This window comes from Homo sapiens, chromosome 7 (assembly GCF_000001405.40).
Source record: "Homo sapiens chromosome 7, GRCh38.p14 Primary Assembly".
NCBI lineage: Eukaryota > Metazoa > Chordata > Mammalia > Primates > Hominidae > Homo > Homo sapiens.
The window spans coordinates 112,588,773-112,732,951 of NC_000007.14; the positions used below are offsets into that span (position 1 = coordinate 112,588,773).

The 144,179-nt window shown below is 38.2% G+C and overlaps 2 long non-coding RNA genes across 3 annotated transcripts, besides 4 other annotated features; both read left to right on the forward strand.

The window, feature by feature from the left end:
* The first annotated feature begins 29,292 nt into the window (after window positions 1-29,292).
* LINC03076 (long intergenic non-protein coding RNA 3076) lies at window positions 29,293-31,877 on the forward strand. 2 transcript variants are annotated; one of them, NR_110159.1, is made up of 3 exons: window positions 29,293-29,506; window positions 30,048-30,265; window positions 31,636-31,877. It is a non-coding gene; the product is annotated as a long intergenic non-protein coding RNA 3076 (long non-coding RNA). The 2 variants fall into 2 exon arrangements; NR_110160.1 differs by lacking the exon at window positions 30,048-30,265.
* A 1,731-nt stretch (window positions 31,878-33,608) lies between these two features.
* On the forward strand, window positions 33,609-119,300 carry LOC101928012 (uncharacterized). The gene is made up of 8 exons (NR_110158.1): window positions 33,609-33,847; window positions 43,786-43,893; window positions 46,507-46,594; window positions 47,066-47,150; window positions 51,390-51,446; window positions 110,558-110,750; window positions 112,595-112,665; window positions 118,965-119,300. It is a non-coding gene; the product is annotated as an uncharacterized LOC101928012 (long non-coding RNA).
* Window positions 57,541-58,283: an enhancer, noted in NCBI's record as "NANOG-H3K27ac-H3K4me1 hESC enhancer chr7:112286368-112287110 (GRCh37/hg19 assembly coordinates)". NCBI's record gives its function as "activates a minimal SCP1, AML or CMV promoter by ChIP-STARR-seq in primed H9 embryonic stem cells {active_cell/tissue: H9 hESC(primed)}" and the evidence as "EXISTENCE:reporter gene assay evidence [ECO:0000049][PMID:30033119]".
* Window positions 58,284-59,024: an enhancer, noted in NCBI's record as "NANOG-H3K27ac-H3K4me1 hESC enhancer chr7:112287111-112287851 (GRCh37/hg19 assembly coordinates)". NCBI's record gives its function as "activates a minimal SCP1, AML or CMV promoter by ChIP-STARR-seq in primed H9 embryonic stem cells {active_cell/tissue: H9 hESC(primed)}" and the evidence as "EXISTENCE:reporter gene assay evidence [ECO:0000049][PMID:30033119]".
* Window positions 59,316-59,817: an enhancer, noted in NCBI's record as "H3K27ac hESC enhancer chr7:112288143-112288644 (GRCh37/hg19 assembly coordinates)". NCBI's record gives its function as "activates a minimal SCP1, AML or CMV promoter by ChIP-STARR-seq in primed H9 embryonic stem cells {active_cell/tissue: H9 hESC(primed)}" and the evidence as "EXISTENCE:reporter gene assay evidence [ECO:0000049][PMID:30033119]".
* Window positions 103,714-103,939: a silencer, noted in NCBI's record as "fragment chr7:112332541-112332766 (GRCh37/hg19 assembly coordinates)". NCBI's record gives its function as "represses an EF-1alpha promoter that drives an FKBP-Casp9 reporter gene in an ReSE screen in K562 erythroleukemia cells {active_cell/tissue: K562}" and the evidence as "EXISTENCE:reporter gene assay evidence [ECO:0000049][PMID:32094911]".
* Window positions 119,301-144,179: the final 24,879 nt, after the last annotated feature.

Below are 144,179 nucleotides of genomic sequence, written 5' to 3' on the forward strand. Positions count from 1 at the left end.
GCGGACCCCAGAAATCCACAGCAGTCCTATGAAAGAGTGGCCAGACTATTAAAAGAAAAACAAACAAACAGAAAACAGCATCATAAACTATATAAAACCCACAAAAAAACCAATCTGAAGGTCAGCAACATCAAAGATCAAAGATAGATAAGCCCACAAAGATGAGAAAGAATCAATACAAAAATGCTGAAAACTCAAAAAGCCAGAGTGCCCTTTTACCTCCAAATGACCACAACACCTCTCCAGCAAGGGCTCAGAACTGTGCCAAGGCTGAGATGGCTGAAATGACAGAAGTAAGCTTCAGAATGTGGATAATAACAAACATCACTGAGTTAACGAAGCATGTTGTAACCCAACACAAAGAAGCTAAGAATTGCAATAATACAGGAGCTGACAGGCAAAATAGCCAGCTTAGAAAGGAATGTAACTGACCCATTGGAGCTGAGAAACACACAAGAACATCACAGTGCAATCACAAGTATTCACAGCAGAATAGACCAAGCAGAGGAAAACCTCTCAGAGCTTGAAGACTGATTTTCAGAATTAAGACAGGCAGACAAAAATAGAGAAAAGAGAATGAAAAGGAATGAATAAAACCTCCGAGAAATAGGGGATTATGTAAAGAGACCAAATCTAAGACTGATTGGGGTACCTGAAAGAGACGGGGAGAATGGAACCAAGTTGGAAAACATACTTTAGGATATCATCCAGCAGAACTTTCCCAACCTAGTAAGACAGGCCAACATTCAAATTCAGGAAATGCCTAGAACCCTAGTAAGATACTCCGTGAGAAGATCATCCCCAAGACACATAATCATCACATTCTCCAAAGTCAAAATAAAAGAAAAAATCTTAAGGGCAGTCAGACAGAAAGGCCAGGTCACTTACAAAGGGAAGCCTATCAGATTAACAGTGTACCTCTCAGTGGAAACCCTACAAGCCAGAAGAGATTGGGGACCAATATTCAACATTCTTGAAGAAAGAATTTCTAACCCAGAATTTCATATCCAGCCAAACTAAGCTTCAAAAGTGGAGGAGAAATAAAATCATTTTCAGACAAGCAAATGCTGAGAGAATTCATCATCTCTAGGCCTACCTTGCAAGAGCTCCTGAAGGAAGCACTAAATATGGAAAGGAAAAACCTGTACCAGCCACTATAAAAACACACTGAAGTACACAGACCAGTGACACTCTGAAGCAACAACATAAACAAGTCTGCAAAATAACCAGCTAGCATTATGATGACAAGATTAAATTCACACAAAACAATATTAACCTTAAATGTAAATGGACTAAATGTCCCAATTAAAAGACACAGAGTGCCAAGCTGGATAGAGCCAAGATCCATAGGTGTGAGGTATTCAAGAGACCCATCTCACGTGCAAAGACACACATTGGCTCAAAATAAAGGGATGGAGGAAAATTTGCCAAGCAAATGGAAAACAGAAAAAAGCAGGAGTTACAATCCTAGTTTCTGACAAAACAGACTTGCAACCACAAAAAAGACAAAGAAGGGCATTACATAATGGTAAAGGGTTTAATTAAACAGGAATAACTAGGTATCCTAAATATATATGCACCCAATATGGGAGCACCCCGATTCATAAAGCAAGTTCTTAGAGACCTTCAAGAGACAGACTTCCACACAATAACAGTGGGAGACTTTAACACCCCCCACTGATAATATACAGATCATAGAGACAGAAAATTAACAAAGATATTCAGGACCTGAACTCAGCTCAGGATCAAGTGGACCTGATAGATATCTACAGAATGCTCCATCCCTAATCAACAGAATATACATTTTTCTCATCACCACATGGCACTTACTCTAAAGTTGATCACATAATTGGAAGTAAAACACTCCTCAGTAAATGCAAAAGAACTGAAATAATAACAAACAGTCTCTCAGACCACAGTGTAATCAAATTAGAACTCAAGATTAAGAAATTGACTCCAGGCCGGGCTCGGTGGCTCACACCTGTAATTCCTGCACTTTGGGAGGCCGAGGCAGGCAGATCACAAGTTCAAGAGATCGAGACCAGCCAGGCGCGGTGGCTCACGCCTGTAATCCCAGCACTTTGGGAGGCCAAGGAGGACAGATAACGAGGTCAGGAGATCAAGACCATCCTGGCTAACACGGTGAAACCCCATCTCTACTAAAAATACAAAAAAATTAGCCAGATGTGGTGACAGGCGCCTGTAGTCCCAGCTACTTGGGAGGCTGAGGCAGGAGAATGGCGTGAACCTGGGAGGTGGAGCTTGCAGTGAGTTGAGATCACGCCACTGCACTCCAGCCTGGGCGACAGAGTGAGACTCCACCTCAAAAAAAAAAAAAAAAAAAGAGATCGAGACCATCCTGGCCAACATGGTGAAACCCCGTCTCTACTAAAAATACAAAAATTAGCTGGGTGTGGTAATGCATGCCTGTAGTCCCAGCTACTCGGGAGGCTGAGGCTGGGGAATCGCTTGAGGCAGAGATTGCAGTGAGCCGAGATCATGCCACTGCACTCCAGCCTGGTGACAGAGCGAGACTCTGTCTCAAAAAAAAAAAAAAAAAAAAAAAAAAAAAAAATTTACTCCAAACCACACAACTACATGGAAATTCAAAAATCTGCTCCTGAATGACTTTTGGGTAAATAATGAAATTAAGGCAGAAATCAAGTTCTTTGAAACTAATGAGAACAAATATACCATATACCAGAATCTCTGGGAAGCAGCTAAAGCAGAGTTAAGAGCGAAATTTATAGAACTAAATGCCTACATCAAAAAGCTAGAGAGAGCTCAAGTTAACAACCTAACATCTCAACTAAAAGAACTAGAGAACCAAGAGCAAACAAACCTCGAAGCTAGCAGAAGACAAGAAATAACCAATAGCAGAACTGAACTGAAGCAGATAGAGCAACAAAAAACAAACAAACAAACAAAAACTTTCAAAAAATAAGTGAATCCACAAGCTGGTTTTTTGAAAAAATTAACAAAATGGATAAACTGCTAGACTAATAAAGAAGAAAAGAGAGAAGACTCAAATAAACACAATTAGAAATGATAAGAAGGGTATCACCACTGACCCCACAGAAATACAACCACCAGAGAATACTATAAACACCTCCATGCAAATGAAGTAGAAAATCTAGAAGAAATGGATAAATTCCTGGACACATACACCCTCCCGAGGCTGAACCAGGAAGAAATTGAATCCCTGAATAGACCAATAATGAGTTCTGAAATTGAGGCAGTAATAAATATCCTACCAACCAAAAAATGCCCAGGTCCAGATGGATGCACAGCTGAATTCTGCCAGAGGTTCAAAGAAGAGCTGGTACCATTCCTACTGAAACTATTCCAAACAATTGACGAGGGACTCCTCTCTAACTCATTCTAAGGGACCAGCATCATCCTGATACCAAAACCTGGCAGAGATACAATAAAAAAGAAAACTTCAGGCCAATATCCTTGATGAATATCAATGCAAAAACCCTCAACAAAATACTGGCAAGCTGAATCCAGCAGCATATCAAAACCCTATCCACCACAATCAAGTAGGCTTCATCCCAGGATGTAAGGTTGGTTCAACATGTGCAAATCAATAAATATGACTTATCACATAAACAGAACTAAAGACAAAAACCACATGATTATCTCAATAGAGGCAAAAAAGGCCTTTGATAAAATTCAACATCCCTTCATGTTAAAATCTCTCAATAAACTAGGTATTGAAAGAACATACCTCAAAATAATAAGAACCATATATGACAAACTACAGCCAATATCACCATACTGAATGGCCAAAAGCTAGAAGCATTTCCCTTCTAGAAGCACAAGACAAGGATGCCCTTTCTCACCACTCTTATTCAACATAGTGTTGAAAGTTCTGGCCAGGGCAATCGGCAAGAAAAAGAAATAAAGTGTATTCAAATAGGAAAAGAGGAAGTCAAACTATCTTTGTTTGCAGATGACAGGATTCTATATCTAGAAAATCCCGTTATCTCAATGGTTGAGCTTCTTAAACTCAGCCTAAAAGCTTCTTAAGCTGATAAGTGACTTCAGCAAAATCACAGGATACAAAATCAATGTGCAAAAATTCTCATGCTATTTTCATTCTATTCCTATTCTCATGCTATTCCTAGATTATTGAGTGTGGTGGTTAATATTTAGGGTCAACTTGTTTAGATTGAAGGATGCAAAGTATTGTTTCTGGGTGTGTCTGTGAGGGTGTTGCCAAAGGAGATTAACATTTGAGTCAGTGGACTGGGAGAGGCAGAGTCACCCTCAATCTGGGTGGGTACCATCTAATCAGCTGCCAGTGCGGCTAGGATAAAAGCAGACAGAGGATTGTGGAAGGACTAGACTGGGTGAGTCTTCTGGCATTCATCTTTCTCCTGTGCTGGATGCTTCCTGCCCTCAGACATCAGACTCCAAGTTCTTCAGCTTTTGGACTCTTGGACTTACACCAGTGGTTTGTCAGGGGCTCTCGGGCCTCCAGCCACAGATTGAAGACTGCACTGTTGGCTTCTCAACTTTTGAGGTTTTGGGGACTTGGCATGGCTTCCTGGCTCCTCACCTTGCAGACAGCCTATTGTGAGACTTCACTTTGTGATCGTGTAAGTCAATACCCCCTAATAAGCTCCCTTTCCTATATACATCTATCCTATTAGTCCTGTCCCTCCAGAGAACCTGGACTAATATACTGAGTTTATTTCAGGAGTAGTTTTGGAATTTTATCAACTCCCTTTTCAGCACCTATTATTGCATGAATCAAATAGATTTTCTGGTTTTGTTTATTTATATAAGAAATTAAATGAATACATTTCTTATTATTTAATCATTTAACCACCCTTTCATTCTTGTAAAAAGTTCTACTTGGTTATGATATATTATTGTAATATGTTGCTACTTTTGATTTGTAATCTTTTAAGAAGACTTTTCCTTTTATAATCTTATGTGAGATTTAGAAAAAGGTTATTTTGGATAGTCTTTGTTCAATTTGGTGTTGTGCTAGCTTTATAGAAAAAATAAGGAAATTTTATATCAATTCAATACCCTGAAACGAATTAGGTCAAACTTGAAAAAATATCTTTCCTTTAAAGGTTGTAGAACTCACTCACACAATGGTCTGGGACTGATGCCCTTTTTTGTACAGTAGGTTTTTAAAAACCATGTTTTCAAGTCTTTTCTGTGGCTATTTGGCTATTCAGTTGTACATTTTCTCTGATATTCCTTTAATAATCTATGCATCCCTAACAATTATTTCCTCTAAAATTTTAGATTTATTGATATAAGTATTAGATAGATTCTTTTGTGGTTTCATAAGTATTATTTGCATCCTTGGCTATGTTTGCATTCTTATTTCTGTTCTTCTCTCTCTCTCTGTTTCTTTCTCTGTCTGGAGAGAATTGCCAGAGGCTTCTGAGTTTTATTGGGCTTTTTAAAGAACTAACTTTATCTTAATTAATCCAGTCTGCCTTTGAGGGGTTATTTTGTATTTAATCTATTTCTGTTTTTATCTTTTAAAATTCATTTATAATTTTTTGTTTTGTTCTTTTTATTATCATCATGAGTTGAAAGCTTAACGCATTCATTTTCTGTCTGTCTTGTTTTCTAAAAAATGCACTTAAGGCTGTGCGTTTCTACTGAGTATTGCTTTGGTCCCATGCCATAGACAGGAAATGCAGTCTTCTCATTGATGCTCATTTTTATTAGTAATTTTAGATGTAACTTCTCCTTTAATGCAAGGATTACTTAGAAAAATGATTTTAAATGTCTCAAATGCCTTTACTGTCTCTTCACATCTGTTTTTCATTAGACGAATTCGACTGTGTTCTTTAAATACCACAATAGGTCCTAAGTACCATTCAGCATCTCATTGTTCCCTTAGCTGAGCAGCTCCCAGATGGTATTCATCTGCCTGCTGAACCATTCCTTTATTATAGACAGACACTATTAGAAACCTCTCTGATATCCTTGGTCTCAACTATCAGGGCTTGTTGAATTGAAGCAGCTGAATTCAATACAGTTTAAAGTTGTTTCTTTCAAGAGTTAACTCATTTTTCTGGGCTTCAGACATTGAACAAGTAATGGCCTGGCCTTATCCAAAACTTGTGTGTATATATATATATATATATATACACACACACACACACACACACACACACATATGTGTATGTGTATGTGTGTGTGTGTGTGTGTATATATGACCAATTTTAGATTTCAAGATACCTACTCTCCTGAATAATAACATAGTTGGGGAAGTGAGGATACACGGACTTCATCTTGTAATGGAAGATGTCTCCCAGTTTTGATGATGTTTTGTATATGACTACAGATAGTATGAACCATGTGTAGTGAGCTCCTGTCTACTTTCCCATTATTTGTCAACCCAGGTCTTATCATTCTTCTTTCCAAATGGATTGGGCTCTATGGTGATGTGACTGATGTCCCCCTGTGATATTCCTCTGTGGCCCTTTGTAATAAATGTGCATTCCTTCAGATCAGCTAAACACTATGCTCTTAGAGTTAAACAATAAAATTAAAATTAATACAAGCCATAAACAAAATAAAACCAAAAATGCCAGCTAAGGGTGTTATTCTTCCATCTTTTAGGAAAGGAAGATTTGGGTACCTGAATGACTCCTCTGAAGTTCCTCAGGGGACAGAAAGAATAGCAGTCCTTAGCCAGGGAACACAGATCTCTACAGGCCAATTTTTCCCTAGAAGCCTCAGCTACTGGTCTGCTCTTCCTCCTAGGACTTTCTCCTTGGGTCCCTGGGTGCTCCTTGGGCTCACCTCTTTCCTTCAGGACTGGCCAGAGCTCACACCTTCCAAGCCCAGGAGCCATTTGCCTGGACGGTGTTGTGGCTGTTGGACTGGAAGTGAGGGCCCAGCAAATATTGAGCACACAAAACTAATTCACAGCACTATCCTCCTCCCTTAGACATTTACATCTTTGCCAGTCTTATGAGCATAAAATGGCATTTCATTGTGTTAATCTGATTTTTTCTAATTACTGGAAAGATTGAGCATCTTTTAATATGCCATTCAAACTCTCTCTTTTGCAAGTTGCTAGTTCATATTGCTTCCCATTTTCATACTGGCAGTTTACCTTTTCCTTAATAATTTGTAGTTGTATATATTAACATACCTATACTCTGGACACTAGCCCTTTGTTAAATGTATTACAACTCCCAGTTGGTGGCTTGTCTTCATTTTGCATTGTCTTTTTTTTTTTTGTACAAAAGATTTTAATGTTAATCTAAGTAGTTTATTTTTTTCTTTTTAAAGAAGGGAATAAATTTGAGGATGTCCTGTCTTCTCCACTGCCTCCAATTCCCAAGAAAATGTTGAAAAGGGGAAAATTAATGATTCACTTCTCTAACTATGATAATAAATAATAAGTGATGTTAATAGGAAAAAACCCAGACGGTGTTAACATTTTTATACTAGAGCTTTAAAAAGCTGCTTAAATGTCAATTTGTGCTAAAATACAGGCTTTAAAAGAGGCCTGCAAAATTAACTGTCGAGGTTATAAATCCTAAGAAAAAAACCAAATCTTAGGTCACATGAATGTCTGCCAGGACTGGGTAATTTTCACTTTAACCACTTTTTAGTTGACAGGAGTAATCTGTAAATGTTGCAACCTTATTATGTACAGGACAGGGTGGCTGAGTCATCTTGATATTAAAAGGAAAGAGTTTAAGTGCATTGTGGATCATCTTTATGCTGTAATATTAGAGGGAAGACACATTTAAAAGGAACATAGTTGAAAACAATGGGTCTAAAACGTTGCTACTCACATTTCATCTACGTAGAAAGGGAGGTCTCTGGCCACCATGGTAACTGTTTTTACACATAAACTCACTGGTCACATAAGGACATCAAGTAGACTAAAAATAAAAATGCCAAATTTTACATTTCAAGACCAAAAGTGAATCCTCTCACACAAAAAATATTTTTGTAATTAAACATCTCATAGCTGTTCATTTTCACTCCAAACTATGTATTTAACTCTTGATGGAAACATGCATACATTTCTGACTTATTAATTCTGAAAACTTGCTTATGACATTTAAAATAATTTAAAGTAGTGGCTTTGAGTTATTATTAGCATTCATCATTTTTTATATCCCATTTTTTCCCCCAATGCGTGACGTTGGGAAAAAACGCAAAATAATAAACTTATAGATTAATAATTTAAGCAATTTATAACTCTGGTCTTTTAAAAGTGATCTTCTGCAGACTCCTTCCTTCTTTCCAATCCTTCAGGGCAAGCTAAGCCCTATATTGTGAGAGTGGTCCATCTCAGAGGGTGAGATGTTTATTGGCCCCATTGTTGAGGAAGCCAGCAAACTGCGTACATCTAGGGTTGGCCAGCCAACTCCTGTGTTGTTTCTGGATGCTGATCAAACAGAATTCAATTCTGTTTGACTTTGATCCCAGTTCCATCTTCTAACTTCTAGAAGAAACCCATACTTTCTTGGGTTCTGTGACATCCTTGACTTGTGACTCAGATCCTTGGCAGTGCTATGGGGCCTCAGTTGTTCTCTAGGTCGCTCTTGTTTCCTCAACCCTGTGATAACTCCCAAGTTGGTCCTTAAAACCTGTATTTAAAAAATTTTTTTTTGAGTATACCATTCGCCCTTTGTATTCTCGAGTTTCATATCTGCAGATTCAACCAACCACAGATAAAAAATATTGAAAAATAATAATAATAAATAGCAATACAACAATAAAAATAATTTAAAACCAACACAGCATAGCAACTATTTACATAGTATTTACGTGGTGTTATGTATTATAAGTAATCTAGGGATGATTTAAAGTATACAGGAGGATGCGCTTAGGTTATATTCAGATAATACACCATTTATATCAGGGACTTGAGCATCTGCAGATTTTGGTGTCCATGGAGGTCCTGGAACTAATCCCCCTTGGAAACCTATCCAAGAGACAATCTGGGGATACATGTAGATAGTATAATGGTTACTATAGTGAGGCAGATTAGCATATCTGTCATCTTACATAGTTGCTTTTTTGTGACAAGAACAGCTAAAATCTACTTATTTAACAAAAATCCCTAATGCAATACAATTTTATTAACTTTAGTCTTCATGTTGTATATTAGCTCTTTAGGCTTTTTCATTCTACATACCTGCTACTTTGTATCCTTTGTCCTGCATCTCCCTATTTCCTGCCACTCCCCCGACTCTTGGTAACCACTGTTTCACTGTCTGGCTCTATGTATTTGAACCTCTTTTTACAAATATATTCCACAGGCAGGTGAGATCATACCATACTTTTCTTTCTGTATCTGGCTTATTTCACTCAGCATTTTGTCCTTTAGGTCCATGCATGTTGTGGCAAATGGCAGAATCTCCTTCTTTTTAAGGTTGAATAATATTCCACTGTGTGTGTGTGTACACATGCCACATTTTCTTTATCTATTTGTTCATCAGTGGACATTTAGATTGTTTCTATATCTTGGCTATTGTGAATGATACTGGAATGAACATGGGAGTGCAGATATCTTTACAAGGTGGTGATGTCACCTCCTTTGGGTATATATCCAGATGAGGGGTTGCTGGGCCATATGATAGTTCTATTTTTAATTTCTTTAGGAACCTCCATATTGTTTTCCATAATGGCTGTACCTATCTATATTCCCACCAACAATGTATTAAGTGTCCCTTTTCTTGAGGCCCTTGCCAACATTTGTTATTTCTTGTCTTTTAGGTAATAGTCATCCTTACGAGTGTGAGGTAATATTTCATAGTGGTTTTAATGTGCATTTTCTGTATAATTAGTGATTATAATTATTTTCATAAACCTGTTGGCCATTTTTATGTCATCTTTGGAGAATTGTCTGTTAAGATCTTTTACCCATATTTTCATTGGGTTATTTGTTTTTCTGCTATTGAGTTATAAGCGTTCTTTATAAATTTTAGATATTAAACCATTATCAAATATGTGGTTTACAATTATTTTTTCCCAGTTCGTAGGTTGCCTTTTCATTTTGTTGATTGTTTCCTTTACTGTGCAGAAGTTTTTTAGCTTGATGTCGTCCCATTTACTTATTTTTGATTTTGTAGCTTAAGCTTTTGTGTGATAACCAAAAAATTACTGCCAAGGTCAATGTCAAGGAATTTTCCCCTATGTTTTCTTCTAGGAGTTTTATGGTTTCAGTCTTACATTTAGGTCTTTTATCCATTTCAAGTTGATTTTTAAGTATGGTATAAGATAAGAGTCCAGTTTAATTCAGTTTTCCCACCACAATTTATTGAAGAGAGCACCCTTTCCCCATTGTGTCTTCTTGGTACCCTTGTCAAAAATTAGTTGTCCACATATCTTAGTCCATTTAGTTTTGCTATAACAGAATACCTGAGACTTGTTAATTTACAAAGAAAAGAGGTTTATTTGGCTCACAATTCTGGTGACTAGAAAGAAAGTCCAAGAATATGGTGCCAGCATCTCCTTGACTTCTGTTGAGGGCCTTGTGCCACCTCATAACATGGCAGAGAAGTAGAAGGGGAAGCAGGCATGCCAAAAGAGGCCAAACACTAGAGACAACCTTGCTTTATAACAACCTACTCTCCGGGAGGCTGAGGCAGGAGAATCGCTTGAACCAGGGAGGTGGAGGTTTCAGTGAGCTGAGATCACGCCATTGCACTCCAGCCCTGGGTGACAGAGTGAGACTCCATCTCAAACAAACAAACAAACAAACAAACAAAAAACCTACTCTTGCAGGTACAAATCCATTTCTACAAGAACGAGAAATCACTCACTCCTGAAATATGGCATTAGTCTATTCATGAGGGATCTGCTCCCATTATCCAAATAAATACCTCCCAGTAGGCCTCACATCACAATTCTGCTACATTGAAGATGAGGCTTCTTACATAGAAACTTTTGGGGAACACACTCAAACCATAGCACCCTACATGTTTAAATTTATTTCTGTACTCTATATTATGTTCCATTGGTTTATGTTTTTGTTTTATAATTTAAAATCTTCCCTGTCCTAAAAGATGGAAGAATAACACCCTTAGCTGGCATTTTTTGTTTTGTTTTGTTTTGTTTTGTTTATGGCTTGTATTAATTTTATTTTTTTAACTCTAAGACAATAGTGTTTAGCTGATCTGAAGGAATGCACATTTATTACAAGGGGCCACAGAGGAATATCGCAGGGGGACACCAGTCACATCACCACAGAACCCAGTGCATTTGGAAAGAAAAATGATAAGACCTGGGTTGACAAACAGTGGGAAAGTAGACAGGAGCTCACTACACATGGTTCATACTATCTGTAGTCAGAACTGCACAACTATATGGAAACTGAACAACTTGCTCCTGAATGACTACTGGGTAAATAATAAAATTAAGGCAGAAATAATTAAGTTATTTGAAACCAATGAGAACAAAGACACAACGTACCAGAATCTCTGGGACACAGCTACAGCAGTGTTTAGAGGGAAATTCACAGCATTAATTGCACACAGGAGAAAGTGGGAAAGATCTAAAATTGACACCCTAACATCACAATTAAAAGAACTAGAGAAGCAAGAGTAAACAAATTCAAAAGATAGCAGAAGACAAGAAATAACTAAGATTAGAGCAGAACTGAAGGAGATAGGGACACAAAAAATCCTTCAAAAAATTAATGAATCCAGGAGCTAGTTTTTTGGAAAGATTAACAAAATAGATAGACTGCTAGACAGACTAATAAAGAAGAAAAGAGAGAAGAATCAAGTAGACACAATAAAGAATGATAAAGGGGATATCACCACTGATTCCACAGAAATACAAACTACCATCAGAGAATACTATAAACAACTCTATGCAAATAAACTAGAAAATCTACAAGAAATGGATAAATTCCTGGACACATACACCCTCCTAAGACTAAACCAGGAAGAACATAATCCATCACATAAACAGAATGACAAAAACCACATGATTATCTCAATAGATACAGAAAAGGCCTTCGATAAAATTCAACACCCCTTCGTGCTAAAAACTCTCAACAAACTAGGCATTGATGGAATGTATCTCAAAATAATAAGAGCTATTTTTTATGACAAACCCACAGCCAATATCTTACTGAATGGGCAAAAACTGGAAGTATTCCCTTGGAAAACCGGCATAAGACAAGGATGCCCTTTCTCACCACTCCTATTCAACATAGTATTGAAAGTTCTGGCCAGGGAAATCAGGCAAGAGAAAGAAATAAGGGGTATTCAAATAGGAAGAGAGGAAGTCTAATTGTCTCTGTTTGCAGATGACATGATTGTCTATTTAGAAAACACCATTGTCTCAGCCCCAAATCTCCTTCAGCTGATAAGCAACTTCAGCAAAGTCTCAGGATACAAAATCAATGTGCAAAAATCACAAGCATTCCTATACACCAATAACAGACAAACAGAGAGCCAAATCATGAGTGAACTCCCATTCACAATTGCTACATAAAGAATTGAATACCTAGGAATCCAACTTACAAAGGATGTGGAGGACCTCTTCAAGGAGAACTGCAAACCACTGCTCAAGGAAATAAGAGAGGACAAAAACAAATGGAAAAACATTGCATGCTCATGGATAGGAAGAATCAATTTCATGAAAATGGCCATACTGCCCAAAGTAATTTAAAGATTCAATGCTATTCCCATCAAGCTACCATTGACTTGCTTCACAGAATTAGAAAAAACTATTTTAAATTTCATATGGAACCAAAAAAGAACCCGTATAGCCAAGACAATCCTAAGCCAAAAGAACAAAGCTGGAGGCATCATGCTACCTGACTTCAAACTATACTACAAGGCTACAGTAACCAAAACAGCATAGTAGTGGTACCAAAACAGATATATAAACTAATGGAGCAGAACAGAGGCCTCAGAAATAATGCCACACATCTACAACCATCTGACCTTTGACAAACTTGACAAAAACAAGCAATGGGGAAAGGATTCCCTATTTAATAAATAATGTTCGGAAAACTGGCTAGCCATATGCAGAAAACTGAAACTAGACACCTTCCTTACATCTGATACAAAAATTAACTCAAGATGAATTAAAGACTTAAATGTAAGACCCAAAACCATAAAAACCCTAGAAGAAAGCCTAGGCAATATCATTCAGGACATAGGAATGGGCAAAGACTTCATGACTAAAACACCAAAAGCAATGGCAACAAAAGCCAGAATAGACAAATGGGATCTAATTAAAGAGCTTCTGCACAGCAAAAGAAACTATCATCAGGGTGAACAGGCAACCTACAGAATGGGGGAAAATTTTTGCAATCTATGGTGATTCCTCAAGGATCTAGAACCAGAAATACCATTTGACCCAGCAATCCCATTACTGGGTATATACCCAAAGGATTATAAATCATTCTACTATAAAGACACATGCACACGTATGTTTATTGTGGCACTGTTCACAGTAGCAAAGACTTGGAACCAACCCAAATGCCCATCAATAATAGACTGGATAAAGAAAATGTGGCACATATACACCCTGGAATACTATGCAGCCAGAGAAAAGGATGAGTTTATGTCCTTTGCTGGGTCATGGATGAAGCTGGAAACCATCATTCTCAGCAAACTAAGACAAGAACAGAAAACCAAACACCATGTGTTCTCACTCATAAGTGGGAGTTGAACAATGAGAACACATGGACACATGGAGGGGAACATCACACACTGGGGCCTGTTGGGGAGTGTGGGGCTAGGGGAGGGATAGCATTAGGAGAAATACCTAATGTACATGACGGGTTGAGGGGTGCAGCAAACCACCATGGCACATGTATACCTATGTAACAAACCTGCACGTTGTGCACATGTACCCTAGAACTTAAAGTATAATAATTTAAAAAGAATCATCAAGAAAGGATGCTAAAATTTGTCAAATGCTTTTTCTGCATCAATTGTGATGAACATGCGGTTTTAATCTTTTGTTCTGTTTATGTGATATATCACATTGATTGACTTGCATGTATTAAACCAGCCTTGCATACTGGAGATAAATTCCACTTGGTCATGATGAATAATCTTTCCAATATGTTGCTTAATTCAGTTTGCTAATGTTTTATTGAGGACTTTTGCATTGATGTTCATCAGAAATATTGGCCTGTAGTTTTCTTTTCTGGCAGTGTTTTTGTCTGGCTTAAGTATCAAGGTGATGCTGACCTTATAAAATGTGTTTGGAAGTGTTTAGCTCTGTTTTTGGAAAATTTTAAGAAGTGTTCATAATAATTCTTCTTTAAATGTTTGGTAGAATTCAGCTGTGAAGCTATCTGGTCATGGCCTTTTCTTTGTTGGAACATTTTTAAATCTGTTTTAGAGTGACATGGAGCAACTTTAAACTGTTATAAAGAAGTTCTTCCCTGATAATAGTGTATTCTTTTAAATTAAAAACATTGATGTGTGGGATTTGGGGAATCGGTGTATTCCAATGTTCTTTGTTTCCCTCAGATAGGTTGTTCTCCTCTTTTTTAATGCGAGGAGTTCTTTTCCCCAAGACAGTCCAGCTCTGGGATCCTCTGCTTTCAAATGAAAGGCTTCACATTCTCCCCCAGAGTGAGGGAAGCCCAGAATTCCCTAAAACTAAGCCCAAATTACTCTCTTAGGAGGGAAACAAAAATACAGGCCTGGGTAGATTGGGGATGGGGCACCCTTAGCCGTATCCCTAAATGATACATCATATAGTGAGGCTGTTGTTATTATTATTGCTATTATTATTATTTTTATCGTTGTTAGATTTTTTTTTAGTTCACCAGTAAACAACTCACCTTTTCTTTTCAGAGGGCACCTCAGCTTCCAGGTAACAACAGTTAGTATGTGTTAAGTTCTGTAATGGCTTTATATGCAATTCCCACATGCGTTGTCACAACCACCCCATGATACAAGGACTGTTAACATTACCATCCCCATTTTACAGATAAAGACACTGAAACCTAGAAAGTTTAAATAATTGCCAAGTCCCACAGGAGGTAATGCTGGATGCAGCTCAGAAGCCCCTCTCTGAAGAGTCCAGAGGCTACTTTTTTTTTTTCCTCCCGGGACTCTGCCTGACAGTTGCATGGTGCTGCAGGGTACATCCAAAACTGCTTTTCCCTTCCAGATAATTATGGCCCAATGCCAGACTCTTCCTTCTCCAAGAGGGATTCCCTTCCCCTCCCCTCCCCTCCCCTCCCCTCCCCTCCCCTCCCCTCCCCTCCCCTCCCCTCCCCTCCCTTCCCCTTCCCTTCCCTTCCCTTCCCTTCCCTCCCCTACCCTTCCCATCTCTCTCTGTTGCCCAGGCTGGAGTGCAGTGGCATGATCTCCGCTTACTGCAACCTCCATTTTCTGGGTTCAAGGGATTCTCCTGCCTCAGCCTCCTGAGTAGCAGAGATTACAGGCGCCTACCATCACGCCTAGCTAATTTTTCTGTATTTTTAGTAGTAACAGGGTTTCACCATCTTGGGCAGGCTGGTTTCAAACTCCTGACCTCAAGTGATCTGCCTGCCTCTACCTCCCAAAGTGCTAGGATTACAGGTGTGAGCAGCCACCATGCCCAGCCAGGGGGGAATTCTTTCTTAAGGACATACCTAGATTCTCTCAGTTCCCCTGCTTCTTATCCTGGTCCATCAGCTGAGTCTTTGAACTGTGTACATGTAAACATAACTTGTTATTCAAAATTTTTTTCCCCAAGAGAGTCTTTAATTCCCATATAAGTCAGAGGATGAGACTAAGTATGTACTTATCAAGCAATTCCAAGTTCTATCTATAGTCTAATCATGACCTATGCTAAGAGCTAGGAATTATGATTTATAAATGCAGTTGCCCCTTCTTTCCTTCCTCCTTTCCTTCCCAGAAGTTATATATTTCCTCCTATTCACTAGGTCTACAATTAAGGAAAATTACAACCAGGTGAACAGTAAGTAACACATGGATTGCATTTTTATGGTGTGAATATAGATTTGGTTTACTGGAAGTATGAGTAGCCACATTTACACTCAAATCTGTCTGTCTTTCTGTCTGTCTGTCTACCTGCCGCTTTTTTTTTCCCTGCAGAGCTGATACTCAGAAGGCATGCACCAGTATGACCATACTGGGTATTTGTAGCCAGTCTCTGTCCTAATTAGTTGATCCTAAGCTGGTTGTAAAATATTTTTAATATTACTACAGTGTATATGTATTCACAGAATCACATATCTATATTTAGATTTATATCTATCTCCATTAAAATAACAAATTGCTACATTCAGAATAGTATAATTTTAGATTTTAGATTTGTGCACCCTGAACCATCCAAAGAGAAACAAATGATCAATGGCAATATGTGGAAACTAGAGAGCTTCTGTGGCTTACCAGAGGACACTAACAGACAGAATGACGTCTGTAATCCACTGGAGATCAAAGTTTTAAAAAAGATAAATATCTGAGTACATTTAGGTAAACTGCCCTGTACCTTTTAACAGAGTGCATTTTTATTCTAAGCTTTGGTTCTCCTAACTGACGTTAGAATTTTACCTACAGCTACTAACAGTGAGTATAAATTCCTTGATGAAGGATTTCTGCCTCTTGATGACAGTTTCCTCATAATCCAGCTGCTTTCTCCAGCTTCCTCCTCCGACATTCCTAGACTTCCCATTCAGTGGAAGTTCTCTTGTTAGCTAAATGTTTTTCCACAGCTGCTTGGTCATCATTCTCTACTTGAATTCCCATGTCTATATTTTTTTCCCAAACAGAAGATACAAATACTTTCTTCTTTTTTACATTCTTTTCCATCCTTTCTCATTTGCTCCTTTCCATTATATATTTACTTCAAGCTAGCATATAATGGTTAAATCTACTTATTTAACATTTTCTTTGTCAATGTACTGTTCCTAAATTTTTGCAGCCTGTCTTTTACCATAGGTTGATTTTGAAAGACATTTGAGATACAAAATTGCAGTTTATCCTGGAAGTAACTTTTAAAAGTACATTTAAGAAAATATAACAAGAATTTGATAAAAAGTGTTTTTATATATACTTTCCAATCTGATAATTGAACTGATTTTCTACTTACAACAAATTTCAGAGCATCTAAGACCATTTAATTCTGAATTGAAAATTTTCATCTTGATAAATCTTATGATTTAATTCAATTTTTGTATGTCCCCATCCATCTTTTGTATTTTAAAATCACTATCAAAATGATTAAATCACTATCAAAATCACTATCAAAATGAACAAAGAAAGACATTTTTCTCCTTTCCATTTTAGGGAATAGAAAATGAACAATGCCAGATGTATAACAATGTGGGAAAGGGTATAGCTGATAGAGAAGCCTGTCAGGACCATACAAATCTTACTAAATTCTATATATTAGTAAGGGATTCTGCTATTGAAAAAGTTGAAGCATCCTCACCTCAGGAAGGTGAGATTCTCAGACATTTTGCTTCCAAAAATAAATAAGCTTAATAACCAGCTTAATAAATTTAATAACATTGTGCATACTTCAAAAACAATAGAGCTGTGGTTATAAGGTGTGTTAATTCATTTGCTTGGCATTGAAACTCTTATTATATGATATCTTTGTCAACTCTGGATCACACAAGAGAAGTAGACGGTGATACTTCCTTGTACTTAAGGATACTGTTTCTAATTTGATGGAAAGCCACACTGAGCTTATTTAAACCCCTAAAATAAAAATATAAATTCATACAAAACCATATCAACGATTTTTACAAAGTGCCTGCCAAGTGCAAGATATTACAGTGTGAATGTGGATCATAATTGTTGCTCTCTTCTTCCTTAATGATAATAGTAAATGTTTATTGAGTGCCAAGGGCTTTTCAGATACCATTTCTTATGGATTAAATTGTTTCTCCTCAAAAAGATGTACTGAAGTCCTAAGCACCAGTACCTTTCAAATGTAAATTCATTTGCAGACACGGTAGTTGCAGACATAATTAATTAGGTCACACTGGAGTAGTATAACCCAATATGACTGATGTCTTTATATGAAAAAGAGAGACACACACAGGGAGATGATGGTCCTGTGATGACAAAGGCAGAGATTGGAGAGATGCATTTACAAGCCAAAGAACATCAAAAATTGCCAACAAAGGCCAAAGGCTAGAAGAGGCAGGAAGGATTCTCTCCTACAGGTTTTAGAAGGGGCATAGCCCTACCAACATCTTAATTTTAGACTTCTAGCATCTAGTACTTTGAGACAATGAGTTTTTGTTGTTTTAGGCCAGCCAGTTTGTGGTACTTTCTTACAGCAGCTTAGGAAGCTAATACTCCGTCTCATTTAATCCTCTCAATAAACTTATGAGTTAGATAATATTATTACCTCCACTTTAGAGGTTAGAAAATGGAGTAACTTGTTCATAATACCACAGCCGGTAAAGGAATAAGCATAGAGCCTGGATTTGAAGTAAAGCTGTTTAAGTGGTTGTCCTTAATAACTTCAATGACTCCCATGGATGCAAGAGCTCACATTCCTAGTGCCAGTTTTTAAAGATAGGTATTTTATCTAGACATTTGCTAAATACAGCAATACAATTGATCAGGAATTGATATTTTTCATCACACATCTAATAATGTAGCTGATTATAGAAGGAAAAATGTAAAGTCTCTATTTCCAAAGTCGTCATTTGACTGTGGCCTTTTCCCTCCCCTCCAGCTCCATTTATGGAGCTAGAGTGTCCCTGTGGTGCCACACATATCAGAGGCAGAGCACTGCTTATGGAGCCACATCCAAGCTGCCTAGTTTAGCCTATGGGGCCTTTCATGATCTGGCCCTTGCCATCCGACCTGTCTTATCTCCTGCCAACCCCATTGACCTTACATTGTGATTATACCCTCAACACTACTATTGTTGCCAGAACACTCTATGTCACAAGAGGAAGAATATCCTCTGTCCCTGTGCTGTTTGATTTGCCTGGAATGCCATTCTTCCTCTTATACACCTAGAAAACTGTCTACTTTCAAAACACAACTTTGTGAAACTATCTCCAGAATGCCTTATCTAACCTCCCCCTAACTCTCTTTATTCCTACCCCCAGAGGGCCTATAAATTATATATTGGGACCCTATACTCAAATCCCCACTAAGCACTCTTCGTCCATGCAGTTGATATACATGGGGCCATTTTTTTCCTACCTTTCCTCTCATTGTTTGAGTTATGATCAAGGGGAGCTCTGTGGACAGTAAGATGGAAATGGAACCTAATATTGCCCTGTTTTGTTTCCCAGCTTAATGCATTGTTGGAAAATATTGAGCCTTTAAAGGTTTGGTTTTGTTCATGAGCAATTCAGATATGAGTCCAAGTACCTGGAGTGAAGAGGTGAAAGTGACATGGAAGCAATATGTTAAGTTCTGGGAGAGAAGACTGATGTTACTGGGATTTGTAGAGAAGCAATGACTAGCTGAGTTGAGCTGCTCTCAGGGGTGTCTAGAAGACTTTATTAGTTTATGGGGGCCCCTGATGGGAAAACGGCTCTACATGGGGGCCATGGTCTGAATGTTTATATCTCCCTAAAATTCAGATGTTAAAAGCCTAATCACCAATGTGATGCTATTTGGAGGTGGGAACTTTGAGAGGTGATCAGGTCATGAGAGTGCAGCCCTCATGATGGGATTAATAGTCTTATGAACAAGACCCTGGAGAGCTCCCTCACCTCTTCCACCCTGTGAAGACACAGTGAGAAGGACCATCTATTAAACAGGAAATGGGCCTTCACCCGACACCACATCAATCAGTGCTTTGATCTTGGATTCCCAGCCTCCAGAATAGTGAAACATAAATTCCTGTTGTTTATTAGCCACCTAGTTTATGATGTTTTGTTATAGCAGCCCTAATGGACTGAGACAGTGGGCAACAAAAGAAGCAAGTGTGCCCTGAATCCTCTCCTGCATGTTCCAATATTGGAACTCTCCCAGCGTAATTCCAACCATTAGATGTTTTTCAAGACTTCTAGTTCCTTCCTAGACATCGTAAGGCTTTCTTCCTTTGCTGGACCATTTCAAAGTCTTTTCTTAAAATATGTAAGAAGCAGGTTTCCTCTAATGTGTTGGGAAGAGACAATGCTTAGAAATGACTCATTAAGGAAAATTCTCCCAGAAAGGATAACGATATATTCTGGATTATACCTGAGGAGTTGGCCTTCACTGACCTTTGGGAAAATAAGTCACAAGCAATTAAAGCCAATCTTTACTTGTTTGGTGTGTAGCTAAAATATGTTTTTAACTTGATGACTTTGAGGGGCTCAAGACTTTGATGGAGGAAGTAACTCAGATTGAAAGAGTTGCAGTTTTGATGCGGAATTTTGATCTGAGTTGCATATCCTGGCAACAGATTTGGGGAAGATTGTCCTATGAACTGATTGCTGCATTCAATTTATGAATTTATTTAATTCATACATTTATGAATGTGTCTTAAGGGACAAATGTAAAATATCCTTAATTTTCTACTTAGAAGACGAAGGCCCCAAAAAGAGTAAGTACTTTTTGAAGTCACCAAGAAGTTTGCTTGGAATAAAACGTGATTCCTGTGTTAATCCCCATGAAAATCAGGGAAAATATGCCAGAGTGGTCAATGCTGAGCTGTTGAAATGTACTCATATACCAGTTAATATTGTTAGGTTGCATCTGTATGTGCTTTACATTTGACAAAGTAATTTCAGTTCTCAGAACAACTAGTTCTATGGAGGAAACTAAAGCACAAAGACTGATTAAGTAGAGCATGAGTTCACACTGAGATCTTCTGACTCCAATTTAGTAACTATCACCCAGCATGTCAACTCAAGCAGTGAAAAAAGAGATCATGACTCTTGAAAAAATGGTCATTATGGTATGTAAGCAGTCTGTTGATGAGACACATCCACTAATTTATTTCCCAAGTTATTTTGGTGATATACTTTTTTATAGAACCACTGCTTACAAATCATTTATTAGCATTTATGAATTATAGTTTAAGAACATTAAAGCAGCCCAAGTTTCAAGTTCAACTCAACTGGAAGTAATAGCAAAATTATTTTCTTTTGTTAATGCTAAAACGGAACAAACATAAAATGCGTGATTTCCTCATTCTAAAAAACAGATATAGTGCACGAGTACTTCATTTGCAGATTATTTTAAACTTAAATAGCAGTGCCTGGAGCAATATTTTTTATAGACCTTGAAGTCTTGTGAGATATTTAAATAAAAAGGCTGATATGGAAAATCTTGATGAAAAGTGATGTTACTTCCTACGTGAAAAATTCTTGGCCAGGCGTGGTGGCTCATGCCTGTAATCCCAATACTTGAGAGGCTAAGGTGGGTGGATAACCTGAGGTCGGGAGTTGCAGACCAGCCTGACCAACATGGAGAAACCCCATCTCTACTAAAAATACAAAAATTAGCTGGGCGTGGTGGCGCATGCCTGTAATCCCAGCTACTCAGGAGGCTGAGGCAGGAGAATCTCTTGAACCCAGGAGGCGGAGTTTGCAGTGTGTGGAGATTGCACCATTGCACTCTAGCCTGGGCAACAAGAATGAAACTCCGTCTCAAAAAAAGAAAATTCTTTTTATCTCTTAAATTATATAAATAATAAAGATATACCTTTTTAAATTTCTTTATTGTGCTTTGTGGATAATGCTTTTTTAAAGACAAATTGAAAGTTTGTGGCAACCCTGAGTATAAAGCACATCTATTTGTGCCATTTTTCCAACAGCGTGTGCTCACTTAAAGTCTCTGTGTCACATTTTTGTATTTTTTGCAATATTTCAAACATTATTATTATATCTATTATGATAATCTGTGATCAGTGATCTTTGATGTTACTGTTGTCATTGTTTAGGGGTGCCATGAACCATGCCCACATAAGATGGTGAACATATTCAGTAACTGTTGTGTGTGTTCTGACTGCTGTACCAACCAGCTATTCCCCAATCTCTTGCTGTCTCCTCAGGCCTCCCTGTTCCCTGAGTTACAACAATATTGAAATTAGGCCAATTAATAATCCTACAATGACCTCTGATTACTCAAGTAAAAGGAAAAGTTGCATATCACTCACTTTAAATCAAAAGCTAGCAATCGACTTAGTGAGGAAGGCATGTCAAAAGCTGAGATAAGCCAAAAGCTAGGCCTCTTGTGCCAAACAGCCAAGTTGGGAAAGCAAAGGAAAAGTTCTTAAAAAAAGTAAAACTGCTACTCTAGTGAGCTCAAAAATGATAAGACAGTGTAACAGCCTTATTGCTGATTTGGAGAAAGTTTGAGTGGTCTGGATAAAAAATCAAAGCAGCTCCAACATTCTCTAAGTCAAAGCCTAATCCAGAGCAAGACCCTAACTGTCTTTAATTCAATGAAGTCTGAGAAAGGTGAGGAAGCTGCAGAAAAGTTTGAAGCCAGCAGAGGTTGGTTATGAGGCTTAAGGAAAGAAGAAACCATTCCCATAACATAACCTGCAAGGTGAAACAGCAAGTGCTGATGTAAAAGCTGCAGCAAGCTACCCAGAAGATCTAGTTAAAATCATTCATGAAGGTGGCTACACCAAACAACTGATTTTTAATGTAGACAAAAAGACCTCTTATTGGAAGAAGAAAATGCCTTCTAGGACTTTCTTAGCTAGAGCGAAGTCAAGGCCTGGCTTCAAAGCTTCAAACCTCTCTTACTAGGTGCTAATGCAGCTGGTGACTTTAAGTTGAAGCCAATGTTCGTCTATCATTTTGAAAATCCATGCTAAATCTACTCTGCCTGTGCTCTATAAATGGAACAATAAAGCCTGGATGGATGACAGCACATCTATTTACAGCATGGTTTACTAAATATTTTAAGCCCATTGCTGAGACCTACTACTGCTCAGAAAATATTCTTCTCAAAATATAACTACTCATTGACAAGGCACCTAGTCACCCATGTGATTTTACAGCAACAGTGTGAAAGTTTCCTATTTCTCCACATCGTCTCCAGCACCTGTTTTTCCTGACTTTTAATGATGGCCATTCTAACTGATGTGAGATGATATCTCATTGTGGTTTTGATTTGCATTTCTCTGATGGCCAGTGATGATGAGCCTTTTTTCATGTGTCTGTTGGCTGCATAAATGTCTTCTTTTGAGAAGTGTCTGTTCATATCCTTTGCCCACTTTTTAATGGGGTTGTTTGATTTTTTTCTTGTAAACTTGTTAAAGTTCTTTGTAGATTCTGGATATTAGCCCTTTGTCAAATGGGTAGATTGTAAAAATTTTCTCCCATTCTGTAGGTTGCCTGTTCACTCTGATGGTAGTTTCTTTTGCTGTGCAGAAGCTCTTTAGTTTAATTAGATCCCATTTGTCAATTTTGGCTTTTGTTGCCATTGCTTTTGGTGTTTTAGTCATGAAGTCCTTGCCCATGCCTATGTCCTGAATGGTATTGCCTAGGTTTTCTTCTAGGGTTTTTATGGTTTTAGGTCTAACATTTAAATCTTTAATCCATCTCGAATTAATTTTTGTATAAGGAAGGGATTCAGTTTCAGCTTTCTACATATGGCTAGCCACTTTTCCCAGCACCATTTATTAAATGGGGAATCCTTTCACCATTTCTTGTTTTGTCAGGTTGGTCAAAGATCAGGTGGTTGTAGATGTGTGGTATTATTTCCAAGGGCTCTATTCTGTTCCATTGGTCTATATCTCTGTTTTGGTACCAGCACCATGCTGTTTTGGTTACTGTAGCCTTGTAGTATAGTTTGAAGTCAGGTAGCATGATGCCTCCAGCTTTGTTCTTTTGGCTTAGGATTGTCTTGGCAATGCGGGCTCTTTTTGGTTCCATATGAACTTTAAAGTAGTTTTTTTTCCAATTCTGTGAAGAAAGTCATTGGTAGCTTGATGGGGACAGCATTGAATCTATAAATTACCTCGGGCAGTATGGCCATTTTGACGATATTGATTCTTCCTATCCATGAGCATGGAATATTCTTCTATTTGTTTGTGTCCTCTTATATTTTGTTGAGCAGTGGTTTGTAGTTCTCCTTGAAGAGGTCCTTCACATTCCTTGTAAGCTGGATTCCTAGGTATTTTATTCTCTTTGTAGTAATTGTGAATGGGAGTTCACTCATTATTTGGCTCTCTGTTTGTCTGTTATTGGTGTATAGGAATGCTTGTGATTTTTGCACATTGATTTTGTATGCTGAGACTTTGCTGAAGTTGCTTATCAGCTTAAGGAGATTTTGGGCTGAGATGATGGGGTTTTCTAAATAGACAATCATGTCATCTGCAAACAGGGACAATTTGACTTCCTCTTTTCCTAATTGAATACCCTTTATTTCTTTCTCTTGCCTGATTTCCCTGGCCAGAACTTCCAACACTATGTTATACATTCCTTTTTCTACTTTCTCTGAAATTATTTTGTTATTTTTTCTCTAGTCACTTGATTAGAATAATTTATTCACTTTAATTTATTTACTTAAAATTATAAATTATATCACACAAACAGAAGTATAGAGAAGGATATATCTGTATTCCCCACACAATTTGGATGAGTCTTAATAATTTGCCAAATTTGCTTCATTTATTTAAGAAATCAGATGTTTTGGTATTAAGTCTCTGGTGTATCCTTCACTAGAGATAACTACTATTCAAAATTAGGTATTCATCATGTTTTTATATTTAGCATACTAACGTATGCCCACAAGCATTAAAGACTTTATATAAGGTCTTAAAACTTTGTGTAATTGGATCATACTCTTCATATCCTTTTGCAAATTGATGTTGTTTTTGCTTAACGCATTATGTGTTTAAGATTTATCATCATATTGATGAGTCTAGGGGAAAAATGCATTATTTGGGATAATACTAAAACAAGCAGAAAAGTGAGTGAAGGAAGGTGATATGAGACTTCAGATGCTGCTACGGAATATAGGCAGAACTTCAGTTGCCATCATGTTTGGAAATCAACTGTCATCTTTGCCATTTTTTTGTGCAAAGTTCTTTATTAAGTTTATTCAGAATTTTCTTATGGTACCCAAGTGGAAACCACTTAGATAATGTGATTAATATTACTGAAATTTGCTTTTCATTTAGGGGCCATACATTTTGTAAAGGCTGTTCCTTTTTTAGTTTAAAATTAGGACACTAAAAATCATTTCAAAAATAGTTGAATTTTCTGTGTGTAGGGATAACTTAAAGTAATACTGGTGAATCTGTTTAACTCTGTTCTTTAGAGTAGGATGAATACTGAATGTTCATCCACCTCTTTTCTTAGATTTCTTTTTTTTCCTCTCTCTCATCTGTTGTACTCCATCTTAATTAAATACAGTACAGAACTAAAATATCTAATAGCTTGATGTTCCCAGTTCTAAATTTTAATGCAGCATACTTTTATTTCCTTTTTAGTATAAAAATTTTTTGATGAATTTTTACTTAGGACAGAAATGTCAATTTTAAAATGGGGGATGTCTCTTCTTCTGATTTAAGGCATTTGAAACTATAATAAGGCCTTGAAATTGGCACTTTACATAGTGTTTCACAGAAGACCCCATTCTACAAGGTTGTCCTAAGCTAGATGGTTTGTCTGCATCATGGCATTGAATCTTTCATAAAAGCGTTTTGCAATGTCTCCATGTCAAAATTATATAAGTTAAAGTGTCATATGCAACTCAGGAAGCTTCCTTAAAAAGGAGTGTGTCCTTCCTCACACATCTTGCTTCCTGATGACTGGAATGCAAGCAGATAGTTGGAGCTTGAGTAGCCATCGAGGACCATGAGGTGGTATCCATGCATTGTGTGCAGTGGAGCAACAAGACAAAGGAGCCTGGTGATCATGGAGCTGCCATGCTGCCCTGTATAGTTTGCTTCCAGGCTGTATGGAGTACTTTATGGAGTACTTTTTCTGAAAAAGTAGACACAAATCTACTTGCTAACCCCATCCTAATGGCAGTACTTACCCATGCCCTCATTCCTCCCTCCCCACTAATGATATAATCACCATTAACCCTGCCTTTTTTTGTTGTTTTTTTTAGGGATATTTTGAGACAGGGTCAGCTTTGTCACCCAGCCTGGAGTGCAGTGGTGCATTCTCGGCTCACTGCAACCTCTGCTTCCTGGGCTTAAGCGATCCTCCCTCCTTAGCCTCTTGAGTAGCTGGGACCACAGGCATGTACCATAATCCCCGGCTAATTTTTAATTTTTATTTTGTAGAAACGGGGTTTCACTGTGTTCCCAGGCTGGTCTCGACCTCCCGGGCTGAAGAGATCCACCCACCTTTGCCTCCCACGGTGCTGAGATTATAGGTGTGAGCTACCGTGCCTGGCAAATCACCATTAGTCCTTCTGACTGAACTTCCAATAGACTTCTCACCACAGTCCACTACCTGCTTCCAAGGCTGCAGAATGGTGCCTGGAATTGGCTCCTTCCTTAGCAGGAAGTGCAAAGGCATTTTGAACAGGATAGGAAGGTTCTCTAATTAATAAGGACAATTAGTTACTGGTGTCCTGTGGCTACCGTAGAGTCTACTTGGAGAAAGTGGGGGTGGAGAGGTAGGAGTACTTTGTGACATCTTTGCCAGTAGAGTTTTTTTGTTTTGTTTTGTTTTGTTTTTTGGGACGGAGTCTCACTCTTGTTGCTCAGGCTGGAGTGCAATGGCGCGATCTTGGCTCACTGCAACGTCCGCCTCCCGGGTTCAAGAGATTCTCCTGCCTCAGTCTCCTGAGTAGCTCGGATTACAGGCATGTGCCACCACGACAGGCTAATTTTTGTATTTTTAGTAGAGACAGCGTTTCTCCATGTTGGTCAGGCTGGTCTCAAACTCCTGACCTCAGGTGATCCATGCGCTTCAGCCTCCCAAAGTGCTGGGATTACAGGTGTGAGCCACCATGCCAGGTCGTAGAGTTTTATTTCTGTTGTGATAATAGGCTGTCTGAACTGATATCCTGAGGGCTAACTGATGGCCATGCCTTGTCCTCAGTCTTACGGAGTGTTCTCATTTCTGATTCCTTGCTTTCTGGCTTCTTAGTTCGGGTTTGACTCCCCAGCTTTGGCCAGCCTTTTCATCCCTTAGCTTTCTTACTTACTCCTTATGAAAGGCTAAATGTTTTCCACATTTCAATCTCGAATGAGCCAAATACTCAGTGAGTTGCAAACATGGACCATATTATTTAACATCACATAGCCTTTTATTGAAATGCTTTTTTGACATTATGCCATCTGTTTACATGGATGAATGCAATAATAAATAGCTGCATAAAACATAAGCAAACATATTGTCCCACATCACTAACTGACTTTTCAAAGAGAACTCCTGGGAGAAATTTCTCTCAAATCTCCATGCCAGAAAAAAAAAAAAAAGAGTTGTATTTGTCCTTAGTAATGGAAATGTTTTTATGCTATGTCTTTGTGACTTCTGTAACTATTAAGTGTCCATTCCTGTTTTTACTGCAACAAATGCAACCAAAATTTGTGGTTCATTTATAGCTTACCTGTGATTTTATCTTATTTTTTCCACCCCAATTTTATAATATCATTTTAACCTCGTGTGTGTCTATTAAATAAGCTGTCTTAAATTCTTTTTAGGAGAATCTATGATAAAACATAATCATAATTTAAAGGCTGCATTATTAATTTCCTGTGTAAGAGACTCTAATGTTGTATTAAGTGTTGCCTTTGCCATCTATGTCCAACATTAAACCTAACTTCTCCATCGTCTGCAGGAATGTTTACATTCCTGTTCACAAGCAATTGTGATCTAAGAGATATCAGTTATAGATATGAATCTACAAGTATTGGAGTCTGCCTGTTGAGGTTCCATTGAGTGTAAATTCAATCCTGTGGATCTGGAAAAGATTATGGGATATAAACAGATGGAACCAAGGGACAGAAGCCTGGGAAAAGTGATCAGGCCTGGAGATGCACAAGCAAGATTTTGGAGTTTACACCAAAGGTGATAGCGTTAGCAGTCATGGGAGATGTCTAGGGAGAGGTAAAAACAGAAGAGCACAGCTCTAAAGAAGTCTGGGGGAACCTCTCCAGGAAGAGGAGGAGTTTGAAAAGGAAACTGAAACAAAGGGTAGGAGAAAATCAGGGTAGAAGCTGGAGTTCTAAAGGTGCAGGCTTACTAGTATCAAAAGTAATGATGACATCTTGAGCAATGGGCATAAAAACTATGAACTCCTTGGTTTGTTTATTCACTGGTGAATCCTGGGGGTAAGTTTGATAGAAAGAGGGAACAGAATCTAGATGGCAGAAGTTTTGGAGAGAATAGGTAGTGGTCAATGAAATGCAACAGAAACCATTCCCTCTGATTGCTTTTCAGTGTAAGATGGGCATGAAATTGGACTGAACCCAGAGGGGAAGCAGGGTCAAGGGTTATTTTCCATTTTGTTTATTGGCTTTTGTTTTTCTTTTTCTCCAACCACAGTGAGAATTAATGATTAAATTATGAACTTGGAGAGAAAAATGAGATTCTGAAGTTTGGGATGGAGGAAAATGGTAGAAAAGGATCAGAGAGAGAGCCTGGGAAGATGACAGTTTTTTTGAAGGCAGAAGTGGCATCTCTTCTGAAAGAAAAGATAGGAATGAATGAAGGTAAAGAGAGATATTTTAATGTAAATATAAGGTGAGATGAAGGAATATAAAAGTGATGGCTCAATAGTTTCAGGAAAGTAAGAAGGAGAAGGTTTTAAGTAATCGTGCGAATAACGGAGAGAGGCGGGTTAGTCTTGATATAAACAGCCACCGTAGGGTGAGAGGAATCAAAAAGAGTGATAACAAAACCCTCCAAAAGTGTGGAGAAAGGCAGTTCAACAGTTCCAGAAAGTCTGATGAAAATGTACCATGTTAAGACATTGTGCTAGACACAGGAGCAGAGAAGATACAGTCCCTTTCGTCATGGAAATCACACTTAGTAGGAGAGCAGCTACATGGGACAGGACCAGTTGACAGTAGATAAAAGTGAAATATTAACATAGTCACAGGATGATTTTCAACAATGTTTGCCAGACTTAGAACAGGAGGAGAGGATGTTGAGTTGAGGGCTGTGAAGATTCAAGTCAGCTCCTGACCTTATGTCAGTATTAAGAAGGGCAGCATTGATCTTGGTGAACACGACGAGCAGTCCAGGAAAGGAGTACAAAGAATAACGGCAAGCACTGGTCCTATGTGGAGGGTGTGAAAATGGTGTCAGGTGAAGAGGTATCACCTCCAACAGGACCATCAAGTTAGACATCTTTTAAGGGATAAGAGGTCCAGAGGTTAAGCCCTGATGGTGGGTCACTGAGACACTGTGGAGGGAAATGGATAAGCCAGGAGTGTTGTGAAGATGTAATAAGGGCTGCACATGTCATAATGGGATCTAAACAAATAGGAGGTGTACAGGGCTTGTGGGGAGTTGGCTGCCCAGAAATCTGAGAGAAAATAAGACATGTAAAGTCCTGCTCACCCATGAAAGTTTCTAAATACAGGAGCTCTGATTCTAAAATCATCTCCATTTATATTGGTTTATCTTTTTAAGACACTTTGTTGTTTCAGAGCTACCTTGCCATGAAGATTCATTACCTTTTCTTTGCTCTTTTCTTCCTTGGCCAGCTGTCTACCTCAGGTAAGGCTTTAGTAATAGTAAGGGAAGCATTTGAGTGAATGAGAAGCCAGCATGAAATGGCATAAACAACCATCTATTGCCAGTGTTAATTAGTAGCTGCTCAATGAACATTTGTTGGATCAATTTTTTTAATGGATGAATTAGTTTCTCCTTCTAGTCTAAAAAATATAATCGAATTTGAAGAATTCCATGATTCCCTTTCTATTTCATGCCAAATTTCTCATCTCAACGCTGGGATAGACTTAGGTTATTTCCAAGAAAGGGAATTTAGAGATCATCGCCTCTGTCCGCTAATTTTATAAATAATGATTTTGAGAGCTTGAGTACAGGTCCTCTAACTCCCAGTATACCACGAAAATGGAATATTTACTCTCATCTTTCTCTGCCTAATCAAAGTAAGGTGCAGATAGTGAGTTTGTTGTGAGCCTTAAATGTGCTAATTCATGTCAAGGGATTTTAGGAAGTGCTTAGCAAATAGAAAGTGCTTAAGAAATGTTAACGAATATTATCAATATTACTATTTCACTTTTTTTTTTTTTAGTTTATCTTCTTCAGCAAGTTCTTCTTTCAGTTCAGAATATCCTCAAGCAGGATGAGCCTGGAGAAAAACTGTGAAATTATTGGAGTTTACCTTTAAAACCATAAAATGATAAGGGCCTGATAGGGTTAAGAATCAAAAGAAAGGAATGGTGGGCCAGGCACGGTGGCTCACACCTGTAATCCCAACAATTTGGGAGGCCAAGGTGGGCAGATCACAAGGTCAGGAGTTCAAGACCAGCCTGACCAACACGGTGAAACCCCGTCACTACTGAAAATACAAAAACTAGCCTCAGTCGTGGTGGTGCATGCCTGTAATTCCACTACTCAGGAGGCTGAGGCAGGAGAATCACTTGAACTTGGGAGGCAGAGGTTGCAGTGACCTGAGATTGTGCCACTGCACTCTAGCCTGGGCGACAGAGCAAGACTTCGTCTCAAAAAAAAAAAAAAAAAAAAAAGAAAGGAATGGTGGAAAGAGATAATGTAAGGAAGATGAAAAACACTGATGGTATAAAGGAGAGAAGACAGAGGAGGAGCCAGTGATGGAATGATGGCACAGAAGGAGTTTGTGAGGGATTTAGAAAGTGGTGGTGCTGTTAATAGAAATGTGAATGCAGGGAAGAGGAGCTGATTGAGATGAAGCCAGTGAAAATGATTTTAGAAATTGTTACCTTGAAGTGACAGCAAGACTTCTAACTGGAGATAATGCAGTAGAGATATGAGACTAGGAAGAAGCTTGTGGCTGATGATAAACATTGTGGGATCCTTCCAAAAAAAGGACAGCCCTGAAGTTATGTGAATAATTTACTACCTCAAGGGCAATTCTCCCTGTCTCCTTTCTCTTTCTCTTGGGCCTGTTCTGGACATCTTGGTAATAAGTGTCTGTATTAGTGGAGGACAAGGGCAACACAGAAAACATCCACTCTCTTTTCTTCCTTTTTTCTCCTCTCTCTTCTCACCTTCCTTACTCTTCTCCCCTCTACCTTTTGGTTTTTTCTTGTTCCTGAACATATAAGGAAGCTTACAAATTACATACAATGCATGGGTTTTTTAAAAGCGAAATAATTAGTAAGAAGATTCAGGCAGAGGAAAATCAGCTTAGAAAAAAGTAATTTGCAAGAGTGATGATGTTGTTTTCTAAAATGGCCCTGGGTGAGGTAACTGAAAGTGGAGGGTAGTAGAAGTCCTTGACGTGGATTTCAGATAGGAATGGAGTGGTATATATTGCCTCCTGAGAAACTGTGCCTAAGATTTATACCCCAGCGGCCCTCACCTGCCTGCAATGGCAGAACATCCAGCATGTATGATGTTCAGTACTGATCTTCTAGAAAGCCTAGCATTGGGCTCTCTCGGGATTGTCCAATAATGCTAGGCTTATACAGTCCAAAGGGAGGTCAACTGTTTTTCTGCACCAAGTGAGGTGTACCTGCAGGCCCTGTCAGTCCCTTCTGAAATATATTTTTTAATCTGATTGAAAACTATTTTGCTACCATGGGCCATTCTCATCAATATTTTCCCACAAAGCTTTATATTTGAAGTCTATTGCAAGTAAGTATATCCTTGTTTTTGTTCATCTATCTGTTTATTTTTAGGAACTGAAGATGCTTATGAAGTCATTAGTATCATGGACTGTAAAAATCAAACACTGTGTAATTCTCAGAATACAACTAGACACTGCTCTCATGGGAAGGAGATTGAACTATGTGTCTTGCGTCTTGGAAAAAATGCAAAGCGACTCACTAACCATGAAGAAACAGCAAATTAGGAAGACAGGATGATCAATTTCCTTGTCTTATTAAAAAATAAAGTCTGCTTTCTTTTCTCTCTCCTTTTATTCTCTAGTGACACATTTATTTATTGACAGTTTGGACAAAAGTTTATCAAGGAACTTTTCACGCTTAGGATGAATTACAACAAGAACCAACATTTCTTTAGTTCCAGCAGGTGAGAGAATACATACCTGAGAAACCAAAAGAATAGCTGTCCTGTTTGGGTTGTAGGGGAAAGTTTTGGGAATTGTGAAGTAAAGGAGGGAAGGATCTGGGATGACAATTACAGTGTGAGATACATTGATAAGGGCAGATGTGAAAAGAGGTTATCAGGTTTTACTGTAGATTACAAATGGAGTTTTCCCTCAGTGTTTTGCAGGAGATTTTGGTAAAGAATTAGCTTTTAAATGTTTATTTTTTGTTAAAATCTTTGATTGTAACATTTTAGCGCTTGCATTACTAAAGTGAATACTTTCTCCAGCTCTACCCAGACCAGACCTGAAAAGGTAGGAAAGTGATTCTTGGAGCCTGGGACTCCTTTCCATTGTTCTTGTCTTCTACTACGCCTATGATACCTGCAGCCCAGTACCTTTCCTCCACAGTTCCCTGATTCCACTATGCTAGCTTCCCTTTGAAACCGCTGTGTTAAATTTTTAGGAAAATACGGGATGATGGAACAATTCTAATTTGGATAGAAAAGAGTGCCTACCCACCCAGTAGTATCTGTATTTTATTATTTTTTCTTTTCTTTTTCTTTCTTTCTTTTTTTTTTTTGAGATGGAGTTTCACTCTTGGCGCCCATGTTGGCCACACCATCTTGGGTCTCACCATCTTGGCCAGGCTGGTCTGGAACTCCTGGCCTCAGGTGATTCACCCGCCTTGGACTCCCAAAGTGCTGGGATTACAGGCGTGAGCCACCGCGCCCAGCCTGCATTTTAAATAGGAAGCTTATTGCTAGTAGGTGAATTTCAGACTACATAACTAAAGAATTTAAGGCAAATATAGGAGGATCAGACAGGATTCTGGCTGGAAACTGATGAGACATTGGAAGAAGTTCACAATATAAGGGCGGGGCTCCGGCACTGAAGGAGGGGTCTGGAAGCGCTGCGGGCAGGAGCAATGAAGGGAAGAAAGGCTTCAACTGACCCCTCGACCTGAAGGCCCACAGCCGGGAACACCGGCAAGGAGAACACAAGAGAATGCACGGGAAAACACAAGTCAAAAACAATGGTTTGTCTTTTATTATTATTAAGAAGATGGAGGAGGCCGGGCGCGGTGGCTCACGCCTGTAATCCCAGCAGTTTGGGAGGCCGAGGCGGGCGGATCACGAGGTCAGGAGATCGAGACCACGGTGAAACCCCGTCTCTACTAAAAATACAAAAAATTAGCAGGGCGCGGTGGCGGGCGCCTGTAGTCCCAGCTACTCTGGAGGCTGAGGCAAGAGAATGGCGTGACCCGGGAGGCGGAGCTTGCAGTGAGCCGAGATCACGCCACTGCACTCCAGCCTGGGCGACAGAGCGACACTCCGTATCAAAAAAAAAAAAAAGAAGATGGAGGAGCAGCAGTAAGGCTTATCAACGGAAATATTCGTACTGATGAGCATAGAGGAAGAGGTTTTGTTTGCTTGTTTAAGAATCCAGGGTGGCAGCAGCAGGCCCTGCTTTTGGGGTAGAGGTGGCCAGCTAGAAGGGCATTGTACCTTCCCTGGGTCCCGCCCCTTCCCAGGTGAGCTGGGTCCCTTTGTGATGATGATGAAAATGCCTAGGAGGGGGATATGACAATGACTCGCTCCTACCGCCTACTCCAGTCCTCTCCACCCCAAGGTAGGCAGCTTCCCGCTCCTCGTCTTGGGACCTAAACCCAGGAAGTCAAATGTCCTTTTCTAGCAGGTCGCCTGGTTAGAGGCCGTGGACGAAGCGGTCCAGGCACAGCCAGCTGCAGGGCGCGGCCTCGGCGGCGCTGCTCGTGGCCCTGGTCAGTGAGCGCACTCACTCCTGGACTAAGGTAACCCGCGTGGAGGAGACCCAGCTCCCAGGTGGCCATCCCAGTTCCCACAAAGCCCTCCCTGACTTTTAGATCTGGAAATTGTAGCCCCAGTCCCCGGTCCCAACGTCGTGTGCTTTTTAATAGGTGCATGAAAAACGCAGACTGTACTATTGATGCTTCTCATGCTATAAATACATCATTATCTGTTTCTGTACTCAGTAATCCCTCCCCTCACAAATACCTAGGGCTGGTTGGTCTAGTTTTCCAATTGGTCTCCCAGTCTCAGGCTTGCTCTCAAATTCATTCTCCTTGCTTCCACTAGAGAGATGGGGAGAGGGAAGAGGGGAGGAAGGAGGGTGAAGCGGAGGGTGAGAAGAAGAGGGGAAGAGAGATGATTCTATGGCTTATCTATTTGTGTGTGTGTGGAGGGGGGACTGAATTTTAATTCATGTGTTTATGGATATGTGAACCCAAGCAAACAATTGAAACCATTAACAACAGCAATAACAGAAACAACCAGGCAAAACGATTATTATAACACTTGCAGTGCTTGCTTAATTGCCTATGTGAGATAGGTGCTATTAGTATCACCTGTGTACTGATGAAGAAACTGTGGCATCTGAGAGGTTGAATAACCTTCTTGGGATCATGCAGGTTGTAAAGGGTGATGCTGGGATTCAAATCCAAGCACGTAAGAAAGCAACCAGATACAAACTTGAGGCAACCTATCAAGACAAATGCTAGGTAGGGCAGGCTCATAGCAGGCAATACCAACAAGCTTGATGGAGCGAAAATTGGGAGTTCTTTAATTTCTATAGAAGTAGATGTGTTGCCTTTTAAGTGAAGTTGTAGTGTTAATGGAAAGGGGTCCCGATCCTGACCCCTTTCCACTTCTTGGATCTCACTCAAGAAAGAATTTGGGACGAATCCATAAAATGAAAGCAATTTTATTAAGAGAGTAAAGAAATAAAATAATGGTTACTTCATAGCCATAGCAGCACTGAGGGCTGCTGGTTGGCTATTTTTATGGTTATTTCTTTATTATATCTAAATAAAGGGTGTATTATTCATGAATTTTCAGGTAAAGGGATGGGCTATTTCCAGAACTGAGGGTCTCTCTGCTTTTTAGATCAGATAGGATAACTTTGGAATGTCGCCATGGCATTTGTAAACTGTCATGGCGCTGGTGGGAGTGTCTTTTAGCTAATGCCATATAATTAGTGTATAATAAGCAGTGAGGACGACCAGAGGTCACTGTCTTGATTTTGGTGGGATTTGACTGGCTTCTTTACTGCATCCTGTTTTACCAGCAGGGTCTTTGTGACATGTATCTTGTGATACTAGTCCTGCTGACCTCCTGTTTCATCCTGTAACTAAGAATACCTAACCTCCTGGGAATACAGCCCAGTAGGTCTCAGCTTTATTTTACTCAGCCCCTATTAGAGATGGAGTTGCTCTGGTTCAAATGCCTCTGACAGTAGGGAGCAGGAAATAACAGGAATTGAAGATAATATACAAACAGGAACCAACTTAAAAACACAGTCCCTATTTACAAATACGCTTTCAGTTTATAATATCTCCAATGGACTCAGTTAAAAATATAGATATTTTATGAGAGACTGCAATTCTTTTAAGAAAAGTATGTGCATTAGTATTACAAAGATATCAATTGGAATGAATCTGGATCTAGTCATATTAAGATAAGACAGCGATGCCAAAAGGCTTTGAACTTAATCATGATACATTCAGTAGTGTGATGCTTTATTCTTGAGGTTAACAAACCAGAAAATAGAGTGCATATCAATACATTTACCTGTGAATTTATACTAATTGGTTGACCAAAATATATGTTAGGCAATGCTTGCTTATTTTCCAAGCAATGTTAAAGAACATTAATAAAATGGATTTGAAATTCTCAGCTTAAAAAACAAACAAACAAACAAACAAACAAAAAATAACAAAAAAATCGCCATTATCGAGTTTCCATCTCCCTGAGCTGCATCCTGGAAGTCCCTGCCAGCTGAAAGATTTCTGAGAGGCTCTACCAGAACTAATTAGCTAAGCAGTCTGGGGCCACGCCACCACATCCCAGGAAACAGATATTGGAATCTTTGCTTTTTGAAAATCTTTGTTTTCTGAAAACAAATAGCCATACTTTGATTTCAACTTAATTCAGCGAGTTTACTGGATATTTACTGTATTTTCTGCATGGTCTCAGTTTAAACACAAATCTGTATTCAGGAGTCTCTTGGTCTCAGTTACGTAGCAATACTATTTATGCTTCCATAATATAAATTATTTCATATAGTTGCCTGAGATAATGGGATAATGTTTTACCAATCAAATTGACAAAGATCATATTAAGTGCTGGTGATAGGGAGGAAAATTGGTATAAGCTTTCTAAAATCACATCAGTATGAATCAGGAAACTTGAAATGCTCTTAATTTTTTTTCACCATGTAAATAGATTTAATTAGTAAAAAATAACCTTTTTTAGTCACCTGGTCTCATATGTAGCATCATGGCTACAATGGTAGTGCAAGTCCAGGGACAAAGAACTTTGAAAGGCTCTAGTGGTAGCCATCAGATCAGTTCTTCAAATGGTACAATTTTGTTAGTAAAGATGTCACCTTTACTATAAAAAACTCAATTCTTTTCAATAACTAGGCAGAAGAGATGCAGTGATATAGATAAGCCATATGAGCTATATCTATCTATATATATTACATATGTTACAAACCTCATAATTCCACTGCTAGCATTATACAAGAAGTAATTAGAAATATGGAAGAGATTAAGGTATATTTATTGTATTGTTTCCCTTTTAGTTGAAATTCTCTTGTATATGACCATATATGTTGGAGTTCCTCACTCTTTTCATTCTCCTCTTTTTCCAAAAGCCCCTTCATCTTGCCCATAACTTCAGTTATTTTCTGTCTATAGAGATTTGCAAATTTACTTCTCCTCTCACAGCACAGCCAAGAAACTAAATTGACACTTCTACTTGGATGTCTCAAAGACATTTCAAATTCAGTAGCCCAAAACTGAACTTAGGTTTTTCTATCTGGTCTGCTTCCAAGTTCCTATGAGGAAACAATGTCATTCCTATACTAAAGATACTCAGTGACCTCCCATAGCTCTTAAAATAAGGCTTTGCCATGGTAATTATAAGGGTGAGTATCAAATTCTAGAAATTAATATGACCAAGCCAGGTAATTTGTTAAATGTCTTCCTTTAGGTTGTTGAATACCATACTAAACTGCTAGACATTCTAAAACAAGTAGAAATACACCAGGTATCTGACCCCAACATTCTTTTAGCTCAATTGGTAATTTTTAACTTTCTTTCCAAAGAAACTTATTATGGGTAGTAAAAAGATGATCCTTAAAACAGACTTGAGTTGGAATGAAAAGTGCAAAATGTATAATGATTTCCATTATTGAGTTTTATCAATGGTTATTATCCTAAGAAATATTTTCTTGTGGATATAAGGTAGAGTTCTTTTGTCTGTAACTCAGGAAAACCACTGGTACAGGATCAGAAATAGATGGGTTATTTAATTAACATTCCTTAAATCTTTTGTGCAGCATTATTCTCTTGGATTCACCTTTGCAAAGAATTGAACAAAATAGAAGCCAAAGAAGTAGACAGAAAATAAATCAATCCACTCTGCTCAAAGAGCACACAGTCTAATGAAGATGATGAACATGAAGTCAACTTCGTAGTGTTGAGAGCACTGTTTCTCCAGAGCAGCACTTCTCATCAGGGGCTGCACGTTAGACTTACCTGGGGAGTATACATAAGTTCAGATGCCCAGGCTGTACTTCAGAATCTCTGGAGGTATGATCCACAATGTGCTTTTTTTTTTTTTTTTTTTTTTTTTTGAGATGGAGTCTCACTCTGTCACCCAGGCTGGAGTGCAGTGGTGCGATCTCGGCTTACTGCAACCTCCACCTCCCGGGTTCCAGCGATTCTCCAGCCTCAGCCTCCTGAGTAGCTGGGATTACAGGCACATGCCACCACGCCCAGCTTATTTTTGTATTTTTTAGTAGAGACGGGGTTTCGCCATGTTGGCCAGGCTGGTCTCAAACTCCTGACCTCAGGTGATCCACCCACCTTGGCCTCCCAGAGTGCTGGGATTACAGGGGTGAACCACCATGCCCAGCCCACAATGTGCATTTTTAAAAGCTCCCCAGGTGATTTCAATGAGCAGTAAAGTTGGAGAGTTAAGTATGAATGCATCACTTTGTTAATGAATTTCTTTCTTTTAAACCTTGATAGCCTTAGAGCTGAGCCTGAGTTTAAAACAAATGCAGATTTTATCTTAATTTTAAAAATATTTTAACTTTTATTTTACATTCAGGGGTACATATACAGGTTTGCTATATAGGTGAACTCGTGACCTGGGGATCTAGTGTACAGATTATTTTGTCACCCAGATACTAAGCCTAGTACCCAACAGTTATTTATCCTGAACCTGTATTAGTCCATTTTTATGCTGCTATGAAGACATACCCGAGACTGGGTAACTTATAAAGAAAAGAGGTTTAATTGACTCACAGTTCTACATGGCTAGGGAGGCTTCAGGAAACAATCATGGTGGAAGGTGAAACAGGCACATCTTACATGGTGGCAGGCAAGAGAAGTTAGAACCAAGGGAAAGGGGAAGCCCCTTGTAAAACCATCAGATCTCATGAGAACTCACTCACTATCACAAGAATGGTATGGGGGAAACTGCCCTCATGATTCAATTATCTCTACCTGGTCCTGCCCGTGACATATGGGGATTATTACAATTTATGGTGAGATTTGGGTGGGGACACAGAAACAAACCATATCAGAACCTCTCCCTCCTCCCACCCTCCACTCTCAAGTAGGTCCCAGTGTCTGTTGTTCCTTTCTATCTGTCCATGTGTTCTCATTATTTAGCTCTGACTTATAAGTGAAAATATGTGATATTTGGTTTTCTGTTTCTGTGTTAGTTTGCCAAGGATAATGGCCTCCAGCTCCATCCATGCTTCTGCAAATGACCTAATCTCATTCTTTTTTATGGCTGCATAGTATTCATGGTATATATGCACCACATTTTCTTTATTCAGTCTACTGCTGATGGACATTTAGGTTGATTCCATGTCTTTGCTATTGTGAATAGTGCTGCAAAGAACACACGCATCCATGTGTCTTTATGGTAGAATGATTTATATTCCTCTGGGCATATACCCAATAAAGGTATTGCTGGGTCAAATGGTAGTTCTGTTTTTAGTTCTTTGAGGAATCACCACACTGCTTTCCACAATGGTTGAACAAATGCAGATTTTAATGTGGGGATCACAGAAGCAAATTTGAAGTTTTTTAATACTGTTTCACTGACTGAGAAGGGCAAGAATGAGGAACCAAGATGGTGTGACTTTTAGACAATGCAGCAATATGTAAAAATTTCTTAATTGACTGTGATACTTCATAGCCTAATTTCTTTTTTTTTTTTTTTTTTTGACAGAGTCTCGCTCTGTCGCCCAGGCTGGAGTGTACTGGCACGATCTCGGCTCACTGCAAGCTCCGCCTCCTGAGGTCATGCCATTCTCCTGCCTCAGCCTCCTGAGTAGCTGGGACTACAGGCGCCCATCACCATGCCCGGCTAATTTTTTGTATTTTTAGTAGAGATAGAGTTTCACTGTGTTAGCCAGGATGGTCTCGATCTCCTGACTTCGTGATCCGCCTGCCTCGGCCTCCCAAAGTGCTGGGATTACAGGCATGAGCCACCGTGCTCGGCTCATAGCCTAATTTCTTGGACTAGGGGCAGGAAACATCTGAGAAAACAAATTTCTTTTGTGGCAGTCTCCAGAAACATGCTTGTCAGCATGCCTGGAAACCTGAGTGTGAAAAGGAGTCCTGCCATAGCCTGTTGGCTTTCTTGTGGGGCACTAGAGCATTGATTGCAGAAGCACTCACTTTTTTTTTTGGTTCAGGTAATTTTTATGTATTCACATATTAGGATGCTATAGTTCCTTGATTAACTTATTTTTTCCTCTTAAATATATGACAGATATAGGAGCAAAGCTACAAGTGCTTAAATGTATACTTTGAGAGCTGGTCCTTAGTATCTTCTGCGATGATACCCTTTGTTTTACCAATCAGCACTTCCCTTAGCATCTTAGTGATTCACATCCTCCTCAGAAAGCCACCCCACCCATTCTGAGCTCCACAGCAGAGTGGGGTTTTCATGGTTCTGATATATGACTGATATTCAAAAGCTCACCGGAACCAACTGTGCCTTAAAGCAGAAATTAGCCCTGAGGCATTCTCAAGTTAAGACCCTTCTGCTCCTACTACTATCAAATTGGGTTTAAGTAATTTTAACAAATCATCTTCTAAACCATTAATTACTAATACTTATTAATTGGAGGTTTTGAATTTCCTTACCTTTATAAAATATCATCAATTTTATTGATTTCACTTTTTTAGGAAAGAATAACAAACCTGTCTACATTTATGAAGCAGCACATATTTAGAGGATTTTTTAACTGTGCTGAAGCTATAGTTTTAATTAGTGAAATGTAATTCACTTTGCAAATAATTTGTTCTTATAAATACTGTTCCAAGTATGTTGGTGGCACTGATACCTGATGGAGATATAAGGCAGAAAAAATGGTGTTATGCTTTAATGGAAGAGATTGTTAGCCAAAATTATTTTAAATAGTATTACCAAACCCATCTTGGGCCTGACCACCATTTGAATAAATATTCACACTTGAAGAAACCCTGCTTGTTAAATTGTAGGTCAGATTTAGAGTCTTGCAACCTGGTTTTCTGTTCCTGACAGCGATAAATAATATTTTTCAGGGGTCATGGTTGCATTTCATGATACCCCCCAGACTAAGCTGTTACTCAGGCATTCCTACCTTTCTTAGCTTTGGTTATAAATTTATCATAAATTTCTCTAAGCATTTTAAAAATCAGTTTTATCATGGACTATAAGTTATAGTGTGGGCAATTAAAACGTAGAAATAGGCTGGGCGTGGTGGCTCACGCCTGTAATCCCAGCACTTTGGAAGGCCGAGGCGGCCAGATCACGAGGTCAGGAGATTGAGACCATCTTGGCTAACACGGTGAAACCCGGTCTCTACTAAAAATACAAAAAAAAAAAAAAAAAAAAAAATTAACTGGGCCTGGTGGCGGGTGCCTGTAGTCCCAGCTGCTTGGGAGGCTGAGGCGGGAGAATGGCGTGAACCTGGGAGGTGGAGCTTGCAGTGAACCGAGATTGCGCCACTGCACTCCAGCCTGGGCGACAGAGCGAGACTCTGTCTCAAAAAAAAAAAAAAGTAGAACTAATAGGTTTTTTATGTGTCAGCATTTTTCCTGGGATTTATATGACCTCTAAACACACATTCCATGATATAATGAATTACTTTTTAAATTTTTATTTTTATCTGAGTAATATATAAACATAGTGTTTTAAGGAAAAAGAGTAGCCCTCAGATATACCCCATCCCCCTGATTCCTGCTTCTAGTCTGTTTTCTGTTAGTTCTTACCCCTGTATTTCTCAATAACTTATGTTTATTGCTACTTCCTGGCCTTTTTGTTATAAGTATTACATATTAGCTTTCTATCCTGGGAGATGATGATTTAGCATTCTTATATCATCTCTCTCAGACACAGAATGTCACACACATACACACACGCATACACACTCCCAACTGCATAGATGCTTCCCCTCCTCCATTCTTTTTATCCTGCTATTTCACAACTTTTGGTTAAGTCCATATTCAGTGTTTATATCATCATGACACAATTATTATGAACCACATGTAGTGTATCATTATTATATTTCCTTATGGCTTTTCCTTAAGTTAACCATACGTTGGTGGTTTTTTGTTTGTTTTTTGTTTTGCTTACCTGGTTAGCTATTATTTACTCGACACTTAGCTTATGACAAACACTGTGCTAAACACTTCACAATATATTAACAGTTTGCACTTATGAGGTAAATATCATTATCACCCTCATGTTTACAAATGTAACTGAGACAGAGAAGTTGAATAAGTTGCCAGATCGCAAAGCTAGTAGATGACTAGCTTATGATTTGAACCTAAGCAATTTGACTCCTCCTTAACCACAGCAAAATACAAAGAAATGTCCAAAGTTTTTGAGGCTAGTTTCTTGAGAGAAGATCAGTGTTGTGAATGAAGATGAAAAAACTGGAGATAGGACTTAGCCTGGATTTTTCTTGGCAAGTGGAGAAGGAAAGGAAATGATGAATTTGTTTTGGACATGTTAGAATGATGTGATGTCAGGATATGTAAATATTTATATAATAGTTGGACATATGTTAGGAAAGAAACTTGCACTGTGGGTATGAGTTGGAGAATCTTTGACATAGAAAAGGTTGGCTATTAGATGAGAAAGTGTGATTTCTCCAAGCAAGTGAATGCACAGAAAGAAAAGCAGAAAAGATGGGGCTGAACTTTATGGTAAATATGAAGTTAAGGTGGGGGAAAAAGAAGAGAAGCTCAGGTCAGAGAGACAATCATAAAGGTAGGAGAAGAATGAGAGAAGGGCTGAAATCCCAGCTAGAAAAGACTTTCCCCCAAAATTAACATAATACAAAGAGGGTTGTGTCCTTCAGAGAAATGGAGGAGGGTGATGAGCAAGAAGAAATCAATCTGGAGAAAAGGTGGTTATTGACAACCTCCACCACAAACTATTACAAATATTAAATATAAATAACAGGAGATAGTACTACACTCTATTTTGTCTTGTTTATAATTTTTTTCATGTCTGGTGTTTCGTTATTTATTTGTTTTTGGTAGATAGAAGGAATAAATTATTATTATTATTTATCCAAATATTTCTGGGCCAAATCCCAGAAATCTGGCCAGAACTTGGGTACTGGCAAAGTCAGAGAACCACAGATCGTTAAAAATGAGAAGGACCTCAAGAGTTCATCCTGGTTTATTTCATTTTATTTATGGGGAAACTGAATTTCAGAGTGGTTGAGTGACTTCTACTACTGAAGGCTCTTGAGATGGGCCTGGAGGTCTGATGTGAAACCAGGCCCCTGCTCTCATGTATCTCAATGTGGCTTTGAAACAGCAGGTACGTTCAACTAAAAGCCTTATGCCCCCTTCTGACTTTCATATATCTCACCTTGCGGATCCAATACTGCATCATGGAGGGATATCCTGGACCAGTAAAGAAGTTTTTAAAAATCCTTAATTGTTGAATCAGAAAACTGAGCTATGCCCAATTTGTCTGGTCCCACACTTTAGGTGCCTTGATGCCTCTTTTAAATGTAATGGGTAATAGTTAGGATCAGTAGTGTCAGAACAAAATACATAGTTTTTTCTTTAAAGACTTTAAAATTGTGACATATAACTTGTAACATTGGAAAATACTGAAAATAATGGTGGTTGGGATTTTATGAATTCCTGTGTAATTTCTGTGCAGTTTAGCATATTACCATAGCATAGGCTGCTGGAGTCACATCTGTGATTTTCTACCTATGCTGCCTTTTTGGCTGCTGATGCATCTTTTTATTCATTGGGCAGAAGATTTGCTCTAATATGTTTAGGAAAGTAAGCTGACCAACCAAAAATTTCACCGTATCCAGGAACCCATAGGATGTGTCATCGTTTCTAGAGAGAACTGTGAGCTGTATTCTTTTATAATATAAAAACGTGTGCCTGCCATTTCAAACTACTAAACATCTAGACTAGTGAGAGTTTGGACTGTCCTATACAAGGACCCATATATAGAGTGTGATCATAGAATCATGTGCTCATAGATTGCAGTCTGTGTCTTTGGACCGGTCCATTCTTAATGGCAGTGGGGAAATAAGGCAACTTACTCAACTTCATCAGCGACCTTACTAAAGTGGTAGAAAAAACTTCTATTTTACAGTTTAAACTTAGCCAAAAGCTTGTTACTTAAGAGCCAAAAAAACAGACAAAAAAAAGCTTAAGTACTTTGACACTGTTTTTATTTTTCAGCTCTATGCAACTCATTTTCATCTAGCATTACCTCTCCAAAACCTGAATCTCCACAAGAAAGCCACACAGCAATTAACCAGTGTTGCAAGAACTGCTTCTGTAATAAAGGTAAACCTGGGAGCTATTGATTTGAATTTTCAAAAATGTGCAAGTGGTAGGATGATTCCAGGGCAGTGTGTGACTATGTATAGCATGTAAATACACCAGCCTAGAAAACACAATGCATTGCTTGGTTTATATCAGGCAGTACCACAACCCATTTTTTTCTGAATTTTTTTTGCTGCTTTCTGCTTTTCTTTTTTAACCCTTTTCTGATTGTAGAGATCATATGTACTCATTGTTGAAAATAGGGAAAGTAAAAGAAGTACAAATCCCACTACCCACAGCGCCTTCTGCATTTTGTAAAGCTATGACAGCACTCTCAAATATGTAAGTGAAAGAGACTCTTGATAAAAATTGAATTTTACTTTCTCTTTGCCATTAAATTTTGTGTCTAACAGAATCAGCTTAGGGAGAAATTAGCCCTTCTGACTGTTCTTCAATGTCATTTTACTTACATAGTTTTTATTATTACTAATAATAAGCTTTCTGTCTGAGCACTTAGCATGTGTCAGGCAGAATGCTAAGAACTGCACATAAATGCTCTCACTTAGTGAAAAACCTAGGAGCCTGGCACTATCCCCAGTAACTGATTACCGATCATTTAGTGGGCTCAGAGTACTTATATAATGTGCCCAAGGTCATGTGGGAGATAGGATTCAACCTCAGCCCTCTGAAATCATCATACTACCTTAGTTATGAAAGGAATGGAGGGAAGGAGCTAATTTATTGAGATTCTCCATTAGGTAAGTAATTGTGCTGGACGCTTTACATGCTGATAGTGTTCAATTCTCACAGCCTCACAAGGTAAATAATATTATTGCCACTTACAAATGTGGAAGGAAACTGAGGCTTAGTGGGACTAAATATTTTATTAAAAGTCACACAGCTGATAAGTGGGGAAGCTAGAAAAATGACTTTGCTTTCTTTCTTTCCAAAGCTGTCATTTCTACTTGACCACATGAGAAATTTTTTTTTTTTACATCTCTTTCCCCCACCTGACTTCATAAGATCAAAATGTGTTGCCCATTTTGGTAAATTTTTACAAGACAATGCACAAATTGGATTTGAAGGCTTTTTCAATGAAAGAATGAATCTATAGATTCATGCTAATCTGGACTAATGTCCAGCTTAGGGGATTTCACCAGAGACTCAGCATGATGCCTCAAGGTTATACTGAATGCATAATCTGATGTCTCAATATTTTAATGTTTAATCTCAAAATAGAGTGGATTTGACAGTCTAGCTTAAAAGAGATAACATTTTTAAAAATGTATGGAGGAATTCAAGCATATTGCTAAAGTTTTACCAATCAAAGTGTTCTCTCATTTACCAATTAAATAACAAATGAAAAAATAAACGGGTCTGTCGTCACTTAGAATATGTGTTTGCCCATAAAAATAACTTTAAAGAAATTATAAATAGCTTAGAAAAATGATATAAGAAAGCTAGGTTAGTAGCAGTTACTATAGATTATTTATTCAACAAATATGAGGGAAAGAAGTGTGGTGTGTAGGGGGAGATGATTCCAATAATGAGGACAGAGGAGCTCTCCTTGTAAAATGGAAGCTGTAATTCTTGCCTTATAGTGACAATGCAAGAATGTGGAATGACGTATGCAAAGCTCCCTGTGCTGAGCATAGGCAAAGCCATTATTATATTTTGTAGATGAGAAAACAGATGTGGTTTAATGGGGTTAAGTTCACTCAGTTGCTGCCAATTGGCAAAGCTTGGATTCGAACTCAGGTTTTCTGATTCTACGATCTGTGATCTTCTCATTTTGCCTGGTAGTTGTGTTGTTTCCTCTGGGTACTGATCACACTTGTACAAATGGACAGATGTTGAAAATACATCCACTGGTGGTTAAACCTGAAATAAATGCTAATTTTTCATTTTTATAAAGGTTTCTTTTTGATGTATTTGTGTTTTGAGAGTATATTTGCTGTTCAATATAATTTTGTGTCTATGGAATGTGTTTTAAAAATTATAATCTCTAAGGATATGAATTAATGTACATTAATGTGTAACTAATGTTACAGCTCCTTTTATAGCCACTTGGGTTTTCATGTTGTTTTTAAGAACTGAGTGCAATTATAGGAAACACATTTGGAATGATGGCATAAGTCAGCCCTAAAGGAATAGCAAAAGTCCTGGGAGTAATCTTGTAGAGTCCTGTCAACACAAATAAGGGTGCTGATTTAGAATAAAGAACCAATTATGCAAATACCATTATGGTATAAAAATATTATTAGATTTGTTGGGAAGAATTTTTATATATAACAGTTCTAGTTAATTATTAAATTTCTTTAAAAAATTATACCATTAAGAAAATAGCAGACAAAGAAAAAGATTTTAGTATGTATAATCTGAGCTAAAGATTACATACAAAGAGTACATTTAGTTATAAGGAAAAAAGCAGTATCCCAGTATAATTGGCAAACACATAAATACAATTTCATCAAAGAATAAAAAATAGAACTATTAAGGAAACAGTAAAAATGTTTGTGGTTGCTAGTAATCATAGAATGTAAATTAAGACAAAATAACTTATTTTTACATTCAAATTAATTAAAGGATATGATCTCGAAAATGTCATGAAAATGGTGCTTTCATATCTCGCAGGTGGGAAGACAAATTGATGCAACCCTCTTGAAAAGCAATCTGGCAATATGAACCAAGAGCCATGAAAAGGCTTATGCTATTATAATTAGTAAGTCAATTTATAGAAATTTGTTTTTTAAAAGTAAAGTAAAATAAGAGAAAACCCTTGTTGGGAAAGATGTTCATTGCAATATTGCCTACAACAGGAAAAATATTGGAAGAAAAAATCTAACAAATTGATAAAATCATATTAGGTAAATTAGGGTGGACCTCTGTGGTAGTCAATTATGCAACTGATAGAAATGATAATAATAAAAATCACATAGCAACATAGAAATGCCTTAATTAGAATCTTAAGTGGAAAATGAGCATATGAAATAGAATGCAGGCTATTGTCATTACATACAATTATGTAGAGAAGACTGAAAGGAAACATTTCAAAGGTTTGTAAGTTATTTAAAGATAGTGGGATTACAGATTTTTTTTTTTTACTTTCCATATATATTCTTCAATGTTGTTATAATGATTTAACAATGAAAATGTAATTGATAATGTATTATTGCTATTTCCTTAATTCCAGAATGGCTGTAATGTTGGCTGTAAATATGAAATTTTCTTTCACACACCAATGTTTTCAAGAATGGCATATTCACATGCAGTATGTGGTAAGTTGCATCATTTCTCTTTGAACTGGGCTGATAATTTTCAAGCTAACAAACCTGTTCCTCCATGAAAGTAAGTTGCCTTAAAGACCTTACTCTTACTATACATAAGCAGTAGTTAACAAAGAGCTATTATTTTGAAATGGCAAATGCTTCCTATACTCAGATGTTTTTATACATTCACAACTCACAAGCAATCAGCCTGACTAAAGCACTGGGATTTAAAAAATGCACTGAGACAGCATCTTCATATGCCTCGGAGACAATTCAACCCAGAGGTGCAAATGCAGAATACATGTTTATATGGAAAGGTCACTGATTTTTCACTACTTAGGAAAGCCATGCTATGTGTGCCAAGATAGATGTACCTAAATCTAAGGCTTTCATGCCTTGAAAGATAGATGGAAATCACTTTCTATCGTTCACCTCCTAGATTTTCTAAAACCTAACTTGGAGAGACATCCAGTTCTGTAGGTTAAGCAGAGAATAATGCAAATAGCTTGAGCTCAAACTACATCCAATTTTATGTAAGATTCTACATTTCTGAGCTTTTCTTCCTAAGCCTGCATCTCTTTTTCTGTTCCCCATCTTAATTAATGTTTCTGAATTCCAAACATTTTCCTAAGAGAAACACCTCAAAGTTATTCCAGACTCCTCTCTCTCCTTCATTCAGAGACTGTCAGCTTTTATCACCTGAACCTCTATAGTGCTTCTTGAGTTGAGTCTCTATTTCTACACTTGAAATATTATATTAGCTTTTTGATAGCTTCTTCCAGAGTTATCTTCTTCAAACAATATTTAAAAATATTTAGCTTTCAGCTGGGCACGGTGGCTCACACCTGTAATCCCAGCACTTTGGGAGGCTGAGGTGGGCAGATCACTTGAGGTCAGGAGTTCAAAACCAGCCTTGCCAACATGGTGAAACTCCATCTCCACCAAAAATACAAAAATTAGCCAGGCGTGGTGGTGTGCGCCTGTAATCCTGCTACTCGGGAGGCTGAGGCAGGAGAATCACTTGAACCTGGGAGGTGGAGGTTGCAGTGAGTTGAGATCACATCACTGCACTCCAGCCTGGGTGACAGAGGGAGGCTCTGTCTCAAAAAAATAATATGCATATTTTTTAGCTTTTATATTAAAAAATCTTTGGTGGCTCTTTACCGTCTGCAGGATAAAGTCCAATTTTCCTTTTTTTTTCTTTTTGTTACAACATTATCAATGTATTTAATACCACTGAACTCTACACTTAAACATGGTTAAGACACTAAATTTTGTTCTGTATATTTTACTACAATGAAAACATTGGAGAAAAAATAAGTAAACCTTTTTTAAAGTGGTTCAGTAACTTGTCTAAAATCACATAGCTATTAAGTACAGACATTATTATTCAAAAAATCCTTGTCATACTCCCAAACGTACTCCTTTTCTATCATAGTCATGGTTTTCATACTGTTTCATGAATGATGCAGTATTTTATTTGAATAAAGGTTCTTTACTGCCCTTTTGTATACTTTTAACATAAAAATGATTAATGCTCACTTTTTACATTACTCTTTCAGATTTAAACTATGGTCTTAGTTTTGTAAAATTTAGCGTATCTTCATGTGTTTGGAAATTGAAGGGTGCCTGAATGTTTCTTCTTAGTCATTGCTTCTGTAATCCATATATTTTTCTCCAAATAAAAGGTGATGTCTTAAACTGTGACTTAGCAAGCTACCTATGTATTTGCCTTGAGTGTAAATGGAGATAATAGGAAATACAGTCAATTTTTCTTCACAACTCTAATTTTAAAAAAAATCTCTAATTATTACTCATAAACATCCTTTGTAAAGTTTTTAAAATCACATATACACTTTGAGTGAATGATGCCAAACTTCAACAGTTAGCTGTTGTAATCTGGTGTAATCTTAGAATTCATCTAGTGCTTAATGGTAAATTTTTTCTCATGTCTGGGACTAACTCTCCTAAGCCTTGTCAATAAATCTGAGTCACTTAACTGTAGCAGTCTTTATCACACTCTGAGGATCTTGTGACTGTTGTCCCCCCAAAAGTTATCTTTTAAAAAAACATATTGGTCAGTGGTCACCCAATTTTTAACTCTTGTATTTCTATTTTTCACCTCTTCCTCATGCACTTCATACCTAGACACAGCCCATTGTTTTCTTTCCTTAATTCCAGGAGGCCTTTGCTTGATTCCATGCCTTTGTATGAAAATATTTTCTGTAGTACATGACAAACACATAACCATTATTTGCTCATATATGTCTCCCTTACTGCATTATGAGTCATTCAGAACAGAGACCATGTCTTGTTTATCACTGTATACCAAGCATCTGCAGAGGGTAAAGAGTCGAGATACATTAATTGAGTGAGTAAATAATTTAATTAATCCAGTAGTGTAGAGTGCAGATTAAGTTAATGTGATCCTCCAAAGAAACAACTCTTTGGTTTTCATAGATGGGGAGTTTTGGGTGGGGAGATGCTGGGAAGGGGTGAGTCTATAGACCTGGTCCAGGCTTGACCTGGAAGCAGGGCTCTGAATGTTCACAAGCAGTTCTAACTAAAGCTAGAAAGAAGAGAGCTAAACTGGGAACATGGTAGGGGCTGCATTCAAGATCAGGAATTAAATATTAAGTCAAGACTATAATTAAATATTATTAGAGGATCACAGACCCTGTTTCATATTTCCTGGAACCTCCCATAGATAGCTTTTCTTGCTGCGGATAGGCCAAATTTATATGCTCTGCTAAGAACCTGAAATAGAATCTGTATTATTGATAGAAGTAGAACCCAGTATTTTGACAGGCAGCTGGGTTGAGGGCAGGGCTGGCTTTTGTTCTTGAATATTAAGAAACTTAACAAACACATACATGCACTGACAACTAGAAGTGGGCCAAATGACATTTCAGTTAGAAGAAACAGAATGTACAAAGGCTCAGAGATGTGAAAGTCTGTACCATGTTTGGGGGATTTCCAATACTTTCATTTGGTGTGAAGATAGGATGTGAGGGACCAATAGAAGCGATTAGTGACTTTTGGGAAAGAGTGAAAGATCCAAGGTGACCCCCATGGTCCTTGCCTCCTGGTGTTCACATGTAATTCTCTCTCTGTAAGTGTGGCCAAAAACAGTGACTGCATTCGAATGAATAGAATATGGAAGGGTGATGATATATTACTCCTATGATTATACTACATTCTACAATACTCAATGTTGGTAGCAGACTCACTCCCTCTCTCCTCTTGCTGGTTTTGAGGAAGTAAGTTGCCATGCATTCTGTAGCCACAAGAAGCTGAATGCTGCCAACAACCATTTACAAGCAGGCAGGCAGATTCTACCCTAACTGAGCCTCCCTTCTGTAATCACCTCCATTTGAGTGCAGGCAGAACCTCTGACTTGATTCTAAACAATAAAATGTTACAAAGGTGATGGAATATGACTCCTATGAGTTCATTATATTATGTTAGTCTGTCTTACTAGCATACTGTCTCTCTCTCTCTCTGCCTTTTTATTTTTAAACAAGTAAGCCTTCGTGAACCTTGTAGCTACAAGAAAGTGAAAATGAATGCTTCCAATAACAACATGAGCAGGGAAATGTATCCTTCCCTAGTTGAGCTTCCAGATGAGAACCCAGCCTGGGCTAGGGTCTTTGTGCTGTAGTAATTTGTTACTCAGCAATAGATAACTTATACAATAGCAGGAAGCAAAAGCCCTTGATAATCTCCACTTTCATCTCCAAACAATCTATGCAAACAGTTAAAATATTGTTCAAGGGGGAGAGAATTATATTTTATCTTATCAAGCTTTGTCAAAGCCTTATCAAGGATTTTATTAATTTTCTATTACTTTGAAGAAGTAAAAAGATTCTTAAAGCCAGTTTTACAGACTAATCTTCTACTTTCTTCTATCTTTTGCCCTTTTATATCTGCTGATCTTTATCTCCAATATAAGCTATGTCCAAAGCCAACTCTCCTTGTCTAGTTTGAGGTGAAATGTCTCTTACTACCATCAACTGCTTTTAGATCACCCCAATAGCTCATTTTTATTTTTAAAAACCTTTTCTCACTTTATAAATATATGGTAACTTTTAAGTGAATTCCAACTATCTCTGAACATGCCACATAGGTGAATATTAATTAGAATATTATATGCATTTGTTATCTAGTTTCCCCTTGGAAATAAAATGTAAAGGAAAACTATGGAAAAATATACTTACTCTAGACATTCTCTGCATTGATTTATGACAGATGAAAGAAGCAGTAAAGGATGCTAACAAAGCTATTTCTTTGGACAATCTGAACCTGGTAGGTTTGATACATTTTAATTGCAAAATAAATGACAATTAATGGTGCACTACTGTGATTTTTTTCCTTTATCATTATGCTTGCTGTTTTTTACATGTTGTGATTACTTATCCCTATTTTTATGTATGTCTGTGCCATGGTATATCTCTCTGACTAGTTTTTAAGTCAGGAGGAATTGTGTATCATGGGATACAAAATGAAATTTAGAATGACTTAAACAAGTTAAAGAATGTTTGTAACCAATAACCTTATTCTATGGCTGACTCACTTCTGCACATCATCTCCATAAAATTTGCCTTATGGAAAAGAACTTCATTTTCAGAGAAATAGGCTGATAAAATGTGGCATTAATATTATTAACAACTTTCCATCAAATGATATACGCAGTTTACTGAAAAGAAAAGCAGAGCTAATGGTAATAGTTGTAAATGTGCGTAGAAGATAATTGTAGTTCTATAGCTGGAGAAGCCTGGAAGATACTATTCCAACTTTCTCATTTTGCAGATGAGGACACTAAAATCCAGAGAACTGATTGGTTAAAGTTATGTCTAAGTTTAAATCATGTAAATGGCTCCTCTGGGTTTCCAGTGCACAACCTGCATGGCTGTACAATTAGTACAACCCTGTTTGATTTCATTCCATTTCTTTGAAGCTTAAAGATTAACTACGTTTTTTTGGATGACCTTTGTGTTTTACAAGGTGTGCACTGTGTTAGAGCTCTTGTGTGGAATTCATGCAAAGAAACCAAAAGAGCCATTTATGATTTGAACTATGGTCTCAGACTAAATCCTTCTCACATATGTACTTTAATATTAAGAGGGGCCATCATCAAGTCTATTACAGATGTAAATGAGCAGTTTAATGCAAATAAAGATCATGAAAACGTAAATGCAATATTTGTGGGGTTTTTTAAAATTTATTTTTTCTAAAAAAAAAGGATACATGTGCAGAATGTACAGGTTTGTTACATAAGTATACATGTGTCATGGTGGTTTGCTGCACCTATTGACCTGTTCTCTAAGTTCCTTCCCTTCACCCCCCACCCCCCAACAGCCCTGGTGTGTGTTGTTCCCCTCTCTGCATCCATGTGTTCTCAATGTTCAACTCCCACTTACAAGTAAGAACATATGGTGTTCAGTTTTCTATTCCTGTGTTAGTTTGCTGAGGATAATGGCTTCTAGCTTCATCCATGTCCCTGCAAAGGACATGATCTCATTCCTTTTTACTGCTGCATAGTATTCCATGGTGTATATGTACCACATTTTCTTTATCCAGTCTATCACTGATGGGCATTTGGGTTGCTTCCATGTTTTGGTATTGTAAATAATGCTGCAATAAACATATGTGTTCATGTGTCTTTATAGTAGAATGATTTATATTCCTTTGGGTATATACCCAGTAATGGGATTGCTGAGTCAAATGGTATTTCTGGTTCTAGATCCTTAAGAATTCACCATACTGTCTTCCACAATGGTTGAAGTAATTTACATTCCCACCAACAGTGTAAAAGCATTCCTGTTTCTCCACAGCTTCCAGCATCTATTGTTTCCTGACTTTTTAATAATCACCATTCTGATTGGCATGAGATGGTATCTCATTGTGGTTTTGATTTGCATTTCTGTGATGATCAGCGATGTTGAGCATTTTTTTATGTATCTTAGCTGTGTAAATGTCTTTTTTTGTCTGTTCATATCCTTTGCCCACTTTTTGATGGTTTTTTTTTGTTTTTTCTTGTAAATATGTTTAAGTTCCTTGTAGATTCTAGATATTAGATCTTTGTCAGATGGGTAGATTGCAAAAATTTTCTCCTATTCTGGAGATTGCCTGTCCACCCTGATGATAGTTTCTTTTGCTGTGCAGAAGCTTTTTAGTTTGATTAGATCCCATTTCTCAATTTTGGCTTTCGTCACAATTTCTTTTCCCACTTTTGTCATGAAGTCTTTGCCCGTGCCTATGTCCTTAATGGTATTGCCTAGATTTTGTTCGAGGGTTTTTATGGTTTGGTGTTTTACATTTAAGTGTTTAATCCATCTTGAGTTAATTTTTGTATAAGGTGTAAAAAGGGGTCCAGTTTGTTTTCTGCATATGGCTAGCCAGTTTTCTCAGCACCATTTACTGAATAGGAGATCCTTTCCTCATTGCTTGTTTTTGGTAGGTTTGCTGAAGATCAGATGGTTGTAGATGTGTGGTGTTATTTCTGAGGTCTTTGTTCTGCTCCATTGGTCTATATGTGTGTTTTGGTACCAGTACCATGCTGTTTTGGTTACCGTAGCCTTGTAGTATAGTTTGAAGTCAGGTAACGTGATGCCTCCAGCTTTGTTCTCTTTGCTTAGGATTGTCTAGGCTATGCAGGCTCTTTTTTTGGTTCCATATGAAATTTAAAATAGTTTTTTTCTAATTCTGTGGAGAATGTCAATGGTAGTTTGATGGGAATAGCACTGAATCTATAAATCACTTTTGGCAGTATGACCATTATCACGACATGGATTCTTCCTATCCGTGAGCATGGAATGTTTTTCCATTTGTTTGTGTCCTCTCTTATTTCCTTGAGCAGTGGTTTGTAGTTCTCCTTGAAGAGGTCCTTAATATGCCTTGTTAGCTGTACTCCTAGGTCTTTTATTTTCTTTGTAGTAATTGTGAATGGGAGTTCACTCATGATTTGGCTCTCTGCTTGCCTATTCTTGGTGTAAAGGAATGCTTGTGATTTTGCACATTGATTTTGTATCCTGAAACTTTGCTGAAGTTGCTTATCAGTTCAAGAAGTTTTTGGACTGAGATGATGGGATTTTCTAAATAGACCATCATGTCATCTGCAAACAGAGACAAGTTGACTTCCTGTCTTCCTATTTGAATACCCCTTATTTCTTTCTCTTGACTGATTGCCCTGGACAGAACTTTCAATACTATGTTGAATTGGAGTGGTGAGGGAGGGCATCCTTGTCTTGTGCCAGTTTTCAAAGGGAATGCTTCCAGTTTTTGCCCATTCAATATGATTTTGGCTGTGGGTTTGTCATAGATAGCTCTTGTTATTTTAAGATATGTTCCATCAATCCCTAGTTATTGAGAGTTTTTAATATGAAGTTATGTTGAATTTTATCAAAGGCCATTTCTGCATCCATTGAGATAATTATGTGGTTTTTGTTGTTGGTTCTGTTTATGTGATGGATTACTTTATTGATTTGTGTATGTTGAACCAGCCTTGCATCCCAGGGATGAACCTGAGTTGATGATGGTGGTTAAGGTTTTTGATGTGCTGCTGGATTCGGTTTGCCAGTATTTTACTGAAGATTTTTGTGTCGATGTTCATGAGCGATATTGGCATGAAGTTTTCTTTTTTTGTTGTGTCTCTTCCCAGTTTTGGTATCAGGATGATGCTCGCTACATAAGATGAGTTAGGGAGGAGTCCCTCCTTTTCAATTGTTTGGAGTAGTTTCAGAAGGAATGGTACCAGCTCCTCTTTGTGTTTCTGGTAGAATTCAGCTGTGAATCTGTGTGGTCCTGGGCTTTTCTCAGTTGATAGGTTATTAATTACTGCCTCAATTTCAGAGCTTGTTATTGGTCTATTTAGGGATTCAACTTCTTCCTGGTTTAATCTTAGTAGGGTGTATGCATCCAGGAGTTTATCCATTTCTTTTAGACTATTTAGTTTATTTGCATAGAGGTGTTTATAGTATTCTCTGATGGTAGTTTGTGTTTCTGTGGGGTCAGTGGTGATATCCCCTTTATCATTTTTTATTGTGTGTATTTGATTCTTTTCTCTTTTCTTCTTTATTTGTCTAGCTAGCAGTCTATCTATTTTGTTAGTGTTTTCAAAAAACCAGCTCCTGGATTCATTGACTTTTTGAAGGGTTTTTTTGTGTCTCTATCTCCTTCAATTCTTCTCTGATCTTAGTTATTTCTTGTCTCCTGCTAGCTTTTGGATTAGTTTGCTCTTGCCTCTCTCGCTCTTTTAATTATGATGTTAGGATGTCAATATGAGATCCTTCTAGCTTTCTGATATGGGTATTTATTGCTATACATTTCCCTCTTAACACTGCTTTAGCTGTGTCCCAGAAATTCTGGTATGTTGTCTCTTTGTTCTCACTGGTTTCAAAGAACTTCTTGATGTCTGCCTTAATTTCATTATTTATGCAGGAGTCATTCAGGAGCAAGTTGTTCAATTTCCTTGTAATTGTGTGGTTTTGAGTGAGTTTCTTAATCCTGAGTTCTAATTTGATTGCACCATGGTCTGAGAGACTGTTATGATTTCAGTTTTTTTTGCATTTTCTGAGGAGTGTTTTACTTCCAATTATGTGGTCAATTTTAGAATAAGTGCCATGTGGCATTGAGAAGAATGTATATTCTGTTGATTTTAGGTAGAGAGTTCTATAGTCGTTTAATAGGCCCACTTGATCCAGAGGGGAGTTCAAGTTCTGAATATCCTTGTTAATTTTCTGTCTCATTGATGTGTCTAATAGTGACAGTGGGTTGCTAAAGTCTTCCACTATTATTGTGTGTGAGTCTAAGTCTCTTTGTAAATCTCTAGAACTTGTTTTATGAATCTGAGTGCTCCTGTATTGGGTGCATATATATTTAGAATAGTTAGCTCTTTTGTCAAATTTTACCCTTTACCATTATGTAATGCCCTTCTTTGTCTTTTTTGATCATTGATGGTTTAAAGTCTGTTTTGTTAGAGACTAGGATTGCAACCCATGCTTTTTTTTTTTTTTTTGCTTTCCATTTGCTTGGTAAATTTTCCTCCATCCCTTTATTTTGAGCCTGTATGTGTCTTTGCACATAAGATGGGTCTCTTGAATAAAGCACAGCGATGGGTCTTGACTCCTTATCCAATTTGCCAGTCTGTGTCTTTTAATTGGGACATTTAGTCCATACACATTTGAGGTTAGTTGTTATGTTTGAATTTGATCCTGTCATTGTGATGCTAGCTGGTTATTTTGCACACTAGTTGATGCAGTTTTTTTTTTGTAGTATCATTGGTCTTTATATTTTGGTGTGTTTTTGCAGGGCTAGAACCAGTTTTTCCTTTCCATATTTAGTGTTTCTTTCAGGACCTCTTGCAGGGAAGGCCTGCTGGTAATGAAATCCCTGAGCATTTGCTTGTCTGTAAAGGATTTTATTTCTCCTTCTCTTATGAAGCTTAGTTTGGCTGGATATGGAATTCTGTGTTGAAAATTCTTTAAGAATGTTGAATATTGGCCCCCAATCTCTTTTGGCTTGTAGGGTTTCAGCTGAGAGGTCCACTGTTAGTCTGATGGACTTCCATTTGTAGGTGGCCTGGCCTTTCTCTGTGGCTGCCCTTCACAACTTTTCCTTCATTTCAACCTTGGAGAATCTGATGATTATGTGTCTTGGGGTTGATCTTCTCATGGAGTATCTTAATGGTGTTTTCTGTATTTCCTGAATTTGCATGTTGGCCTGTCTTGCTAGGTTGGGGAAGTTCTCCTGGATAATATCCTGAAGTGTGTTTTTCAGCTTGTTTCCATTCTCCCTGTCTCTTTCTGGTACTCTAATCAATTGTAGGTTCTGTGTTTTTATGAAGTCTCATATCTCTTGGGGGCTTTGTTTGTTGCTTTCATTCTTTTTTTCTGTATTCTTGTCTGCATGTCTTATTTCAGTAAGGTGGTCTTCAAACTCGGATATCCTTTCTTTTGCTTGGTTGATTTGGCTGTTGATACTTGTGTATGCTTCATGAAGTTCTCTTGCTGTATTTTTCAGCTCCATCAGGTCATTTTTGTTTCTCTCTAAACTGGTTTTTCTAGTCAGCAATTCCTCTAACTTTTTATCAGTTTCTTAGCTTGTTTGGAGTGGGTTAGAACATGCTCCTTTAGCTCATCGTAGTTTTTTTACTACCCATCTTCAGAAGCCTACTTCTATCAATTCATCCATCTGATTTCCCATCCAATTCTGTGCCCTGATGGAGAGACATTGCTATCATTTGGAGGAGAAGAAGCACTCTGGCCTTTTGGGTTTTCAGCATTTTTTCATTGATTCTTTCTCATCTTTGTGAGTTTGTCTAGTTTCAGTCTTTAAGGCTGCTGACCCTTGGATGGGGATTTTGTGGGGGCCTTTTTGTTGTTGTTGTTGATGCTGTTGTTGTTGGTTTCTGCTTGTTTGTTTTTCTTTCAGTAGTCTGGTCCTTCTTCGTAGGCCTGCTGCTATTTGCTGGGCATTCACTTCAGGCCCTATTCATCTGATTTGCTCCTGTGCCTGAAGATGTCACTCAAGGAGACTGGAGAGCAGCAAAGATGGGTGTCTCCTCCTTCTGGGACCTCTGACCTTGAGGGGCACCAACATGATGCTAGTAGGATCACTCCTGTATAGGGTGTCTGACAACCCCTGTTGGAGGGTCTCAGCCAGTTGGGTGGCATGGGGAGCAGGACCCATTTAATGAAGCAATTTTTCCCTTGGTGGAGAAGGTGTGTTTCTCAGGGGAAACCCACTCATCTAGGCTGCCTGGATTCCTTAGAATTAACAGGAGAGGCTAAGTCTGCTGGTCCACAGAGACTGTGGCTACCCTGCCCCCGACCAGGGGCTTAGGCCCAGGGAGATTTGAATTCTGTCCCTAGCCTCTGGCTGGAGTTATTAGAGATCCAGCAGGGAAGCCCCACCCACTGAGGAAGGATGGTTCAGGGTTAGGCTTTAAGAGGCCCTCTGGCCACAGACTGTCACAGCTGGTGTGTTGGGCTGTGGGGACAAGTCTTGGGACCAAGCCGTCCAGCCTCCCTGGCTCCAGCAGGGGAAAAGTGCAGCCTGGAGCTATAGAAACAGATGTCGCCCTTTCCCCTCCCAGGGAGCTGAGCGTGTTAGGCAGTTGTGAGTCCCGGTGCTGGCTGTTGCCCCTCCCCCAAGGTACTCAAAAGGCTTAGACAGCAGACAACCACAGCTGGTGCTAGTCACCCCTCCCCCAGGAGTTTGGTAGGCCTAAGCAGATTCCAGCTGAGAGGCTGTAGGAATCTGCACGTCTGGGCTGGGGGACGCTAGGCCCTGGTGGCGTGGGTCCACAAGTGGGATCTTCCAATCCGTGGGTTGCATAGTTCCGTGGAAAAAGCACAGTTTCCCCGGTTAGGTAGCGTGATCACTCATTGCCTCCCTTGGCTGTGGGGTGTGGGCTTCCCTGCCCCATGTGGCTCTCAGGTGGGCTGCCGCACCACACTGCTCTTCCTTCTCTCTGTGGCTCATGCTAGCCTTCTAGTCAAAAAAAAATTTTTTTTTTAAACGGAGTCTCGCTCTGTTGCCAGGCTGGAGTGCAGTGGCACGATCTTAGCTCACTGCAACCTCTGCCTCCTGGGGTCAAACGATTCTCCTGTCTCAGCCTCCTGAGTAGCTGGGACTACAGGCATGTGCCACCACCCCCAGCTAATTTTTATATTTTTAGTAGAGATGGGGTTCCACCATGTTGGCCAGGATAGTCTCAATCTCTTGACCTTGTGATCTCCCCGCCTCGGCCTCCCGAAGTAGTCAATTTTGATGAAAGAACCTGGATACCTTGGTTGCCAGTGAAGGATTCACATGCTTGTTGTGATTTTATTCAATGGAAGCCTCCAAATGCCGTGGCTTCTATTGGCCATTTTGGCACCACCCCCTAAATGCAATTTTCAATTTTCTTCTGCTGGCAGAAATATATAAAGAGCATGATCTCTATGATTTTTTCAGCTCAGGCTGATCTTTGTCCACTTATCGTAGGGAAGATGGGCTCCTCTTAGGTGTTGTTTTTCTCACAGATTGCCACACACCCCAGATTGTTCTTACCAAGATGAGGGTGATCGTTTTTTCAGAATTTTGTCTGTGTTAACAAGATGGCAAAATAGAAGGTCACTGACTTTAGTTTCTTTCACAGAAATACTGATTGGCAACTATCCACAGACAAGAATGCCTTTGTGAAAAATCCCAGAACCCAAGACGTAGTGGGGAGAAGGGACAGGGGAGGTGAGGCTGAAGCAGTGCCTTGGAGTACAAAAACTGAGAAAAGTCACCTTACAAGTCACATTTTGACGATGTTGCCCCTCTCACAGCCTGGCACAGTGCCACTCCAAGAGGGACCCTTCGGGCTTACGGTTTCTCCAGTGAGAAAAAGGGAGCTTGAGGTAGTCAGCTTCCCTAGCATTTCAGAGTGCTCCCCAGGAGGCCCACTTGTATCTGACTTCATGAGGAACACTGAGGGAATTGGCACGGCTAGAGCACAAGGGGTGGGCTAGGTACAAAAGAAGGGAGGCAGAGCTTATAGCTACCAGCAGACAAATCTTAGTGCTGGCACTAGATCCCTGCCAGCAGCCTTGACTAACCAGAGAGACCAGCCACTGGCTCTGCCCACCCACAGAACTAAGTCAGCTGCCCCAACTGGCCAACAAGGATGGTCAGAGTTCTGCCCAGCTGAGATTGCTGGTTAGTAGTCTGGCCTAGCCACAGAGCCCAGACTATAACCACACCAACTAGCAGAGCACAGCCTATAGCCCTGCCTGACAAAGAAGCCTGGCCAGTGACCCTTCCCATCCAAGGAACACAGTTAGCAGCCCTACCTAGGCAAGGGACCCAACCAGTTATGTTGCTCAACTTTGAGGCACAGACTATGGCCATGCCCAATTGCAGTGTCCAGCCAGTGGCTCTGCTTGACCACAGAGCATAGCTAATAGACTCACCTGACCAAGGACCCCAGCCAATAACCCCCACTTGACCTCATAACACAGGCACTGGCCCTGCCCAATCAGAGACTCTGGCAGCAAGCCTCATCTATCCATGATTACTACCAGATGGCCTATCCCACTCCAGGCTGGGATGACTCATGAAGGTCTTTTCCGAATGAAGTAAACTTATAAAGTCTGGAAGAGGGAACAGCTTAGTCAAATGCATAGACACCAATGCAAGGATGCAAGCATCACGAAGAATCAGAGGAACATGACATTACCAAAGAAAACAAATAAAGCTTCAATAACTGACTCTAAAGAAATAAGTATCTATAAACTGACTGGCAAAGAATTCAGAATAACCCTATTAAAGAAGTTTGTAACTACAAGAAGACACAGATAGGCAACTAAACAAAATTAGGAAAACAATACATGAACAAATGAAATGTTCAACAAAGAAAGCTGAAGAACGGAATTCTTCAACTAAAAAGTTCAATAAAGAGCTGATAGACTCAGGCAAGCAGAAGAAAGAATCAGTGAACTTGAAGACATCCTTTGAAATTATCCAGAGGAGTAAAAAATCAAAAAAATGAAAAACAGTGAAGAAACCCTATAGGGTTTATAGGACAGTATAAGCAAAACATATACATATAATGGGAGTCCTAGAATGGGAGAGAGAATGGGAAGAAAGTCTATTTTAAAGAATAATGACTGTAAACTTCCCAAATTTGGGGAGAGAAATGGACATTGAGATTCATTAGACCCAAAGGTTCTCAAATAGTTTGATCTCAAAGAGGTATACAGCAAGTAAATTAGCAGAATTCAAAGGCAAAGAGAGAATTTTGAAAGTACCAAGAGAAAAGTGACTCATCACATATGAGGGAGTCTCCATCAGATTGTCACTGGATTACTCATCAGAAACCTTGCAGGCCAGGAGAGAGTAGGGTCATATATTAAAAATATTGAAAGCAGTAAAACTGCCAAGAATACTATACCCAGGAAAGTTGTCCTTGAGAAATGAAGGAAAGATAAAGACTTTCCCAAACAAAAGCTGTGGGGGTTTATTACTACTAGACCTGCCTTACAAGAAATGCTAAAGGGAGTTAAGGGAGTTTTTCAATCTGAAATGAAATGATTATAATTAACAATGTAAAAATATATGAATGTATAAAACTCACTGGGAAAGGTAAATACAGTCAGCCCTCTATATCTTTGGGTTTCACATCTGTCAAGTCAACCAACCACAGATTTAAAATATTAGAAAAAAATCACATCAGTATTGAAGATGTGCAGACATTTTTCTTGTCATTCTTCCCTAGACAATACAGTGTAACAACTATTTATATAGTATTTACACTTTATTAGGTATTATAGGTAAATTAGAGATGATTTAACGTTGGAAAATGTGCATAGGTTATATGCAAATATTATGCCACTTTTTATCAGGGATTTGAGCATCTGAAAATTTTGGTATCCACAGAAAGTTCTGGAATCAATCCACCACAAACAGTGAGGGGCAAGTGTATATAGTTAAATTCTGAATTTTCTAATATTGAAATAGTGTTATGTAAATCACTTTCAACTCTAGTGTAAAAGTTTAAAGACAAATATTAAAAGTAACTTTAACTGCAATAATTTGTTAATGAATACACAATATTAAACAGATGTAAATTGTAACATTAATAACCTTAAATGTGACTTGGTGAGGAGAATTAAAAGTATAGAGTTTTTTTTGATGTGATTCAACCTATTATGAGCTTAAAATAAAATGTTATAACTGTAAACTATTTTTAAATAAGCCTCATGATAGCCACAAAGGAAATATGTGTAGTTGATACAGAAAAAATTAAGATAAAGGAATCCAAGCATACCACCATAAAAAGTCATAAAATCACAAAGGAAAACAGCAAAAGAAGAAGGGAAGAGAGGAACTCCAAAGCAGAAAACAACAAAATGGCAGTAGTAAGTCCTTGCCTATTGATAATTAAATATAAGTGGATTAAGTTATCTAATCAAGAAACATAGAGTGGCCAAATGGATTTTAAAAACCAAGATCCAACTATGCTGCATATAGGAGACTCACTTTCAGTTTAAAGACATGCATAGGTCTCAAGTGAGAAATAATTTGGCAAATAAAAATTAAAAAATAAAAAAAAGACACACATAAGCTGGAAGTGAAGGAATGGAAAATAATATCCCATGCATATGGTAATCTAAAGAAAGTTGGGGTGGCTACTTAGACAAAATAGACTTTAAGTCAAGAACTGTGACAAGAGACAAAGAGGGCCATTATACAATGACAAGGGGGTCATGTCGTCAAGAGGATATAACAATTGTAAATATATATGTACCCAAAACTGGAGTACCTAAATATATAAAGGAAATATTAACAGAACTGGAGGGAGGAGAAATAGATAGTAATACAATAGTGGTAGGGGACTTCAATACCCACCTTCCACAATGACAGCAAATCAGTAAGGGAACAGAAGAGTTAAACAATGTTGTAGACCAAGTGGCTCTAACAGACAAATACAGAACATTCTATCCAAAAGCAGCAGATTACATATTATCCAAGTAAAGATCAAATGTTAGGACTTAAAACAAGTCTTAAAATTTTTTAAGAAGATTGCAATCATATCAAGTATCTTTTCTGACCACAATGGTATAAAACTGGAAATCAATGACAGGAGAAAAATGGAAAACCACAAATATGTGGAAATTATGCAACACATTTCTGAACAACCAATGGGAAAAAGAAGAAACCAAAAAGGAAATTTAAAAAATATCTTGAGACAAATAAAATGGAAACACAACATACTAAAACTTATGGGATGCAGCAAAACCAGTTCTTAATATAGCAATAAATGCCTATGTCAAGAAAAATGAAAGATCTCAAATAACCTAACTTTAAACATCAAGGAAGAAGAAGAAGAAATCTCAAACTTAGCCGAATAAACAAAGTAATAAAGATAAGAACAAAACACATGAAATACAGATTAGAAAGACAATATAAAAGATTAACAAAATGAAGACTTTGATTTTTGAAAAGACAAACAAAATTGGCAAATTTAGCTAGATAACCAAGAAATAAAGAGAGGATTGAAATCAAATTATGAATGAAAGAGAAGGCATTACAACTGATACCATCCAACCACAAAGGGTCATAAGAGATTACTATGAACAATTATATACCAACAAATTGGGTAACCTTTTCTAGAAATATACGACCTACCAAGACTGACTCATAAAGAAATAGAAAATCTAAACACACCAGTAAAGAGTAAGGAGATTGAATTGTTAATTAAAAACTACCCAACAAAGAAGAGAACAGGACCGATGGTATCACTGATGGATTCCACCAAATATTTAATGAGCAGTTAATGCCAATTCTTTTCAAACTTCCAAAAAATTAAAGAGGAGGAAACACTTCCAAACCTGTTCAATGAGGCCGGCATTACCCCAACACCAAAGCCAGATATGGATACTACAAGGAAAGGAAATTACAGGCCAATATCCCTGATGAAAATAGATATAAAAATTCTCAACCAAATACTAGCAAACAAAATACTAGCAAAATTCAACAATACATTAAAAGGAGCATACACCATGATCAAGTGGAATTTATTCCAGGCATGTAAGGGTGGCATGATATACCAAATCAATAAGTATGATACAACACTTTAACAAAATGGAGGATAAAAATCATGTGATCATTTCAGTAGGTGCAAAAAAAGCATTTGACAAAATTCAACGTTCTTTCATTGTAAAAATTTTAAAAATTGGGTATAGAAGCAATATACCTAAACATGATAAAGACCATATATAACAGGCACACAGCTAACATCATACTCAATGTTGAAAAGCTGAAAATTTTTCTCTAAGACTAGGGGCAAGTCAGGATGCCCACTCTTGCTCCTTCTATTCAACATAGTACTGAAAGTCCTAGCCATTGCAAGAGGCAAGAAAAAGAAATAAAAGGCAACCACATCAAATAGGGAAAAGTTAAATTGCCTCTGATTGCAGATGACATGATCTTATCTATATAAAACCCTAATGGCTCCACCAAAGAAAACTATAGAAATAAGAAATTTAGTAAAGCTACAGGGTACAAAATCAATAAAAATCAGTTGCATGTCTACACACTATCTGAAAAAGAAAAACTATATCATTTACAATAACATCAAAATCAAAAACAACAAAATCCTTATGAATAAATTTAACCAAGGGGTGAAAGATCTGTATATTGAAAACTATGTGATGTTGATGATAGAAATTGAAGAAGACACCAATAAATGGAAAAACATCCAATGTTTTGGAAGAACCCCTATCAAAATTCCAATTCCACTTTTCACAGAAATAGAAAAAACAATCCTAAAACTCATATGGAACTACAAAAGACCCCAAATAGCCAAAGCAATCTTGAGAGAGAAGAGCAAAGTTGGAGGCATCAGACATTCTGATTTTAAGTTATTTTACAAAGCTATAGTAATAAAAATGGTATGGTACTGGCATAAAATCAGAAATGCTGACCAATGCAACAGAATAGAGAGACCAGAAATGAACCCATGCCTATGCAGTCAACTAATATTTTACAAGGGTATCAAGAACATACATTGCAGAAAGAATAATCTCTTCAATAAATGATGTTGGGAAAACTGGATATCTATATGCAAAAAGAAATGAACTTGACCTCTATCTTATATCACACAAAAAAATTAACTTGAAATGAATTAAAGACTTAAATATCAAACCCAAACCAAAAACTTCTAGAAGAAAACATAGGGAAAATATTCTCTGTCCTTGGTCTTAGCAATGATTTGTTTGGATATGACACCAAAAGCACAGACCACAAGAGAAAAAATAAACAAGTTGATCTACATCAAACCAAACAGCTTCTGTTTGATAAAGGAAACAACTAAATGAAAAGGTACCCTAGGGAATGGGAGAAAATATTTGCAAACCATATATCTGATAAGAGGCTAATATCCAAAATACAAAAGGAACTCATACAATATAATAGCAAACACAAACAATCTGATTTTAAAATGGGAAAAAGACCTGAAGATATACAAATGGCCAATAGGTATATGAAAAGATGCTCAGTATTACTAATTATCAGGGAAATGCAAATCAAACCACAATGAGATATTGCCTCAGACCTGTTAGAGTGGCCGTTATAAAAAATACAAGGGATACAAAGGATAACAGATGTTTATGAAGATGTGGTGAAATGGGAACCCTTGTACACTGTTGGTGGGAATGTAAATTAGTGCAGCCATTATAAAAAACAGTATGAAGTTTCCTCAAAAAATTAAAAATAAACCTATCATTCATTTGATCCAGCAATCTCATCTCTGGATATATATCTGAAGGAAATATAAGTAGTATTTGGAAGAGATATCTGCATCCCTATGTTCATTGTAGCATTAACCACAATAGCCAAGACATGGAATCAATCTAAGTATCCACTGATGAATGAATAGACAAATAAAATTTGTATATATGTATACACACACACACACACACACACACACACACACACTTACAAAGGAAAACTCTTCAACCTTGGTTCCCCCCAAAAAAGGGACATTCTGTCATTTACAGCAAAGTGGATGGACCTGGAAGATATGCTAAGTGAAATAAGCCAGACATATTAGAGGCTTTTGGCCCATTGTCACTTTGCATTTGCCTAGTGTATAACTGAGGACAGGCAGAACATATATCCTACTAATTTGCTTATAGCATATTTGATAGAGTTAATTTCAGCACACAGAACAATCTTTTTGTAGAAAGTGGATTCTCAGGGTGTTGTCAAGTCACCATAGTTTTCCCAGAGACCTCATCTCCATTAAAAAGAAAAAATAATAGGCATGGTAGCACATGCCTGTAGTCCTAGCTACTCAGAAGGCTGAGATGGGAGGATAATTTCAGCCCAAGAGTTCAAGGTTGCAGTGAGCTGTGATTACACCACTGCACTCCAACCTGGGCCACAGAGAAGAAAAGAGGTTACTTGGCTGAAGGTTCTGAAGGCTGTACAAGAAGCATGGTGCCAGCATCTGTTTCTGGTGAGGGCTTCAGGCTGCTTCCACTCATGACAGAAGGGACAGAGGAGCCAGCATGTTTGGAGATCACATGACAAGAGGAAGCAAGAGGCGTGGGGAGGTGCCAGGTTCTTTTTAACAACCATCTCTTGCGGGAACTAATAGAATGAAAACTCACTCCTTATGACGAGGAAGGCAGTGAGTCATTCATGAGGGATTCGCCCCCAGTGACCCAAACACCTTCCAAAAGGGATTCACTTCCAACAGTAGGGAACAAATTTCAACATAAGGTTTGTGAGACAAACATGAAAACTATAGCCAATATATTCTGCAGAATTTGGTGATTATTGATAATGGAGGTGGAAGTTCAGTGAACTCTTTACATTTATTCCCCTACAGATTGGAGGAACAGATTGCTGATTGTTTTTTAAAAGCAAAATGTTTTTGAAATTTTGCCTGAAATGCAAATGAAAGTTTTGCATGAAATTGTTGGGCTTCAGAGAGAAAAAAAAACATAAATATTTGGCAACCTAAGTGTCTAATTTTGTGTGGTTAGAAATCTTTTAATGCCTCCTTAGTATGCACTTCAAATGAAAGATTCTCACCAACTATTCTAATGCAATACTCTCATTGAATTTAACAGCTGTCTTTTCTGCTTTTTAGCTACTAATTTATTTTCCCCTTGCTCTTTAAAAATGAATGTTTATGTACAAATTACTATGTATATATGCTAAGATGTAGGCATAAATGGTATAGTCTAGAGTTGTTAAAATGTGTTTTACCTAAATAGTTGTTCCAAGGAAGAAGTTAACTATAATATTTATTAAACCAGAAATTTGCTGTGCTTACTTTAGCTAATATCTTTTCAAGATTGTATTCCTAATGTCAAGAGTTTTGCAATAGAAAATTAAAATTCTGCATTGTTATTTTTAAAACAAGCATTTTTCCATTCCACTTCCATTATATTCCCTTTTCCATTCAAATAGGCTGCTAATTCCACTACTGTGAAGAGTGCTTCGTTGAACGTATGCATCCATGTGTCTTTATGACAGAATGGTTTATATTCCTTTGGATATATACCTAGTAATGGGATTGCTGGGTTGAATGGTAATTCCGCTTTTAGGTCTTTGAGGAATCACCACAATGTCTTCCACAATGGTTGAACTAATTTACACTCCCACCAACAGTGTGTAAGCATTCCCTTTTGTCCACAACCTCGCCAGCATCTGTTATCTTTTGACTTTTTAATAGTAGCCATTCTCACTGGTCTAAGATGGTAATTCATTGTGGTTTTAGTCTGCATTTCTGTAATGCTTAGTGATGCTGAGATTTTTTTCTTTTTTTTTTTTTATTATACTTTAAGTTCTGGGGTACAGGTTCAGAACATGCAGGTTTGTTACATAAGCATACACATGCCATGGGGGTTTGCTGCACCCATCAACCCATCATCTACATTAGGTATTTCTCCTAATGCTATCCCTCCATTAGCCTCCCATCCCCTGACAGGCCCTGGTGTGTGATGTTCCCCCTCCCTGTGTCCATGTGTTCTCATTGTTCAACTCCTACTTATGGGTGAGAACATGTGGTGTCTGGTTTTCTGTTCTTGTGGCAGTTTGCTGAGAATGATGTTTTCCAGCTTCATCCATGTCCCTGCAAAGGACATGAACTCATCCTTTTTTATGGCTGCATAGTATTACATGGTGTATATGTGCCAAATATTCTTTATCCAATTTCCATATTTCTATCATTCATGGGCATTTGGGTTGGTTCCAAGTCTTTGCTATTGTGAACAGTGCCACAATAAACATACGTGTGCATGTGTCTTTATAGAATGACTTATAATCCTTTGGGTATATACTCAGTAATGGGATTGCCGGGTCAAATGGTATTTCTGGTTCTAGATCCTTGAGGAATTGCCACACTGTCTTCCACAATGGTTGAACTAATTTACTCTCCCACCAGCAGTGTAAAAGCGTTCCTATTTCTCCACATCCTCTCCAGCATCTGTTGTTTCTTGACTTTTTAATGATCACCATTCTAACTGGTGTGAGATGGTATCTCATTGTGGTTTTGATTTGCATTTCTCTAATGACCAGTGAAAAATGAGCTTTTTTTCATATGTTTGTTGGCTGCATAAATGTCTTCTTTTGAGAGACAACAAACATAAATGTGTTTGTTGGCTGCATAAATGTTCATATCCTTTGCCCACTTTTTGATGGGGTTGTTTTTTTCTTGTAAATTTATTCAAGTTTTTTGTGGATTCTGGATATTAGCCCTTTGTCACCGGATAGATTGCAAAAATTTTCTCCCATTCTATAGGTTGCCTGTTCACTCTGATGGTAGTTTCTTTTGCTGTGGAGAAGCTCTTTAGTTTAATTAGATCCCATTTGTCAATTTTGGCTTTTATTGCCGTTGCTTTTGGTGTTTTAGTCAAGAAGTCTTTGGCTATGTCTATGTCCTGAATGGTATTGCCTAGGTTTTCTTCTAGTGTTTTTATGGCTTTAGGTCTTATGTTTAAGTTTTTAATTCATCTTGAGTTAATTTTTGTATAAGGTGTAAGGAAGGGAGCCAGTTTCAGCTTTCTGCATATGGCTAGCAGTTTTCCCAACACCATTTATTAAATAGGGAATCCTTTCCCTATTGCTTGTTTTTGTCAGATTTATCAAAGATCAGATGGTTGTCGATGTGTGGCATTATTTCTGAGGCTGCTGTTCTGGTCCATTGGTCTATATATCTGTTTTGGTACAAGTACCATGCTATTTTGGTTACTGTAGCCTTGTAGTATAGTTTGAAGTCAGGTAGTGTGATGCCTCCAGCTTTGTTCTTTTTGCTTAGGATTGTCTTGGCTATGCAAGCTCTGTTTTTGTTCTATATGAACTCTAAAGTAGTATTTTCCAATTCTGTGAAGAAAGTCAATGGTAGCTTGATGGGGATAGCATTGAATCTATAAATTAAATTGTGCAATATGGCCATTTTCACGACATTTATTCTTCCTATCCATGAACCTGGAATGTTTTTCCATTTGTTTGTGTCCTCCCTTATTTCCTTGAACCATGGTTTGTAGTTCTCCTTGAAGAGGTCCTTCACATCCCTTGTAAGTTGTATTCCTAGGTATTTTATTCTCTTTGTAACAATTGTGAATGGGAGTTCACTCATGATTTGGTTCTCTGTTATTGGTGTATAGGAATGCTTGTGATTTTTGCACATTGATTTTCTATCCTGAGACTTTGCTGAAGTTGCTTATCAACTTAGGTAGATTTGGGCTGAGATGATGGGGTTTTCTAAATAGAAAATCATGTCATCCACAAACAGGGACAATTTGACTTCCTCTTTTCCTAATCGAATACCCTTTATTTCTTTCTCTTGCCTGATTGCCCTGGCCAGAATTTCCAATACTATGTTGAATAGGAGTGGTGAGAGAGGGCATCCTCGTCTTGTGCCAGTTTTCCAAGGGAATGTACCCAGCTTTTGCCCATTCAGTATGATATTAGCTGTGGGTTTGTCATAAATAGCTCTTACTATTTTGATAGGTTCCATCAATACCTAGTTTATTGAGAGTTTTTAGCATGAAAGGCTGTTGAATTTTGTTGACGGCCTTCTCTGAATCTATTGAGATAATCATGTGGTTTTTGTCATTGGTTCTGTTTATGTGATGGATTATATTTATTGATTTGTGTGTGTTGAAACAGCCTTGCATTTCCAGGATAAAGTGACTTGATGGTGGTGGGTAAGCTTTTTGATGTACTGCTGGGTTCAGTTTGCCAGTATTTTATTGAGGATTTTCACATGGGTGTTCATCAGGGATAGTGGACTGAAATTTTCTTTTTTTGTAGAGTCTCTGCTAGGTTTTGTTATTAGGATGATGCTGGCCTCATAAAATGAGTTAGGGAGGATTCTCTCTTTTTCTCTTGTTTGGAATAGTTTCAGAAGGAATATTATCAGCTCCTCTTTTTACCTCTGGTATAATTCGGCTGTGAATCCATCTGGTCCTGGACTTTTTTTGGTTGGTAGGCTATTAATTGCTGCCTCAATTTCAGAACTTGTTATTGGTCTATTTGGGGATTCAGCTTCTTCTTGGTTTAGTCTTGGGAGGGTGTATGTGTCCAGGAACTTATCCATTTCTTCTAAATTTTCTAGTTTATTTGCATAGAGGTGTTTATAGTATTCTCTGATGGTAGTTTGTATTTCTGTGGGGTGGGTGGTGATATCCCCTTTATCATTTTTATTGCATCTTTTTGATTCTTCTCTCTTTTCTGCTTTATTAGTCTTGCTAGTGGTCTACTTATTTTGTTGATCTTTTCAAAAAACCAGCTCCTGGATCCATTGACTTTTTGAAGGGTTTTTTGTGTTTTTATCTCCTTCAGTTCTGCTCTGATCTTAGTTATTTCTTGCCTTCTTTTACATTTGTTTACTCCTGCTTCTCTAGTTCTTTTTTTTTTTTTTTTTTTTTTTTTGAGACAGAGTCTCGCTCTGTCACCCAGGCTATAGTGCAGTGGGGCAATCTCGGTTTGCTGCAAGCTCTGCCTCCCGGGTTCACACCATTCTCCTGCCTCAGCCTCCCCAGTAGCTGGGACTACAGGTGCCCGCCACCACACCCGGCTAATTTTTTTTTGTATTTTTAGTAGAGATGGGGTTTCACCGTTTTAGCCAGGATGGTCTCGATCTCCTGACCTCGTGATCTGCCCATCTCAGTCTCCCAAAGTGCTGGGATTACAGGCATGAGCCACTGCGCCTCGCCTCTGGTTCTTTTAAATGTGGTGTTAAGGTGTTGATTTTAGATCTTTCCTGTTTTCTCTTGTGGGCATTTAGTGCTATAAATTGCCCTCTACACACTGCTTTAAATGTGTCCCAGAAATTCTGGCATGTTGTATATTTGTTCTCAACAATTAGTTTCAAAGAACATCTTTATTTCTCCCTTAATTTCGTTATTTACCCAGTAGTCATTCAGGAGCAGGTTTTTCCGTTTCCATGTAGTTGCATGGTTTTGAGTGAGTTTCTTAATCCTGAGTTCTAATTTGATTGCACTGTGGTCTGAGAGACTGTTTGTTATAATTTCTGTTTTTTTTGCATTTGCTGAGGAGTGTTTTACTTCCAATTATGTGGTCAGTTTTAGAATAAGTGTGATGTGGTGCTAAGAAGAATGTATATTCTGTTGATTTGGGGTGGAGAGTTTTGTAGATGTCTATTAGGTCTGCTTGGTCCAGAGCTGAGTTCAAGTCCTGGATATCCTTGTTAATTTTCTGTCTCTATGATCTGTCTAATATTGACAGTGGGGTGTTAAAGTCTCCCACTATTATTGTGAGGGAGTCTAAGTCTCTTTGTAGGTCTATAAGAACTTGCTTTATGAATCTGGGTTTTCCTGCATTGGAAGCATATATATTTAGGATAGTTAGCTCTTCTTGTTGCATTGATCCCTTTACCATTATGTAATGCCCTTCTTTGTCTCTTTTGATCTTTGTTGGTTTAAAGTCTGTTTTATCAGGAGACTAGGATTGCAACCCCTACTTTATTTTGCTTTCCATTTGCTTGATAAGTCTTCCTCCATCCCTTTATTTTGAGCCTGTCTGTGTCTTTGCACATGAGATGGGTCTCCTGAATACAGCACACTGATGGTTCTTGACTTTTTATCCAGTTTGCCCTCTGTGTCCTTTAGTTGGGGCATTTAGCCCATTTACTTTACTTTTAAGCTTAATATTGTTATGTGTGAGTTTGATCCTGTCATTATGATGCTAGCTGGTTATTCTTCCCATTAGTTGATGCAGTTTCTTCATAGCATTGATGGTCTTTACAATTTCTTATGTTTTTGCAGTGGCTGCTACCAGTTGTTCCTTTCCACATTTAGTGCTTCCTTCAGGAGCTCTTGTAAGGCAGGCCTGCTGGTGACAAAATCTCTCAGCATTTGCTTGTCTGTAAAGGATTTTATTTCTCCTTTGCTTATGAACCTTAGTTTGGCTGGATATGAAATTCTGGGATGAAAATTCTTTTCTTTAAGAATGTTGAATATTGGCCCCCACTCTCTTCTGGCTTGTAGGTTTTCTGCTGAGAGATCCACTGTTAGTCTGTTGGGCTTCCCTTTGTGGGTAACCTGACCTTTCTCTCTGGCTGCCCTTAACACTGTTTCCTTCATTTCGACCTTGGTGAATCTGACGATTATGTGTCTTGGGGTTGCTCTTCTCAAGGAGCATCTTTATGGTGTTCTCTGTATTTCCTGAATTTGAATGTTGGCCTGCCTTTCTAGGTTGGGGAAGTTCTCCTGGATAATATCCTGCAGAGTGTTTTCCAACTTGGTTCCATTCTCCCCATCACTTTCAGGTACACCAATCAAACGTAGATTTGGTCTTTTCACATAGTCCTATATTTCTTGGAGGCTTTGTTCCTTTCTTTGCACTCTTTTCTCTAATCTTGTCTTCTCGCTTTATTTCATTGAGTTAATCTTCAATCTCTGATAGCCTTTCTTCCACTTGATAGATTCAGCTATTGATACTTGTGTATGCTTCACGAAGTTCTTGTGCCATGTTTTTCAGCTGAGGTCATTTATGTTCTTCTCTAAACTGGTTATTCTAGTTAGCAATTAGTCTAACCTTTTTTCAAGGTTCTTAGCTTCCTTGGATTAGGTTAGAACATGCTCCTTTAGCTCGGAGGAGTTTGTTATTACCCACCTTCTGAAGCCTATTTCTGACAATTCGTCAAACTCATTCTCCATCCAATTTTTTTCCCTTGCTGGTGAGGAGTTGTGATCCTTTGTAGGAGAAGAGGTTCTTCTGGTTTTTGGAATTTTCAGCTTTTTTTGCTGGTTTCTCCCCATCTTCGTGGATTTATCTACTTTTGGTCTTTGATGTCAGTGACCTTCAGCTGGGATCTCTGAGTGGACATCCTTTTTGTTGATGTTGGTGCTATTCCTTTCTGTTTGTTAGTTTTCCTTCTAATAGTCAGGCCCCTCTCCTGCAGGTCTGCTGGAGTTTGCTGGAGGTCCACTCCACACCCTGTTTGCCTGGGTATCACCAGTGGAGGCTGTGGAACAGCAAAGATTGCTGGCTGTTCTTTCCTCTGGAAGCTTCATCCCACAGAGGCACCCGCCAGATGTCAGCCAGAGCTCTCCTGTATGAGGTGTCTGTAGGCCCCTATCAGGAGGTGTCTCCTAGTCGGGATACATAGGAGTCAGGGACCCACTTGAGGAGGCAGTCTGTCCCTTACAGAGCTCAAATGCTGTGCTGGGAGATCTGCTACTCTCTTCGGAGCTGCCAGGCAGGAACATTGAATTCTGCTGAATCTGTGCCCCAACCACCCCTTTCCCCAGGTGCTCTGTCCCAGGGAGGTGGGGGTTTTATCTATAAGCCCCTGACTGGGGCTGCTGCCTTTTTTTCAGAGATGCCCTGCTCAAAGAGGAGGGACTCTGAAGAGGCAGTCTGGCTGCACTGGCCTTACTGAGCTGCAGTGGGCTCTGCCTAGTTTGAACTTCCTGGCGTCTTTGTTTACACTGTGAGGGTAAAACTGCCTACTCTAGCCTCAGCAATGGTGGATACCCCTCCCTCTACCAAGGTTGAGCATCCCAGGTCCAGCTCAGACTGCTGTGCTAGCAGTGAGAATTTCAAGCCAGTGGATCTTAGCCTGCTGGGCTCTGTCGGGGTGGGACCCAACGAGCCAGACCACTTGACTCCCTGGCTTCAGCCCCCTTTCCAGGGGAGTGAACAGTTCTGTCTCACTGGTGTTCTGGGCAACACTGGGGTATGAAAAAAAAAAAAAAAAAACTTCTGTGGCTAGCTCAGTGTCCACCCAAATGACCACCCTGTTTTGTGCTGGAAACCCAGGGCCCTGGTGGTGTAGGCATGGGAAGGAATCTCCTGGCCTGTGGGTTGTAAAGACCATGGGGAAAGCACAGTATCTGGGCCGGAGTGCAAGGTACAGTCCCTAATGGCTTCCCTTGGCTGGTAGAGGGAGTTCCCTGACCCCTTGTGCTTACTGGGTAAGGCAATACCCCACCCTGCTTCAGCTCACCCTCCTTGGGCTGCCCCCACTGTCCAACCAGTCCCAATGAGATGAACTGGGTAACTCAGTTGGAAATGCAGAAATCACCCACCTTCTGCATCAATCTCACTGGGAGGTGCAGACCAGAGCTGTTCCTATTCAGCCATCTTGCCAGCAATCCTTGCTGAAATTTTTTTCATATGATTGTTGGCCACATGTATGTCTTCTTTTGAAAAGTGTCTGTTCATGTCCTTTGCCCATTTTTTAATGGGGTTGTTTGTTTCTTATAAATTTGGTTAAGTTTCTTATAGATGCTGGATATTAGACCTTTGTCAAATTTTTGCATAGTTTGCATTCTGTAGGTTGTCTGTTCACTCTGTTGATAGTTTCCTTGCTGTGCAGAAGCTCTTTCATTTAATTAGATCCCATTTGTCAATTTTTGCTTCTGTTGCAATTACTTTTGGTATCTTCATCATGAAGTCTTTGCCAATTCCTATGTCCTGAATGGTGTTGCCTAGGTTGTCTTCCAGGGTTTTTATAATTTTGTTAACCCAGTAATCTTAATCCTACAGCAATGAAAAAGTTTATTTGTTAAGTTTACATTTTTGGTAAATTTCAAAATACATCCAACTTTGAGTTTCACTTTGAGAATACCTTCAGAAATTATGATTCTGTGAATTTTAAACTTTAATCAGTATTTCAAAATATTTATTTGATGGCTTTATGACCATGGGACTTAACACTCTTCACCAAATTTGTGAGTTAGAGTTGCAGTAATCCCTCCCAACTGATTAAGGCAGAGAACCTTAATGCAGAAAGTGGTGTGGAACCTCTCTCTGAAGCTCAGGCTCAGAAATATTTGTTTGCCTTCAGCTGAGAGTGCTTTAGGCTTGGAATTTGAATCAAACTTAGTGCCAAGTCTTATGAAGTGAAAGGTCACCTAGTTAATGGAATGGTTTTAATAAAATGAGAATAGCTTTTTGTTATATAAAAAGAAAGTAAGCAAGTTCCAAAATGGAAGACTGAATAGTTATTCTAATAAGAAAATCAGACTTAGAAACATAGCAAAGTTATTCATTACTTTCTTGAATAAAAATTTATTTTGTGCCACTTACCTCTGTTTTAATTTTTACATTGGAGTACATTTCTTATATTTGTATTAATTTTTTAATTACAGTAGGTATTGCTGGGTCATCTCACTCAGAATGTGAAAAATAGAGTATGAATACTGAAGCTCTATTGCTATTAGAACTGGAGATAAACTGTGTGTGCATTGATAATTAAAACTCACCTTTCAATATTTATTATTTTAAAAACAAATTTTCAAGCCAGACATACCATTAATTCAAAGTCACAACTAACAAAGTCATCCAAGATTAGCCATTTGTATCACAAAACTGAAAATGCTTCTCAATTCTGTAGAGTATGGATGTTCATTATTGAGTTTATGGATTACTATGGTTAATTTAAACAATAGGAACCATCTGTGTGAAGATTTACACTAAAGCTAAATTAAAGATTGAGGAGCAAGCAAGTTAATTGTACACATAAACAAATATGCTTATTATAATTTATATTTGGGTGAGCTGATACTGATTGCTTCAATGTTTTCAATGTTTGGATGCCAACTGCCTCCATTTTTTTCACTTCCATTTTATATAAAAACTTTAAATCAGCCTTTTAGTCAAATTAGTCTATTGAAAATCTTCTGAGAAATCTGATCATTTTCTAATTGCTAGTGCCAATAATTTTTTTAATATATTTAAATCAAAGTTTAACATACATGTAGAAAAAAATGCACAAATTATAACTGCACAGCTCAATGTATTCTCTTTCTTAAAGGCAAGCACTATCTTAACTTTATGGTTTAGTTTTGCCTGATTTTTGAGCATCCTATAAGTATAATCACATAGTACTTCTGTATGTGTGTGTGTGTTGGCTTTGCTCTACCCAATATTTTTGAAATTCTTCTATGTTGTTAGGTGTAGCTATTTGTTTTAGTTTTTGTAGTGTATTCCACTATAGAACATACCATAATTTATCTGTTTTACTGCTGATGGATATTTGTGTTTATAGCTAGGTTTGGGCTCTTATGAATAATGATGCTTCTATGAACACTTTTGTGCACATATTTCTATTAAGTTGTATATTCACGAGTGGATTATTTTATCATAGGATGAATATTCTTGACTTTTGTAGATAACACCAACAAGTTTCTCCAAATGGTGGTAACGATTTATGCTTCCATCAGTGATGTAGTCTAGTGATCTAATTCTTCAAATATAGTATTTCAAGTTTTGAATTTTAGCTAAATAGGCGATACTGATATTGCATCTTTATTTGCACTTCCTTGATTACTAATGAAATTCATTACTTTTCACAAAGCTGATGTTTATTTGGATTTTCTATTTTGTGCAGTGCTGGTTCAAGGCTTTTGCTCATTATTTTAAAAACAGATTATTTTTTCTTATTAATTTGTTCTTATATATGTAAAATATCTCCTCCCAGTCTGTGGCTGTTTGTGTGTGTGTGTGTGTGTGTGTGTGTGTGTTTTAACTGTCTTAACTGTGTCATTTGAGGAACATAAGTTTTAGATTTTAAAAAAGTCAAATTCATCAGTTTTTTTTTAATTGTTGGTACTTTTTCTGTGTCCTGTTGCAGAAATTTGTTTCTCATCCTGAAGGCATGAGAATATTTCTTTTATTGTCTTCTAGATGTTTATTAATTTTCCTTTTATAAATCACATTTGAACATTGTGAGAGTTAGAGAACAAGCCAAACAAGGCTTGTAGGAGCATTAACCCATAAAAGTGGAGGATCTTTAAGTTCCACATAAAGTCAAAGACTCAAAACAGTTTTTACTTTAACCAGAAATTATAACATATCTTCCAAGATTCAGGAAAAATAAAGTAGAAATAGCATTTTTAGAAACAACAGGAGGTAGAGTTCTGCCTGTCATCAGTGTGCTTTGTGACTTTCCACTTAATTGGATTGCAGAACTCCTGAGTGTGCTCAAGAGTGAATTGCTTTGGAATGGGAGGACTGCAAGCCCAGCTTCCCTGAAGACTGCCACTGGGGAGCAGCAGATTTCACACAGGGGAAAGCCTTTGAACTTCTTGCAGGAAAGACAGTATATCTCAGTTAAGAGATATATGTTTGGAGAAAATCATAGTCCTTGTTTTTTCCCATGCAGATGGATTTTTATCTGAATTCTGATGTGTTTGTCACCAAACAGAAAATAAAACATGAGACATTAACTAAAAGACAAAAGTTTGAAAGGAAATAAGCTTCACAATTACTCAAGATGGAATCCATTCTACAATTTTTTTTCCTACAACATCTGTTTTACATTTCCCGATTAGCAATACTTTCATGAGAATTTAACAGATGAAATGAAAGTATATAGAATTAGTCCATTTTCACACTGCTGATAGAGACATACCTGAAACTGGGCAATTTACAAAAGAAAGAGATTTAATTGGACTCATAGTTCCACATGGCTGGGGAGGCCTCAATCATGGTGGAAGGTAAGGAGGAACAAGTCACATCTTACGTGGATGGCAGCAGGCAGAAAGGGCTTGTGCAGGGAAATTCCCATTTTTAAAACCATCAGATCTTGTGAGACTCCTTCACTATCATGAGAACAGCACAGGAAAGACCCACTCCCATGATTCAGTCATCTCCCACTGGGTCCCTCCACAACATGTGGGAATTATGGGAGCTACGAGATGAGATTTGGGTGGGGACCCAGAGCCAAACCATATCATATATGTAGATATGAAGATAAATATTCTGGTTCCACTTACCCTTGTAAATTAGGTTTTCAAAGTAGTTCTGATACTCTTAAAGAAGTTAATGATAATTAGAGTAGATTCCCTGAACTGAGTCTTGAATGGGTTCAATGTTTGTCATTTGAAAGGACTTGAGTAAAGAAATTACAGAAATGTGAATGACATTGATTGGTCTAGGTTCTTATTGGGTGGAGGATGGTGGAAAAGTTTTCAAATTTACATAAGGCCTGATTTGGAGTGTGTTGAAAACTAAGCAGAGAGGTTTGGGTTTGATGCATCAGAAAATACTGAAAACTTTTGGAGAAATTTAAAAGTGCTGAAAAGCAATATTTAAGAAAGGTGGCCAGATGTGGTGGCCCACACCTGTAATCCCAGCACTTTGGGAGGCCAAGGTGGATGGATCACCTGAGGTTGGAAGTTTGAGACCAGCCTGACCAACATGGCGAAACCCCGTCTGTTCTAAAAATACAAAATTAGCTGGGTGTGGTGGCTGTTGCCTGTAATCCCAGCTGCTTGGGAGGCTGAGGCAGGAGAATCACTTGAAACTGGGAGGCAGAGGTTGCACTGAGCCGAGATTGTGCCATTGCACTCTAGCCTGGGTGAAAAGAGTGAGACTGTCTCAAAAAAAAAAAGAGAAGAAAGGCTAACTGTGCAGTGATAAACAGAAGGAAATGAAATGGCAAGATCCTATGATGACAGGCCTGCTGAGGAGGCTTCCAAGGAGAAGAGGTGGTCAAATAGAGTAGAGAGTCACTCCCGTCCGTGAGAAGAGACCACCAAACAGGCTTTGTGTGAGCACCAAGGCTGTTTATTTCACCTGGGTACAGGCGGGCTGAGTCCTAAAAGAGAGTCAGCGAAGGGAGATAGGGGTGGGGCCATTTTATAGGATTTGGGTAGGTAAAGGAAAATTAGTCAAAGGGGGTTGTTCTTTGGTAGGCAGGAGTGGGGGTCACAAGGTGCTCAGTTGGGGAGCTTTTGAGCCAGGATGAGCCAGGGTAAGGAATTTCACAAGGTAATGTCATCAGTTAAGGCAGGAAAAGGCCATTTTCACTTCTTTTGTGATTCTTCAGTTACTTCAGGCTATCTGGATGTATATGTGCAGGTCACAGGGGATATGATGGCTTAGCTTGGGCTCAGAGGCCTGACAGAGAGCACCTTTCCAATCAGAAAAGCCTGGTGGTAACACTACCTTTATCATCTAGCCTCTCTGAGCCTACTTCTTATATAAATCAGGAATCTTTTGCTGGCAAGTAATTGAATTCCAACTCAATCTAGATTTAACAAAAGAAGAAATTTCTTGGATAATTACTGGATTGGCCTCACAAAGCTGAACAACCAAGGTTTGGGAAAACATGAACCCAGACAGCTGGGGGAACTCAAGAAATTGAACTAGAGATATAAAACCTGCCAGAATTCTCTTTTCTTCTCTAAGGAAGTTGGGGAAGGTTTCACAATGGGGTAAGGGATGTGACTATTCATAACTTTGTGCTCACCTCTTCTTGCTTCATTGCCAAGGAGAAAAGGGCTCTTTCTACAATTGAAGTCTTTACTTTTTTTTTTTTTTTTTTTGAGACGGAGTCTCGCTCTGTCGCCAGGCTGGAGTGCAGTGGCGCGATCTTGGCCCACTGCAACCTCCGACTCCCTGATTCAAGCGAATCTCATGCCTCAGCCTCCCGAGTAGCTGGGATTACAGGCACATGCCACCATGCCTGGCTAATTTTTGTATTTTTAGTAGAGACGGGGTTTCACCTGGCCAGGATGGTCTTGATCTCCTGACCTCATGATCCACCTGCCTCAGCCTACCAAAGTGCTGGGATTACAGGCGTGAGCCACCGCGCCCAACCGAAGTCCTTAAGTTTTGAGAAAAGCCTAACTTATAAGCTTAGGCAAGTTTCTTAAATCTCTGTGCCTCTGTCTCCTCTTCTGATAAATGGGAAAAACAATAGGACTTACATCATAGGGTTGTTGTAAGGAGTAAATGACTTAAAATATTTAAAGTGTTTGGAATAGTTGCCAGCACAAAGCTGTTGTTGTTATTGCATGATTGATTGTTGTTGTCTCACCCCGGGACATCTCTGTGGCCAGAGGTTGACCTAAATATGTCTGGGAGCAGGAATGAGAGCACTGTCATTGGCATCACAGGAATGGGGCAGAGCAGGAGCCCCAAAAGAGGATGTGGGAAAGGAAGGTGTGTCAGCCAAACAGAAACAGCTTTCCACTGTTTTCCTCATCCATAAAATAGCTTTACTATTAAGTTAAGTGTGATTGTGAGAATAATGATGTATGTGAAGTGCCTGTCATGTGGCAGGCCTTCAAGATATAATAGTTACTTAATCTACACATGACAAAACCACAGCCTGGGCTGGTTACAGTAATGGGCATTAATGAAATTATTATTTTGAAGGAAAATCAGAAGGATCTAGATTGGTTTGTGGATTGTATTGATGGTGGCCAGGGGCTGTGACTTTGGATGTTTTCCTATTAGGCTCTGCCTTGTAACAGAGAGCAGTCATACTTACATATATTCACATTAAAAGCATGTCTTGTTATTTCCTCCTATGGCCCTGGGAGTGGGAGTGTTCCTCAGGAAGAGGTGCATCCTGCAGTGTCTCTAGCTGGGTGGTATTTGGTCCATGCTACAGTCTAAGCAGCCTGAAGGGTGCCAGGATCCTGGGTTATACTTCTTTCAGTCAGAGGCTGTGGCCTCTTTAGTAACTGTCTCAGCAGACATATAAGTGTCCACAGCTGGCCAAAGAGAATACTGCTATCCCAAACCCATAATGGGAGAGGGTGTCCTTTTTTTGTGAGGCTAACAGGAGTATTGTGGTTCTTACCAGTTGCTACCAGATGACTCAGTTATTCTACTCTTTGCCTCATCTCAATATCCATGTTATTCAAAATCCAAACCAACACTTACATCATCATATTACATTGTGATGATTAATTCTATAGGCCAACTTGATTGGGTCTTGAGTGTCATGGGCTGCTGGCTAACCATTATTTCTCATCCTCATGTGCCTCTGAGGATGTTTCTGGAAAAAATTCCCATTTGAATGGGCAGACTGAGTAAAGCACATGACCCTCCCCAGCATGAGTGGGTATCATCCAGTCCATTGAGGGCCTGAATAGAACAAAAAGGCCAAGGAAGGTTTAATTAACTCTGACGGACTGCTTGATCTGGGACATCAGTCTTCCTCTGTTGGTGCTCCTGGCTCTCAAGTCTTTAGACCCAGACTGGAATCTATACTATTGGCTCTCAGGCTCTCAGACCTTGGAACTACATCACCAGCTTTCCTGGGCCTCTAGCTTGTAGATTGCAGATTGTGAACCTTCTCAGACTCCATAATGCCTGAGCAACAACTTAATAAATTCCATCATATATATATATATATGCATTATCTCCCATTGGTTCAATTTCTCTGGAGAACCCTGACCAATACATACAGTTCATAAATTTTGGCATCTAGTCTTCTACTAGTTAAATTGGTAATCTAATGATCATCTTTTTAAAAAATCCATGATATGATACATTGAGAATGGAAATCCAGGCCCAAGAGAGAGAATCCCAGACCTTCTTCAGCCTCAGAAATAAAAGATAGGCTTTTAAGGCCTCAGCTGAGAGACATGAAAATATTTTTTCATTTTAAATCCTTTAGAATGTATAAGGTAGAATACTCAAACCCTCAGTGATCCTTTGTCTGTGATGTGCTCGGGATGAGCAAGAAAAACTGCACTGCGAATCCTAGCAAGCTTTTAACTGTGGCATTGCTCTGAAAAAAATTACGTGAAAGGAGTTTTATAAGCATTTGATTGACATCGATTCTCACAGGAAAGAAAAAGCCTGGGAAGAGAATGAGGAAGAAAAAATTGAACTTTTGATTTATAGTTCAAGAGCACAGCAGACTAAAGAGAATTAAATAAAGGAGGTTAGGGAACAAAACAGAAAAGAAGGTAAAATATAGGTGGTAAAAAGGAAGCTACAGAGGATTCTACAGAACAGGAGATTGTGGGATATCTTTGTTTCAAGATAGTACTCTCTAATGTGTGGGAAATTGGGAGAGGGTTTATTATTTGTGAGGGTTACTTGACTTCATGTTAAGTGTTGATGACACTCATTGACCAGAGTTTTATTTGACATGCAAAATCCCTAGTTTGCACCTAAAATTTTATTATTTCTTTATAATCTCAATAATCCTGAGGCTGCCAAACGTGTGTGCACATATACCTATTTGTGTGTGTGTGTGTGTATATATATATGTGTGTGTGTGTTCTTTGTAGGAACACATCCAAAATGGGTGCAACCAGCACTACCATTTCCTTCTCTAACAAAATTGTAATACAATATATATTATATTACAATTATGTAATTGTATTATAATTATGTATTATTACAATTCTGTTATAGAAGAAAAAAGTAGTGCAGGTTGCACCCATCTTGGATGTGTTTCTATGACAACAGTACCTCATCTGCTCATATATCAGCTTTATGCTAATTTTGTTATTAATACATTGGTTGACTTTGGAGTTAGAGCCTTCTAAATTACCTGGTTGTATTGAGCAAATGAATTAATATTCACCATTCCCCATCCTAACTAATTAATAGCAGTGGAGCAGTAGCAGTAACAATTTCTACCTCTCTAGTATTTTACAATTTACAAAGTGCTTTCTTAGATTTATCTCATTTGATAAATAGATATACAAGTGAGTGCTGCATGCATGCAACTAGCTCTTTTGGCAAACAAAATGCCATAGTTAAGTGAGGGTATGTATCTCTTTTCTTACAACCATAGGTATTGAATTCTATACCAAGCCCTATTTCAATAAAAAATTTAAGTAGACAAATATCGGTTGCAACATGAACGATAGGTTTAATTAATACAAAAGACACAGAAAGCATGTTAATAACCAAAACTGCAGTGCTCTACCCACTGAGCATCAGACAGTAACACAGAAAAGTAAAACAAGCTCTACTGCTGATTAAGATTAATTGAAAAGATTCCCAGAAAGTAGAAAAGTACAGCTCAATTTTGCTTTAAAAACGTTAAATATATTTAGCACATGCGTTTCTTTTTGTAATTGATTTATGGCTGATTATCATTTAAAAGAGTTTGATTTAATGTTTTTCTTACAGCTGTATTGAGGGTTAATTGATATATAATAAATGGCATATATTTACAGTGTACAGTATGAGAAGCTATGGCATACATGTACACTCATGAAACCATTACCATAATCAAGATAATAACATACCCATTACTCCCTGATATGGTTAGTCTTTGTGTCCCCACCCAAACCTCATCTTGAGTTGTAATCCCCATAATTCCCATAATCCCCACGTGTCAAGGGAGACACCAGGTGGAGGTAATTGAATCATAGGGACAGTTTCCCCCATGCTGTTCCTGCGATAGTGAGTGACTTCTCACGACATCTGATGGTTTCATAAGGAGCTCTTGCCCCTTCATTTGGCACTACTCCTTCCTGCCGCCTTGTGAAGAAGGTGCCTTGCTTCCCCTTTGCCTTCTGCCGTGATTGTAAGTTACCTGAGGCCTCCCCAGCCATGGTGAACTGTGAGTCAAACCTCTTTCCTTTATAAATTACCCAGTAAACTGTACATTTGTATCCAACTCTCAGTAAACTGGATAATTTATAAAGGAAAGAGATTTAATTGACTCACAGTTCACCATGGCTGGGGAGGAAAGGTGGAAGAGCCCCTTATAAAACCATCAGATCTTGTGAGAACTCTCAGGCAGTTCTTGATAGCAGTTGAAAATGGCTAATACACCCCCAAAAGATTTCTAAGGCTCCTCTGTAATTCTCTTCCTACTCCTCTATTATCCAGGTAACTACTCATCTGCTTTCTATAAATTAGTTTGTATTTTCTAGAATTTAATATAAATAGACGAATCCAGTGTGTGCTCTTTTTTTGTCTGAATTCTTTCAGCACAATTAACTTGAGATTCATCCATGTTCTTAATATGTATAAATAGTTCTCTCCTTTTTATTGCTGAGTGGTATTCCATTGGATGAATAGTCACAATTTGTTTATCTATTCACCTGCTGATGGAAATGTGTTTTTTCTCTCATTTGGGCTTGTTACAAATGCTGGGAATATTTATGTACAAGTCTTTATATGGACATATGTTTTCATTTATCTTGGGTAAATACTTAGGAGTGGGATGGCTGGATCATATGGTAAGTATATGTTTAACTTTTTAAGAAACTGTCAAACTGTTTTCAAAAATAGGAGTAAAGGAAATTGTTTATACAACAAACATTTCTTCAGCATAAAATTTAACTTACGTTGTTTAAAACAGTTGATTCTTAGGGCAGAGTGAGAGGGAGCGGGGAGATTGTTCACACTAATGAGTGTTTTAGTACTTTTGATTGACATGCTAAAGTTTGCACCAATAGATTTTTTTCAAACTATTTCATGCTAATGTGCCAAATACAATCTCATTATTCATCCAAGGCATCCATTTCATTGCAAGGCTGTAGCAAAAATATGTCAGTCATTTGTTCTGCATCTTCCCTTGTTTACATTGAGGTTAATGGAAAGATCATTACTAAAATATCCATGTTTGGAATTTCATTACATGGAGAATTTAGTGATGTATACAGATTACTTAGTTACAAATACAGATTAATTGAAAACAGGGACCTAAAAAAAAAGATGTATTTCTGGAAGTACATACACATTTCCCTAGAATCAGTAAGTAACCGAGTTTGATACCCAAGCTATAGGACACATAGAGAGTTTGATACAAACTTAGATACCTGTACCAAGCTCCCCTTTCTGTATGGGGTTTTCCTCCTTTAACAAGAAAGGAGAGGGAAAGTCATTCTGCCTTTAATATGAAAATAGCTATAGATCCCATTCCACATACAGAGCCAGCATCTCCCATTCTCTGGCCTCCTCCCTGCCCCTTCCCATATTATTAGAGATTTTAGAGCCCATGTTTCTCCTAGTCATTTCTTGCTTTAAATTCCTGCTTCCACTGTACTCCTGATCTTCTTTGTGTCTTGCCTCCTGTAGCTGATCTCTTGTGTGTGCCCCCCACATGAACACAAACATGGAATAGCCCACTTTTCTTTAATCCCACAAAGTCATATAGGCTCCTGTATGTAGCAGAGTAGTAGTCTAGGTTTGCAGACATGGAAAGTGCAGTAGGGATTGCATCACAGCACAGCACACAATTTAATTGAACATTAAGCATTATTTTTCCAGAGGTCTTCAGCTACCTGCCTTAGAAAATTTCTGCCCACTGGTGAAACCCCATTTCTATCAAAAAGTATAAAAAATTAGCCGAGTGTGGTACGTGAGCCCGTAATCCTAGCTACTTGGAAGGCTGAGGCAGGAGAATCGCTTGAACCTGGGAGGCAGAGGTTGCAGTGAGCTGAGATTGTGCCACTGCACTCCCACCTGGGTGACACAGTGAGGCTGCATCTAAAAAAAAAAAAAAGGAAGAAAGAGAGAAAAAGAAACTTTCTGCCCACTACCATATTCCTCTTCCCTTCACTCTTTCTCCAGTCCTTTGTCATTCTCCACTTCTTTGAGCTTCCTGAAATCCCTCTAACTCTTTCTCTCCATACATACAGGGTTTCAGAAATGCCTGTGTTTTAACACAGATAGAGCAGTACTTCTCAAACTTAATATGCATATGGATCGAGCAGTACTTCTCAAACTTAATATGCATATGGATCACCTGGAGATTGTATTATAATATAGATTCTGATTCAGTGGGTCTTAGTCTGTTTTCTGTTGCTCTAACTGAATAGTTGAGATGGATGATTTATAAAGAAAAAGAATTTATTTCTTACAGTTCTGAGGGCTGGGAAGTCGAAGTTTGTGGTAACACACCTGGTGAGGGCCGTCTAGTTGCTGGGGACTCTCTGCAGAGTCCGAGGGTGCTCAGGGCATCACACTGTAAGGGGGCTGAGTTGCTAGCTCAGGATTCTCTTTCTTTTATAAAGCCACCCTTTTATGTCCTTCTCTAATCCTAATTACCTCCCAAATGTTCTGCTTCTCAAATACCATGGTTGCATTTCCCATCCTCTTAATACTATTACAATGGGGATTAAGTTTCAACATGACTTTCAGAGGGGACAAACATTCAAACTGTAGCAGTGGGTGTGGGGTGGAGCCTGAGATTCTGCTTTTCCAACAAGCCCCCAGGTGCTGGCAATCCTGCTGGTCCAAGGACTAGGCTTTTGGAAACATCAGATGGGAGCAATCCAACTCTGATCCCCATCCATTTCTGAATCTACCTTTGTCCATCCCAGGCATCCTCAACTGGAGTCATTTTTGCCCCCCAAGGGACATTTGATAATGTCTGGAGATATTTTTGGCTGTCACAATTGGGGTGAGGCCAGGGATATTCCTGAACACCCTACAATGCAGAAGTCAGCCCCCCGCCCCCTGAAAACAGGAATTATTGAGCCCAGAATGTCAATAATGCTGTGGTTGACAAACCCCATTTATTGCAATACTCTAAACTGCTTTTCTGAACAAAAGACCACCTACCTGGTGTCTCCACCCTAAAAGAACACTTGTGTGGATATTTTGAATGTTAACACTGCTGAGGCTTTCCTTCCTTAGCTCAGTTGCTGATTTCTATTTAAAGAGTGCATCTTCCTCTTCTAGAAATTAAACTCCCTATTCTTCTGCTCATATTTGCAGGCAGAAGTGGCTGAAGTCAGTCGTATTGTTTTTGTTTGTTCACTTTAAGTATCAATAAAAATTTTTTTGGCTAAGAACAAGTGCAATGTAATGTATATTTATTATTATGAGTACATGTTATTAATAAGCCTCTGCTTTATCTTCTCCTACAGTTTTATTCTCTGCTATCTTGGCATTAAGAGATAAAAAGAGATCTCAAACATCCTCCTAGCATAAAAAAATCACTTTATAAATATACAAGGAAAGAAACTACTTTAATTGATGGAGTTCTGGTTTAGGTTAAAGAATGCCCTCTCCTTTTCTCAGCTTCTACCAGTGATGTGCTGGTCACAGTCCTAGTTATGTGAAGGTTCTTTTTAAATAAAGTATATGATGATGATGAATGTTCCCCAAATAATACTAAAATACCTTGCCAGAATCGGGAACTTACCAACGGTGAAATTTGAGGGATTGGTATTCCTAACATTCCTAAGGAGGAATGGAGGAATTAGTAGTATCAGTTACATACAAATTAGAATTCATACGAATTCGTGAAAGGGAATAGTCTTGGATTAGTATGATAATACTAATTAGTACCCCATGGAGGGAATAGTCTTGGATTAGCATGATAATTAAAAGTAAGGGCCAGGTGTGATGGCCCATGCCTGTAATTCCAAAAATTTGGAAGCTGAGGCAGGAGGATTGCTTCAGGCAAGAAGTTTGAGACCAGCCTGAACAACATAGTGGGACCCTTTTGTAGAGACAAAATTTTTGTCTCTACAAAAAATTTAAAAATTAGCCTGGTTTCAAGTAAAGTAGTTCCTTAAACCAGAACTGGGTGTGGAGGCGTGTGCCTGTAGTCCCAGCTACTTGGGAGGCTTGAGGCAGGAGGCTTGCTTGAGTCTAGGAGTTTGAGGCTACAGTGAGCTATGATCCTATGATCCTGCCACTGCACTCGACTGGGTGATGGAGCAAGACCCTGTCTCTAAAAATAAAAAAAAAGTTAAAAAGTAGGTCTGCAGCTAGAGTTCCTGGGTTAGAACCTTAGCTGTACCAATTGCTTTGTGACCTTGGCAGTGCAAGGCAAGGCAAGCTCTGTAACCTTGGCAGGCAGCTGTAGGGTACATATAATACAGGGTTTAGAATGGCACACTCTGGAGTTGTACAGTGCACAATCTGCACAGCCGTATGTGTAGCCTTGGTCCTTGGGCACTTTTAAAAATCAGTCTTTGCCTCTTTTTCTTCTTTTGTAAATGAAGATAATAACTATCTACCTCATAGGGTTGGTGAGAGTTTTAAATGACACCATATTTATGAGGTATTTAGGACAGAAGCTAGCACATGATAAGCATTCAATAAATGCCACGTTGTCTTAATTTTCTTTACAATGTAGGACAGAGAGATAGTAGGGATTTCCATGAAATACAAGAATTTTCTGTGGCTTTGGGAAAAACTATAGAGTAGAGGAAGTAGAAGGAGATTGGATATTAACAATAACATCTAATATTCTCTGTTGTTAATATAATATTAATGCAACTCTACTCAAAATTAATAGGACAAAATTCTAGACAATTAATTATTATGAATCCAAACACCAGGCTCAATTCTCACCCTACTTGATCCATATCAGCCTCATTTATTTTAGGAAAGTGTTTACAAAACTGACTTAACACCATTCTCCCAGATTTTCTGAGGTATTGATCAATGGATCAGACATATAAAAAGCATCTCCTACATCTTTAAGCTACCCCTACTAAAACCATATCTATTACATTACCCAGCATAGTAAAGATTGATGTGATTTGTTCCAGAACTTACAGTTAGGCAAGTGATAATCTCTGGAGAAAACAATATAGATAGTTGCACAGCTGTGAAGCTATCTGCCTCACCTGCAAGGAATGTCAGAACTAAATTTAATACTTAGAGAATTACATCACCTTCAGTTTCCTTTTTCTGTATTAACTTAGATCTCTGTCTTAGCTTTATTTCCCTGTGTATAAGACTATGTGCCTTTTTTATAAGATCAAATTCTTTTATGCAAACAGGAAAGAAATAGATTACACATTTATTTAAAAGGTAGTAATATGTTTGATAACATCTCTACCATTTTTCAAGACATTCAGGCTCAAACCTTGTAATCCTCTCTTTTTCCTTCCCTTCATTCCCGAAAGCTATGTCACGCAGATTTTTTTCTCTAGAAAATTTGTATAGCCATTTTCCCCTTCATCCCCATTGTTCCCACTGTAGTCCAGGATCTTACCATATTATATGTAGATTATTATGACATCCTCCCATCTGACTTCTTGGCCTTATGTGTGTCCCCTTGAAACTAGCCTCAATATTCATATTCAGTAAGTGCCACTTTCATCAGGACATTCCTATGCTCAAAAACGTACTTTGATTCTCGATTTTGTCTCTATGTTTTACCTTCATTTTGCCTGGCCCTTTGGCTGTATCGTACTTGCTTCTCTGACCTTTCTTTCTTTTAACCTTTTGTATTGAAACTCCGCTCTTTTTTAGCTTGTTTCCTCACTGCCCCATGCCTCTGTCTCCAAACCTTTGCTTATGTTTCTCTCACCAGGGGTGCTTATCTTCTCCCTTCCCCTGCTCAGTTGAAATGCATTTTTGTTGTTTTTTAAGCATTATCTTAACAGGTAGCATTAAAGTTTCCCTTAGGGAGAGAATCATGTTTGTTTACAGAACAAATCTTGATAAGGTGTGCTTGGAATGAAAGGTGGAACCTTGAAAGCATGGGTTGCAGCATCCAAGGAAGAAAAACAGCTAAGTCCTCTGCATTAGAGATGGAGATGGAGAGAACTGGGAATGAGAGAGGAGAGGGGAGAAAGGGGAGGGTCAAGCAACAAGGTGGAATGGTTTAAGAATACGGATTTTCAGTGCTCAATTTGAAATTATTTTCTTTACTGGTCTCCATTGTCTCTAATTTTCACTTTGATTTGCTCTTGTTAGTTGAGTTTCACATTTGATTCAATGCCGAAAAGCACATTGCTTTCTCTTGAGCTAGATTTTAAGCTACTTGAGTAGAGCCGGGCACGGTGGCTCATCCCTGTAATCCCCCTCTTTTAATTGTCCTCTTAAAAGAGGACGAGGTGGGCGGATCACGAGGTCAGTAGATCGAGACCATCTTGGCTAACACAGTGAAACCCCGTCTCTACTAAAAATACAAAAAAAAAAAAAAAAAAAAAAAACCTAGCCGGGCGTGGTGGCGGGCGCCTGTAGTCTCAGCTACTCTGGAGGCTGAGCCAGGAGAATGGCGTGAACCCGGGAGGCGAAGCTTGCAGTGAGCCGAGATCGCGGCACTGCATTCCAGCCTGGGAGACAGAGCGAGACTCCGTCTCAAAAAAAAATAAAAATAAAATAAAGAAAAAGCTACTTGAGGTTACAAGTTGTAAAGAGGTTACAACTTATATTCATTCAGAACTCACCACAGGGCCAAGCACAAGCACAGAGCTGGGCAAGCGCATATGCAACTGACCATTGATGGAATCTACCTTTAAGTAGACATGATGATTAATACTCATGGATATGTGCAGCTGGCAGAGTAATAGAATACCCAAAGCTTAAAGGAAAATAAATTGTTGTAAAACGTGTTTTTGGGAAGTGAGCTAAAATCTCCTAGTTTACAGCGGAAGTTGGCAGGTTTTTTTCTGTAAAGGGACAGATAATAAATATTTTTGCTTTGTAAAGCATAATCTCTTTGTCGCAACTATTCAAGTTTGACCTGTGGCCTATGCAAAAGCAGCCATAGATAATAGATAAACAGATGACTATAGCTGTGTTTTGATGAAACTTTATATATGGATACTGAAATCTGAATTTTATATACTTTTCATGTGAAGAAGAAATATTCTTCTTTTAATAGTTTTCAACAAGTTAAAAATGTAACAGCCATTCTTAACTCATGGGCTGTCTAAAACCAGGTGGTGGGCCTGATTTGGCATTTTGTTCTCAATAGGTGACCTCCGATTTAGATAATCCATCTTACTTGCTTGTGTGTTTTATGAAATAAGCTCTTATTTTAAAAAAATATACTTTCTATTCTGGGAATTCTGTATATGATTTTGTTTAAAATGAGGATTTCCTTCTTTAAAAAAAAGTTTGAGAACTCTTGATCATGATTTTAGACCATCATCAAGTGGTTATTTTTCTCTTGAGTTACTATTAGAGCTTTGAACTGTATACCAGAGCTGTCAATCATAAATGTCTTGAATACATGGGTTGAGAGGATACATATGTAGAACATCATTATTCAAGCACTTCCATATTAGATGGCTATATCTCAAAGACTGGGTCTTTTTCCAATCACTAGAACAGCTAGAGATTCTGTTTCAATTAACGTCTCCTTTTTTTTTTTTGACACAGAGTCTTGCACTGTTGCCCAGGCTGGAGTGTAGTGGCGCGATCTGGGCTCACTGCAACCTCTGCCTCCTGAGTTCAGCAATTCTCCTGCCTCAGCCTCCCAAGTAGCTGGGATTCAGGCACCCACCACCATGCCCAGCTAATTTTTGGTATTTTTAGTAGAGATGGGGTTTCACTTTGTTGGCCAGGCTGGTCTCAATCTCCTGACCTCATGATCTACCCACCTTGGTCTCCCAAAGTGCTGGGGTTACAGATGTGAGCCACTGTGCCCAGCCTTCAATTAACTTCTTAAATGTATGTCTATTTGTTTGCCTTTGCTTTGTCGATGTTAAAAAAAAAAGAAAAGGAAAAACGGATATAAAGAAATGCATGTGCATCTGCATCTTTGCCAGTGTTGGAGGACTTAAAATATATCTACATTAAATGTGTGCAACATCCCTGAGCTTGGTATCTGATGACTTTATGAATATTATATAAGCTTGAAAGCCAATATTCAGAAGAATATCTTGGCTTCAGACTGAAAATAATGCAAAGCTGCAATTTTCTTGCAGAAATTCCTAAAGTTAGAGCTTTATTTGCCTAGGGAAGAAATTCATAATTCAGTATTCCCTGTTAGCTTTTCTGAATCCCAAAGATGCTGGAGTCTAATTCATATGCTACCCCTCAAACTTTCATTTTGCATTTACTCCCACTAAGGGTCATTTAGCTTTAAAATTTTATCAACCATTTTCATAAAGATATCACAATATAATGAAGGGATAATCAAAAATATTTTTTAAAAATTATCCTGATAACTCATTTTATGTTGATTATATGCCTGACTCACCATGGTTACAACACATTCTAAATTTGCCCAAAAAGCCTAGAGAAAGAAATGAGGAAAGATAGAAAAGGATGATGATACCAGGAAAGTAAAAATACACTTCAGTAAACCTCTGAAAAGAGGCATAGGAATTTTCACTCGAATGCAAATACATGTGTCTCACAGTAGAATCAAATAGGGCATGATTCATAACCCAGTTCCTACCCAGTGTGATTTATCAATATAATTTGCTTTCTTGTTGCTATATTAAATTGTGCTTGGAGAAGATGCCAATTTCTTCTAGTTTTAATACGTTTTTCTCATTGTGATTGGTATTTGTTTGTACCTTAACCAAAAAAAAAAAAAAAAAAATTGAAGAAAAGAAGAAAACAGTTACATTTGGTTTATTAAAAATGTCTTTCTTCTGGATTATTGTGGTCTTTAGATGGCCCTCACACAATCACAGTGGTAAAGCTAACAGAAAGGCATATTTCAGAATTATAACTTTCAATCTAGGCATGTATGCTTAAAGTTGGGGATAGATGTTAATTAGAAAATCCATATTGGTTTTCAAACCATTAATACTTATGACGACTAAATAAAAACAGGGAATGTATTTTTCCACCCGGAAGCAAAACTACTGGAACTATAGGCAGACACACACACACACACACACACACACACCACACAATTTGGGCCCCAACGGAGTGTAAGAGCAATGATGACTAGATCATTTTTGAAAATCCAGTAAAACTATTATGTAAATGTGGAAGATGATAATTTGGTAGGTTGACTTTTTCACTTTTCTTCAACTGGTTATTTTTGTGTTACTTAGCTGCAACTTGTGTGTTGGAAATTAACACGGTGATCAGAAGTATAAGGTTATGAATGACCAATCAGAGAGAGAGACAAAAGAGAAAAGAAGGAAAGGAAGAAACTTTTTATGTTGGTCCCTGGGAATGGCTGGATGATCTTTTTCCCCAGCATCTATTTTTCAAGATTATAGTGGCTATAAAATTCACTCAGCTGAGGAGGATGAAAATCATTTTTTAATTTACAAGCTTGCCAAGCAGTTTACTAAGCAGCTTAGGGGGTTGGTTGTTTGTATTTATGTTCTCAGTCAATGATAGAATTAACTTTAATTGTATATAATGAGATTTGAGAGATTTTAAGTGTAAAAGCCACAAATGCAAAGCTTTTGGTAATTTTCTGAGATTTCACCACCTCACCAATCCCACTGTGAGCCCTATATTCAAGAAAAGCAAATAAAGTTTTTATCTTTTTTTTTTTTTTTTTTTTTAATAGAGACGGGGGTCTCACCATGTTGACCAGGCTGGTCTGGAACTCCTGGCCTCAAGTGATCTGCCCACCTCAGCTTTCCAAATTGCTGAGATTATAGGTGGGAGCCACCACAACCGGCCAGAAATAAGTTTTTAAAGGATAATAATTATTTTAGGAGTTTTCCTTAGTTATATCTCTCTTCAGTTATAGTCAAAGACAGGAGTTGACAAATTAAGGCCTAGGATCAGATTCAATCAGCCATTTGTTTTTATAAGATCACATTATAAGAATGTTTTTATATTTTGAAATGATTAAAAACAAAAAAGTTATCCTGAATAATTTTCATGTGAAAGTTATATGAAATTCAATTTTCAGAGTTCACACTAAAGTTATTGGAACACAGCCATGCTCATTCACTAATGAATTGTTTATGGCAGCTTTTGTGCTATGACACCAGAGCTGAGTGATTGAGGCAGAGATGGTATCGCTGCAAAGCGTAAAATATTTACTATTTGGCTGTTTACAGAAAAAGTTTGCCAATTCCTGCTCCAAGATAGTCTTGTCCACAGATTATGCATCCAACGTAAGGACAGGACAAAAAAAAAAAAAAAGCCCAGCTATTAACTCATATAACATAAATAAATTAGATGGTTGGCAAGTCTATCTTATTGGGCTGTAAATGCCTGGCCAAAAACATTGGAATTTAGTGAAGAAAATTAGAACGCAGGTTAGTAGGCATTATATTGCTTAGACTGTATCTGAAGAGTTTGTTTTAGTTTTTGTTTTATTTTGAGACAGAGCCTCATTCTGTCTCCCAGGCTGGAGTAGAGTGGCATGATCTATACTCACTGCAGTCTCCGCCTCCCAGGTTCAAGCGATTCTCCTGCCTCAGCCTCCTGAGTAGCTAGGATTATAGGTGTGTGCCACCACGCCCAGCTAATTTTTGTATTTTTAGTAGAGATGGGGTTTTGCCACATTGGCCAGGCTGGTCTTGAACTCCTGACCTCAAGTGATCTGCCCACCTCGGCCTCCCAAAGTGCTAAGGTTACAGGCATGATCCCGGCCTATTTTTTGTATATAATAAAATAGGAAATAGTTTCATCCTTCTTTACCAGAACTTGTGTGGCATCACGAACAACAATAGTTATAGATGAGGCTACTTTAGAACTTGTAAACAGTGATACAGATGTCAAGAATTAAGGTATATTTGGAATATACTCATCCATCAAGAACATCTAATAAGTAGTCTCAAACTTTTTCTGATCATGTGCCACCAGCAACAAAATTCATGAAACATAATTCCCACTATTTTAAAAAAATAGCTTTATTGAGATAAGTTCACATCCCATATAATTCACCCAAAGTGTACAATTCAATAGTTTTTATTTGTATTCATGGGAACGTGAACAACCATCATCACAGTCTATTTTAGAACATTTTCATCACCTCGAAATGAAACTCTATACTCTTTAATTATCATTTCCTTATCCCCCCATTTCCATAGCCACTAGCAACCACTTACGTACATTTTGTCTGTATACATTTGCCCATTCTGAACATTTCATATAAATGGCATCATATAATATGTGGGCTTATGATACTAGCTTCTTTCACTTAGCATAATGTCTTCAAGATAAATCCATGTTGTAGTATGTATCATTACTTAATTCTGGCAGACAGAAGCAGCTAGCTCTCTGAGTCTCTTCTTACAAGGGCACTGATGCCATCATAAGGGCCTAGCCCTCATGATGTCATCTGAACCCAATTACCTCCCAAAGGCCATCACATTGGAAGTTAGGACTTCAACGTATGAATTTTAGAAGGACACAATTCAGTCCATAGTACTGTTTGTCAGATCCAATGTCATCATCATTCTTTTTACCTTGTAAAGTAGCTGCCAAGAGCTTTTACCAGGAGTCAAAGTAACAGATTTGCCATTTTCTTACTGTTTGCCTGCATTTGCATTATCATCATTTCTACTTTTATTTCCTGTTTTCTTTTTTCTTTTTTTTTAAAGATGGAGTCTTGCTCTTTAGCCCAGGCTGGAGTGCAGTGGCATGATCTTGGCTCACTGCAACCACCCCCTACCAGGTTCAAGCAAGTCTCCAGTCTCAGCCTCGGGAGTAGCTGGGACTACAGGCGCACACCACCATGCCTGGCTAATTTTTGTATTTTTAGTAGAGATGGGGTTTCACCATATTGGTCAGGCTGGTCTCGAACTCCTCACCTCAGGTGATCCACCTGCCTCAGCCTCCCAAAGTGCTGGGATTACAGGCGTGAGCCATTGTGCCGGGTCTATTTGTTGTTTTCTTTTTCTTTCTTTTTGTAATTATACTTTAAGTTCTGAAATACATGTGCAGAACATGCAGGTTTGTTACATAGGTATACACGTGCCATGGTGGTTTGCCACACCCATCAACCTGTCATCTGCATTAGGTATTTCTCCTAATGCTATCCCTCCCCTAGCCTCATAGCCCCTGACAGGCCGTGGTGTTTTATGTTCCCCTCCCTGTGTCCATGTGTTCTCATTGTTCAAGTCCCACTTACGAGTGAGAACATGTAGTGTTTGACTTTCTGTTCCTGTATTAGTTTGCTGAGAATGATGGTTTCCAGCTTCATCCATGTCCCTGCAAACAACATGAACTCATCCTTTTTTATGGCTTCATAGTATTCCATGATGTATATGTGCCACATTTTCTTTATGCAGTCCATCATTGATGGGCATATGGGTTGGTTCCAAGTCTTTGCTGTTGTGGACAGTGCTGCAATAAACATACATGTGCATGTGTCTTTATAGTGGAATAATTTATAATCCTTTGGGTATATACCCAGTAATGGGATTGCTTGGTCAAATTGTATTTCTGGTTCTAGATCCTTGAGGAATCGCCACACTGTCTTCCACAATGGTTGAACTAATTTACATTCCCCCCAAGGTGTAAAAGCATTCTTATTTCTCCACATCCTCTCCAGCATCTGTTGTTTCCTGACTTTTTAATGACTGCCATTCTAACTGGTGTGAGATAGTATCTCACTGTGGTTTTGATTTGCATTTCACTAATGACCAGTGATGATGAGCTTTTCTTCATGTTTTTTGGCCACATAAATATTTCTTTTGAGAAGTGTCTGTTCATATCCTTTGCCAAATTCTTGATTTTTTTTTCTTTTAATTTTGTTTAAGTTCTTTGTAGATTCCGGATATTAGCCCTTTGTCAGATGGATAGATTGCAAACATTTTCTCTCATTCTGTAGGTTGCCTGTTCACTCTGATGATAGTTTCTTTTGCTGTGCAGAAGCTCTGTAGTTTAATTAGATTGCATTTGTCAGTTTTGGTTTTTGTTGCCATTGCTTTTAGTGTTTTAGTCATGAAGTCTTTGCCCATGCCTGTGTCCTAAATGGTATTGCCTAGGTTTGCTATAGTTTTTGTGGTTTTAGGTCTTATGTTTAAGTCTTTAATTCATCTTGAGTTAACTTTTGTATAAGGTGTAAGGAAGGGGTCCAGTTTCAGTTTTCTGCATATGGCTCACCAGTTTTCCTGACACCATTTATTAAATAGGGAATCCTTTCCCCATTGTTTGTTTGTGTCAGGTTTGTCAAAGATCACATAGTTATAGATGTATGGGGTTATTTCTGAGGCCTCTGTTCTGTTCCATTCGTCTATATGTCTGTTTTGGTACCAATACCATGCTGTTTTGGTACCAATACCATGCTGTTTTGGTTATTATAGCCTTGTAGTATAGTTTGAAGTCAGGTAGCGTGATGCCTCCAGCTTTCTTCTTTTTGCTTAGGATTGTCTTGGCTATACAGGCTGTTTTTTGGTTCCATATGAAATTTAAAGTAGTTTTTTCTAATTCTGTGAAGAAAGTCAATGGTAGCTTGATGGGAATAGCATTGAATCTATAAATTACTTTGGCAGTATGTCACAACATTGATTCTTCCTATCCATGAGCATGGAATGTTTTTCCCTTTGTTTGTGTCCTCTCTTATTTCCTTTAGCAGTGGTTTGTAGTTCACCTTGAAGAGGTCCTTCACATCCCTTGTAAGTTGTATACCTAGGTATTTTATTCTCTTTGTAACAATTGTGAATGGGAGTTCACTCATGATTTGGCTATTATTGGTGTATAGGAATACTTGTGATTTTGCACTTTAATTTTGTATCCTGAGACTTTGCTGATGTTGCTTATCAGCTTAAGGAGATTTTGGGCTGAGATGATGGGGTTTTCTAAATATACAATCATGTCATCTGCATGTAGACAATTTGACTCCCTCTCTTCCTATTTGAATACCCTTTATTTCTTTCTCTTGCCTGATTGCCCAGGCCAGAACTTCCAATACTATGTTGAATAGGAGTGGTGAGAGAGGGCAACCATGTCTTGTGTGGGTTTTCAAAGAGAATATTTCCTGCTGTTGCCCATTCAGTATGATATTAGCTGTGTGTTTGTCGTAAATAGCTCTTATTATTTTGACCTACATGTCATTGATACCTAGTTTATTGAGAGTTTTTAGCATGAAGGGGTGTTGAATTTTATCAAAGGACTTTTCTGCATCTATTGAGATAATCATGTGGTTTTTGTCATTGGTTCTGTTTATGTAATGGATTATGTTTATTGATTTGTGCATGTTGAGCCAGCCTTGCATCCCAGGGGTGAAGCTGACTTGATGGTGGTGGATAAGTTTTTTGATGTGCTGCTGTATTCGGTTTGCCAGTATTTTACTGAGGATTTTCTCATGGATGTTTATCAGGGATACTGGCCTGAAATTTCTTTTTTCATTGTTGTGTCTCTGCCAGGTTTTGGTATCAGGATGATGCTGACCTCATAAAATGAGTTAGGGAGGAGTCCCTCTTTTTATATTGTTTGGAATAGTTTCAGAAGGAATATTACCAGCTCCTCTTTGTACCTCTGGTAGAATTCAACTGTGACTCCATCTGGTCCTGGGCTTTTTTTGGTTGGTAGGCTATTAATTACTGCCTCAATGTCAGAACTTGTTATTGGTCTATCAGGGATTTGACTTTTTCCTGGTTTAGTCTTGGGAGGATGTATGTGTCCAGGAATTTATCCATTTCTTCAAGATTTTCTAGTTTATTTGCATAGAGGTATTTATAGTATTCTCTGATGGTAGTTTGTATTTCTGTGGCATCAGTGGTGCTATCCCCTTTGTCATTTTTTACCGTGTCCATTTGATTCTTCTTTTTTTTCTTCTTCATTAATCTGGCTGGTGGTCTATCCATTTTCTTAATCTTCTCAAAAAACCAGCTTCTGAATTCACTGATTTTTTGAAGGGTTTTTCGTGTCTCTATCTCTTTCAGTTCTGCTCTGATCTTGGTTATTTCTTGTTTTCTGCTAGCTTTTGAATTTGTTTGCTCTTGCTTCTCTTGTTCTTTCAATTGTGGTGTTAGGGTGTCAATTTTAGATCTTTCCCGCTTATTCCTGTGGGCATTTAGTGCTATAAATTTCCTGCTAAATACTGCTTTAGCTGTGTCCCAGTGTTTCTGGCACATTTTGTCTTTGTTCTCATTGGTTTCAAATAACTTATTTATTTCTGCCTTAATTTTATTATTTACCCAGTAGTCATACAGCAGCAGGTTGTTCAGTATCCATGTAGTTTGTGGTTCTGAGTGAGTTTCTTAATCCTGAGTTCTAATTCGATTGCACTGTAGTCTGAGAGACTGTTTGTTATAATTTCTATTCTTTTGCATTTGCTGAGGAGTGTTTTGCTTCCAATTACATGGTCAATTTTAGAATAAGTGTGGTGTGGTGCTGAGAAGAATGTATATTCTGTTGATTTGGGGTGGAGAGTTCTGTAGATGTCTATTAGGTCTGCTTGGTCCAGAGCTAAGTTCAAGTCCTGAATATCTTTGTTAATTTTCTGTCTTGTTGATCTGTCTAACATTGACAGTGGGATGTTAAAGTCTCCCACTATTATTGTGTGAGAATCTAAGTCTCTTTGCAGGTCTCTAAGAACTTGCTTTATGAATCTGGGTGCTGCTGTATTGGGTGCATATATATTCCTGATCGTTAGCTCTTCTTGTTGCGTTGATTCCTTTACCATTATGTAATGCCCTTCTTTGTCTTTTTTGATCTTTGTTGGTTTAAACTCTGTTGATTTTGTATCCTGAGACTTTGCTAAAGCTGCTTATCAGCTAAGGAGATTTGGGGCTGAGATGATGGGGTTTTCTAAATACACAGTCAAGTCATCTGCAAACAATTTGACTTCCTAGTCTTTCTAGAGACTGGGATTGCACCCCCTGTTTTTTTTTTCGTTCTATTTGCTTGGTAAATATTCCTCTATCCCTTTATTTTGAGTCTATGTGTGTCTTTGCACATGAGGTGGGTCTCCTGAATACAGCACACTGATGAGTCTTGACTCTTTATCCAATTTGCCAGTCTGTGTCTTTTAATTGGACCACTTAGTCCCTTTACATTTAAGGTTAATATTGTTATGTGTGCATTTGATCCTGTCATTATGATGCTAGCTGGTTATTTTGCCCATTAGTTGATACAGTTTTTTCATAGTGTTGATGGGCTTTCCAACTTGGTATGTTTTTGCAGTGGCTGGTACTGGCTTTTCCTTTTCACATCTAGTGCTTCCTTCAGGAGCTCTTGTAAGGCAGGCCTGGTGATGGCAAAATCTGTCAGCATTTGCTTATCTGTAAAGGATTTTATTTCTCCTTCACTTATGAAGCTTAGTTTGGCTGGATGTGAAATTCTGGGTTGAAAAGTCTTTTCTTTAAGAATGTTGAATATTGGCCGCCACTCTCTTCTGGCTTGTAAGGTTTCTGCTGAGAAATCCGCTGTTAGTCTGATGGACTTCCCTTTGTGGGTAACCCAACCTTTCTCTCTGGCTGCCCTTAACATTTTTTCATTCATTTCAACTTTGGTGAATCTGATGATTCTGTGTCTTGGGGTTCCTCTTCTCGAGGAGTGTCTTTGTGGTGTTCTCTGTGTTTCCTGAATTTGAATGTTGACTTGTCTCACCAGGTGGGGGAAATTCTCCTGGATAATATCCTGAAGAGTGTTTTCCAACTTGGTTCCATTCTCCCTGTCACTTTCAGGTACACCAATCAAATGTAGGTTTTGTCTTTTCACATACTCCCATATCTCTTGAAGACTTTGTTTGTTCCTTTTCTTTCTTTTTTCTCTAATCTTGTCCTCTCACTTTATTTCATTGAATTGATCTTCAATCTCTGATATCCTTTCTTCTGCTTGATCGAGTCAGTTATTGATACTTGTGTATGCTTCATGAATTTTCCTGCTTTGTTTTTCAGCTCCCTCGGGTCATTTATGTTCTCTAAACTGGTTATTCTAGTTAGCAATTTCTCTAACCTTTGTTCAAGGTTCTTAGCTTCCTTGCATTGGGTTAGAACATGCTCCTTTAGCTCAGAAGAGTTTATTACCCATCTTCTGAAGCCTACTTCTGCCAATTCATCAAACTCATTCTCCGTCCAGTTTTGTTCCCTTGCTGGTAAGGAACTGTGATCCTTCGGAGGAGAAGAAGCCTCCCGGTTTTTGGAATTTTCATCCTTTTTGCGCTGGTTTTTCCTCATCTTCATGGATTTATCCGTGGTCTTTGATGTTGGTGACCTGCAGATGGGGTTTCTGTGTGGACGTCCTTTTGTTGATGTTGATGCTATTCCTTTCTGTTTGTTAGTTTTCCTTCTAACAGTCAGGCCCCTTTGCTGCAGTTCTGCTGGAGTTTGCTGGAGGTCCACTCCAGACCCTGTTTTCCTGGGTATCACCAGCAGAGGCTGCAGAACAGCAAAGATTGCTGCCCGTTCCTTCCTCTGGAAGCTTCATCCCAGAGGGCACCCACCAGATGCCAGCCAGAGCTCTGCTGTATGAAGTGTCTGTCGACCCCTGCTGGGAGGTGTCTTCCTGTCAGGAGGCACAGGAGTCAGCGACCCACTTAAGGAGGCAGTATGTTCCTTAGCAGAGTTCAATTGCTGTGCTGGGAGATCTGCTGCTCTCTTCAGAGTCTGCAGGCAGGAATGTGTAAGTCTGCTGAAGCTGTGCCCACAGCCGCCTCTTCCCCCAGGTGCTCTGTCCCAGGGAGATGGGAGTTTTATCTATAAGCTCCTGACTGGGGCTGCTGCCTTTCTTTCAGAGATGACCTTCCCAGAGAGGAGGAATCTAGAGAGGCAGTCTGGCTACAGCAGCTTTGTGGAGGTGCAGTGGGATCTGCCCAGTTCAAACTTCCCTGCGGCTTTGTTTACACTGTGAGGGGAAAATTGCCTACTCAAGCCTCAGTAATGGCATGCCCCTTCCTCCACCAAGCTCAAGTGTCCCAAGTCAACTTCAGACTGCTCTGCTGGCAGCAAGAATTTCAAGCCAGTGGATCTTAGCTTGCTTGGCTCCATGGGGGTGGGATTTGCTGAGCTAGACCACTTCGCTCCCTGGCTTCAGCCCCCTTTCCAGGGGAGTGAATGGTTCTGAATCATTGGCATTTCAGGTGCCACTAGGATATGAAAAAAACTCGTGCAGCTAGCTCAGTGTCTGCCGAAATCACCACCCAGTTTTGTGCTTGAAACCCAGGTCCCTGGTGGTGTAGGCACCCAAGGGAATCTCCTGGTCTGTGGATTGTGAAGACCATGGGAAAAGTACAGTATCTGGGCCAGAACACACCGTTTCTCACGGCAGGGTCCCTCACAGCTTCCCTTGGGTAGGGGAGGGAGTTCCCCGACTCCTTGTGCTTCCTGGGTGAGGTGATGCCCCACTCTGCTTCAGCTCGCCCTCTGTGTGCTGTACCCACTGTCTAACCAGTCCCAATGAGATGACCTGGGTACCTCAGTTGGTAATGCAGAAATCAGCCACCTTCTGCGCTGATCTTGCTGGAAGCTACAGACTGGAGCTGTTCCTATTCAGCCATCTTGAACTGTCATTTTTCCTATTTCCTGTTTTCTTTGCAGAAATCTTTTAAAGCTGTTTATTTATTTTGTAAAGGTAAGTTTCATTAAAATTATAATCTGTAAACTCCTTTTTCTGGCACACATAACTATAATATATTCAACACACTGAAAGCTAAAAAAATGAGGATAAACACAACTATTACACCCTGCTCCCCAACCACGTTATAGAACATTTATTCTTCCTTTAAGATGTCTTCCTTCCATTTTGACAGACTCACATGTAGAAAGAATGGGGGCTCCAGAGTATCTCTGAATAATTAACACAAAAAGCCTAATGTATTATTTTTAAGAACAAAAATATGAAGAGATGTCTTTTCTTCTGCACACCCTCCCCCCAAATCATCTTATGCACGTCCTGGGAATGCACCCATCTTTGAAGACCTAGGAAAAAACCTCACAACCTGAGTGAGGGTTATTTTTAAAAGAGAATATTCTAAAAACCAATGTGGTGTGGCAATTTTTGTCTTTAAGGGGAGGATTTACTAATTTGTCAAAGAAGTTATAGTTCATCAGCTTTATATAGTGTTTACTATGTACCAGGCACTATTTTAAACACTTTATAAATATTAGCTCAATTAGTCCTCATAATAACCCTTGGGATAAGTACAATTATTTTTTCATTTTACTTTGGAGGGAACTGAGGCATGGAACTAAGAGACTGTCTGGCTCTTAACCAGTGCACTCAGTTGTCTCTGCCTAGTTAACAATTATTAGAAAAATGTAACCCAAGTTTGGAATGAAATAGCAAATCAAGTCCCAAGCCTCTTTCCCCGTTCTCTCCCCGACCACCCCAAAGCCAGAGTCATTTCATGCTTCATTCTAGGTATTTAGTCCTGCCACAGATCGTTTTATTTTTTCAAAATAAGTCTGTTCTAAGGAGTGGCCTGGAAATACAAGTGGAATTACACTATTATTTTATTCTGATTACAATAATATTTGTTCTGGTTAGAATAAACTATTCTCTTAGGAAAGACAGGGTTAGGAGACAGGAAGTTATCACAGATGAAGGAAAATGAGGTCCTGTGCACCTAGGGAATGATTAGAAAAAAATTAAAAAAGGAGGAAGGAAACCAAGTATGCTTTAGAAGGAAAACAAACTGGGCTTAACACAGTTCCTATGTGTTTGGGGTTGTAGGGAGAAGGCAAAGAATAGTGAAATAACACAGATGAAAAAGAAGAATCGGTCAAAATTAGGAGAGTGAGAAGACATATAGGTTTTTAAATTTAATTGACTTTTTGATCTTTTAAAAAAAATTTTCAGCCTTTTTATCATAGAAAACTTTAAACAAATGCCTAAGTAGAAAAAAGTATGTGCATGAACCTGTAGGTAGGCACTACCAGCTTCATGTCTAGTCTTACGGCATTTATAACCCCCCCTCCCTTTTCTGCCATGTTACTGTGAAGAAAACTCTCAGACATCACATCTTTCATCCATAAATATTTTAGCATGTATCTCAAGAAAAATGGACTTTTAAAAACCATAACTTAATACCATTATCACACCTAAACAAATTGAACTATAATTCTATGTAGTGTTCAAATTTTCCTGTTTGTATTACAATTTTTTCCAGCTTGTTTGAATCAGGTTCAACATGTAATCTACAAGGCTGATATGTCTCTTAAATCTATTTGAATCTGTAGGTTTCCCTTTTATTTCCCTCTTGCTTTTTAAAAATTTCAATTTGTTTGTTGAAAATATGTGGGTATTAGGGAGAAATGATTAATTTGGTGTTGCTCATGGTGTGTGGATGGTGCCAGTCATGCACCCAAGTGGAGCTACTTAGAGAGCAGTTGATAACGTGGGTCAGCAGCTTAGGTCAAAGCAAATTATATTGATTTGGTAAATATTTGAACAGAGGTTTTTATTGAAGCCATTAGAGCAGTTAAGGTCACCAACTGAGAGACCACAGGGTGAAGAGTAGGTCAAGAGCTGAGCTGTGAGAGGAGAGCCAAGAATAGGCATGGCCAGAGCAAAGAGTGGGAACTGCTTCAGGAAAATGTCAGCAGTGCCAGTCTCGGTTTTTTCTTGTTGTTTTTTTATTCATGGAGAATGGGGTATCTATACCCTCAAACATTTATCTTTTTAGTTAAAAACAATCCAATAACACTCTTAAAGTTACTTAACAATGTACAATTAAGTTATTATTGACTATTGTCATCCTCTTATGCTATCAAATAGTAGGTCTTATTCATTCTACTTTTTGTACCCATTAACCATCCCCACCTCCCCCCCATACTCCCCACTACCTTTCCCAGCCTCTGGTAACCATCCTTCTATTCTCTGTCCATGAGTTCAATTGTTTTAATTTTTAGATCCCACAAATAATTGAGAACATGTGATATTTGTATTTCTGTGCCTGGCTTAATTCACTTAATGATCCCCAGTTTCATCTATGTTGTTGCAAATGACCGGATCTCATTCTTTTTTATGGCTGAATAGTACTCCATTGTTTATATGTACCACGTTTTCTTTATCCTTTCATCTGTTGATGGACACTTAGGTTACTTCCAAATCTTAGCTATTGTGAACAGTGCTGACACAAATGGGAGTGCAGATATCTCTTTGATATACTGATTTCCTTTCTTTTGGATATACACCAAGGAGTGGGATTGCTGGATCATATGGTAGCTCAATTTTTAGTTTTTTGAGGAACCTCCAAACTATTCTCCATAGTCGTTGTACTAATTTACATTTCCACTGACATTGTACAAGGGTTCCTTTTTCTTCACATCCTATCCAGCATTTGTTATTGCCTCTCTTTTGGATAAAAGCCATTTTAACCGGGGTGAAATGAAATCTTATTTTAGTTTTGATTTGCATGTCTCTGTGATCAGTGATGTTGAGCACCTTTCCATATGCCTGCTTGCCATTTATGTCTTCTTTTGAGAAATATCTATTCAAATCTTTTGCCCATGTTTTGATCAGATTATTAAATATTTTTTCCTGTAGAGTTGTTTGAGCTCTTTACATATTCTGGTTATTAATTCCTTGTCAGATGGGTAGTTTGCAAATATTTCTTGCATTCTGTGAGTTGTCTCCTCATTTTGTTGACTGTTTCCTTTGCTGTGCAGAAGCTTTTTAACTTGATGTGATCCCATTTGTCCATTTTTGCTTTGGTTGCCTGTGCTTGTGGGGTATTGCTCAAGAATTCTTTGCCCAGACCAGTGTCCTAGAGATTTTCCCCAATGTTTTCTTGTAGTAGTTTCATAGTTTGAGGTCTTAGATTTAAGTCTTTAATCCATTTTTATTAATATTTGTATATGGTGAGAGATAGGGGTCTAGTTTCATTCTTCTGCATATGGATATCCAGTTTTCCTAGCATCATTCATGGAAGAGACTGTCTTTTCCCCAGCGTATGTTCTTGGCACCTTTTCAAAAATGAGTTCACTGTAGGTGTGTGGATTTGTTTCTGGGTTCTCTATTCTGTTCCATTGGCCTATGTGTCTGTTTTTATGCCAGTACAATGCTGTTTTGGTTACTGTAGCTCTGTAGTATAATTTGAAATCAGGTAACATGATTCCTCCAGTTTTGTTTATTTGCTGAGGATAGCTTTGGCTATTCTGGGTCTTTTGTAGTTCTATATAAATTTTAGGATTGTTTTTTCCATTTCTGTGAAGACTGTCATTGGTATTTTGATAGTAATTGCATTGAATCTGTAGATTGCATTGGGTAGTATGGACATTTTAAAAATATTCATTCTTCCAATCCATTAACATGAAATATTTTTCCATTTTCTGGTATCCTCTTCAATTTTTTTCATCACTGTTTCATAGAGCTCTTTCACTTCTTTGATTAATTCCCAGGTATTTAATTTTATGTGTGGCTACTGCAAATGGAGTTACTTTTTTTTCTTTTTCACATTGTTCACTGTTGGCATATACAAATGCTACTGATTTTTGTATGTTGGTTTTGTATTCTGCAGTTTTACTGAATATATCAGTTCTAATAATTTTCTTGTGGAGTCTTTAGGTTTTTCCAAAAATAAGATCATATCATCTGCAAACAAGGATAATTTGACTTCTTCCTTTCCAGCTTGGATGCCTCTCTTGTCTGAGTGCTCTAGTTAGGACTTCCAGTGCTATGTTAAATAATAGTGGTGACAGTGGGCATCCATGTCATGTTGCAAATCTTAGAGGAAAGACTTTCAATTTTTCTCTATTCAGTATGATATTATATGTGGGTCTGTTGTATATAGTTATTACGTTGAGGTATTTTCCTTCTATACTGTTTTTTTTGGGGGGGGAGAGGGGGATTTATCATGAAGGAATGTTGAATTTTATCAAATGTTTTTTCAGCATCAATTGAAATGATCATATGGTTTTTATCCTTCATTCTGTTAATATGCTATAACACATTGATTAATTTGCCTATGTTGAACCATCCTTGCTTCTCAGGGATAAATCCCTCTTGGTCATGATGAGTGATCTTTCTAATGTATTGTTGAATTCAGTTTTCTGGTATTTTGCTGAGAATTTTTGCATCAATATTCTTCAGAGATATTAGCCTATTCTTTTTTGACGTGTCTTTGTCTGGTTTTGGTATCAAGGTAATACTGGCCTTCTAGAGTGAGTTTGGAAGTATTTCTCCTACTCTATTTTTCTGAAAAATCATTTTTCAGAATAGTTTGAGTAGAATTGGTATTAATTCTCCATTAAATGTTTGGTAGAATTTAGCAGAGGAGCCATCAGGTCCTGGGCTTTTCTTTACTGGGAGACTTTTTATTATGGCTTCAATCATGTTACTTGTTATCAGTCTATTGAGGTTTTGGATTTCTTCTTGGTTCACTTTTCATAGGTTGTATGTATCTAGGAATTTGCCCATTTCTCCTGGAGTTTCCAATTTATTAGCATATAGTTGTGTATAGTACCCACTAATGATTCTTTGAACTTTTGCGATACCAGCTGTAATGTCTCATTTTTCATTTCTGATTTTATTTGTTTGTATCATCTCTCTTTTTTTCTTAATTAGTCTGGCTAAAAGTTTGTCAATTTTGTTAAACTTTTCAAAACATCTTTTTGTTTCATTGATCTTTTGTATTTTTTATTTCAATTTCATTTGTTTTTTCTCACATCTTTATTATTTATTTTTTTGTACTAATTTTAGGTTTGGTTTGCTCTTGCTTTTCTTGATCTTTAAGATGTATCGTTCGGTGTTCATTTGAAGTTTTTTTTCTGTTTTTTTAATGTAGGCACTTATAGCTATAAAATTCCCTCTTGGTACAGGTTTTACTGTATCCTGTAGATTTTGGTATGTTACGTTTCCATTATCATTTAAATGATAAATGAAAAGGAAATTTTTCAATTTCCTTTTTAATTCCTTCATTAACCCACTGGTTATTCTGGAGCATATTGTTTAATTTCCATGTATTTGTATAGTTTCCAAAAGCCTTCTGGTTATTGATTTCTAGTTTTATTCCATTGTGGTCAGAGAAGATGCTTGATATTATTTCAGGTTTTTTTTGAATGTTTTAAGACTTGTTTTCTGATCTAAATTATAGTCTATCTTTGAGAATGATCCATGTGCTGAGGAAAAGAATGTGTATTCTGCAGTTCTTGGATGAAATGCTCTGTATATATCTATTAGATCCATTTGGTCTATAATGCAGATTTCATCTGATGTTTCTTTGTTGAATTTCTGTCTGGACGATCTTTCCAATGCTGAAAGTGGGGTGTTGAAGTCTCCAGCTATTATTGTATTGGGGTATCTCTTTTTATCTCTAATAATATTGTCTTTATGTATCTGGGTGCTCCAGCATTGGGTGGATATATATTTAAAACTGTTATATCCTCTTGCTTAATTGACCCCTTTATCATTATATAGTGACCTTCTTTGTCTCTTATAGTTTTTTTTTATATGTGCTGAAATATGGATTTATTTATAACCTCATTAGAGACTAAATCATGGCAACACGTTACAGTTCAATATTTTTGTCTAAATTCTTGTTGAGCCACATCCATCTGTATATGTAATACTGAGTTGCCAACAGCTTTTTTTTTTTTTTTTTTTTTAGTATTTATTGATCATTCTTGGGTGTTTCTCTAGGAGGGGGATTTGGCAGGGTCACAGGACAATAGTGGAGGGAAGGTCAGCAGATAAACAAGTGAACAAGGGTCTCTGGTTTTCCCAGGCAGAGGACCCTGCCGCCTTCCGCAGTGTTTGTGTCCCTCGATACTTGAGATTAGGGAGTGGTTGATGACTCTTAACGAGCATGCTGCCTTCAAGCATCTGTTTAACAAAGCACATCTTGCACCGCCCTTAATCCATTTAACCCTGAGTGGACACAGCTCATGTTGCAGAGAGCACGGGGTTGGGGGTAAGGTTATAGATTAAAGCATCCCAAGGCAGAAGAATTTTTCTTAGTACAGAACAAAATGGAATCTCCTATGTCTACTTCTTCTACACAGACACAGCAACAATCTGATTTCTCTATCTTTTCCCCACATTTCCCCCTTTTCTATTCGACAAAACCACCATCATCATCATGGCCCATCCTCAATGAGTTGTTGGGTACACCTCCCAGACGGGGTGGTGGCCAGGCAGAGGGGCTCCTCACTTCCCAGAAGGGGCAGCTGGGCAGAGGCGCCCCCCACCTCCTGGACGGGGTGGCGGCCGGGCGGAGGCACCCCCCACCTCCCTCCCGGACAGGGCGGCTGGCCGGGCGGGGGCTGCCCCCTGCCTCCCTCCCGGATGGGGCGGCTGGCTGGGCGGGGGCTGCCCCCCGCCTCCCTCCCGGACAGGGCGGCTGCCGGGCGGAGGGGCTCCTCACTTCCCAGACGGGGCGGCAGGGCAGAGGCGCTCCCCACATCTCAGACTATGGGCGGCCGGGCAGAGACGCTCCTCACTTCCCAGACGGGATGGCGGTCGGGAAGAGGCGCTCCTCACTTCCCAGACTGGGCAGCCAGGCAGAGGGGCTCCTCACATCCCAGACGATGGGCAGCCAGGCGAGACGCTCTTCACTTCCCAGACAGGGTGGTGGCCGGGCAGAGGCTGCAATCTCAGCACTTTGGGAGGCCAAGGCAGGCGGCTGGAAGGTGGAGGTTGTAGCCAGCCAAGATCACGCCACTGCACTCCATCCTGGGCAACATTGAGCACTGAGTGAACGAGACTCCGTCTGCAATCCCGGCACCTCGAGAGGCCAAGGCTGGCAGATCACTCGCAGTTAGGAGCTGGAGACCAGCCCGGCCAACACAGCGAAACCCCGTCTCCACCAGAAAAATATGAAAACCAGTCAGGCGTGGCAGCGCGCGCCTGCAATCCCAGGCACTGGGCAGGCTGAGGCAGGAGAATCCGGCAGGGAGGTTGCAGTGAGCGGAGATGGCGGCAGTACAGTCCAGCTTCCGCTTGGCATCAGAGGGAGACCGTGGAGAGAGAGGGAGAGGGAGACCGTGGGAAGAGGGAGAGGGAGGGGGAGGAGGAGGGGAGGGGGGGTGAGGGAGAGGGAGAGGGAGACTCTTACAGTTTTTGTCTTAAAATCTATTTTGTTTGATATAAGTATATAGCTACCCTACTCTTTTTTGGTTTACATTGGCATGGAATACCTTTTTCCATCCCTTTATTTTCAGTCTGTGTTTGTTCTTATGGGTAAAGTGTGTTTCTTGTAGAAAACAGATCAATGAGTCTTGTTTTTTCATCCATTCAGCCTTTTGATTGGAGAGTTTAGTCCATTTAAATTCAATGTTATTATTAATAAGTAAGAATTTACTCCTGGCATTTTTCTGTTTGTTTTTCTGATTGTATTGTGGTCTTCTTTCTTTCTTTCATTCCTGTCTTGCTTTAGTGAAGGTGATTTTTTCTGATAATATGATTTAGTTTTTTGCTTTTAATTTTTGTGTATCTATTGTTATGTTTTTTGGTTTGAGGTTACCATGAGGCTTGCAAATACTATCTTACAACCAATTATTTAAACCTGATAACAACTTAACACTGTTCACATAAACAAACAAGTAAAAGGAAAACTTATAAAAACTCTGCCCTGAGCTTCATCCCAACCCCCCAGCTTTTTAACTATCTGTTTTTTTCTATTTATATCATATTGTACTATGTCTTGGAAAGTTGTAGTTATTATTTTTGATTGGTTCATTTTTTAGTCTTTCTACTTATGATAAGTTTACACACTACAGTTACAGTGTTATAATATTCTGTGTTTTTCTGTGTATTTACCATTACCAGTGAGTTTTGTAGTTTCAGGTGATTACTTATTGCTCATTAATGTCCTTTTCCTTCTGATTGGGGTACTCCCTTTAGCATTTCTTATAGGGCAGGTCTGATATTGATGAAATCCCCCAGCTTTTGTTTATCTGGGAAAATCTTTATTTCATCTTCATGTTTGAAGAATATTTTCACCAGATATACTATTCTAGGGTAAAGTTTTTTCCTTCAGCACTTTGAATACATCATGCTATTCTCTCCTGGCCTATAAATTTTCCACTGAAAAGTTTGTTGCCAGGCATATTGGACCTTCATTATATATTACTTGTTTCTTTTCTCTTGCTGCTTTTACATGCAAGAGACCTTTGGGCGTTTGATTATTAAATGCCTTGAAGTAGTCTTTTTTGGGTTAAATCTGCTTGATGTAATATAACCTCCTTGTACTTGGATATTGATAACTTTCTTTGGGTTTGGGGAGTTCTCTGTTGTTATTCCTTTGAATAAACTTTCTCTTTTTTCTTTTTGAGACGGAGTCTTACTCTGTCGCCCAGGCAGGAGTGCAATGGCACAATCTTGGCTCACCACAACCTCCGCCTCCTGGGTTCAAGTGACTCTCCTGCCTGGCCATAGAAGCAAACACAAACATAGAGGAATTGGCTTTGGGCAGATGGAAGGACCTCAGAGAAAAGAAACAAAGGAAAGAAAACTGGATGGATAAAGGTACAAAGAAATTTGGAGTAGAGCTGAATTGCATCCCCCTCAAATTCATATGTTAAAATTCTGATCCTCAATACCTCAGAATGTGACTGTTTCTGAAGACAGGGCCTTTAAAGATGTAATTAAGGTAAAAAAGTCATATCGGTGGGCCCTAATACAACATTAAGGATGTCCCTATAAGAAGAGGAGATTAGAACACAGGCATGCACAGAGAGATGACATGTGGAGACACAAGGAAAAATGACCATCTCGTCAAGGTGAAAAGCCTTTTGAAGAAACCAACCCTGCCAAAGGTTAAAATTCCCTGTGGAATTTTAAGCTTCACAGATATGAGGAAGTAAATTTCTGTTGCTTAAACTGCCCAAGCTGTGGCACTTTGTTATGACAACCCTATCAGACTAATACAAATACCCTCTTGTGAAAGTCACCTTCACCCTTCAGACATCAAAATATGGCTCCTACCATCAGTGGCCACTGCAGGAGCATAAGCAGTCATGACCTCAGGGGCCACTCTGGCGGAGAGCTTACCAAATTATCATTAGAGACTTTCAAATTTACCAGATTATTATCAAGCATTTTAGGGGGCATTGTTTAATCCTAACATGTAATCCCTAAAATCTAGCCATCTACCTTTTAATTTTCTTTCTGTGAACCTAATTCTTGAGGTTCACAGTTTTCCTCCACGTAGTCTCCTTACTCTCCTCAGGCTACACTTTTTTTTTTTTTGAAAGGATCATTTGATAAGGAATGAAAGCAAGATAGGGGAAGCATTTGGAGAATTGATTGCACTGCACAAATGCATTGATATGCTGGCTTGGGCGAGGTGATTATGTGCATTTATCATTTGTGTGATTATCTTAAAAGGAGCTCTTAAATAAGATAAAATAATTTGCTGAACTTCAAAGGCAGGAATTAGGATTAGAGAAACTAAAAAGCAATGGATCTTGGTTGTGTTACCTTCTGTTGTTTCTCTTAAATGAAATTTGTCCTCTGGTCCATGGACACATTCCAGTTGAGACTGGTAACCAGACTGCAATAGGATCTTTATGGCTCCCTGTCGGACATATCATCAAATGTTTAATATGCATAACTACTTCACTTTGGTGGCTTGTTCCCCTATACTTGCCTTACGCTGAAGACTTTAGTTGGTGACCACCCTTGAATGCCAGAAGCAGCAGGTTATTTATTGTTAAACATACACATACATGTATCGATTGGACTCTGACTACTTGGAAATTTAGAGATAAGACACTTTAAATACTAAGGGTACAAACAATACTGCAGGGACACAGAAGTTCTCTTCCTCTTGGTTGGTAAAGCAACTTGGAGAGTAGGGCGGACTCCCAGGTAAGGACCATCAAGTAGAGAAAACCTGGGAAGAGCTTGGCCTCGGAAAGCTGGGGACCCCATGGAAAAACAAACATTAGTCTAGCATGAGCATATCATGTCTTCTTGACTCCCAAGGTTACCCTAAGACAGCATGAAGATCTCTTGGTCAGACAGGGGTCTAGCAAAGCTCTGTGTCACCAGAGATATTTAAGCGTTTTCTTGACTAGTGAATCCCAAATCTTGTAAATTGTCTCACTCAGATTAGTTGCCTGCTAGATAAAGCAGAATATTATCCTCCAGATAGATATAAAGAGTAATGAATAGACAGACTGATACACCCCTTGGATATGGTTAGAGAAGCTGGGAATAATTTAGATTTGTATGTCCCCTGAGCAAACTCATTTTAAAAGGAGACAAAAACCAACTATTGCTTAACTCTGCTATTCTTCACATCTTTATGCTGTACTTGACTGACTCTGACTTTAGTTTATTGATATCATTTTGTTTTATTTTAAAAGGTTTGTAGAAATACTATTCACAGGAAGCAAATAGGAATTCCTTATCGCTAAACAGACACTAAGTCAATTGGGTAAGTCATGGAAAAAATATGTGGGCAATATGGCATAGAGGAGGCCATGTTAGTCTAGCCAAAGTAACTTCACATGGAATCAGGAGGAATGTGAATAGTGCTACCTCCTCACACCTTTCAACCTGACAGTCTGGCTATTCTATTTAGGCTGCCTCTGGTCATTGTGGGGGAAGGGCAAGACATGCTGAAAAGGGCGTGCCACAATTGATCTTTGGGTGTGAGACTCATTTCCTGGAGGGGTGATAGGCAGTAATACTAGCAGTAAAACAGTAAAACTTACTGGGGCACCGCCTTGTCTCACTGATACTGGAGGGATAGTTGTATTTCAGTCTATAGGAAGATATCACTCATCAACTTCAAAAAAACAAACAGGGTCAGGTGCAGCGGCTCATGCCTGTAATCCCAGCACTTTGGGAGGCAAAAGCAGGAGAATTGCTTGAGGCCAGGAGTTCGAGGCTGTAGTGAGCTATGATTGTACGACCGCACTCCAGCCTGGGTGACAGAACAGACCCTGTTTCTAAAACAAAACAAAACAAAACAAAACAAAACAAAACAGAAAAACCCCAAAAGACTTCCCCAGCTAGGAGACACACACTGTTCAGCAAGAGGAAGCAGAGGAGGGGGCAGTGTTCCACCTGCAGAGACCCATTTGGCCACTCTAAAATTAGCCCCATGATTTCCTTTCATTCTTTGTGTCCTATGATCCTGAACTTGAAGTTTCTCTGAAACTATCACTATAGCTGCAGCAATCTACTGTTTGGGGCTTATTTTGGGCTGTCATTTCCTATATTTTCCCAGAGATCTTATCCTGCCTGCTTTTTACTTTTCAGGTATTTCTCAAATGTTCTTATCCTCTTTTTTTATTTTCTAGTGCTGGTAATAATGTATTACTTTTAGAATTTTTTTCTCTCTTAGTGGTTGGAAGAGATAAGGAAATTTTCCTTCTTGGTTCAACTGAAGATAAAAATTTATTTTGAAAAGAGAATCATAGTTTTCAGGAAGAAAGCCTAACTATATCCACTGATGATAAACTCTCTCATCTTACCCATCAGTGCTAAGTATTTAAATGACTACACAGATCTTTTTTAAAAATTATTTTCTAGGAAACCATATACCAAAGTCAAAAAGATCACAGTTAATACAACCTTTAGATTTATTTTAAAGTTGCATTATTCTAAGGAGGCTACCTAATTTATATAGAACTAAAATTCTTTCATGTTAAAGAAGAAGCGAAATTTACTTATAAAACAAAGGGGCTGGGTGCAGTGGCTCACGCCTGTAATCCCAGCACTTTAGGAGGCTGAGATGGCAGCCTCACTTGAGGTCAGATCACTTGAGGTCAAGAGTTAGAGACCAGCCTGGCCAACATGGCGAAAACTCGTCTGTACTAAAAATACAAAAATTAGCCGGGTGTGATGGTGGACACCTGTAATCCCGGCTACTCGGGAGGCTGAGGCAGGAGAATCTCTTGAACCCAGGAGGTGAAAGTTGCAGTGAGTGGAGATTGTGCCCCTGCACTGTAGCCTGGGCAATAGAATGAGACTTTTTCTCAAACAAACAAACAAACAAAACAAAGGGACTAGGATATCGAGTTTATTAAACAGATGCTTAAACAAATACTCATACATTTTCCTACCTATTTTTCTAGGCAGAAGATATTCCATATTACTTTGTAACCTGTTCCCCTATACTTGCCTTATGTTGAAGACTTTAGTTGGTGACCACCCTTGAATGCCAGAAATAGCAAGTTATTTATTGTTAAACATATACATGCATGTATCGATTGGACTCTATTCTGATTACTTGAAAATTTAGAAATAAGACACTTCAAATTCTGAGGGTACAAACAATAACACTGCAGGGGCACAGGAGTTTTCTTCCTCTTGGTCGGTAAAGCACCTTGGAGAGTAGGGCAGACTCCCAGGTAACGACCATGACGTAGAGAACCCTGGGAAGAGCTTGGCATCAGAAAAGAGTGAGTAATGAAAGGGGAAGGTCCTCTTATAAAAGCAGCAGATCTCATGATAGCTCATTCACTACCATGAGAACAGCATGGGGGAAACTGCCCCCTATGATTCAATCACCGCCAACCAGCTCTCTCCCTAGACAAATGGGGATTATGGGGATTACAATTCCAGATGATATTTCAGTGGGGACATAAAGCCTAACCATATCAGGGGTCTAATGGAAAAAGTATAAAAAAGTATACAATATGTAAGAATAGATAAGTAGTATAAGCAGAGAGATGGAAGCACTAAGAAAGAATAAAAAGAAAATGCTATAAATAGAAAACAGTATAAAAGAAATAAAGATGCCATTGATGGGTTCATCAGTAGACTGGATATCACCAAAGAAAGCTTGAAGATGTGTTCATAGAAACTTTTCAAACTGAAAATCAAGGAGAAAAAAAAGAATGAAAATAAAAGAATAGTATATTTGAGAACAATAATCCAGTAATTACAAAAGTTGTAATATATTTATAATGAGAATGCCAAAAGCAATACAAAGAAAAAAGAGTAGAAGAAATAGTTGGGGTAATTATGGCTGAGAATTTTCTAAAATTAATAACAGACACCAAATCATAGCTCTAGGAAGCTCAGAGAATACCAAGCAGGATAAATGCCAACTCCCCTGACCCTACAAAACCAGAAACCAAACCAAACCAGAACTATACTTAGGCATATGATATTCAAACTGTAGAATATTAAAGACAAAGAGAAAATCTTGAAAGAAGCCAGAGGGGAAAACACCTTACCTATAGAAGAAAAAAAATAGAATTACACAGATTTACCATCAGAAACCATTGCAAGCAAGAATAGAGTGGGGTGAAATTTTAAAGTTTTGGCATGGTGGGTGTGGAAGGAGGAGCCCCTACCAACCTACAGTTTTGTGTCTATTAAAATTATCCCTCAAAAGTGAAGGAGAAATGAAGACTTTCTCAGACTAACGAAAATGGCGGGAATTTGTTGCCAGTAGACTTACCTTGCAAGAAACCCTAAAAGAAGTTTTTTAGAAAGAAGGAAAATGACATAATTCAGAAACATGGATCTACAAGAAAGGAAGAGTATTAAAGAAGGTATAAATGAAACTAAAATCTTTTATTTTTCAAATTTTTAATTGATATAACCAATAACAGTTTGTTCAAAATAGTAATAGCAACAATGTATTTGGTAATTATAGCTTATGGATAAGTGAAATAGATGATAGCAGTGTTGGGACAAGAGGGGGAAATTGAGAATACTATGTTATAAGGTATTTGCACTACCCATGGAGCAGTATAGTGTTATTTTAAAGTGAACTTGGATTAACTGTATATGTATATTGCACACTCTAGGGCAACCCCTTAAACATTTTTTGAAAGAAGTACTACTGATATTCTATAAGAGGAGAGAAAAGGGAATCATATAAATTGCTCAATTAAAACCAAAGATGGCAGGAAAAAGAGCAGGAAATAGAAAAACAAAGAACAGGGTAACAAATAGAAAACACTAACAAATATGGTTGATATTAATCCAACTATATCAATAATCACTTTAAATTTCAATGGTCTAACTATACTGATTAAAAGACAAAGACTGTCAGAATGGATGAACAAACAAGATCCTACAGTATGTTGTCTACAGAAAACTCAGTCTAAGTTAAAAGGCTCATTTTAAAAGTAAAGGGATGGAGAAAAATATACCATGTTACACCAACCAAAGGAAGCTCTATCAGAAATGGACAGATCCAACAGGCAGAAAAGCAGTTAAGGATAAAATTGAACTGAACAGAGCCATCAATGAACTGGATCTAATTGACATATATAGATTGTTTCATTCAACAACAGCAGGATATACATTATTCCCAAGTTCACATGGAACAGTCACCAAGGCAGACCAAATTCTGGGCCATAAAAACAGTTAAACAAATTTAAAATAATAGAAATCATTCCTATATCCTCTTAGACCACCAAGAAATAAAGTAGAAATCGATAACAGAAAGAGCACTAGAAAATTCCTAAGTATTTGGAGATTAAACAATAGACTTCTAAATAAAACATGGATTTAAGTCTTAAGAGAAATTTGTTAATGTTTTGAACTGAATAAAAATGAAAATACAACTTGTCGAGATTTGTAGAATGCAGCAAAAGCAGTGCTTAGAGGGAATATTTTAGCATTGAATGCATTGAATCTATAATCAATAATATAAGCTTCCACCTCAAGAAACTAGAGGAAAAGCAATATAAACATAAAGCAAGCAGAAGAAAAGAAATAATAAAATTTGGAGCAGAAATTAATTAACTGGAACCAGGAAATCAATAGAGAAAGTCAACAAAACCAAAAGCTGGCTATTTGAAAAGATTAATAAAATTGATAAACCTCTAGCCAGAAACCAAGGAAAAAAGAGAAAATGCAAATTACTAATATCAGATATGAAAGAGGGGTAATAATTACTGATCACATGGACATGAAAAGAATCTATTTATCTGGTGGAACCCTAATGACATAGTTACATACATGTAAATTCATATATATGTAAAACATAAGGCATGAATGAATAATCATCAAAATCAATGTAAAGGTTGCCCTTGGGGAAGAATCTAGAATAGAGTTTCAACTTAGAAGTTGATTTTAGCCTTATACACTTTTTTTAAAACCAAGAGAAGGTATTCATATATTTCTTACGCAATGAAAAATATTTTTCAAAGAAAAGAGCAGTCAAAAACCTACATAATCATCTAATCAGCATTACACGAGGCAAAGGTAAGTGTCGTTAATAGAGGAATGCACACAACAAATAAAGGTGTGAGAGAAAAGCTTCCTATCATTTCTGATGGCACAATACACTTTCACCAAGGGCTTACAGTGCTTACCAGTAAGACAGCAGGATTAAAAAAAAAAAAGAAAAACAAAAATGGTGTCCACCCTCCTGTGAAGGAGATGTCACCATCAGTCCCATCCCTTGAGCACCTACTCTCATTCCTAAGAGCCAACATTTTATTGAGTAATCACCAAGTACCAAGACACTGTTCTTCATGTTTTAAAACATTTATTTGCCAGTCAGTCCTTATAGCAGGCACATGTGCATAGGCATTATTTTTATTATCCCTGTCCTGAAGAAAGAAACCAAGCATAGACAGCTTAGTAACTTGCTTATGGTCACCCAGCTAGAAGATGGGATTCAAACTCACTCTGCCTTGCTATTAATACTGCCTTGTTATCTTGTTTTGTCCTTACCAATACCTGGCCAAGTACTACCCATTCTTATTTAACATGTGAGGAAACTGAAACCTGAAGAGGTCATGGAAGTTCTGTGTGGCCACACCAATGGTAGACAGCAGAACCAGATTTCAAACCAGCTTTTTCTCCAGCATTATTCTTCATGAGAAGAATAATTAAACTTATTGTGTAATAAAGTGTGTTTTTAAGGTATAATGTCTTATTTTTTCCAGCTTTATTCAACTATAATAAATGTACAAATAGAGATGTATATAATTCGCATACACAATTTAGTGAGTTTGGGCATATGTATATACTTATGTTACCATCACCACAATTCAGTTAATAAACACATCCATCACCTCTAAAAGTTTCCTTGTGTCGCTTTGTGTGTTTTGTTTTGTTGTTTTGTGGTAAGAACACTTAACGTGAGATCTACTCTCAACAAATTTTTAAGTGCACAATACTCCATCGTTAACTGTAGGCACCATGTTGTATTGCAGATATCTGGAGCTTACTCACTTGTATAACTTTATATCCACTGAACTAGTCAATAGAATAGTGGTTACCAGGGGATGGGTGGAGGGGGATGTGAGGAGTTGTTGTTTAATAAAGTGTTATGGAGGCACTGATAGCAAATACCTCCTGGGTGATAATTTTGAGCCTCTTTGCCACTCTCTATTTCTTCTTTACCTTAGTCAGTTTCCTCCCAGTTTCCTTCCTTTTTCTTTTCTTGCTATATCTTTGCATAGATTTCCTCTTTATCCTCTTAATAGCTGCTTTCTCTATCAGCCTTTCTCCCTTTCCCTTCTCTCTGCCTGGCTTTCTTAACTCCACTGTCTCTGAATATTTATACCAAACTCCTAACTTAAAAAAACAAAATTCTTCATAGTTCTCGGTTTGAGAGAAGGGCAGGAGATGAAGCACTTGTGCTCTTGGTTAAATTCAGGTCTTTGACTGTTGATCAATTATTTTCTGAAAAGTTAATGTTTTCTTCTTGTTCATGTTCACAATTATTGTGGCTGCAGTGATTTTATATATGCATACGTGTATTCTTCTATATGACATTTACAAGTGTTGACAGAATATTGCCTTTTTCAGTAAAGATCTTGCCAGCTGGTGCCTGGGTGCATAGACTGCCTATGGCTCTTGAATTGCATGCTGAAAACTTCATAATGAAACCAGAAAATCACAGAAGCATAAACACAGCTGCTTATGCCTATAAAGTAAGTGGTTTACAAGGGAAAGCCTAATCAGTAGAATCGAGTGTTTAGTCAATTACATTAACAGTAGACAAATAGAAATCATATGTATTTGACAGGAGGCCATTTTAAGAAACTTTGTATTTGTATGCTGCAAACATAATGAGACACTTAAAAAGAAATGTCATCCATTATTCATGAATTTGAATAAAATACAGAGCTCTCTTGAAAAAAATCAGAAAATTAAAGTTCTTTTAAGAATGTGAAGGTTTTGATTTTAATAGCTCATTTTATTTTTTAAGTTGGTTTGGAGGTGCTTTTTCTATGATAAGTGATTTTTATGTGGTGACAAACAAAAAGATTTAATATATTTTAAATATGCCAGAGAGATTGTTTCAGAAAACCCTGTATGCTTGGGAATTTTCAAAGCTGTAAGAAACAAAATCTCTATTAGAACTTGAACTGGGCTGGGGGCAGGCCATAGAGAATAGTTAGAACCAGCAGGCTGTAGCAGGTAATTAAGGAAGTTCTCTCAATGGATCATCTGAGGTAATCAGTGCACAGGTGAACCATTCAGGGAATCTTGTAGCACACAAAGGTCAGAGGTCAATTCAGGAAGCTCAGAAGGCCCACTGCTGGCTCATTGGTGGAATTTCAGCCTTTGGGATTCCACAACACAAAAAGATCAGTGATGAAATTGAAAACGAACCAGGAAAGACCCTTGTGCTGGGACTGGAGTACAAAGATTCTGCTACTGGAACTGGGGCCATTTCCAGGACATCCAGACATGAGGTACAGTTGTGAAATCATTTGTTTCTTAAATTTTACTGATTAAGGACTGTTTTGAGAGCTTGAAGTGGGGCCAAGCTACACTGTCTTGCGATAAGGTCTGTGGGGGAGTAGGTGAAGCCAAATTGCTAATGAAATTTTACTAATCCAATATAATCGCAGTGGTGATAAATCAGTAAATGATAAATTTCCAGTGTGAACAACTAGCAGTTCCAAGTTTCACAAAGCGTTTCTAAAAGCATTTCTAAATTCTAGTTATTATGGGACTAGAAGTCCTTAGGGGCATTTTAATAAATAGATAAGATTCAGGGTTGTGTAATTAGCACATCAGCAGAGATCCCCAAACAACTGTGCATGGATCAGTAGCATTAGAATCACCTGGTGGACTGCAACTGGTCTAAGGAATCTGATCTGAGAGAAAAGCCAGAGAATCTGCATTTTCTGCAAGCTCCCTAGAGAGCCACTGACATTGATGACTGAACTTCCCTTTAGAGCCCTGTCCAATTTATTCCACAGATAGCATTTTTATTTTATTTTATTTTGAGATGGAGTCTTGCTCTGTCACCCAGGCTGGAGTGCAGTGGCGCAATCTCAGCTCACTGCAACCTCCATCTCCCAGGTTCAAGCTATTCTCCTGCCTCAGACTCCCGAGTAGCTGGTATTGCAGGCGCATGCCACTATACCTGGGTAATTTTTATATTTTTAGTAGAGATGCGGTTTCACCACGTTGGTCAGGCTGGTCTCAAACTCCTGACCTCAGGTGATCCACCTGCCTCGCCTCCCAAAGTGCTGGGATTGTAGGCATGAGCCACTATGACTGGCCCACAGACAGCATTTTAAGTGTTCCAAAGAATTTAAGGATTTGAAGTCTTTGTTCTCTCAAATAGTTAAGCATCCTTTCTTCCAATAGTATCATGTAAACGTGAGTAAATACAGCTTCTTGTATGCCATAATGTGTAACTGTAGCTCAGTGCTTCTCAGAATTATCAGGAATTCCAGTTTAATAAATCTGAATTAACTCTTAATTCCAGAAAACCATCTCCCTAAATCCCTCTACTTCATTACAATTCCATCATACTCCTCTGAACGTACCTTCTCGCAGAGAACAATGTCTTTGGAACAATCTCTGCTGAATTCCACTTATGCCCCACTGTCATTCCTTTCATGCTTGAGTGACTTTTGTCTGGTGTAGTCGAGATGTGAGAAAAAGCCTTGATCCAGATCATCAGAATGTAAGGACTCTACAACCAGTCAGATTATTATCCTCAGTACACAGATAAAGACACAAGGGGTGCATCAGACTTTGACACCTGAGTAGGGTTTCTGCCCCCAAATCTCTGGGCAACTCACTCTTTCTGGTTGGCAGTTGAAAATGGTTTCTAAGTTTGTTCATAAATCCTAGGCTATCTCAGAATCCTGGATGGGGAGTCAGGTGACCTGAAATCAGTACTAGCCAGCTGCGTGGCCTTAAGCAAATAGCTGCTCTGCTCTGGGCTCTATTTTCCTGTGTAGTGGTAGGAACAAAGGTTTGAATCCTTACTCCACTTCCTACTGTTTATGTGATTTTTGGCAAGTTATTAACATCTAGCATCTCAGTCTCCTCGCCTGTAAGCAGAGGTAATAAAAGGACTGTTATTTTATACTCTTATGAATTCATATTTATAAATTTGTTATAAATTATTAGAGCAGTTTACTCAGATATTGTAAGTTTTAGCTATTGTTATATGTAGGAAGAAGGGAGATAATAGATATGAAAAACACTTTGAAATGATTGAAAGCCCATATGTACATGAGAAGATAAGTGAAAAAGATACAGTATTAACTATCTAATTCTGTGTAACAAATTATTCCCAAGTTTTGCAGCTTGCTTACTATCTCACATAGTTTCTAAAAATAAATGGTTTTGGCTCAGTGTGTCTCATAAGAGTCAGGAGCTCAACTAAGCTGGAGGACCTGAGATGTCAGTAGCTGATTAAAACAACCAGCCCAAACAGAAGTGATAGCGAGGTCTTTCATCACTTACTGTGATAGTGTTCATAAGAGGCTAAGATGGGAGAAAGCGCCAATCACCTGCAGTTCCATTTTTCCCCCTTGGAATAGTATGTTGGTTGAGGGTCAGATGATTTGTCTCAGTGTTGAAGGAGCCCTGAACAAAGGGCTCCTGAAGTTTTATGGACCTGGGGTGGGAAGGAGGACTAGAAGTAGGAAAGTGCAGCGTAACAACATTTGGGTTAACAATGGATTTCATATACCCAAGTGGTCCCACAAGATTATAATGATGCTGAAAAATTCCTACTGCCTAGTGATGCTGGAGCCATCATAAAGTGGCAGCACAATGCATTCCTTGCATGTTTGTGATGATACTGGTGTAAACAAACCAATGGCACTATCAGTTGTATAAAACCACAGCACATACAAATTATGTACAGTACATAATACCTGATCATGATAATGAATATGTTACTGGCTTACTATTTAGGATAGCATAGTTTTAATCATCATTTCAGAGTGTACTCCTACTACTTATATTTTTTAAAGTTAGCTGTAAAACAGCCTCAGGCAGGTCCTTCAGGAGGTATCCAGAAGAAGGCATTGTTATCGTAGGAGATGACAGCTCCAAGTGTTATTGCTCCCGAAGACCTTCCAGTGGGACAAGATGTGGAGGTGGAAGACAGACATACTGATGACCCTAATCCTGGGTAGGCCTAGGATAATGTGTGTGTTTTTGTCTTAGTTTTTAACAAAAAAGCTTTTAAAATTTTGAAAAAGTTTTTAAGTAGAAAAAAAAAGCTTAACAGAATAAGGATATAAAGAAAATGTTTTTGTATAGCTGTATAATGTGTTTGTGTTTTAAGCTAAGTATTATTGCAAAAGAGTCAAAAAGTTTTTAAAAATTTAAGTTTATAAACTAAAAAGTTCTAGTAAGCTAAGGTTAATTTATTTTTGAAAAAGAAAATATTTTTTATAAATTCAGTGCAACCTAAGTGTACGGTGTTTATAAAGTCTACAGCAGTGTACAGGTATGTCCCAGGCCCTCACATTCACTCAGCACTCACTAGAGCAATTTCCAGTCCCGCAAGATCCATTCATGGTAAGTGCCCTATACAGGTGTATCATCTTTTATCTTTTATACTATATTTTAACTGTGCCTTTTTTTTTTTTTTTTTTTTTTTGAGACAGAGTTTCGCTCTTGTTGCCCAGGTTGGAGTGCAATTGCGTCATCTTGGCTCACCGCAAACTCCACCTCCCGGGTTCAAGCGATTTTCCTGCCTCAGCCTCCCGAGTAGCTGGGATTACAGGCATGCACCACCACGCCTGACTGTATCTTTTCTATGTTTAGATACACAAGTACTTACCATTGTGTTAGAGTTGCCTACAGTAGTCAGCATAGTAACATGCTGTACAGGTTTGTAGCCTAGGAGCAATCAGCCATACCATACAGCCTAGGTGTGTAGCAGGCTATACCATCTAGGTTTGTGTAAGTACATTCTGTTTCTCAAGGTGACGTGCTGGGACCACCCGTATGATCACCTGAGGAACCTGCTGCCCTCCAGGCCTGTGTTTGCTTTCTCATTCACTAGTTTTAAAATGGAACCAGGACATTTAACATTTTAAGTTCACCTGTGATTTTGCTGCCTGCAACAATTTGAGAACCACCAGATGAGGAGGCTGAAAAGGAGGGGGAGAGTAGGTCAGAAACAACCAGAAAGGCTTGGCAATGACACAGTCAGGTGATCGTCACTTACTGTGCATTATACACTCTCTACTTGTTTTTACTCTTCCCTTTTCCAGGTAGGAATGTTCCATCTCTGGCTAGATTCACCTGGAAATACAGAAGGAAAGCTAATTGGGAATGGCTTAAAAAAATCAGGATTTAGACTAAGAACAGATGTGGCTCTTATAGTGGTACTCAGTGATAGCACCATCCCAAACACCGGGGCTGGTCTAGATTGTCTTTCTGGCTTTTTTTTTTTTTTTTTTTCTGCTGATAGAAAATGCAAACCTTGATTGACATATGAGCTGGTTAGGTTGCTTCTCACGCGTATCTGCATGCCCTGTGACAGGTTGATTAGAACTATTTAGCTTGACTTGATTTATCTGGTTCAGCCTCACGGGGATATTTCAGATTGCATTGAAGTGGTCCTGGTGCTAAAGCAGAGGCCATGCTTTGCTGTGGGAAAGCTGGCTGGACTTCGGTGGTCCTATGGGACAGAGTTCGCTGTTTCAGTGGTGTAGTGATTGTGGCCACTGGTAATGATGCAGTGAATGAGTAGTTAATAAAGCGTGCAAATCCTAATGGCAGTGGCTATCTGAGCAAGAGGTCTTCATTCGGAGCCTACTGGGAAGAATCATAGAAGTAAGAAATTCACATCTCTTGTTCTTGGTAACATGATAGAGCATTATCAACATTTGATATTTTTGTCTGCCATCCACACTGGCCCCAATCAACAGCAGTCTGGAAAATCCCCGAAAGAGTATGTATAAATTTCTTTCTTTAGGGTCTTAAAAAGCCCAAGGGCATGGCCTAAGAAATGTGAATAAGTTTTCCACTCATCTACTGATTGCTTTCTGACCAGATTATGTGTTACACAGAAGTCCAATTTAATGAAGAGAAAGGTCTCATGCTTAGGACAGTGAGGATCTACTTCTCACTGTGGTATTATGGATCCAATACTCTGAAAAGCCATCCAGCTGAAACACGCATAGATCCTGAACAACAAACATGTTTTTTAAAATGGCTGCGTTTGCAAGAAAGTAAATTCCTAAGAGCCAAAATTTAAAACTAGACTGAAATCAGGGCTGCAAGTGAACATAGAAGACTGGCCTTCCCTAGGGCAGATGCTGATACCTAGAATCTAGAGCTTTGGGGTTTATACTCACTAAGAAAATTAAAGGGCAGGCCTTGTGCCTATGCAAGACAAGGAAATAGAGCCTGGGATGCAAATATAATGTCAAGGCCTGTTGAAAGAGCTATGACTTCAATGAAATAATGAGTTAGAAAAAAATCTGACAAAGCAGCAAAAGGCAGCTAAGAGGAGATTGTCTGGGTTGCTGCACTGGGTGGAAAACAACAACAACAACGAAAATCACAATATGTGTCTCCAGAGAATTTTAAATCTCATCCAATCACTTGTGATTGTGGAGTTTACATTTATACTGTCCATTGAGCCAGGAAAATCCCAAACTGGAGGAAGTAAAGTAGTCCAGGTTGGTAGTATTTCCTGGTGCCTGGCATAAGCAAATACAGGTCATGGAGAAGCAGAACTTACTTGAACTCTTAGGATTCTCACACATTAGATTAAAACAAATACAAATTCCTAATTGAAAAATTACCAATCACAAGTAAACAAACCTTGATGACTAAAAGTCAGCAACCACAACAAACATTAGATTTAGAACATATAGAATTCAGATAATGGAACTTTCCAATGTTGAATATAGGCAACTATTTAAAGAAAGGAAAGTTAAAAGTAAAAAAAATCTAGAACACAAAAATAACAAAATAATTAGCAAGCAGAATCCAATACCATGTCGAGAAAATAATAAATCATGACCAAATGAGATTTATTCTAGGAATGAAGAGTTGGTTTAATGTTAGAAAATTTATTAATATATACCATATTAATAAGCAGAAGTGGGAGCACACCTTTAAATAGCTCTATTGTGACATAACCTAAATAAATAGCACATATTTAAAATGAGCTATTTGATGAGTTTTGACACATGCACACCTGTGAAACCAGCACCAAAGGCAAGAAAATAAACATACACATCACCTCAAAAAGTTTCTTCATGCTATTTTGTAATCCTTCCCCCCTTTTTCTTTTTGTGAGCTCCTCCCCATAGTCATGCAACCACTGATAGGCTTTCTGTTACTATAGATTAGTTTGCATCTTCTAGAATTTTATATAAATAGAGTCATACAGTATGTACTCTAATTTCATCCGGCTTCTTCCACTCAGCATAATTATTTGGGGATTTGTTCGTGTTGTTATGTGTATCAGTCAATCATTCTTTTTTGCTGAGTGTTGTTCCAATGTTTGTTAGACTTTAGAACATTTGTGGTAGGTTTTCTCCAGTTGAGTGGGCTCCAGCAATTGTGCAGGGTAGAGGGAAATGGAAGAATGGAAAAGGCCTCCACTTGCTCCTTAAGGTCAACAGCCATAGGTCTATTTGGATTCAGAAGCATAGGTAATCCTTAAATTTGGCTTATGCCCTTGGAGTGAACAGAGCTCTTATGGGACTGCGGCTCTAACTTGTCCTGGTTTGTGTCTGTATTGAGGCATAGAAACTGGCTAACGAGCTTTGAATCTATATATTTCTATGTTCTTAAGTGGTTGCACTAGCATGCATGTTGGGGGACTTTGCCACGCAAGCTATATTTTCTTCTTGATTTTTTCTGAAAAACCAAGGTGCAAAAGCTTGTTTGGTTCACTCTGGCCACACCTGGGTCCCTCCCAACCTTATCACAGGAGCCCAGAAGGAAACTAACCAAACTTTTTGCTGAAGGTTGTATAATGTGTGGTGGGGGAAGGTGGCAGAGGAGTGGGGGAGAACACAGCTTTGAAACAATGACTTACAACTATCTTCTCACAAACATTTATCATTCCTTGGATTTCTTATAAAATGCTCAGGTAGGAGGAAGAAGGTATGGAACAAAAGGTAAGAATGGAGTTCAGGAGGATTCATAACTCTTCCCAGACACATGGAGACCTGTGAGTCCATAGCAGTTTCCTTAACAGTCTGTCATGCTAGGGTAACAGCTAGCTTCAGGCCTGCAGAAAGATGGGAAGCTAGGACCAATCAAGTTGTCTTAGGGTTTAAGTGAAGAGTGTGCAATTGAGAGGAGACCAGAATGATCCTGAGATACATCGCGCTGGTGAGCCGCATCTGATGTTCTGGGAACCGCTGAGAAGAATCAGGACAAACGTTGGCTGAGGGTCAGGAGGATAGACCTGGGTAGGCATGGAGGATCATAAGGGTGAGAAAGGAGCTGGAGAAGCAGCATGTGACCATGTCAGGAAAGGTAAGAGTGGCTGATAATAAGAAAAGTAAACAAATGATTTTCAGACTGTGAAGGTTTATCGGCTAAGGTCTTTTGCTATCTCAGCTCTTGTAGCATACTTCCTTCCAATCCAGGCTGGAACCGATTCTCAAGCAGGTTGTCACAGAGGCAAACTGGAACACCTGCTAGGGGAATGTGGTAGCAGCAGGGAAATGTACTTTCTTATGGGAATCTTTGGCTTTCCTGAAAAATTGATTATGTGCTTTAAAAAGTCTTTTGAATAGTGGCTCTTCTAGTGCTTTAGAAATTACTTGATTTATACACAAAATTCCTGCTGAGTAACCAATGTACCATATTTTTAAAACAATAATGATTGTAATTCCACCATAGCCATGATCCCCACTCTGATCATCGCAAATGCAGATAAGCAGGAATTATGTTTGTCAGCAGCAAAAGCAGCAATAGCAGCCAAAATGAATTTGGCTTGCTATATGCCAGAGACTATTCTGACAGCATTTCAAACATTAATTCATTTAATTCTCACCACAGTCTTATGAGGCAGGCATCATTATTCCCATTTTATAGAGTGACCTTGGTACATTTCACTGAGTTAACAATGTTTTCTTTCTTTTTTATTTTTATTTTTTTAATCATACTTTAAGTTCTAGGGTACATGTGCACGACGTGCAGGTTTGTTACATATGTATACATGTGCCATGTTGGTGTGCTGTGCCCATTAACTCGTCATTTAGCATTAGGTATATCTCCTAATGCTATCCCTTCCCCCTCCCCACACCCTACAACAGGCCCCAGTGTGTGATGTTCCCCTTCCTGTGTCCAAGTGTTCTCATCGTTCAATTCCCATGTATGAGTGAGAACAGGCAGTGTTTGGTTTTTTTGTTCTTGTGATAGTTTGCTGAGAATGATAGTTTCTTGTTTCATGCATGTCCCTACAAAGGACGTGAACTTATCCTTTTTATGGCTGCATAGTATTCCATGGTGTATATGTGCCACATTTTCTTAATCCAGTCTATCATTGATGGATATTTGGGTTGGTTCCAAGTCTTTGCTATTGTGAATAGTGCTGCAATAAACATACGTGTACATGTGCCTTTATAGCAGCATGATTTATAATCCTTTGGGTATATAGCCAGTAATGGAATGGCTGGGTCAAATGGTATTTCTAGTTCTAGATCCTTGAGGAATCACCACACTGTCTTCCAGAATGGTTGAACAAGTTTACAGTCCCACCAACAGTGTAAAAGTGTTCCTATTTCTCCACATCCTCTCCAGCACCTGTTGTTTCCTGACTTTTTAATGATCACCATTCTAACTGGTGTGAGATGGTATCTCACTGTGGTTTTGATTTGCATTTCTCTGATGGCCAGTGATGATGAGCATTTTTTCATGTGTCTGTTGGCTGCGTACATGTCTTCTTTTGCGAAGTGTCTGTTCATATCCTTTGCCCACTTTTTGATGGGGTTGTTTTTTTCTTGTAAATTTGTTTGAGTTCATTGTAGATTCTGGATATTAGCCCTTTGTCAGATGAGTAGATTGCAAAAATTTTCTCCCATTCTGTAGGTTGCCTGTTCACTCTGATGGTAGTTTCTTTTGCTGTGCAGAGGCTCTTTAGTTTAATTAGATCCCATTTGTCAATTGTGGCTTTCATTGCCATTGCTTTTGGTGTTTTAGATATGAAGTCCTTGCCCATGCCTATGTCCTGAATGGTATTGCCTAGGTTTTCTTCTAGGGTTTTTATGGTTTCAGGTCTAACATTTAAGTCTTTAATCCATCTTGAATTAATTTTTGTATACAGTGTAAGGAAGGGATCCAGTTTCAGCTTTCTACATATGGCTAGCCAGTTTTCCCAGCACCATTTATTAAATAGGGAATCCTTCCCCCATTTCTTCTTTTTGTCAGGTTTGTCAAAGATCAGATGGTTGTAGATGTGTGGTATTATTTCTGAGGGCTCTTTTCTGTTCCATTGGTCTATATCTCTGTTTTGCTACAGTAACCATGCTGTTTTGGTTACTGTAGCCTTGTAATATAGTTTGAAGTCAAGTAGCGTGATGCCTCCAGCTGTGTTCTTTTGGCTTAGGATTGACTTGGCGATGTGAGCTCTTTTTTGGTTCCATATGAACTTTAAAGTAGTTTTTTCCAATTCTGTGAAGAAAATCATTGGTAACTTGATGGGGATGGCATTGAATCTATAAATTACCTTGGGCAGTATGGCCATTTTCACGATATTGATTCTTCCTATCTATGAGCATGGAATGTTCTTCCATTTGTTTGTATCCTCTTTTATTTCATTGAGCAGTGGTTTGTAGTTCTCCTTGAAGAGGTCCTTCACATGCCTTGTAAGTTGGATTCCTAGGTATTTTATTCTCTTTGAAGCATTTGTGAATGGGAGTTCACTCATGATTTGGCTCTCTGTTTGTCTGTTATTGGTGTATAAGAATGCTTGTGATTTTTGCACATTGATTTTGTATCCTGAGACTTTGCTGAAGTTGCTTATCAGCTTAAGGAGACTTTGGGCTGAGACGATGGGGTTTTCTAGATTTACAATCATATCATCTGCAAACAGAGACAATTTGACTTCCTCTTTTCCTAATTGAATACCCTTTCTTTCTTTCTCCTGCCTGATTGCCCTGGTTAGAACTTCCAGCACTATGTTGAATAGGATTGGTGAGAGAGGGCATCCCTGTCTTGAGCCAGTTTTCAAAGGGGATGCTTCCAGTTTTTGCCCATTCAGTATGATATTGGCTGTGGGTTTGTCATAAATAGCTCTTATTATTTTGAGATATGTCCCATCAATACCTAATTTATTGAGAGTTTTTAGCATGAAGAGTTGTTGAATTTTGTCAAAGGCCTTTTCTGCATCTATTGAGATAATCATGTGGTTTTTGTCTTTGGTTCTGTTTATAGACTGGATTATATTTAGTGATTTGCATATGTTGAACCAGCCTTGCATCCCAGGGATGAAGCCCACTTGATCATGGTGGATAAGCTTTTTGATGTGCTGCTGGATTCGGTTTGCCAATATTTCATTGAGAATTTTTGCATGGATGTTCATCAGGGATATTGGTCTAAAATTTTCTTTTTTTGTTGTGTCTCTGCTAGGCTTTGGTATTAGGATGATGCTGGCCTCATAAAATGAGTTAGGGAGGATTCCCTCTTTTTCTATTGATTGGAATAGTTTTAGAAGGAATGGTACCAGTTCCTCCTTGTACCTCTGGTAGAATTCGGCTGTGAATCTGTCTGGTCCTGGACTTTTTTGGGTTGGTAGACTATTAATTATTGCCTCAATTTCAGAGCCTGTTATTGGTCTATTCAGGGATTCAACTTCTTCCTGGTTTACTCTTGGGAAAGTTTATGTGTTCAGGAATTTATCCATTTCTTCGAGATTTTCTAGTTTATTTGCGTAGAGGTGTTTATAGTATTCTCTGATGGTAGTTTGTATTTCTGTGGGACTAGTGGTGATATCCCCTTTATTATTTTTTATTGCGTCTATTTGATTCTTCTCTCTTTTCTTCTTTATTAGTCTTGCTAGCAGTCTATCAATTTTGTTGATCTTTTCAAAAAACCAGCTCCTGGATTCATTGATTTTTTGAAGGGTTTTTTTGTGTCTCTATCTCCTTCAGTTCTTCTCTGATCTTAGTTATTTCTTGCCTTCTGCTAGCTTTTGAATGTGTTTGCTCTTGCTTCTCTAGTTCTTTTAATTGTGATGTTAGGGTGTCAATTTTAGATCTTTCCTGTTTTCTCTTGTGGGCATTTAGTGCTATAAATTTCCCTCTACACACTGTTTTAAATGTGTCCCAGAGATTCTGGTATGTTGTGTCTTTGTTCTCATTGGTTTCAAAGAACATCTTTATTTCTGCCTTCATTTCGTTATGTACCCAGTAGTCATTCAGGAGCAGGTTGTTCAGTTTCCATGTAGTTGAGCGGTTTTGAGTGAGTTTCTTAATCCTGAGTTCTGGTTTGATTGCACTGTGATCTGAGAGACAGTTGGTTATAATTTCCGTTCTTTTACATTTGCTGAGAAGTGCTTTACTTCCAATTATGTGGTCAATTTTGGAATAAGCGTGATGTGGTGCTGAGAAGAATGTATATTCTGTGGGTTAACAATGTTTTCATTGGGTTAACAGTTCTTTATAAAAGCCACGTAACAAGTATGTTAATAGTAAAATTTTAAATCAATTCAACTAATGATATAAAATGAATTATAATCACAGTCATATTTATTCAATGAACTTCGTTAATTAGAGTTTTGGGGGTCATGTACAGAGAAGAAGACCTTAAGCAGAATGAATCTGTGATTTCCATCTTTTGAAAAGTCTTTTGCTTAATTGTGAGAAAAATAATCTTTATTGTAGACACACAAAACAGAGGGACCTATGGGTTTTGTTTTGTTTTAAACTTAGCTCTCAGTGACTTTTGATTACTCAATTTTGGTGACAATTTGTATTGGCCACTTAAGTCAGTTTACATTATAATAAGCAAATTTTTTTAGAGAAATTGAGACATGGATAGGACAAGTAAGTTACATTTTGGAATTAATTCTTATAAAGATAGATGATTTGATTTCATCTGTGGATTTGTATTTTTAGCAACTGTCATACTATGAAAGGATCTCATTTTATTAAGGAGAAATTAAGTATGAAATATATAGATTCAAAGCTCATTAGATTAGTAATATATCAAAGATTCTGATGACACCCAGGTTTATGTAAAAAGGATAACACAATATGTAAAGGCAATGTTTTCTTTTCTCACAATAAATTTAGTTCACTATAAGTGTATACAGGAGATTGACAAATCTCTTTCTGCTCTGGGTGCATTCAGAAAAGTGAGAAATAGGAGAACTTCTTCCAGAAGGACTGAAAGAAGGAATAAAAGGTAGAGAAAGTAGTAGAGTCATAAAAAGCATGGAACTGCCTTCCCCACTAAAAATTTATCCTATTTGTCCAACTTGGATCTTTATATGATAGCTGGAAAGGGTAAAACATTAAATCTGTATCTTCCATTGACATTTCAGCATCATGTTGCATTTTAGGCTGTAACCAATTTTCCTGATTTCTTTCCACCCATTTCCCTTGAATAAAAGAGTTGGCGTAGAGAAATGATACCGTACGGATGAGAGGCTTAGTATTCCAATGGGACAGATCCAAAATGAATGCTGCAATGGAAATGCTGGGACCTGAATGCCTTCAAGACCCCTTCAGAATATGCACTACACTGGGTTTCCCACATAATGGCGAGAATGATAATTAAGTGATTTGGCCATCGCATTTGGTGTTACAGAGAGCTGTTAACAATTGAGGTGGGCACTAGCCCTGGATCTTGTCTTTTGCCACTCCCCAGCCTCATGAGGAGCTAGTCATTGTCCCAACTTCTGATAGCATCTGTATACAGCTGACTTCTACATTTTTAATTCAAGCCCAAACCTCTCCTCTCAACTATGAATCCATGTAAATTTCACTGCTTTTTCAACATCTCTACTTGATTATCTCGTAAGGCCCTAGGATGCAGCAGTGAACAAAACAGGCAAAAAGTGTCCTGGGAGAACTTACATTCTAGGTATCTACTCAATATGTCCCAAACTGAATTCATATTCCCTAAATGTGCCCTATCTACTCAGTTGCTCTGCCTGGAAACCATGTCTTCTTAGCTTTACCTCTAAGGTATTTTTCTTATTATTTGGTCCCAACACAATAATACAAGAAATCCGTCATTTCTCTCCTGAACTTCTATAAAAGGCTTCTAATTGGCCTCCCTCCATGTTCTCCTCCAATCTGAGCCAAAATTATTACTTGTTTCATTCTTCAAGAGTGATCCTTTTAAAATGCAAATCTGATTATGACTAGGTTAAACCCTGCTTAAAAATTCTTCAAATGCAACTTGAATAACATTCAGAGCCTATGAGACCTGGCACAGTCTCGCTCCTGCCTACCTCCCCAGCTCTCCTCTCTTACTTAACTCTGAGTTCCAGCCACAGTGACATTCAGTGTGCTTTTAACTATGCCAAAATTCTTCTCACTTTAGTGACACTTCTTCCATTGAACCAACTCCAAATCATTTTCAGATCTCAGCTTGAACATCTTTTTCTTGCCTACAATTTTTTGCCAGGTTATACTTAGTCCCTTTATGCATATATTTCCCCATACCTGCATACATACATACACACACACACACCCCCACACACACTCTCTCTTTCTCTCTCTCTCTCTCTCTCTCTCTCTCACACACACACTTTTTTCTTATGCTTTCTAACATGGTAATTAAGTAATTACCATGTTACTTAATTACTGTGTGATGATCTGCTTAATATCTGTTTTCACCATTGGGGAGGGAACTGTGTTTATTTCTGTCGCCACAGAATATCCAGTGAAATAGTAGAATATCACAGTGAAAATAGTAGACACTCAATGAATATGTGTTATAGTTGAATATAAATATGTGTTATAGTTGTTGAATATTGGAAAAGGTTATAACTCCTTCAGGTAAGCCAGTATTACACCAAAAAGAGATAAAAATTCATTATTAAGGGCTACATGAATGTTGATAATAAGAGTGACTGACAGGAACAAAGAGACGTTGTAGCAGCTCCAACCTGGCAACAGTGATAGTAGAAATGTCATCAAAGATGAAAAGTGACTTTCGTTTGTATAAAATGAACCAGCAGACACTCATGATTGTAAGTAGGATTTCTGGTGATTTGTCCTGCACTGAATGCCTTTGGATCTATGATTTCCCTATAGACAGGTATTCAGATGTGGTTGAGTAGAGTTGTATAGAGGGTAGCATGAAATGCTAAACTGGAATGGGCAGAAACCCAGGTGACTGGTAAATACAGAAAGAAAATCCTACATAGTACATATGCAGGTAGATTCTTGTGATGGCTTTTAAATCTGGTTTAGGATGCATATGCATACATATGCAATGAACTGAAAAGCTTTAAGGTTGGGGATGGTGCCCCACACAGGGAACATGAATGTCTTTTTTACAGAACTCCTGTTGAATTCAGATTTCAAAAGAACAGAGTAGCCCCCCCAAAAATGTGTAGTAATGATTTCATAATGGACATGCCTCAAGGTTTGGAACCTTCTTAAATTATTCAAAAATCCTCTGAAATATTTAATTTTCAGCCTTGAAGGACAGGGTTTATTTTGTTTGGGGAAGAAAAAATGTCTCTATATTTCTGAGAGCTTGTTCTTGAATAAAAATAAACCAAGATAAGTAGATGTATGCATATATATATATATGTGTGTGTGCATATATATATATATATATATATATATATGGATATGTGGCATATGTTTCCTGTATTTTCATCCCAAAATGTTGAGTAAAACATTCAGACTCTGCTTAATGCCAAATGTTGCATCAATGCACCATAGAAGTACTACTGTTGTTGAGCTGCTAGGTCAACATTGAAATTATCTGTAAAATTTTAAGCTGCTTTTAGTAATAAATTGCTTTTTTGCAAAGATGCTTTGATCATAATGTACTGTCACCTTTTCTCACTAATTAAACTATGATAAGGGAGTCTGAATAGACTTCTAGTATCTTATTCCTATAAAAGACCTGAATAAAGATGTATTTCTTTTTATTTTTTGTCTGGTCATGGTTAACAATAAACAGAACTACTTTTTAAAAGATAATTCCCGGCCACTCTGGAAAACAGTTTGGCAATTTCTTCAAGTAAACATGTAGTTACCATACAATCCAGCAGTTGCACCCTTGGGTGTTTATCCCAGAGAAATGACAACTTAGGCTCATATAATATACGCAAATGTCCATAGCAGCTTTATTTGTAACTGCCAAAGTCTGGAAACAACTTAAATGTTCTTGACTGGGTTCATGGTTAACAAACTGGTATGTGTGGTATGTACCGTGTGTATTAGTCAGGGTTCTCTAGAGGAACAGAACTAATAGGATGTATGTATATATGAAAGGAAGTTTGTTATTAAGGAGAATTGACTCACACAATCACAAGGTGAAGTCCCACAACAGGCCGTCTGCAAGCTGAGGAGCAAGGAAGCCCAAAACCTCAAAAGTTTGGAAGCCAACAGTGCAGCCTTCAGTCTGTGGCCAAAGGCCTGAGAGACCTTGGCAAACCACTGGTGTAAGTCCAAAGTCTGAAAGCTGAAGAACTTGGAGTCTTCAAGGGCAGGAAGTTCGAGGGCAGGAAGCATCCAGCACTGAATGAAGGCCAGAAGACTCGGCAAGTCTGCTTTATTCTAGCAGTTGATCAGATGGTGCCCACCCACATTGAGGGTGGGTGGGCCTCTCCCCAGTCCACTGACTCAAATGTTAATCTCCTTTGGCAACACCCTCACAGACATACCCAGGAACAATACTTTGCATCCTTCAATCCAATCAAATTGACACTTAATATTAACCATCACACCACGGATTTCTACTCAGTAATAAAACAAAATGGATAATTATGCAGGCAACAATTTGGATGAGCCTCCAGGGAATTATGCGGAGTGGGGGAAAAAAAGTCAATCCTGAAAGATTTCAAACTATATGACTCCATCATATAAGATTTCTGGAATGACAAAATTATTGAAAACAGAGCTGATTAGTGGTTGCCATGGGTTGGGAGTTGGAGGTGGCTGGTGAAGTGGGATAGAGAGTTGAGTGGGGTTATAAAAGGGCAACACAGGGATCTTTGTTGTGATGAAAATATTCTGTATCTTTGTTATCCATTCACTAGCTGATAGACATTTGAATTGTTTCCAATTTTTGGCTACTATGAATAATGCTACTATGCACATTCATATACAGGTCTTTGTAGGACATGTTTTCATTTTGGTCTCTAGGAGTGAAATTGCTAGATAATAGTAAGTTAACTTTAACTTTTGAAGCCATTGCCAAAATGTTTCCTAAAGTGGCTGTACCATTTTACACTCTCAGGACCAATGCATGAGGGTTCCAGATACTTCACATACTTCACAGAGTTACTAACATTTGGTACTGTCTTTTTCTTTATTTTGATGGGTGTGGAATGATATCTCACTGTGATTTTAATTTGCATTTCTTTAATGACTAATGATATTGAGCATCTTTTCATATGCTTATTAGCCATTTATATATGTTTACAGTGAAATGTCTGTTTAAGCCTATTGCCCATTTTTAAATTGGGTAACTTATGTTCTTATGATTGAGTTTTAAGAGTTATTTACATATTCTGGATATAAAAAATCTCTTTATCAAATGATTTGCAAAATTTTTTTCTTAGTCTATGGCTTATCATTCTGTTTTCTTAATGATGTTTTTTAAGGAGCAAATGTTTTTAATTTTGAAAGTCTAATTTACCAACTTCTTATTTAAATTGAACAGGCTTTTGGTGTCATATTTAAGAAATCTTTTCTAATCCAGTGTCACAGAGATTTTCTCATGTTTTCTAGAAGTCTTATAGTTTTAGCTCTTACATTTAGGTCTATAATCCATTTTTTATTTTTTTTCTTTGTAGTGTGAAATAACAGTCTAAGTTCTATTTTTTGTGCGTGTGGATAGCCAATTGTCTTAGCATCATTTGCAGAAAAGATTTTTCTTTTCCCCATTGAATTGCTTTGCAAAACCATTGTCAAAACTCAGTTCACCATAAATGTAAAGATTTATTTCTAGACTCTCTCTCTTCTGTTATATTAATCTATATGTCTATTCTTATGTCAATACTATACTGTTTTGATTACTGTAGCTTTATGGTAAGTTTAAAAATAAAAAAGTGTAAGGTCTCCACTTTTGTTCTTCAGAATTGTTTTGGCTATTCTAGGTTATTTGTATTTCCATATGAAGTTTAGGATTGATATACTCATTTCTATAAAAAGCTTGCTGAAATCAGGATGACATTGACTCTAGATAAATTTGGGAAGAATTACCATCTTAATGATATTGAGTCTTCCAATCTATTAACAGGTTATGTCTTTCCATTTATTGAGGTCTTTTTTAGTTCCTTTTAGCAATGCTGTTATGAGGGAAATTATCTTAATTTTGTTTTCAGATTGTTAATTGCTAGTATATACAAATATAATTGATTTGTATATATTAATATTATGTCCTTAAAGCTTGCTAACCCTGTTTATTAGTTTTAGCAGCTTTTTAAAGATTCTTTAGGATTTTATACATGTCATCTGCAAATAAAATACCATATCATCTACAAATAAAACAGTTTAATGTCTTCCTTTCTAATTTGCATAATTTTAATTTCTCTTCTTGCCTTATTGTGCTGGCTAAACTTCTGGTACAATGTTGATAGAAGTGGCAAGAGCAGATATCTTTGCTTTTTTCCCAATTTCAGGGACAAAGCATCTGTTCTTTCACCAGTATTACATTAGCTGTAGGGGTTTCTTCTCTGTTGTTTGTTGTGTAGTATAAAGCCTAAAATTAAGGCTCAGAATTACATGCTGTCTTGACGTTTGGTAAAAGCGGGATGTCCTCAAATGGCCTAACAGCAAGTTCCCCACTCTGTTCTGTTCCCATGGCTAAGGTCACATAGTTAAACAATTCCCTTTATCAAACAGAACAGGTGCAGTTCCTGCTTATCTCTGAGTAGTGGGTTTCAGTTCCCTGCCAGCCCATGGAATTATTCAAACAAGCCAATCACATCCTCCCACAGACAACACAGACCTCCCACAGACGGGGGTCACCTGACCCTCTTGAAACTACAAAGCCTGCCTCCCATAATCCCCGGATGTTCAATTTCCCATTGCAACCCCCGAGTGGCCCCACATGGCATGTGGTGTCCTCCTCCCCTAAGCTGTGAGTATATGTGACTAATAACTGCTGTTGATCTCATCTGTCCAGTGTCAGGTATTGTGTATCTATCTCTAGAATCCTAGGACAAGAATGCCTCCCTCATCAGTGAGATAAATAGGAGACAACAAAAACATTTTTGTAGACTCCCGTTATGAGGCTGAGAAAGTATACATCTAGTTCTAGTTTGTTTTTAATCATGAATTGATGTTAGGCTTTGTTAAACAGTTTTTCTAAAAAAAAATCTGAGATAATCATGTCATTTTTTGATCTAATCTTTGAATATGCATTAATTGATTTTCATTTGTTAACCAAGTTTGCATTCCTGGGATAAATCCCATTTGTTCATGGAATATAATTCTTTTCGTATGTTGCTGGATTCAATGTCTAATGTTTTTTCTGGATTTTTGTGTCTATGTTTATTTTGGTCTGTTTTCTCTTTACTAGTGAAGTCTGTATCTGGCTTTAGTATCAAAATATAAATAACCTCTTAGAATGAGTTGGGGACTTTTCCTTAGTCATTTTTATTTCTTCTGCTTGTTTTGGTTGAATTTGCTCTTTGTCTGTTTTTCTTAAGGTGAAGCTTAGGTTATTGATTCAAGATTCTCTTTTTTCAAATATTTGTTTTTAAAGCTATATATGTTGAGCACTGCATTAGCTCCAACTTATATCTTTTGTAATGTTGTGCTTTTGTTTTCATTCAGGCCAAAATAATTTCTAATTTACCTTGTGATTTCTTCTTAGTCCTATGGGTTATTCATAACTGTGTTATTTAATTTTCAAATATTTAGAGATTTCTCAAATTTATTTCTATTAATTGGTAATTAAATTCCATTGTGGTCAAATAGCATACTTTGAATGATTGTTTTATGGCTTGCCATATGGTCTATCCTGGAGAATGTTCCATGTGTACTTGAGGTAAACATTCATTTCTCTCTTGGGTGGAAAGTAGGTGGTTATATGCATCTTACCATATTATATACCAGTTAGGTTCAAAGGACTTAGTGTTGTTCAATTCTTCCATATCCTTTTTGATTTTATGTCTATTAGTTCTATCCAGTATTAAAAGTTCAGTATCAGAGTTTCTAATTATAGTTTTTAAATAGTCTCTTTCACCTTTGAATTTTGTCAGTTTTAACTTCTTCTGATATGAGGCTCCTTTGTTTGATGATTATAAATTAAAATTTGTTTTACTTTAATAAAATTGACTCATTATTAAATGTTCCTTTTTATCTCTAATAGTATCATTTTGTTTTATATTAATATAGCCACTCCAACTACATTAGTATCCTTTTATTTACATCCAGTTGTGTCTTGGATTCTGTATTGTCTCTTTTGATAGCATATAGTTGAATATTGCTATTTAAATCTGATCTGAAAATCTCTGCCTTTTAATTAGAATGTTAGTGCACTTACTGTAATTTATTTGTTTCATTGGACCTGTGGCTGCCATTTTGTTATTTGTTTTTTAGATATGTTATGTTTTTTTTTATCTGTTCCTCTTTTATGGCCTTCTTTGGTGTGAAAAAAATTTTTTAGTGTATAATTTTAATTCCTCTTTCAAATTCTTAAGTATGCTTGAGTTATTTTCTTAGCAATTCTGCTGGGGATTACTATATGCCTCATAATTTATAATTGTCTACATCAGGTTAATACAGACTTAATTACAGTAAAATATAACTTTGCTTTAATATAGCTTTGTGCTGTTATTGTCATAATATAACAATTTATAATATAAACCCAACAATATAGGGTTGTAATTACTGCTTTATATAATCTTATGTCTCTTAAAGCAATTAAAAGAAGAAATTAGAACATGTATACATTTTTTATACTTATTGACATATTTACCATTTCAGTCATTCTGTGGATTCAAGCGACCATCCTATGTTATTTCCTCTCGGTATGAAGACTTTCTTTAGTATTTGTTTAGTATTTCATGTTAGGCAGATCTATGATCTATGATCTCTCAAACTTTGCTGGGTATAAAATTATTGGTTGACAGTTTTTTTCTTTTCTTTTTTTTAACCTTCAACCTACTCACACCAGACAGTTTTTTTTAAAATCCCAGAACTTTGTATGTTTTTCTGCTCTCCACTGTGAAGATAATCCTAAAGAGATATGACTTCTACCTTCTTTTTGAACTCAAGATCCAAGTCCTTCCTGCCTCATAATCTTGGCTCTTTTATTGTCATAGAGTTGGTTCTCTTGGCCCTATTTTTCCTATTAGACCTGAAAACGCTTGAGCCTGGGTAATTGTGCCTTCCCATTACTAATGGATTAATCTCTGGGAGAAAAGGTGAACTTTAATTTAATTTAAATTTTTTAAATTCATGCAATAGTTGTACATATTTATGGGGGTACATAGTAATGTTTCGCTACATATAATGTGTAGTGATCAGAGCAAGGTAATTAGCATATCCATCTCAAACACTTATCATTTCTTGGTGGTGAGAACATTCAATATCCTCCTTCTAGCTGTTTGAAACTATACAATACATTATGGTTAACTATAGTCATCCTACATTAGTGGTATAGAACACTAGAATTTGTTCCTCTTATCTAGCTATAATTTTGTATCCTTCAACAAATCTCTCCCTATCCCTTATTTCTCTCTACCCTTCCTATCCTCTATTATACTCTGTTCTACTTTTTACTTCTATGAGATCAGGGTTTCTTTTTCACCTTCCACAAATGAATGGAGGACATGTAGTGTTTAACTTTCTGTGCCTGGCTTATTTCACTTAACACAAGGTCCTCCAGTTTTATCCATGTTGCTGCAAATGACAGGATCTCATTATTTTTTGTGGCTGAACACTATTTCACTGTGTACATACACCACATTTTCTTTATGCATTCATTCATTGATGGGCACTTAGGTTAATTCCATATCTTTGGTCTGAGAAAAGATTTTATGAATAAGACCTCAAAGGCACAGCCAACCAAAAGCAAAAATAAATGGGATTATATAATACTAAAAAGCTTTTGCACAGCAAAAGAAACAATCAACAGAGTTAAAACACAGCCTATAGAATGGGAGAAAATACTTGCAAATATTGATCTGACAGGTGATTAATATCTAGGATAAACAAGGAACTCAAAATCTCAAGAGAAAAAAATCAAATTCGAAAATGGGCAAATAATCTGAACAGACATTTCTCAAAAGAAGGCACTTACGGCCAAGAATTACATGAAAAAATGTTCAGTGTCACCAATCATCAGGGGAATGCAAATCAGAATCACAGTGTGGTATCATCTAACCCCAGTTAGGATGGCTATGACCAAAAAGACTAAAACCAAATGCCAACAGGGATACAGAGAAAAGGGAACTCTTATACATTGTTGTTGGTAACGTAAAATACTACATCCATTATGGAGAACAGTATGGAGATTTCTCAAAAACTAAAAATATAACTGTTGTTCAATCCTGCAATCCCACTACTGAGTATTTACCCAAGGGGCAGGAAATAAGTACATCAAAGAGATATTTGTAACCCAATGTTGGTAGATTTTGTTTCCTAGTATTTTGTTGAGGATTTTTTCTGTCTATGTTTTTCAGGGATATTGGCCCATAGTTTTCTTTTTCATTTGTGTCTTTGTCTGGTTTTGTTATCAGAATTATGCTGGCCTCATAGAATGATTTAGAAAGAATTCCCTCTCTTTCAATTTTTCTGGAATAGTTTCAGGAGAACTGGTATACTTCTTTAAAGGTTCAGTAGAATTCAGCTGTGAAGCTGTTTTGTCCTGGGTTTGTTTTTGCTTTTCTACTTTCTTGAGATGTATTATTAGAATTGTTTATTTAAAATCTTTCTAGTTTTTTTAGATTTGGGTTCATTTTATTTTTATTTGTAATTATTTGTAGAGATGGCGGTCTCACTATGTTGCCCAGGCTTGTCTTGAACCCCTAGGCCGAAGAAATCCTCTTGTCTGTCTACTGATTGATTGATAGATTGATAGGGTCTTATGTTGTCCAGGATGGTCTTGAACTCCTGGCTTCAAGTGATGCTCCTGTCTCAGCCTCCCAAAATGCTGGAATTGAAGATGTGAGCAACTGTGCCTGGCCTTTTCTAGCTTTTTGATGTAGGCATTTATTGCTATAAACATTAGTTAGTACTGTTTTTGCTATGTCTTGTAGGTTTTTGGGTTTTGGTTTGCTGTGTTTCTATCTTCATTTTTTTTTTTTTTTTATTCTTTTTTTTTTTTGAGACAGTCTTGCTCTGTCGCCCAGGCTGGAGGGCAATGGCGTGATCTTGGCTCACTGCAAGCTCCACCTCCCAGGTTCACGCCATTCTCCTGCCTCAGCCTCCCGAGTAGCTGGGACTACAGGTGCCCGCCACCATGCCTGCTAATTTATTTTGTATTTTTAGTATAGACAGAGTTTCACTGTGTTAGCCAGGATGGTCTCAATCTCCTGACCTTGTATCCACCCACCTCGGCCTCCCAAAGTGCTGGGATTACAGGCATGAGCCACTGCACCCGGCCTAATTTATTCTTAATTTTTTCCTCATCTATTGGTCATGCAGGAGCATGTTTAATTTTCTTGTACTTGTATAGTTTCAAATATTCCTCTTGTTAATGATGTCTAATTTTATTCCATTTTGATAAGATACTTGATATGATTTTTATTTTTAAAAATATTTTTGGGGGCTTATGTTGTGTTTTTACATATGGTAAATCCTGGGGAATGTTCCATATGCCAATGAAAATAATATATATTCTGCAGCTGTTGGGTGAAATGTTCACTAAATATATGCTAAGTCCATTTGTTCCATGGTACAGTTTATTTTTATTTTTTATTTTATTTATTTATTTATTATACTTTAAGTTCTAGGGTACGTGTGCACAACGTGCAGGTATACATGTGCCATGTTGGTGTGCTGAACCCATTAACTAGTCACTTACAACAGGTATATCTCCTAATGCTATCTCTCCCCCTTCCCCTCACCCCACGACAGGTCCTGGTGTGTGATGTTCCCCTTCCTGTGTCCAACTGTTCTCATTGTTCAATTCCCACCTATGAGTGAGAACACGCAGTGTTTTGTTTTGTTTTGTTTTGTCCTTGCAATAGTTTGCTGAGAATAATGGTTTCCAGCTTCATCCATGTCCCTACAAAGGACATGAACTTATCCTTTTTTATGGCTGCATAGTATTCCATGGTGTATATGTGCCACATTTTCTTAATCCAGTCTATCATTGATGGACACTTGGGTTGGTTCCAAGTCTTTGCTATTGTGAATAGTGACACAATAAACATATGTGTGCATGTGTCTTTATAGCAGCATGATTTATAGTCCTTTGGGTATATACCTGGTAATGGGATGGCTGGGTCAAATGGTATTTCTAGTTCTGTATCCTTGAGGAATCGCCACACTGTCTTCCACAATGGTTGAACTAGTTTAAAGTCCCACCAACAGTGTAAAAGTGTTCCTATTTCTCCACATCCTCTCCAGCACCTCTTGTTTTCTGACTTTTTAATGGTCGCCATTCTACCTGGTGTGAGATGGTATCTCATTGTAGTTTTGATTTGCATTTCCCTGATGGCCAGTGATGATGAGCATTTTTTCAAGTGTCTGTTGGCTGCATAAATGTCTTCTTTTGAGAAGTCTCTGTTCATATCTTTTGTCCACTTTTTGATGGGGTTGTTTGTTTTTTTCTTGGAAATTTGTTTGAGTTCTTTGTAGATTCTGGATATTAGCCCTTTGTCAGATGAGTAGATTGCAAAAATTTTCTCCCATTCTGTAGGTTGCCTGTTCACTCTGATGGTAGTTTCTTTTGCTGTGCAGAAAGCTCTTCAGTTTAATTAGATCCCATTTGTCAATTTTGGCTTTTGTTGCCATTGCTTTTGGTGTTTTAGACATGAAGTCCTTGCCCATGCCTATGTCCTGAATGGTATTGCCTAGGTTTTCTTCTAGGGTTTTTATGGTTTTAGGTCTAACATTTAAGTCTTTAATCCATCTTGAATTAATTTTTGTATAAGGTGTAAGGAAGGGATCCAGTTTCAGCTTTCTACATATGGCTAGCCAGTTTTCCCAGCACCATTTATTAAATAGGGAATCCTTCCCCCGTTTCTTCTTTTTGTCAGGTTTGTCAAAGATCAGATGGCTGTAGATCCATTGGTCTATATCTCTGTTTTGGTACCATTACCGTGCTGTTTTGGTTACTGTAGCCTTGTAGTATAGTTTGAAATCAAGTAGCATGATGCCCCAGCTTTGTTCTTCTGGCTTAGGATTGACTTGGCGATGCGGGCTCTTTTTTGGTTCATATGAACTTTAAAGTAGTTTTTTCCAATTCTGTGAAGAAAGTCATTGGTAGCTTGATGGGGATGGCATTGAATCTGTAAATTACCTTGGGCAGTATGGCCATTTTCACGATATTGATTCTTCCTATCCATGAGCATGGAATGTTCTTCCATTTGTTGGTGTCCTCTTTTATTTCATCGAGCAGTGGTTTGTAGTTCTCCTTGAAGAGGTCCTTCACATCCCTTGTAAGTTGGATTCCTAGGTATTTTATTCTCTTTGAAGCAATTGTGAATGGGAGTTCACTCATGATTTGGCT